Below are 105,665 nucleotides of genomic sequence, written 5' to 3'. Positions count from 1 at the left end.
TGACATCCTCTAGATTCCCGGTGGCTTGGAACCACTGGGAAGCTAGGGTCCATTGAGCAGATCTCATGTGAAGACGAGCCATGGGAGTCACATGAACTGTGGAGGCCATATGACCCAGAAGTCTCAACATCTGCCGAGCTGTGATCTGCTGAGACGCTCTGGTCTGCGAAGCCAGGGCCAAGAGATTGGTGGCCCTCGCTTCGGGAAGGTAGGCCTGAACCGTCTGGGAATTCAGCAGCGCTCCTATGAATTCCAGAGACTGAGTTGGCTGGAGATGGGACTTTGGGTAATTTATCACAAACCCCAGCAGCTCCAGAAGTTGAATAGTGCACTGCATGGACCGGAGGGCTCCTGCCTCCGAGGTGTTCTTGACCAGCCAATCGTCGAGATATGGGAACACGTGCACTCCCAGCTTGCGTAGGTAGGCCGCTACCACCACGAGGCACTTTGTAAACACTCGTGGGGCAGAGGCGAGCCCAAAGGGCAGCACACAATACTGAAAGTGCCGTGCGCCCAGGCGGAATCTGAGATACTGTCTGTGAGCTGGCAGTATCGGGATGTGAGTGTATGCGTCCTTTAAATCCAGGGAACATAGCCAATCGTTTTTCTGAATCAGTGGCAGAAGGGTGCCCAAGGAAAGCATCCTGAACTTTTCTTTGACCAGGAATTTGTTCAGGCCTCTCAGGTCTAGGATGGGACGCATCCCCCCTGTTTTCTTTTCCACAAGGAAGTACCTGGAATAGAATCCCTGCCCTTCCTGCCCGGGTGGTACGGGCTCGACCGCATTGGCGCTGAGAAGGGCGGAGAGTTCCTCTGCAAGTACCTGCTTGTGATGGGAGCTGAAAGACTGAGCTCCCGGAGGACAATTTGGAGGCAGGGAGGTCAAATTCAGGGCGTATCCGCACCGCACTATTTGGAGAACCCACTGGTCGGAGGTTATGAGAGGCCACCTTTGGTGAAAGAATTTTAACCTCCCTCCGACCGGCAGGTCGTCCGGTACGGACACTTGTAGGGCGGCTATGTTCCCGTGGATCCAGTCAAAAGCCCGTCCCCGGCTTTTGCTGTGGAGGCGCAGGGGGCTGCTTAGGCGCACGCTGTTGACGGGAACGAGCGCGCTGGGGCTGTCCCTGTGCCTGACGAGGCCTTCGGGCCGGCTGGTTGTACCTACGCTTCGCAAAAGAATAGGGTGCAGCCTGCCGAGCCCGGGAAAAAACGCCCGCCCGCGGGGGGCGGGTGCTGAAGGCGCCCGGTGGGAGAGCTTGTCGAGAGCGGTTTCCCGCTGATGCAGTTGGTCAACCATCTGCTCGACCTTCTCGCCAAAAATATTATCCCCCCGGCAAGGGACGTCAGCCAGTCTCTGCTGGGTGCGGTTGTCCAGGTCAGAGGCACGCAGCCATGAGAGCCTGCGCATCACTATACCTTGGGCCGCAGCACGAGATGCCACGTCACAGGTGTCAAAAATCCCCCTGGACAGGAACTTTCTGCACGCCTTCAGCTGCCTGACCACCTCCTGATATGGCCTGGACTGCTCCGGCGGGAGCTTATCGACCAGGTCCGCCAGCTGTTGCACATTGGTCCGCATGTGGATGCTCATATAGAGCAGGTAAGATTGGATGCGGGTCACGAGCATGGAGGATTGGTAGGCCTTCCTCCCAAATGAGTCCAGAGTGCGAGACTCCCGCCCCGGGGGCGCCGAGGCGGTATCCCTCGAACTCCGTGCCCTCTTGAGAGCAGAATCCACGACCGCTGAGTCATGGGGTAACTGGGGCCGCATGAGCTCTGGGTCAGAGTGGATCCTGTACTGGGACTCTGCTTTCTTGGGAATGGTGGGGTTAGTTAGTGGTCGCACCCAGTTCCGAAGCAGCGTCTCCTTCAGGACATTGTGCAGCGGTACCGTGGAGGACTCTCTAGGTGGTGATGGATAGTCGAGGACCTCGAGCATCTCGGCCCTCGGCTCTTCCACAGAGACCACGGGAAAGGGAATGCTTATAGACATATCCCGCACAAAGGAGGCAAAGGAGAGACTCTCAGGAGGTGAGAGCTTCCTCTCCGGTGACGGCGTGGGGTCCGAGGGAAGGCCCGTAGACTCCTCTGAGGAGAAATATCTCGGGTCCTCCTCTTCCCCCCACGAGTCCTCATCCTCGGTATCGGACATTAGCTCATGTAGCTGAGTCCGGTACCGGGCCCGGCTCGACGTCGAGGCACCGAGGTCTCGGTGTCGTCGAGCGGTGGACTCCCGCGCCAGCGGGGACGGAGCTCCCTCCATCGACGTCGACTCCACCTGCGTGGCGGTCGAGACCGGCACCGCAAGCGGCGGCGGTGTCGACAGCCCCGGCGCCGGGCTAGAGCTCGCCGGCGCCACAGTCATCGGCGCCGGGGGCGCAAGCACCCCCGACGCCGGCACAGCCTGGCGCATCAGCCCTTCCAGGATCCCCGGAAGGATGGCTCTGAGGCACTCGTCCAGGCCCGCTGCCGGGAAAGGCGGTGGGGCCGGTAAGGGTGTCGGTGCCAGAAGCTGCTGGGGGCCAGGAGACGGCACCGAGGTGCCGGAACCCCGACGCGTCGGTACCTCCACCACCGACGGAGATCTCTCCTCTCTGCGATGACGCTTCGGCGTCGACTCCTCTTCAGGGTGCACCGAGGGCTCCCGGTGACGGCGCTTCTTATCTTTTTTCCGGTGCACGTCACCGGCGCCGGAGGGCATGGAGGAGGAGGAGGTCGATCCCCTTCGGTCTCGAGGTACCGGGTCCGACAGAGTTCGGTCCCGTGGCTCACGAGCTGAGGGAGTGACCGGGGCCGACTGCCCACGCGGCCTCTCAACCCCACTCTCACCGGCGGACCGACGGGACCTGTTCTCCTGGGGTCGCTGCCATCGGTGCCGATGTCTCGGGCATCGATACCGGTACCGAAGACCCGGCCTTCGATACCGATGCCGTCGAGGTCGACGTCGAGGGGCCGGCGCAAGTTCCAAAAAGACGGTCCCGCAGAACTTGCCTCGCAACCTGAGTCCGTTTCCGGAGGCCGAGACACAGCGCGCACGACTTGAGATTGTGCTCCGGCCCGAGGCACTGGAGGCACCAAGCGTGGGTGTCGGTCTGCGAGATCGGCCGGCCGCAGCGACCACACTTTTTAAATCCACTCGGGACCTTCGAGGACATCGACGGAAAAATCGCGTCGGCGAAGTCAAAGTCGGCAATGGTGGCTAAAATCACACCACGAAAAACTAGCCGACCGAGCGGCCACTAGGCCGAAGCGAGGGAAAAGGGGAGCGCGTGCTCCACACGCGCGAAAATCTTTTTTTTTTTTTTTTAACAATACAAAGAAAGAAAAGAAAGAGGAACCGAACGGGAATCCAAAGCAACGATCCGCGTAAACGCGGTCGAAAAATCCGGCGGCTGAACGGAGAGAGAGGCAATTGCACAACTCTCTCCAGTCGCGGAAAAAAAGTAACTGGCGGGAGCGGTCGCGCACGGGCGGGAGGACGGCCGCGCATGCGCGGTGGGCGTGCCCTGCGTGCCGACCGTCCCGCGAAGCTTCTTCCGGTTGGTGGGGGCTGCCGCGGACGTCAACCCAGTCGTGAGAACAAGCAGCAAGCAGTGGAGGAGTGGCCTAGTGGTTAGGGTGGTGGACTTTGGTCCTGGGGAACTGAGTTCAATTCCCACTTCAGGCACAGGCAGCTCCTTGTGACTCTGGGCAAGTCACTTAACCCTCCATTGCCCCAGGTACAAATAAGTACCTGTATACAATATGTAAGCCGCATTGAGCCTGCCATGAGTGGGAAAGCGTGGGGTACAAATGTAATAAAAATAAAATCATACCTCTAACATCTGTACACGTAAGGGACATAAGATTTCTTGATGAAATCAAGGACAGCTTCATGGAACAGCTAGTTCAGGAGCCGACAAGAGAAGGAAAAATACTAGACTTAGTCCTTAGTGGTGCTCATGATCTAGTGCAGGGGGTAACGATACGAGGGCCGCTTGATAACAGTGATCATAATATGATCGGTTTTGATACTGGCATTGAAGGAAGTGAAACTAGGAAATCAAGTACGCTAGCGTTTAACTATAGAAAAGGTGATTACGACAAAATGAGAAAAATGGTGAAAAAAAGACTGAAAGGAGCAGCTCGCAGAGTAAAAAACTTGCATCAGGCGTGGATGCTGTTTAAAAACACCATCCTGGAGGTTCAGGACAAATATATTCCACGTATTAGAAAAAAGGGAAAAAAGACTAAACGTCAGCCGGCGTGGCTAAACAGTAAGATAAAGGAAATCATTAGAGCCAAAAAACAATCCTTCAGAAAGTGGAGAAGAGAACCAACTGAAAGTAACAGGATAGATCATAAGGAATGCCAAGCCAAATGCAAAGCGGAGATAAGGAGGGCAAAAAAGGACTTTGAGAAGAAATTAGCGTTGGAAGCAAAAATACATAGTAAAAACTTTTTTAGATACATTAAAAGCAGGAAACCGGCCAAAGAGTCGGTTGGGCCACTGGACGAAAATGGTGTTAAAGGGGCGATCAAGGAGGACAAAGCCGTAGCGGACAAAATTAAATGAATTCTTTGCTTCGGTCTTCACCGAGGAGGATTTGGGGGGGACACCGGTGCCGGAAAGAATATTTGAAGCGGGGGAGTCGGAGAAACTAAACAAATTCTCTGTAACCTTGGAGGATGTAATGGGTCAGTTCAGCAAGCTGAAGAGTAGTAAATCACCGGGACCTGATGGTATTCATCCCAGAGTATTAATAGAACTAAAAATGAACTTGCGGAGCTACTGTTAGAAATATGCAATCTGTCCCTAAAATCGAGTGTAATACCGGAAGACTGGAGGGTAGCCAATGTTACTCCGATTTTTAAGAAAGGTTCCAGAGGAGATCCGGGAAATTATAGACCGGTGAGTCTGACGTCGGTGCCGGGCAAGATGGTGGAGGCTATTATTAAGAATAAAATTGCAGAGCATATACAAAAACATGGACTGATGAGACAAAGTCAGCACGGATTTAGTGAAGGGAAGTCTTGCCTCACCAATCTAATGCATTTTTTTGAGGGGGTAAGCAAACATGTGGACAATGGGGAGCCGGTTGATATTGTATATCTGGATTTTCAGAAGGCGTTTGACAAAGTGCCGCACGAAAGACTCCTGAAGAAATTGCAGAGTCATGGAATCGGAGGTAGGGTATTATTATGGATTAAGAACTGGTTGAAAGATAGGAAGCAGAGAGTAGGATTGCGTGGCCAGTATTCTCAGTGGAGGAGGGTAGTTAGTGGGGTCCCGCAGGGGTCTGTGCTGGGTCCGTTGCTTTTTAATGTATTTATAAATGACCTAGAGATGGGAATAACTAGTGAGGTAATTAAATTCGCCGATGACACAAAATTATTCAGGGTCGTCAAGTCGCAGGAGGAATGTGAACGATTACAGGAGGACCTTGCGAGACTGGGAGAATGGGCGTGCAAGTGGCAGATGAAGTTCAATATTGACAAGTGCAAAGTGATGCATGTGGGTAAGAGGAACCCGAATTATAGCTACGTCTTGCAAGGTTCCGCGTTAGGAGTTACGGATCAAGAAAGGGATCTGGGTGTCGTCGTCGATGATACGCTGAAACCTTCTGCTCAGTGTGCTGCTGCGGCTAGGAAAGCGAATAGAATGTTGGGTGTTATTAGGAAGGGTATGGAGTCCAGGTGTGCGGATGTTATAATGCCGTTGTATCGCTCCATGGTGCGACCGCACCTGGAGTATTGTGTTCAGTACTGGTCTTCGTATCTCAAAAAAGATATAGTAGAATTGGAAAAGGTACAGCGAAGGGCGACGAAAATGATAGTGGGGATGGGACGACTTTCCTATGAAGAGAGGCTGAGAAGGCTAGGGCTTTTCAGCTTGGAGAAGAGACGGCTGAGGGGAGATATGATAGAAGTGTATAAAATAATGAGTGGAATGGATCGGGTGGATGTGAAGCGACTGTTCACGCTATCCAAAAATACTAGGACTAGAGGGCATGAGTTGAAGCTACAGTGTGGTAAATTTAAAACGAATCGGAGAAAATTTTTCTTCACCCAACGTGAAATTAGACTCTGGAATTCATTGCCGGAGAACGTGGTACGGGCGGTTAGCTTGACGGAGTTTAAAAAGGGGTTAGATAGATTCCTAAAGGACAAGTCCATAGACCGCTATTAATGGACTTGGAAAAATTCCGCATTTTTAGGTATAACTTGTCTGGAATGTTTTTACGTTTGGGGAGCGTGCCAGGTGCCCTTGACCTGGATTGGCCACTGTCGGTGACAGGATGCTGGGCTAGATGGACCTTTGGTCTTTCCCAGTATGGCACTACTTATGTACTTATGTACTTATGTCCTCGGAGAATATACTGTACACCACCTTGGGTGAATCTTTATAAATGCAGTTAATAAAGCCCAATAGAAAAATATGAATCCTCTTTTTTTCTATTCAACTCAAGACTCCTACTGATATTAGGCCTTAAATATTTTGTTCTGATCTAAAGTACTGGTAAATATAACTTTAGATCCAGGACAAGTTTTTATTTTAAAGCTGGAGTTGGTACATTTTTACTGACCTCCACCTAAAGTTGCTTCCAACTCCAAAGCCCTGTGTCAAAATATCACCTCCTTATAATTATCTAGCTTGTACCTTTCATACAGAAACAAAGCCCTTACATGACAATTTAATTAAACTTTTATTGAAGCATTAGGTTTGTGGTACATTTTATTTTTTAAAGCTGTTCAAAGTTAACCACCACAGAAGAGAAATAGTGACATCTTCCACCTCCCCATCAGGATAGATGCTAGTTTTAATAATCCATTCCTCAGCTTTCAAAATTTTCCATCAGCTGGTTCCTGCCTTATTTAAATATTAGATTTCTGCATGTTACACTGAGAAAGGGACCTCCAACTTATGGATGTGGGTTATGTATCTAGATTTTGCCAAGAAATGCCGAACCATTTTGATATCAACACAAACCCATCCTTTGAAACATTGGTCCAATATACATTAAAACACGAAAATTATAGTGGTTTGGTGCTTCACCAATTACAGGTGACATAAGTACATCATGAAGTATTAATAGGAAACTTCAGTGAAGTTTGAAATTAACAGCAAATGCTTTGAAAAAGGCAATGTTCCAGCTCCTCAGATTAACCAAGTAGATTTTCATAGTTACAACACTACAGTATTTTAAATCTATAAATACAGAACAAACCATCTCTGCACCAATCCAGAACAAGACAAATTTCAAGCATATGGAGAAAATTACATAAAAATTCATTGTTAATTTGTTGGTTTCAGAGCTCCAGAAATCCCAACCTTTTACCAAGCAGCTAAAATGCCAACTCTTCAAAGCCTGCCTTTACTAGCCAATAAGTACTTTAGAATCACCTTCCCTCCCAAGAAAACAGATGTCCTAGACAGTTCTCATTTTACGTCCTCTGCCATCAATCCCAGAAAAAAAGGAATCACTGTGCTTAGAAAACAGCTGATGAGATCACAATGTCAAATACAACATTCACATGCACATCACAGGACTGTCACAAGATACAATAGATTTTACTTAACACAGTTTTGTGATATTTGCACTAGTTTATAGTATGTTGTTCCCCCATTATTAGGAATGGCATGCTGCTGTTGAAGTTGCATGGAGAATGATGTATGTCATATCTGGCATACTTAACTTGGAAAGTCTCCATGTAATGTCTTGATAACCGTCCATGTACCCTTTTTCTTGCACATGAATTTGTGAAATGCATGTTAGAACACTACATATGGAAAAGCCAGTGAATATGCTTCTAACTATTAGTGCACTATGAAAATGTAGGCTTAAACAAAAGTGAAGAACAGAGAAAGATCAGAAGGTACATATGTATTAGTCCTACCCTGCTGAGGTAATTAAAATAAACTCAGCCACTTCGCTGCTTTGAGCTCTCAGGGTCTTTGCTGATCTAAATTCAGATGCAGCCTCCCATTTTCTCAGAAGCCATTTCCAAGCATGATCACCAATGCCATCCAGAATCACTTTATGAGGCAATTACTGACATTTATGTCTGTAGTGAGGAACTAAACGTCATCCCTGCTCAGCAATAGAAAAGGACAGTAACAAGATTCAACCTCAACAGCAAAAGTACTATCATTAAACCACCAATTTAAATATGACTAGAAATAAGCTTTAGTAGGAATTGCACAAAAACCAAGGAAAGTGAGAAAATGAGCATTTGTGAAAAGTCCTCTAACAAGTAGAGGACTCAAAGCCAGCACCTAGTGAGGCCGAAACCCTTGTCTGTGGAGAATTTTTGCCGACACCTGGAGGAAAATTACACTGCAAGTACAGTTTGCATGAGTGCTGTCAACTCTTACACAGTATACAAAAATCTTGTTTACATGCATGTCAATTTCACAGCAAGAGTGGCATAGAATACCTAAACAGAGAACAGAACATTCATGCAAGACATCTAACTCCTGGATATAATAATGGATACAAATCAAACATGTTAATCTACTGAGATTACACTTAAAGTTTCTTGCCATGAGGTGATGACTATGGAGAGCATGGTCCCCTGTAGCATTAATAAGAACACAACCATCAACATCTACAGGGTTTCTCTTTTTGCGTTTTTTCATTTCTGCTAATCAACTTTGCTGTTGCTGGCTCTTGGCAAAACTGGTAAAAACAAAATTGTAATTGTTGAATTGGGCAAACTGGCGATCAAGGCGCTTAAACCCTTCGATCTTCTGGGCGGAAGTGAACACTGAACGACACTTGGAGCTCTAGGAAAAAAGTGGAAAAAAATGTTACAGTAACTGTTTGCTATAAATGGCAGACATTAAGAGGAAAACAAAGCCTAGTGCAGGCACTAGATCTCAACAACAGAACCTTTAAGGAACAGGGCTTACACAAACCAGGGCTTCCCAAACCTGTAATGCACACAACTGGTTCCCCAGTATATGCAAACTAATTTAGTACACATTGTGGGGTCACTAGGGCAGGCTTGGGAAAGCCCTATACTAAGGGTCATCTAGCCTAGAATCTGGGCTGCATGGGCACAAGTGTAGTGTGGAGAAATTAGACCTTACCTATAATTTTTTTATCCTTCCTTCCAGACCAGTCTAGAGGTGATACCTTCCCTGCCAGATGGAGTGACTTAAAGACAACCTACATGGGGTCCTGTGCAGTCCACAGTCAGTCATGAGAAAGGGAAATGGGACTTGATATACCGCCTTTCTGCGGTATTTTGCAACTGCATTCAAAGCGGTTTACATATATACAGCTACTTATTTTGTACCTGGGGCAATGGAGGGTTAAGTGACTTGCCCACAGTCACAAGGAGCTGCAGTGGGAATCGAACCCAGTTCCCCAGGATCAAAGTCCGCTGCACTAACCACTAGGCTACTCCTCCACTCCAAAAACTGCAGCAGACATGTCTAAGTCATAGCTACCTGATGCTGGGGTTCACCTTAGGAGTTAGCAGTCAAGAAAAAGATCTAGGTCATTGTAGACACTATGCTAAAATCTGCCCAGTGTGTGGCAGCAGCCAAAAAAGCAAACAGGATGCTAGGAATTATTAGGGAAGAGATGGAAAATAAGATCAAGATATTTATAATGCCTCTATCGCTCCATGGTGCAACCTCTGTATTGCATTCAATTCTGGTCACTATCTCAAAAAAAAAAAAAAAAAAAAAAAAAAAGATATAGTGGAATTTCAAAGAAAGATCAAAATGATAAAGAGGATAGAATTCCTTCCATATGAGGAAAGGTAAAGAGGTTAGGCCTGTTCAGCTTGGAAAACAGACAGCTGAGGGGTTATGATTTTGGTCTACAAATCCTGAGTGGAGTAAAATGGGTAAATATGAATAGATTTTTCACTTTTTGAAAAAGTACAAAGACCAGGGGACACAATGAAATTATATGGAAATACTTTCAACAAGAGGAAATATTTTTTCACTCAAAGAATAGTTAAGCTGTGGAACTCGCTGCTGGAGGATGGGGGTTTAAAAAAGGTTTGGACAAGTTACTGGAGGAAAAGTCCAGAGTCTACTATTGAGACAGACATGGGGAAGCTACTGCTTGCCCTGGGACTGGTAGCATTGGAAGGTTGCTATGATTTGGGTTTCTGCCAGGTACTTGTGACCTGGTTTGGACGCTGTTGGAAACAGGATACTGGGCTAGATGGACCATCTGTCTGACCCAGTATGGCTACTCTTATGTTCTTTAAAAGGTAGCAGAAGAGAGGATCAGAAGTACACAAGCAAAGATTAAAAAAAAAAAAATCAACCCCCACAAAAGGGCCTTCAGGACTGGAACAATCAGCAGTTCTTTAATGACAAGACCTGACACAGGCTATGTTTCAGAGTACAAATGCCTGCTAACAAATATAAAAATACATGATAAAAATAAAAGAAATTAACATATTAATAAAATACTGTCCATTCATACAATATATTACATTAAAATATAAGCTGTCAAAAATTGATACGCAAGTGAAAAGTGACATGAGTATCATGTAATGCATTTTCTATACAAATGAAAGTATTATCAAGTATGTTATTAATCTGATTTTTATAATGTATTTTTATATTTCTTTGTTAGACCCGACGCAGTATTTGTACGTTGAAGGCCCTTTTATGCTTGTGCTGTAAATATTCCTCTCAAAAACATGGACAAGAGTGTCAAAAAAATATTAACATTTTATAAATGATAGCTCTGCAGAATGAAGAATGACTACTGGGATCAAATCTCCACTTTTCTCCCACCTAGTTTACATACTTTCCCCTATGAAATATATGGGCAGGTTCTAGAGGGACTCAAGAAAAGTTAGCAGGTAAGGTAAGGAGACCCAGGCAAAGGTATCGGCCTGCTTATCCAACATTGCTGCCTGGATGTCCAACCGCCACCTGAAACTGAACATGTCCAAGACCGAGCTTATTGTCTTTCCACCAAAACCCACTTCTCCTCTTCCTCCACTTTCTATCTCAGTTGATAACACCCTCATCCTCCCCGTCTCATCTGCCCGCAACCTCGGAGTCATCTTTGACTCCTCTCTCTCCTTCTCTGCGCATATCCAGCAGATAGCCAAGACCTGTCGCTTCTTCCTCTTTATCATCAGCAAAATTCGCCCTTTCCTCTCTGAACACACCACCCGAACTCTCGTCCATGCTCTCATTACCTCTCGCCTGGACTACTACAACTTACTCCTCACCGGCCTCCCACTTAGCCATCTATCCCCCCTTCAATCTGTTTAGAACTCTGCTGCACGTCTCATATTCCGCCAAAACCGTTATACTCATATCACCCCTCTCCCTCAGGTCACTCACTGGCTTCCGATCAGATACCGCATTCAATTCATGCTTCTTCTTACCTACAAATGCACTCAGTCTGCTGCCCCTCACTATCTTTCTACCCTCATCTCCCCTTACGTTCCTGCCCGTAACCTCCATTCACAGGATAAATCCCTCCTCTCAGTACCCTTCTCCACCACCGCCAACTCTAGGCTCCGCTCATTCTGCCTCGCCTTACCCTATGCTTGGAACAACCTTTCTGAGCCCTTACGCCAAGCCCCCTCCCTGCCCGTCTTCGCTTAAAGCCCACCTCTTCAATGCTGCATTCGGCACCTAACCCTTACCGTTCAGTGAATCCAGACTGCCCCAATTTGACTGCCCCTATCGGACCGACCGTTCACTTGTCTATTAGATTGTAAGCTCTTTGAGCAGGGACTGTCTCTCTTTGTTAAATTGTACAGCGCTGCGTAACCCTAGTAGCGCTCTAGAAATGTTAAGTAGTAGTAGTAGTAAATTTAGCCTCTTATCTCTCCAGAACAATCCAGATGCATGGAAGTATGAAAAGCAGCATCTATTTCAGAAGTTACAGCAGCTGCCCACAGTATGCTGGCTCTAAAAATTGCATTGCGTTTTTGTATGTCCACCCTATAATGCTTCTGCTGTCAAATCACTATGCTAGTATGAATACAATGACAACCAAATGGCTGCTATGAATTTCTTGCTAAGGAAATCAGCCTATGCTCTGCCCATAATGCAGCCTAGCCATGACAGAATGTTCCTTCAAGACCATGGACACCAAATAATTTGACATTACTTCTACAGCCTCCTTAATCCATTAAACCACTGTCACTTTCAAAACTGCTCTACCAAATACAAAGAGGTGCTCCAACTGCCAAAACTCTTCAGATAACATTACAACTTCCAACACAGCTAGTTACAAGATTTCAAATCCTCTCACCTCCTGGAACACAGGGAGCAATACACTTGTTAACTTGATATGGTGAAACCACCTAGAGCAAAGAAGAAACAACCTTCTTCTAAGACATAACTAGGAAGGGTTCCCTTGATGAAAGTACCTCTAAATCTGAAATCCTAACAGATGACCACTAGAAAAACTGCTCCTCAAGGTTAGATCCTTCAGAGTTGCCTCTAATAGGCTCAAAGGATACCTGTACCAAGGCTAAAAGAACCAAACCATCCTGCTGAAACTCAGATTTCCAAAACTGACTGAAGTGGAAGAAACCATCAAACCATGCTTCAAATATTCTCTACATCATGACATACGTCAGGAAAGTAGGTGTCCTCCTTGGGTATAAGAAGTAAGCAATGACAACTGAAATAACCCTTCATTGGAAACCTTGCCTTCAAGAGTCAAGCCATAAGAACAGAGATGCATCTAGATTTTGCCCTGGAAAAGATATGGTAGGTACAGAAAGCCACATTAAACTCAAAACTTGTTTGGGATAATGTGGGATATAAAAGTCACAAAAACATCAGGATCTCCATACCAGGCTCCTCTTAGTTAGTCGGGGCCCACAAGAATGAGTCTCCAATGACTTTTTACCCTCTAAGTCATTGGAAGGGGCTACAGATAGAACCTGTCCCTTAGCCAAGGTTATATTATTGCAGATAATTCTTCCTGCAACTGAAAAACTTTGGAATCTTGATGTTTCTAGCCGTTTGCCGTCAAATCCATTACTGGTATACCCAGCATTGTACTAGGGAAACTCTCCTCCAGATCCAAGATTTCCCTGCTCAGAAAATTTGCCTGTACATTCTCTGGCCACGTGTCACAAATTTGCTAGATGTTTTTCTGATCAATGCACTTCTGTTACATGGCGATTTCTGTTCCCTCCCTGATGACTTTCAGACTACTGCTGTCATGCTGCCTGACAAAATCTATGCTATCTTGTCCTGAACCAGCAGCTGGCAGGGCTAGCTGAATAGTTCCTTGTTTCAAGGCCACTTCTCCTCCAACCACATGACATTATTGACGACATCAACAAGCCACTGTGTCCAGGCAGTGTGCCTCCCAACTGCTTTGCATCTGTTACCAAGATCCACTCTGATGGTTTCAAATACATTTCTTTCCCCAGATTGGATGGGGCAGAGCCACCTCTAGAGACTGCACCTTCCACACTCCACACCCCCCAGGAGGCAACATGTTCAGGTCTGGAGTTTGAGCTGATCAGAAGGACAGACCTCTAACAGGTGCATTGGGCCCTGGCCCAAAGAACTAAATCCAGAGTTGCTGCCATTGACCCCAGAATCTTTAGGTAATTCAAGCCGACCCAGTCCCATTAATCCTCCTGACCAGATCCAGAGACTACACAGGCCTGTCTACCAAGAAATACAGACAAGCTGTGGACTGCACGGCATCCTATATAGGGTAATTTCATTGAGTCAGTAGTTCTTAAGTCTCCATTTGCTGAAGATAAACAAACACAACTAGACTGGTCTGGAGAACCAGTAGTAATGTATATTTTCTATCAACTCAAGAGCACATTCCTGACTTGATTTTCAAGGTCCTCAGACAAAATGGGTCAGAGCACCTAAAGACTAAGCTAACCCTCCACACATCTTGGGAGGCCTCTAAGGTCCTCTTCAAAGAGCATCTTTATCTGCACCCTTGTCTGAAAGAATTGGAACTCGTTCCCAAAGGGGTTATGCCAAGCTCAAAACTACCTCTTTCAGGAAGCACGTTCATTAAGAGCTGATAAGCTATGTGGGAAGTGACCATAGCATTCTGGAAGAATTTCTTCTAGGACTCCAAATGTCGAGCCTCCCACACTAAGGAGCAACTCTTGGAACTCTTGAAAGTGGAGTATCACCATGGAACGGTGAGGAAGGAGTTTCTCAAATCCTGGAACCTTCTGGACTCTATACATAGCCGACCTTCTTACTGAGTTGCTACACAGGAAGGAGTGTGCGTCTCCCCCATGGCTTCATCTGTATCATTCTAAGGAGTGTGCACAGGTACTATAGTTTTCTGAGCAGGGGGAGGGAAGGAAGGTGTTTAAATTCAACGTTTCAGCCTTAGGCTCATAATCCAAATCAAATGGGACAAACTTGGCCATCTCAGACAAAAATAAAATAAAAGGAGAGTTCCCCTGGAGGACACTCTTCATATGGAGAGGTCTGAAAAGATCAGGGACCCCTCTTCTGAGAGGACCTCTGGTGCCTCCCCTGACACCCAGGAGTGGTCTGAATAAGACTTAAGTACTCCTCACCCAGAGAGGTCTAAGCCTCTCTGCTTGCATGACCGACTATGGTCAGGCCCAGGCCAGGGTCACTGAGGTAATCAGGGACCCCTGATGCCCTCCCTAAGTGGCTGGAGATCAACACCAGTTTGGTGCATGTCAGTTCAAATAACTTGTTATTTATGTGCTCCCAGAACAGGCTGGATCACCTGAGGTGCCCAAACAAGAAATACACACAAGAACAAGTGTCTACAAATCACTCAAAGTAGACCAATACAGTAAAGGCAACGCAGAAAATAGTGGATGCTTTACAGTCCTTCATTAACAGTTCCCAAGAAGCAGCTCTGCACCTTGCTGCAGGAGTACATGAAGCATCTGTTTTGCCAGGCAGGAGGCTATCATAGCATCAAGGGCATCAATGCTGGTACCTCAGGTGAAGTAGACCAACACAGTGGCAAAGACAATATAGCAAATTATAATTCTGATATGACTTGACATGGGCCGTGTTTTGGTTAAATTGCCTGCATCAGGAGTTCTGATAATGCAAAGGACTTACTCAAAATGAGGAGATCAGGCCATGAAATGGATTATACATCCAGCCCAACTGCGAATGTGTCCATCTTTCAACTGCCAAAAAAAAAAAAAACCTTCAGCAGCTGAGCTTTGATTTTTTTTGCGGTTGTGATTGAAAGATGAACACATGGTGAAAAGCTGGGCTGGATGTATAATTCATTTCGTGGACTGATCTCATTTTGAGTGTCCTAAAACATGGCCTATGTTGAGTCATATCGAATTATAATAAAGGACTTAAGCATCCACTATTTGCTGTGCTGTCTTGTGCACTGTGTTGGTCTACTTCACCTGAGGTACCAGCATTGATGCCCTTGATGCTATAGCTTCCTGCCTGGCAAACAGATGCTTCATCTGCTCCTGCAGTATGGCCCAGAGCTGCTTCTTGATCACGTCCTTTAAAGTCATTGGTATATCATCAGTGACCTGGTCTTGGCTTGATGGCTAGCCTACCCCATTTGGTTCCTGGGAAGGTGAGCAAGCCCTCATGTTGGGGGCACTTCCAGATCAGTGACCGATGCTATGCCTTGAGAAGGATCAATGCTGATGCTTCTTGGCCTCTGCTCGAGCACAGCCTTAGAATCCCTCAATTGTGGATGAGGCTGAATCCTTCCTCGCCCTCAAGAGGGGATTGAAGGATGCTGGATCCCAGTGGCCGCTATTAACTTGATGTAAAGGAAGGTGGCGGCTCCCTCAATGTCAATGCTTTTAAATGTCCAACGTAGCTCTCAGAACCACAGAGACCAATGCTGAAGTCAATGGACTAGACTTCAGTGTCAAAACTCCTTTTACACTGCTTCTGTTGACCCTTAATATTTCTTCTTGACATCTGTGAACAGTTTACAAGAGGGATTATGACCTAGCCCCAGACACAGATTATGAATGTCCATGAGACATGGTCCTGCTGCATCTGGAGTACTTCTTAAATGACTGGGAGTTTTCTGGGACATGTCAGGAAGAAGAGTCAAGGCAAAATCAAAAATAGCTAATGCTCAATGTTGAAAAGTCTCTCCAGCTGGGTGCTGGATGCCTAGGAGACCTAGTGGGGTGTGGAAAACAAAACTTGAAGTGCTGAAAACCTCAACTACAAAGAAGGGAAAGGATACCAGCTCTGCACAAACCACTTACACAGTGGGGAAAAGTATCAACCACTAGAAAGAGGTTTGGTAAGTTGTGGAGAACTGCTAAACAAAGGATAAAACTAGACTGAGCTGGTCCCACGTGATGGCAGTGGGCAGAAGACATGTTCATGTGTGGTAGGTAGCTTCCAAAGACTTCTAGAACATTTGCTATGTGCTTGCACCCTGCTTGTGCTTGGAGAAATATCTCAATAGGAAGCTGTATTCACTGATTCTTCAGTATTTACTGAAGCACTGTTACGTTTCAGCCAGAGCAAGCAGATATGCTCTATCAAGCACTATACACACATATATTGCATATACTGCTACATATGAATACATATCATTAGGACTAAAAACATGTTTCAATAAAGGATATGGCATAAAGTTACCTGGTTAACAAAAAGGGTGGTCACAAATTTTCTTGGCTTGAAAACATCCACTACTTTCTTGATGAGGTCATCATAGGATGTTTGAGATACATTAGTTTCAAAACTAACATATGAAAACTCTGGTTCTGGAGTGATGTGAATAGTCCAGTAAGTTCCCTGTGAAAGAGACCAAACATGCTTCATTAGGCAAACAGCAAAAATACTAGATATTACCATTTCTCAAATTGGGAATTTAGACCTCCTACCCTATTTATTCCTGGGGGAATTCTGCATAGCAGGCAGTAGCAGCAGGACTGGATTAAGACATACAAACTAGGGACATACCTTTGAGTCCAAAGTTGTTTTTTTTTTTTTTTTTTTGGGGGGGGGGGGGGGGGGGGGCTATCAGATATGCTCAAGAAGCTAGGAGTGCCAACTGAATTTTCAAGATACAGATTTGTAAAACTATCTCAAAGCCAAAAGGATGGCTAAGAATCTAGATATTTTTCACAGTTTAGCCTCTATAGCTCTCCAAACCTCTCCCCCCATGTGAGTTTGCCCTGCCTGCTTCCAGTGCAGATACTGTGGTAGGATTCAGCCAATGGAAAGCAGTGGGTATGGAACCCTGGAAGACAGCTCTAGTTACACAAAGGAGGAGTTCCTGTGCAGGGAAAATGCTATAGGAGAGACCAAATTTTGCAGAAAGCCTTGGTGACAACTAGTGGAATCAGAGAATGACCCAGGAATACATGGGGGAAATGCAATGGGTATGCAGTTGAAGGCAGCAAAAAAAAAAAAAAAAAAAAAAAAAAAAAAAGCTCAAATGCAAGAACTTTAACTGTTGCATGCAAAGTCTGGAATAGGTTGTTTGCAAAGTGGAATTTTATTGTTCGCATTTCATTTCCATTTTTAAAATTTGTGCTTATTTACTATTCCTTGTGGCTTTCTATACAATGATTCTGTAATGCTGTTTCAGTCATAAAAATGTATGTTCCATATTTGATACAGCATAAAATATGGATACTGATTTATACATTGAAAAAAAAAATTTGTGTGGCTCCGTACAATTCGGATGTCGCATCTAAGGCATATGAAAAATTTAACTGTATTTTTAAAAAATGTGACAAGAAAATGGCCATTTGGGTTGTGTTACTGACAGTATTTGGTAGGTCAGATTTTACTCTTGCACTGTCTTGGCGTTGAATGGACCAACTTTAGATGATAGTGGCTATTGACTGCTTGATTCCAGGTTTATTTAGATTTTGCTCACACCTTTTTCAGTAGTAGCTCAACGTGAGTTACATTCAGGTATTCTGGATATTTCTCTGTCCCAGGAGGGCTCACAATCTAAGTTTGTACCTGAGGCAATGGAGGGTTAAGTGACTTGCCCAAGATCACAAGGAGCAGCAGTGGGATTTGAACCGGCCACCTCTGGATTGCAAGACCGGTGCTCTAACCACTAGGCCACTCCTCCCCTCAAGCGTTTAATGTGGCTTATGTACAGCATCAAGAAAAAGTACAATGAAGGTAAGTCAACTTCACAGCAACAATTAAAACCTCAACATCCAGCCTATCAGACAAAACCTGAGCAAAAAAGTTTTCAACATTTTACAAAAAGTGATGAAAAGTCCTTATTTCTATCAGTACAGAATTCCATCATTTTGTTGCTTGGTATGAAAAGCAAGACAAATACATAAACAATCTTCTTAACAAGAAGGGTAATGCAACATTAAGCAGTCCCTTGCAGAAATAGAAGCATTATGTGCTGATATAAATTAATCAAACCTTGCATATAAGTAGGCGACATAATATGATAAGAGTAGAACACAATTTATAACTAGAGCAGACTGACTGACCAGCAGTCAATGCAACGTCAAGAAAGCATCCTTTGCTAGATTCCATTCTCCTGGATTCACAGAATTCCTACTGAGGTAATTTGGATCCCAGCTACATGTACTGCCAAGATGTCTCTTCCACCCAATCCATCAACATTTGCACTTTCTGCCACTTGCAGAATTGTTCCTCAGTTGTTGATATAGGCTACTGCCATGTCAGACTACCACTGTTTTGAAATAGCTACATAAAACTCCAGATAAGCAGATGTTTCCAGACAATCAACCGAGGACCATCCACTGCTCATGCCCCCCCACCCCCGAAACTTGCTTTCATCACCACAAGAATACGATTAAGGGACTCCAAACTTTCCTTTGAACAGACTGCCAAGTAGCCAGCAGTCAAGACTGTCTGATTCTGATGCTAGTGGTACTACAAGGTGGAACTGTTGACTCTGTAGGAGACCATCCTGTAAGGGTGTCATGTGCATCTTGGCCCACTGATCCTAACATGAAGTGCAAAACCATTGCTTTGCAAAGAGTGAATGTTTCTGATCTGAGATTGTAGCTTTCCCCTTTTCATCACAAGAAGAAACACTGTCTTGGAGAGTTTCAAACTATGCCCCCAAATAATCCAATGTTTGGAATGAAGAAATGTTGCTCTCGGAATTGATAACCCATCCTAACTTGTTCCAAAAAAATGAAGTTAGAAAAAGCAGTGCAACTTTACTTAACCAGTCTAAATAAATAGAGAACATTTTGGTCCATGTGGTTACCATCACCGCTTTAGGAAACATACTTAGCACTTGGCCAGTGCGAAAGCTGCAAATGCTATTCTAAGATAGTGAACCTAGACTCCTCTTCAACTTGTAGTTAAGCAGACAAACAAGTGCTCAGTTCAAGATCACATTTTTCCTATGCTGGTGGTATCTTACTGTTCCCTGTGAAAAAAATCACAACCAGATGATTCAGTCTGCTCCAATGGGGGAGAGACTCTGCTAAATTAGACATACTGCGCAGCATGGACCACAAGTACAAGCTCGTGTAGAGCTGGTATGATTGGATATGGGAGAAGAGCATGGAGGCCCAATACATCTTCTGCCTGAAAGAATCCAAGGTTCTAGCTTCTCTGCCAAGGGGAAGGAAAGGCTCGGGTGCAGACATTCTCCTTTCTTGTGGAAGAAAGGGATGCCATAGAAATCCTCCTCCGAGAAGTACTGTGGATCCACATATGACTCCCATGAGCACTCATTGGTGTCAGCCAAGATTTCCTCTGATGTCAAGGGTGTGTGAACATGGGTGGCAGCCGATGCCAAGACTGCAAGCGGCGTCAGAGACTTCACTGTAGGCTGATGGCCATGCAGGACTGTAGCAAGACACTTGGCAGGCACAAGTACCCCAGATGCCGATGCACTCTAGAAGAATTTCCCCAACAGCTCAGGGTGTAGAAGCAGGAGAGCCACGCATTGGCACCTCCTGTATGGAAGGGGAGCGGTCCTCCTGGCGCCGTTGTTTCGACTGGTGAAATCCTAGAGTTCTCGGTACTATGCGTCAAGGGAGCAATGAGGATGCTTCTTCTGATGCCTAGCATCAATGCTCCCCTGTGCCGAGGACGACATCAAATCCTCGTCGCCTTGGGGTTGAGACCGACACTCAGCAGCTGTTGAAGCACGTGGAAACCCACTCAATGCAGTCACTCTCAGTGACGCCTGATGCAACACCCAATGCCGAAGACACCAATGCCAGCCTGACACTTTGGTCCTGGCTCCAAAAATCATCTGAGGCTCTCTGGCCAACTGTTCTCTTCTTCATACAAAGAGAAAATACAGTTTGCAGAAGTATGATCAGGCCCCAAACAATGTAGACACCAAAAATGGGTGGGTGTCCTTGCCAAAGATGGTCCTGTTACACCAAGTGCAGCACCTGAAGTCACTGGGAACCTTCGATGACATGAAAGGAAAAAACAGCCATGGCCAAATCAAACGACTCAATGGTGGTAAAAAAAGTGAAGAGCACAAAAAGAAAAGGGAAAAACCCAAGCGGAGCACAGGTCCAAAGGCGGCCTCTAGCAAGCATGGCAAAACAAAGAAAATTTAGAAAAGAAAAGGCAAAAATCTAAAAATATTCAGGGAAGGAAAAAAAAAAGGTAAACTCCGAAAGAGGTATAAAAAAGAAATAGGAAAGCACAAAGACCAAATCAGAACTAGCTGTGAGGATTGGATAACTGTGTCCTCTCCATGGAAAAAAGAACTTCTGGTCCAGCGTTCTCGCAGTGGGCAGGAAGGCACTCGTGCTCAAAGACCTATTTTTAAGCTTCTTACAAGCTCTGAATCAGTAACATGGACCCACGTTACCCATCTGTGAGAATTGTAGGCCTGCTTGTCCTCTGAGAAATAGGAATTTTTAAAGAAATGAATGGTTGACATCTAATCTAATTTGCTATACCTAATGTCCCTCCTTCTGCTAATATAAGCGGCTCAGGTTGGAAAAGGTAGAAAGTCAAGATGATAGGCTGAGTAGGCTCTGAAGCAGAGGACCTAGATTTAAAATCAGGCACAGCAGCAATTTGGGCTAAAGGAAGGCCATCTTGAGGGGTATTTCTATATTTTTGATAAAGACGACTAATTTCCCAGATTTTGTCTACAGGTCTCCGTGGAAAAGTCTAGTTCTAGTCTTTAGAACCACCCTTCCTGGTTGGTATCAGCCTTCCAAGGCATTCCCCATTCTTCAGGTGATATTTCTGCAGCATGGGACGTTCCAGATACTGCAGAAAGCCTATCATCCTGATCTTCTACCTTTTCCAACCTAGTCCGTTTACCACCTACATTAGAAGGAGCAGGAACATTAAGTAAAGAAAAAGTAAAGGGTAATTCAATCTCTGCCCATACAAAAAAACTATGTGCAACAATTCAGGTGAGAAATTTTGATCAAAATTTAAACTCCTGTAATTTATCCACAAGAGAAAGATCCGTTACTGCCAGTGAAGAGGGAGACAACTGAGGCAGTTCATTGGTCAGAGCCACTTCAACCACAATTTCTGGCTGTGCTCATCCACAGGAACCAGTGTGCTGCTCACCCGAGGGTCCTTCAGCATAGAGAAGAAAACCACAGCTTTCAGCATGTTCCCTACCAGCACAGTAACTGACATTTGAATCTCATAAGCAGAGCAGCAGTGTTTATCCTGCAGTGCTGACATACTGAAAACACACCAAGACTAATTTGACAATCGAGTCAAAAACAGTCTTTTGAGCAGCTCCCCCCATCCCACAAGTAAACCACAGTAGGTAAAGACCAAAGCAGCACTGACACAAGCTAGTCAAACTGTCTGTTGAGCACCACGTTGAAACCATACCTTTAACCAGTGGGCGACTATGGATATGAGTACAGATTTAAAAGATCTCAATATGATACCTTGGAATAAAGGTGACAGAAGTAAGATATGATAGAGATGTTTAAATACCATGGCATTAAAGCGAATGCTACATACCTGTAGAAGGTATTCTCCGAGGACAGCAGGCTGATTGTTCTCACTGATGGGTGACGTCCACGGCAGCCCCTCCAATCGGAATCTTCACTAGTAAAGGCCTTTGCTAGTCCTCGTGCGCCCATGCGCACCGCGCATGCGCGGCCGTCTTCCCGCCCGAAACCGGCTCATGCCGGCCAGTCTCATATGTAGCAAGACAAAGAGAAGGGATGACAACTCCAAAGGGGAGGCGGGCGGGTTTGTGAGAACAATCAGCCTGCTGTCCTCGGAGAATACCTTCTACAGGTATGTAGCATTCGCTTTCTCCGACGACAAGCAGGCTGCTTGTTCTCACTGATGGGGTATCCCTAGCCCCCAGGCTCACTCAAAACAACAACCATGGTCAATTGGGCCTCGCAACGGCGAGGACATAACTGAGATTGACCTAACAATTTATCCAACTAACAGAGTGCAGCCTGGAACAGAATAAACATGGGCCTCGGGGAGTGGAGTTGGATTCTAAACCCCAAACAGATTCTAAAGCACTGACTGCCCGAACCGACTGTCGCGTCGGGTATCCTGCTGCAGGCAGTAATGAGATGTGAATGTGTGGACAGATGACCACGTCGCAGCTTTGCAAATCTCTTCAATAGTGGCTGACTTCAAGTGGGCTACCGACGCTGCCATGGCTCTAACATTATGAGCCGTGACATGACCCTCAAGAGCCAGCCCAGCCTGGGCGTAAGTGAAGGAAATGCAATCTGCTAGCCAATTGGATATGGTGCGTTTCCCCACAGCCACTCCCCTCCTGTTGGGATCAAAAGAAACAATTGGGCAGACTGTCTGTTGGGCTGTGTCCGCTCCAGATAGAAGGCCAATGCTCTCTTGCAGTCCAATGTGTGCAGCTGACATTCAGCAGGGCAGGAATGAGGATGGGGAAAGAATGTTGGCAAGACAACTGACTGGTTCAGATGGAACTCCGACACAACCTTTGGCAAGAACTTAGGGTGAGTGCGGAGGACTACTCTGTTATGATGAAATTTGGTGTAAGGGGCCTGGGCTACCAGGGCCTGAAGCTCACTGACTACGAGCTGAAATAACTGGCACCAAGAAAATGATCTTCCAGGTCAAGTACTTCAGATGGCAGGAGTTCAGTGGCTCAAAAGGAGGTTTCATCAGCTGGGTGAGAACGACATTGAGATCCCATGACACTGTAGGAGGTTTGACAGGGGGCTTTGACAAAAGCAAACCTCTCATGAAGCGAACAACTAAAGGCTGTCCTGAGATCGGCTTACCTTCCACACGGTAATGGTATGCACTGATTGCACTAAGGTGAACCCTTACATGAGTTGGTCTTGAGACCAGACTCAGACAAGTGCAGAAGGTATTCAAGCAGGGTCTGTGTAGGACAAGAGCGAGGATCTAGGGCCTTGCTGTCACACCAGACGGCAAACCTCCTCCATAGAAAGAAGTAACTCCTCTTAGTGGAATCTTTCCTGGAAGCAAGCAAGATACGGGAGACACCCTCGGACAGACCCAAAGAGGCAAAGTCTACGCTCTCAACATCCAGGCCGTGAGAGCCAGAGACCGGAGGTTGGGATGCAGAAGCGCCCCTTCGTCCTGCGTGATGAGGGTCGGAAAACACTCCAATCTCCACGGTTCTTCGGAGGATAACTCCAGAAGAGGGAACCAGATCTGACGCGGCCAAAAAGGAGCTATCAGAATCATGGTGCCTCGGTCTTGCTTGAGTTTCAACAAAGTCTTCCCCACCAGAGGTATGGGAGGATAAGCATACAGCAGACCCTCCCCCCAGTCCAGGAGGAAGGCATCCGATGCCAGTCTGCCGTGGGCCTGAAGCCTGGAACAGAACTGAGGGACTTTGTGGTTGGCTCGAGATGCGAAGAGATCTACCAAGGGGGTGCCCCACACCTGGAAGATCCGTCGCACTACACGGGAATTGAGCGACCACTCGTGAGGTTGCATAATCCTGCTCAACCTGTCGGCCAGACTGTTGTTTACGCCTGCCAGATATGTGGCTTGGAGCACCATGCCGTGACGGCGAGCCCAGAGCCACATGCTGACGGCTTCCTGACACAGGGGGCGAGATCCGGTGCCCCCCTGCTTGTTGATGTAATACATGGCAACCTGGTTGTCTGTCTGAATTTGGATAATTTGGTGGGACAGCCGATCTCTGAAAGCCTTCAGAGCTCGTAACTCCAGGAGATTGATCTGCAGATCGCGTTCCTGGAGGGACCAGCTTCCTTGGGTGTGAAGCCCATCGACATGAGCTCCCCACCCCAGGAGAGACGCATCCGTGGTCAGCACTTTTTGTGGCTGAGGAATTTGGAAAGGACGTCCCAGAGTCAAATTGGAACAAATCGTCCACCAATACAGGGATTTGAGAAAACTCGTGGACAGGTGGATCACGTCTTCTAGATCCCCAGCAGCCTGAAACCACTGGGAAGCTAGGGTCCATTGAGCAGATCTCATGTGAAGGCGGGCCATGGGAGTCACATGAACTGTGGAGGCCATGTGGCCCAGCAATCTCAACATCTGCCGAGCTGTGATCTGCTGGGACGCTCGCACCCGAGAGACGAGGGACAACAAGTTGCTGGCTCTCGTCTCTGGGAGATAGGCACGAGCCGTCCGAGAATCCAGCAGAGCTCCTATGAATTCCAGCTTCTGCACTGGGAGAAGATGGGACTTTGGATAATTTATCACAAACCCCAGTAGCTCCAGGAGGTGAATAGTCATCTGCATGGACTGTAGAGCTCCTGCCTCGGATGTGTTCTTCACCAGCCAATCGTCGAGATATGGGAACACGTGTACCCCCAGCCTGCGAAGTGCCGCCGCTACTACAGCCAAGCACTTCGTGAGTACTCTGGGCGCAGAGGCGAGCCCAAAGGGTAGCACACAGTACTGGAAGTGACTTGTGCCCAGCTGAAATCGCAGATACTGTCTGTGAGCTGGCAGTATCGGGATGTGTGTGTAGGCGTCCTTCAAGTCCAGAGAGCATAGCCAATCGTTTTCCTGAATCATGGGGAGAAGGGTGCCCAGGGAAAGCATCCTGAACTTTTCTTTGACCAAATATTTGTTCAGGGCCCTTAGGTCTAGGATGGGACGCATCCCCCCTGTTTTCTTTTCCACAAGGAAGTACCTGGAATAGAATCCCTGCCCTTCCTGCCCGGATGGTACGGGCTCGACTGCATTGGCGCTGAGAAGGGCGGAGAGTTCCTCTGCAAGTACCTGCTTGTGTTGGAAGCTGTAAGACTGAGCTCCCGGTGGACAATTTGGAGGTTTTGAGGCCAAATTGAGGGTGTATCCTTGCCAGACTATTTGGAGAACCCACTGATCGGAGGTTATGAGAGGCCACCTTTGGTGAAAAACTTTCAACCTCCCTCCGACCGGCAGGTCGCCTGGCACTGACTCTTGGATGTCGGCTATGCCCTGCTGGAGCCAGTGAAAAGCTCGTCCCTTGCTTTTGCTGGGGAGCCGAGGGGCCTTGCTGAGGTGCACGCTGCTGACGAAAGCGCGCGCGCTGGGGCTTAGCCTAGGCCGCAGGCTGTCGAGGAGGATTGTACCTACGCTTACCAGAAGAGTAGGGAACAGTCTTCCTTCCCCAAAAAAATCGTCTACCTGTAGAGGTAGAAGCTGAAGGCTGCCGGCGGGAGAACTTGTCGAAAGCGGTATCCCGCTGGTGGAGCTGCTCTACCACCTGTTCGACTTTTTCTCCAAAAATGTTATCTGCACGGCAAGGCGAGTCCGCAATCCGCTGCTGGATCCTATTCTCCAGGTCGGAGGCACGCAGCCATGAGAGTCTGCGCATCACCACACCTTGAGCAGCGGCCCTGGACGCAACATCAAAGGTGTCATACACCCCTCTGGCCAGGAATTTTCTGCACGCCTTCAGCTGCCTGACCACCTCCTGAAATGGCTTGGCTTGCTCAGGGGGGAGCTTGTCCACCAAGCCCGCCAACTGCCGCACATTGTTCCACATGTGGATGCTCGTGTAGAGCTGGTAGGACTGGATTTTGGCCACGAGCATTGAAGAATGGTAGGCCTTCCTCCCAAAGGAGTCTAAGGTTCTTGCCTGGGGGCGCCGAAGCATGCTCCCTAGAACTCTTTGCCTTCTTTAGGGCCAAATCCACAACTCCAGAGTCGTGAGGCAACTGAGTGCGCATCAGCTCTGGGTCCCCATGGATCCGGTACTGGGACTCGATCTTCTTGGGAATGTGGGGATTACTTAGTGGCTTGGTCCAGTTCGCCAGCAATGTCTTTTTGAGGACATGATGCATGGGTACTGTGGACGCTTCCTTAGGTGGAGAAGGATAGTCCAGGAGCTCAAACATTTCAGCCCTGGGCTCGTCCTCCACAACCACCGGGAAGGGGATGGCCGTAGACATCTCCCGGACAAAGGCCGCAAAAGACAGACTCTCGGGAGGAGAAAGCTGCCTTTCAGGGGAGGGAGTGGGATCAGAAGGAAGACCCTCAGACTCCTCGTCAGAGAAATATCTGATGTCCTCCTCCTCTTCCCACGAGGCCTCACCTTCGGTATCAGACAAGTTCACGGACCTGTGTCTGAAGCCGTGCCCGGCTCGACTCCGTGGAACCACGGCCACGGTGGGAGCGTCGAGAGGTAGACTCCCTCGCCCGATTCGGCAAAGCTCCCTCCGCCGACGTGGAGCCTTCCTGGGATGCGACCGCAGTCGGTACCGCAAGCGGTATCGATGTCGGAGACCTCATCCCGGGCAAGGGGCCAGCCGGCGCCTCACTCGACGGTACCGGAGGCGCAAGCGCCCTGGTACCGGAGGGGAAGGGCGCAACAGCTCTCCCAGAATCTCTGGGAGAACGGCCCGGAGACTCTCGTGCAGAGCGGCTGTGGAGAAAGATGTGGAAGCCAATGCAGGTGTCGATGTCAGAGTCTGTTCCGGGCGTGGAGGCTGTTTCGGGCTGTCCATAGTGGAGTGCATCGACACCTCTTGAACAGAGGGTGAGCGGTCCTCTCGGTGCCGATGCCTACTGGGTGCAGACTCCCTCGGCGACCCAGAGCTCTCGGTGCCGATACGGGAAGGGGACCGGTGTCGATGTTTCTTTGACTTCTTGGGACGAAGCACGTCACCGGAGCTTCCCGGCACCGACGAGGAGGACGTAGAATCCAGCCGTCGCTTCCTCGGGGCCGAGGCCGAAGAAGGTCGATCTCGGGGGGGCTGTACCGCAGGAGCCCTCAGGGTAGGGGGAGACCCACCCGAAGGCTCACCGCCACCAGCAGGGGAATGGAGAGCCCTCACCTGCACTCCAGTCGAAGCACCACCGTCCGACGACATCAGCAGAAGTGGAGGTCCCGGTACCACCGACGCCGATGCAGCCTTCCGGTGACTCAGCCCCGATGCCTCGATGCAGTCGCGGCCGAGGACGGAGGTCTAGATGCTGTCGACGTCGATGCACTCGATACTCCCGGTGCCGACGAAGAGCCCGAGAACAAAACGTTCCACTGGGCCAATCTCGCTACCTGAGTCCGCTTTTGTAAAAGGGCGCACAGACTACAGGCCTGCGGGCGGTGCCCAGCCCCCAGACACTGAAGACACGACGCGTGCCTGTCAGTGAGCGAGATTACCCGGGCGCACTGGGTGCACTTCTTGAAGCCGCTGGGAGACTCCGATGACATGGGTGGAAAAATTGCGCCGGCGAAATCAAAACTCGTAATTGCGGCGGGCACCAAAAAGAGGGGGAGAAAAAATTCGACCCGAGGCCTGAATAGGGCCTACCCCGAAGACGAAAGAAAACTTACCGGGGCAAAAACTGGGAATAGCAGAAAGGGAAAAAGACCGAAAAGGTCCTCTTCCAAAATCCTTTTTTTTTTTTTAAACACGAAAGTCAAAAAGAAGTCGACTTAAGGGGCGCGAACGGCGTAACACGACTGTACCGAGCGCGGACAAAAGAAGACTGGCCGGCACGAGCCGGTTTCGGGCGGGAAGACGGCCGCGCATGCGCGGTGCGCATGGGCGCGCGAGGACTAGCAAAGGCCTTTGCTAGTGAAGATTCCTATTGGAGGGGCTGCCGTGGACGTCACCCATCAGTGAGAACAAGCAGCCTGCTTGTCCTCGGAGAATGCACAGGAGGCAAGTCTTTCAACTGAATGGTAACTCTGGAATGAGAGGGCATAGGATGAAAGTGAAAGGGGACAAACTCATGAGTAAACCAAGGAGATTAAGGGTGTTGAAATACATGGAACAGCCTCCCAGTGGAGGTAGTGGAGACCAAAACTATCAATTCAAGAAAGCTATTAAGAGAGAAAGGGACAGTAGATAGCAAAGATTATATGGCCTTTCCAGTCTGTCATCTATACTTTCATTATTTTCCTTTATTAGGTTTCCTCTAAGGGAAAGTACTGAGGCACAAGATAAGCATAACCCCTTATGAAAAGGGTCAGAGAAGTGGGGGTGGGGACCAGAGGTCAGCAGGTGTTATACCTCAAAATGTTTTTAACCCTGAAATCTTCCCTAGAATGCTGTCTTAAAAAATTTATTTCTATTTCCTTGGTCAGTAATGAAGTCCTACCAGACCTCCAAAGGTTGCACAAAAGCCTACCACCTGCTGAAGACAAATATGGCCGTGAGGTTGCATAAGTTAAGTGATGACATCACTGCTCAGTAGTTCAGTCTCCACCTGCTGGCAGGACAGCACAAACACAAGAATTTGGACAGGTCCGATGTGACTATAAAGAACATTCAAGTTTTTGGTAAATATCTGGCTTAAGATAAAGGAGGAAATCCAGAAAGAAAACATTGCGAGGCTGGTACTAAGAACGGCTAAGGGGGAGCCCTTGACACAGCCTTTTAGGGCGAAACATGCATGTCGGGGCATTGTTGAACCCCTGGTCTGACCGTTCAGTGCAAGTTAAGTATTGCTTATAAGTAACTTAGAGATTAAAAATTAAAAAGTAAAATGAACAGTTAAATAAGTAAATGAAGAAACAGTTTAATAAAATATTATCGCCAGTGAGGATTTGGGTGCTGTTGAATGTCCAATAAAAGAGTGAAGTTGGTCATGTGCACTGCTGAGGCGATAAAAAACATAAAAAACATATGAATGATCTCTATATGATATATGGTTAAGGTGGAGGTTAAAATCATATATGAGCCTTGTTAGGGGAGTAGTTAAGATAAAGGATTACACAATTTCTGCTTTACTTAGTTCATGCAAGTTACTAAGATTTCAGAAAACTATATTTTATACTGTAACACTAAGCTGGTCTTACATGCATCCATAACACTTTCTCCAATTTAATGATACTTAACTGAGACTAAATCTACTACATACAGAGAAACACATGATCATTCATTTGATTTAACTGATTTCTGAGAGACTTGTGGGAGATCTGATATACCTCACCCAACTACTGCAGACTACTTACATCTGACTTCAATCCATTCATTGAATAGCCACAAGGACTAAACATTGTAGCATCAATGACAGAACCTGGTATCAGGTCACGAATTCCACTCACCTGAAAAGAAAATACAATTTATTAAATTAAAATCTTATACCATACTAACAAAAATCAGAAATGGTATTTGTTTTGTTTCCCTCATGCCACAACATAACCCAAGTTAAGGAAGAGCACTAGGCAGTTAGCACTTTACCTTCTCCTTTATCCCTCCAGGAATGCAATATCAAATTGACTACAAAATTATTTAAATCTCAGATGTACAGATCAGTACCTTACAGAATGACACAGGGACAAAGTGTCTCCATCCCTGCCCTATCCCCATGGGCTCTGTCCTCATCTTTAGAAGCCTCAAACAATTATGATTTTATATTTAAATCTTTTAAAAGTATAAAAGAGAATATGCTGTGCAACTGTTGTGTATAAATTACAAGTAGAAAACAATAACAGTAAGCAGCTATAACCTTCTTCACTACCACCCTCTACCCTTCCAACCTCAATATAGAGTAGTTACTCACCTGTAACAGGTGTTCTCCGAAGACAGCAGGCAATATATTCTCACTGATGGGTGACGTCACGTTGGCCCGGAGGACTTTCCAGCAAAGTCCATGACAAAACTAAAAATGTCCCCCGTCGCGCGGGCGGATGCAGTGCGCATGCGCGCGTCCACTTTGCCGCCCGCCGCGCGGGCACATTCCTCAGTTAATTACAAGAATTAGAGGAATACAACTCCAAAGGGGAGGTGGGAGGGTTGTGAGAATATATTGCCTGCTGTCTTCGGAGAACACCTGTTACAGGTGAGTAACTACTCTTTCTCCAAAGACAAGCAGGCCAATATTCTCACTGATGGGGTATCCCTAGCCCCCAGGCTCACTCAACACAACAAAGAATGGTCAATTGGGTCCCGCAACGGCGAGGACAAAAACAAAATTGACCTGAAACCAAATTCAACTAACTGAGAGTGCAGCCTGGAACAGAATAAAATGGGCCTAGGGGGGTGGAGTTGGATTCTAAACCCCAAACAGACTCTGCAGCACCGACTGCCCAAACCGACTGTCGCGTCGGCTATGCTGCTGAAGGCAGTAATGTGATGTGAATGTGTGGATCGAAGCCCACGTCGCAGCTTTGCAAATCTCTTCTATGGTGGCTGACTTTAGATGAGCCAGTGACGCCGCCATGGCTCTAACATTATGAGCCGTGACATGACCGTCCAAAGTCAGCCCGGCTTGGGCGTAAGAGAAGGAAATGCAATCTGCTAGCCAATTAGAGATGGTGCGTTTTCCGACAGCAACTCCCCTCTTGTTGGGATTAAAAGAAACAAACAGATGGGCGGACTTTCTGAAGGGGCGCGTCCGCTCCCCGTAACAGGCCAGTGCTCTTTTACAGTCCAAAGTGTGCAACTTGCTTTCGCCCGGGCTCATGTGAGGAGGGGGAAAAAATGTTGGCAAGACAATTGACTGGTTCAGATGGAACTCCGACACCACCTTCGGTAGAAACTTTGGGTGCGTGCGGAGGACTACTCTGTCATGATGAAAGACAAGGAATGGTGCATGAACTACCAGGGCTTGAAGCTCACTGACCCTACGAGCTGAAGTAACAGCCACCAAGAAAATGACCTTCAAGGTCAAGTACTTCAGATGACAGGAATCCAGTGGCTCAAAAGGAGTTGTCATCAGCTGGGTGAGAACGACATTGAGATCCCATGGCACTGGAGGAGGTTTGATAGGGGCTTTGACAAAAACAAACCTCTCATGAAACGCATGACTAAAGGCTGTCCAGAAATCGGCAAGCCATCAACATGTGAATGAAGCACTGATTGCGCTAAGATGAACCTTGACCGAGTTAGTCTTAAGACCAGACTCGGATAAATGCAGAAGGTACTCAAGCAAGGTCTGTGCAGGACAAGAGAAAGGATCTAGACCGTTGCTGTCACACCAGACGGCAAACCTCCTCCATTTAAAAGAGTAACACTTATGGGTGGAATCTTTCCTGGAAGCAAACAGAACTCTGGAGACACCCTCAGAGAGACCAAAGGAGGCAACCTCTATGCTCGCAACATCCAGGCCGTGAGAGCTAGAGACCGGAGGTTGGGATGTAGAAGCGCCCCCTCATAAAACAGTCCAATCTCCATGGCTCTTCTGACGAAAGTTCCAGAAGAAGGGGAAACCATATCTGGCGGGGCCAAAAAGGCGCTATCAGAATCATGGTTCCGTGGTCCTGCTTGAGTTTCAGGAGAGTCTTCCCCACTAAAGGGATGGGAGGATAAGCATACAGGAGTCCTGTCCCCCAAAAAAGGAGGAAGGCAACCGACGCTAGTCTGCCGTGGGCCTGGAGTCTGGAACAGAATTGAGGAACCTTGTGAGTGTCCTGGGAAGCAAAAAGATCTATCGATGGAGTTCCCCAAACTCGAAAGATCTTTTTGGCAATAGTCATGTTCAAGGACCACTCGTGAGGCCGCATAACTCTGCTCAGCCTGTCGGCCAGACCGTTGTTTACACCGGCTAGATAAGTGGCTTGGAGAAACATTCCGTTTTGATAGGCCCATAGCCACATCTGCACGGCCTCCTGGCACAGAGGACGAGATCCGGTTCCACCTTGCTTGTTGGTATAATACATTGCCACTTGATTGTCTGTCTGAATGAGAACAATTTTGTTGGCTAGCCGATCTCTGAAGGCCCTCAGAGCGTTCCAGATCGCTCGCAATTCCAGGAGATTGATCTGGAGATGCTTCTCCTGAAGAGACCAAGCTCCTTGAGTGTGAAGCCCATCTACATGCGCTCCCCACCCGAGGAGGGATGCATCCGTCGTCAGCACTTTTTGAGGCTGAGGAATTTGGAATGGGCGCCCCAAGACCAGATTGGATCGAATGGTCCACCAAGTGAGGGAATTGCGAAAATTGGTGGACAGCCGGACAACATCCTCTAGATTCCCTGTGGCCTGAAACCACTGAGAAGCTAGGGTCCATTGAGCCGATCTCATGTGTAGACGTGCCATGGGTGTCACATGAACTGTGGAGGCCATGTGGCCAAGCAATCTCAACATCTGCCGAGCTGTGATCTGCTGAGATGCTTGTACTTTGGAAACCAGAGACAGAAGTCTGTCTGCTCTGGGTCCTGGGAGATAAGCACAAGCTGTCTGTGTGCACAACAGAGCTCCTATGAATTCCAATTGTTGAACTGGGACGAGATGGGACTTGGGGTAATTGATGACAAAGCCCAGCATCTCTAGCACCTGAATAGTCATCCGCATGGACTGCAAAGTTTCTTGCGGGGAGGTGTTCTTCACCAGCCAATCGTCCAGATAAGGGAACACATGCACTCCCAGTCTGCGTAGCGACGCTGCCACAACTGCCAGGCACTTTGTAAAAACCCTGGGTGCAGACGCCAAGCCAAAAGGCAAAACACAGTACTGAAAGTGCTGTGATCCCAGCCGAAATCGAAGATACTTCCTGTGGGCTGGAAGTATCGATATGTGAGTGTAAGCATCCTTCAAGTCCAGAGAGCATAGCCAATCGTTTTTCTGAATCATGGGAAGAAGAGTGCCCAGGGAAAGCATCCTGAACTTTTCTTTGACCAGATATTTGTTCAGGGCCCTTAGGTCTAGGATGGGACGCATCCCCCCTGTTTTCTTTTCCACAAGGAAGTACTTGGAATAGAATCCCAGCCCTTCTTGCCCTGGTGGTACGGGCTCGACCGCATTGGTGCTGAGAAGGGCGGAGAGTTCCTCTGCAAGTACCTGCCTGTGGTAGGAGCTGAAAGACTGAGCTCTTGGTGGGCAATTTGGAGGTTTGGAAATCAAATTGAGGGTGTACCCGCACCGGACTATTTGAAGAACCCACCGATCGGAGGTTAAGAGAGGCCACCTTTGGTGAAAAAATTTTAACCTCCCTCCGACCGGCAGATCGTCCGGTACAAGCACTTTGACTTCGGCTATGCTCTGCTGGAGCCAGTCAAAAACCCGTCCCTGGTTTTTGCTGGGGAGCTGCAGGGGTCTGCTTCGGTGCCCGCTGCTGACGAGAGCGAGCGGGCTGGGGTCGAGCCTGAACCGGCTGACGGGAATAAGGAGTGTACCTACGATTTCTAGAAGCGTAGGGAGCACTTCTTTTTCCCTTAAAAAACTTCCTAGCAGTGGAAGTGGTTGCAGAAGGCGCCCGGCGGGAGAGAGAGTCCATAGCGTTATCACGCTGGTAGAGATGATCAATCATCTCTTCAACCTTCTCTCCAAAAAGGTGATCCCCCCGGCATGGGATATCTGCTATCTTCCGCTGAGTTCTTTCCTCCAGGTTAGAGGCATGCAGCCATGAGAGCCTGCGCATCGCTATACCTTGAGCGGAAAAGCGAGATACCACATCGCAAGTGTCAAAAATGCCCCTGGACAGGAACTTGCGACACGCCTTCTGCTGCCTGATCACTTGGCGAAAGGGTTCAGCTTTCTCCTCAGGGAGTGTATCTACTAAACTCTCAAGTTGCCTCACAGAGTTCCGTAAATGCACACTCGTGAAGAGTTGGTATGACTGGATTTTGGTAGCGAGCAGACCAGCCTGATACGCCTTCCTCCCAAAAGAGTCCAGAGTTGCAAACTCCCGCCCCGGGGGCGCCGAGGAGAAATTCCTGGAACTCTTGGCTCTTCTGAGGGCGGAATCCACCACCGCTGAATCATAAGGCAATTGGGTCTGCATGAGACTGGGTTCCCCGTGGATCCGATATTGGGACTCAACTTTTTTAGGGACGGTTGGACTAGAAAAAGGCTTCTCCCAGTTCCTCAGCATAAGTTCCTTAAGAGTCTCATGAAAAGGAACTGTGGCAGAAGATGAAGGTGGAGATGGATAGTCCAGAACCTCAAGCATTTTGGCCCTGGGCTCGTCCACAATTTCCACGGGGAAGGGGATGGCCTCAGACATCTCCCGAACAAAAGATGAAAAAGACAAGCTCTCGGGAGGAGACAGCTGCCTTTGTGGCGAGGGAGTGGAGTCAGATGGAATGCCTTGAGAATCCTCGCCAGAGAACTCCCCATGCACTCCATCATCCTCAGATGAGGTATGTTCAGATGGGGCTAAAAGCTCAGACAGAGCCGCCCGGATCTGAGCCCGTCTCGACGAAGAGGCTTTACGGCCTCTATGATGGTGCCGAGAAGTTGATGGTCCCTGAGACTCCGGAGAAGCTTCCTGTTCCGATGTGTCGGGAGAGTCAACTCGGGAAGCCAAAGACACCGGCACCGGAGGCGGCACCGGTGAGACAGACCTCACCACAGGCTGAAGGCCTGATGCAGAAACATCCGGCATCGGTAATGTCGACACCTTCGACGCCGTCGGCACCGGTGCCTCTGAAAGCATCGACACCAGCCCCGTCGACGCCGTCGGTACCGACAACCTCGATGCCGACTGCCACTGCTGCATCATGTCCATGAAAAATGGGAACATGGCCTGCATACGCTCATCCAGAGCTGGTGTCGGAAGAGGCTGCGGGGTCGGTTGAGGTGTCGGAGGCAAAGTCTGCTGAGGTTGGGGAGTGGGGACTCGGCTGCCAGCGACCCCACGCGTCGGAACCTCAGTGATAGAGGGGAGAGCGATCCTCTCGGCACCGACGCTTCTCGGGTATCGAGTGTATCGATGACCCGGAGCTCCCGGTGCCGTGTCTCGAAGGAGATCGACGACGATGCTTCTTGGCCTTCGCCCGACGCATGTCGTCGAGACTCCTCGGCACCGGAGAGGAGGACGTGGAATCCACACGTCTCCTCGGGGCCGGGTCCGACGCAGGACGGTCCCGGGGGGCCTGCACAGCAGGAGGCGCCGAGGCGGGTGGAGACCCACTCGATGCATCACTGCTCCCAGCGTGCATCGGTCTAATGGCAGCCTGTCCCCTGTCTCCCGGTGCTGACGCCTCCTTCGACGTCGACGACCTCGAAGACATCATCCTCGACGGCACTGACTTCACCGGCGCCGATTTGGAGGGCGCCAACTTAGACGACGGCGCCGAAGCACCGGGCCCAAAAATCTTTTCTCTCTGGGCGTCTCGAGAGAGCAGTGTCCGCTTCTTCATGGCGAGACACAATTTACAACTCTCCGAGCGATGATCCGGCCCAAGGCACTGAATACACCACGAGTGTGTATCAGTGCCAGAGATGGCCCGATGACAGCGGGCACAAGGCTTGAAGCCGCTGGGCATCTTCGTTGACATCTCGGGAAAAATTGTCCCTGCCAAATCAAAAGACGCGATTGTGTCTATAAAAAGATGACACAAAAAAACAAAAGAAAAAACGGGAAAAATACCCGACCGAGCGATTTAAATAAAATCGCAGTCTAAAAGAAAGGAAACTTAATAAACGAAAAAACTCTAAAATAACTATAAAGGATACTTCGCTTTTTTGTTTTTTGAATCTTCACCTCCGGGCACAGGAGGAACACGAAGACGAAGGTCGAGCTCCGTGTCACCTCAGACGCGGAGGAGAAAAAACTGAGGAATGTGCCCGCGCAGCGGGCGGGAAAGTGGACGCGCGCATGCGCACTGCATCCGCCCGTGCGACGGGGGACATTTTTAGTTTTGTCATGGACTTTGCTGGAAAGTCCTCCGGGCCGACGTGACGTCACCCATCAGTGAGAATATTGGCCTGCTTGTCTTTGGAGAATTTAAGGTTTAGAATTTCTCTACCCCAAGAAATTCTAATCCATCCTGTTAAAATGTCCCGGGTACAAAATACAACCCGTTCTGTATGCCCTAGAGGGGAAAAATATGTCCTATGAAGCACTGTTATAATTTTTAATGTGTGGATGAATAAGAAGTCATCAACAATCTCAGGATTCAGTCTAGCTCTCTTGTCTTCCACAGTCCTTCCTGCAATAGAAGATGTCTTCTTAGAAGATGTGCTGGTAGTTGTTTGTACGGAATCCCCCATGCAAATTTTGCTAGTTGTGGCCAGCATGTTTGGTTGTTCCCCCCCACCCCCCCCCCCCCCCCCCAAAAAAAAAAAAAATCACAATATCATCTGCATCACTCAAACAAACAGTTCAGTTCATTAGGCTTCAAAGTAGAAAATGACACGGGGACAAACTGGGCTCTGTCCCGTGTCATTCTCTACTATGTATACAAAATGCACCACTTTCTTAACTTCCGTTAATAACTAGGTGAAATCTGTCTGGAGTGCTTAAGAGCAGATAAGCACTAAGTGCCAGTGAGTAGAAAGCAAGTTGCTAACCTGTAACAGCTTCCTTGAAAACAGCAGCTTAAACAAGGTCATAAAATTGAACTAAATCTTCCAGGATCTCGTGAGCAGCATCTCCATTCCAGTTTAGATTTAGCAGGGGGAGAATAAGTCAAAAGGGAACGGAGTGAGGGAAAGACTGGTGACCTCTTCAGAGAAAGCGAAGTTACTCACATATAGCAGATGTCTCCGAGGACAGCAGGCCAAGAATTCTCACAGCTGGGTGATGTCATCCGACAGAGCCTGGTGCAGATGCTGACTAGTGGTATTAACAGAGAACTTTCTAGCAGCAACCCACCACACATGCACTGGTGCCTTCCCAGCAGAGGCACAAGCATGGGTCTCTGAATCATTTCAAAAAGCTAAACAAAACAATTCTAAGGGGAGGTGGGAAGGTTATGTGAGAATACTTGGCCTAATAACACTGGAGAACATCTCCCAGAGGTAGCTTCACTTTCTCTGCATACAGGCCAGCCTTTTGTATTTACAGCTGGGAATCATAACTTAATAGCCATACTGGGTCAGAACAATGGTCCATCTAGCCCAGTATCCTGTTTCCAACAGTGCCCAAGCCAGGTCACAAGTACCTGGCAGAAACCCAAATACCGGCAACATTCAATGATACCAATCCCATGGCAAGCAGTAGCTTCCCCATGTCTGTCTCAATAGCAGACTCTGGACTTTCCCTCCAGGAACTTGTCCAAACCTTTTTTTAAACCCAGATACGATAACCACTGTTACCACATCCTCTGACAAGGAGTTCGAACAACTATTCGTTGAGTGAAAAAAATACTTTCATGTAGCTTCCTTGAGTGTTCCAAATGTACTTTTTGGAACGAGTTAAAAATAATTTTTCTCTACTCCTCGTTCTACACACACACTAATATCTCCCCTCATCTGTCTCTTTTCCAAGCTGAAGAGCCCCTCATCAGTCTCATTTCCAAGCTGAAGAGTCCTAACCTCTTTAGCCTTTCCTCACACGAGAGAGGAGTTGCACCCCCTTTATCATTTTGGTCGCTTTTCTTTGAACATTTTCTAATTCTGCAATATCTTAAGATACAGTGAACAGAACTGAATGCAATACTCAATGTGAAGTTGCACCATGGAGCAATAAGAGGCATTACAATGGAGGAGTGGCCTAGTGGTTAGGGTGGTGGACTTTGGTCCTGGGGAACTGAGTTTGATTCCCGGCACAGGCAGCTCCTTGTGACTCTGGGCAAGTCACTTAACCCTCCACTGCCTGCCGCATTGAGCCTGCCATGAGTGGGAAAGCGCGGGGTACAAAGTGTAACAAAAATTAAAAAAAAAAATTTAAAAAATAAGAGGCATTACAGTATTTTGGTCTTATTTACCATCCCCTTTCCTAATGATTACTAGTATCCTGTTTGCTTTTCTGGCTGCTGCCACACACTGAGCAGATTTCAGTGTATTATCTACGACATCTAGATCTTTTTCTTGGGTGCTGGCCCCCAAGGTGTATCCCAGCTTGTATCTATGATTTGAATTATTCTTTCCAATGTGCATCACTTTGCATTTGTCCATATTAAAATTAATCTGTAATTTGGATGGCCAGTCTTCCAATTTTCTAAGGTCTTCCTACACTCAAAGTCCACACGTGTTTCAACAACCTTGAATAGTTGTGTCATCTACAAATTTAACCACCTCACTCAATTTCCATATCCCTACCAGACTCACTGAAAACAATGCTAGGACAATAGGGATATGAAAGGTTGAGGTCTCTAATTCAATCTGAATCTATTTTTATACTAGTTGTGGAGGTGCAGCTCGAACAGCACAAAACAGGGCCTAGAGGGGTGGAGCTGGATGCTAGAAAAATTCTGCAAAACTACTTTCCTGAACAGGCAGTCACATCAGGTTTTTTTCTCAAGGCAGTAGTGAGGTGTGAATATATGGACAGATAATGTCGCAGCTTTGTAAAATTTCAAGTGAGCTACTGATGTATTTTTTTTATTTTATTGCATTTGTATCCCACATTTTCCCACCTATTTGCGGCCTCAGTGTGGCTTACAATACATTGTGAATAATGAAAATACAATTTGTTACAATCAGTTATGGATTACATTGTGAGAAGTTAAGCGAGACAAAGTCAAGGTATCGTTAGGGAATAGGACAAGAAAAAGAACAATGGAACAATGGAAAGAGACAACAGGAAATTGGTAGGGTGATAGAACCTTAGGTATAACATTTTCTGTGAGTGAAGGTTTAAGTGTGATGAGATTACGGGGGATGAGTTCAGAAAAGAATGTATTGGTGTATTTCTGGAATAGTGAGTGTGGACTTCATGTGTATTGCTCCTTAAATTTTTATCGAAGAGATGAGTCTTCAGTAGTTTGCGGAAGCTGGTTAGTTCGTGGCTTGTTTTCAAGTTGTGTGGTAGTATATTCCAGAATTGCGTGCTTATGTAAGAAAAGGTTGATGCGTGCAGCGCCTTGTATTTTATGCCTTTGCAATTAGGGAAGTGGAGGTTAAGAAAAGTTCGAGATGATCTTTTAGCGTTCCTGGGTGGTAGGTCTATTAAGTCGGACATGTAGGCTGGAGCTTCACCGTTAATTTTGTGGACTAATGTGCATACCTTAAAAGTAATGCGTTCCTTAAGTGGGAGCCAGTGCAGCTTCTCTCGTAAGAGTTTAGCACTTTCGTATTTTGGTTTTCCGAAGATGAGTCTGGCTGCTGTGTTCTGGGCTGTTTGAAGTCTCCTCAGTATTTGCTCTTTACAACCTGCGTACAGTGAATTGCAGTAATCCAGATGGCTGAGTACGAGGGATTGCACTAGGTTGCGGAAGACGGATCTTGGGAAGAATTGTCTTATTCTTTTCAGTTTCCACATGCAATAGAACATCTTTTTGGTTGTGTTCATGATGTGTAGACTTGGGTTAATTTCGTTGGATATTTCTTTGATATCTTGTTTGAAAGGGATGTATATTGTTACATCGTCGGCGTATATATATGGGTTGAGGTTATGATTTGATAGGAGTTTTGCCATTGGCTCTGACATTATGAGCCTTGAGAAGACCCTCTGGAGTCAACCCAAAATGGGCATAAGGAAATGCAATCTGTCAGTCAACTAGAAATTGTGCATTTGCCGATAACTACCCCCAATCTTTTTGGGTCAAGAGAAACAAGGTTGGGTGGACTGTCCACTCCAGACAGAAGGTTAAAGCTAGCTTGCAATCCAAAGTATGCAGTACTCACCAGAATGGGCACGTGGTTTTGGGCCAAATGTTGGTAGAATGAGTAAGATGGAACTCCAACATTACTTTAGGAAGAAACATACAGTGCATGTGGAGAACTACTCTACTGTGGTGAAACTTAGTGTAAGGTGGATTAGCTAATAAAGCCTGAAGCTCACTGACCCTGCGAGTTGTGACTGCCACCAGAACTACAACTTCAGATGACAGGAATCAAGCAGCTTAAAAGGAGCTTTCATTAGCTAGGTGAGGACAACATTGAGATCTCATACCAGATTGGATAGGGGGCTCGCTCAATAAGAAACCTTGCATGAAGCAACAATTAGAGACTGTACAGAAATGGATTTATCCCCTAACAAGGTGATAAGCACTGACAGAGAAGAACCTTTGCAAAGTTGGTTTTCAAGCAGTTTTTGTGTAGGACACATGAGAGGATCTAAGGCCTTGCCTTCACACCATACAGCAAACCTCTTCCACTTAAATGAGTAACACCTCTTAGTGGACTCTTTCCTGGATGCAAGATGTGGGAATGGAAGTGAACCTGGAAGATGTACTGAGCCAAATTGACAAATTAAAGAGTAGTAAATCACCTGGACCAGATTGCATACATCCAAGGGCACTCAAAGAACTCAAGCATGAAACTGCTGATAGCAATAAGTTAAAATCGTCAGTAGTACCTGAAGACTGGAGGGTGGCCAATGCGATGCCAATTTTTTAAAAGGGTAGGGGTGATCCAGGAAATTATAGACCGGTAAGGTAGGCCTGATGTTGGTGCCAGGCAAAATAGGGTATGATTTGAATATATCAGATCATCTGTTCTGAAGGACTACCTGTCTTCTGCTGTTTCCCTTGTGGTGCTTACTTAGCAATGGAAAATCTGCACCTATAGTCAAAACTCAAGTTGACTGGCAAAAAGCCAGATAGAAAATGTTGAAGTAATTTAATGAACCTGCAGATCAAAGCAAGTAAGGTAGTTTAAAGTCTACTCCCCAAAGCAACCAAATTGATATAAAGATGTCTTACACGAGTGACATCATTTGCAGTAACACCATCTTTCATGTAGAACTGGTCCATAATGTCAGAGTCAAGCTCACTCATTAGAATTTCCAATGTCTGATCTGGCTGGCTGATCGCCATAGTCTCCGAGACGTCCAGAGTGTACAAGTACCTGTCAAAATACAAGAAATACAGCCATCAACAAGTGAACTACTAAAGCAGGCAGACACCCAATACACCTCTAGCTATTAAACATTTAGAAGTATTGCTATCAGTTAATGCTAATGCTTTCTGGGACCATAGCAGTTCATGTCATTGGTATACCTTAATTTGCACAGAGCATTTACACTGCCAAAGGGAGACATTAGATCTTACCTGCTAGTTTTCTATCCTCAAGTCTCTCCAGATCATTCCCCCACAAGTGGATATATGCCCTTCTACCAACAGATGGGAAGACACGACCTGATAGTGTCATCCCCTTATAAGGCCCTGTGCAGTCCTAAGCCACTCAGTATTTCTAGTGACAAAGCAAAATCCCCCCAGGGAAAAGGAACCACCAAGGTCAAAGTGTCATTGCTGTGTGTCCTGCTGTGTGTGTGTGCTTTGTTTTTTTTGTTTTTTTATAAAGTGTAACATGTACTTCTCTTATCACCAATCGGCACTGCCTGGTTCTTTTCCGCTTGTCTTTGTTTGGTTTACAGATACAGATCCTTCTCAAGCCTAGGCTCATGCTGATGCTACAGCCCCAGCACAAAAACTACTAACAGAGAAATAAGGGCAGGATCGAGAATGGTCTGAAAACCCAAGGAAAGAAAATTAAGCCAGTAAGATCAAGTTTCTCCTTACCTTCTCCAGACCATTACCCTCCACAAGTGGGAAGTACAAAAGCAGTACTAACCAGGGGCAGGGAAAAAAAAACCTCATGCCAACATTATAGCCCCAAAGCTCACCTCCTGCTGAGCCTGGATATCCAGTCTAATGCTTCACAAACAAAATGGATCGACGAACAGGTGGGCCACTCTGCAAATGTCCTGAACAGGCAACAAGGACTGCTCAGCCCGAGTGAAATGAGCCTTCAACACTCGGCACTTGCTTGCCAATGAGCAATTATGCAGATACCACTGTCTCCTTACCCAACGAGCAATTACTTTTGAAGCTGCTTTAACTCTCTTGTGACCGCCAAACACAAAAAGTCTAATGGACTTCCAAAATTCAGCTGTCCACTTCAGAGAGGCAGCACGCATCCAAGAATCGGAACCCTTTTAACAAAACACCAGTAAGGAAATAGATTGGTTGAGAAGGAAAGGAATACAAAACAAACAGGAAAAACACGCACAGACCCCATAGAGTTTGACAGTGTCAGCTCGATTTGCGCGTATCTGTTGATCAACCAGACTGAATCACAACGCTTTGGTTTGACATTTGCAGTATTTATGTATATGCTCCTTTGGAAGAATTATTCATTTGACCCCTGATGTAGGCGGTGTGATACACTGAAACATGGACCGTGTCGGGTCCTTTAATATCTGCATCAATAAAGTATTTCTTCATAACAGCCCCAGTGTTGGATTCGTCCTTCGATCAGCCTCTACTTTTTCCAGTTTGAGATGGAAAGGAGACACCATTTTAGGCAAAAAGGAGTGGGCAGGCCGCAAGACCAGTCATTCCTCAGAAAAATTCAGAAAGGACTCACAAGAGAGCATCTAACTCTGAAATGCACCAGTCAGAAGAGATGACTACCAGGAAAGCCACCTTCAGGGAAAGATCCTTCAATGTAGTTGAACATAGAGGCTCAAAGGGCACCTTCACCAATGCCACCAAGTCAAAGTGGGAGTTTCAGGGTGCTTGATACCCCCCTAAATCGCAAAACATCTAAATGGAGGGAAAGAGGACACCCCCAAACCAGGCCTTGAAAAGCCGCCAGAGCTGCCAACTACAACCATTATAAAGAGTGCCAGAGCTTTTTCCAAACCTTCTTATATAACAAATGATGGCAGATAAAGACCTGTATGGTGAAGCAATTGTAAAATTCCTGTGATGGAAGACCGAAGCAGGGAGACGACCTTCTCTTCACAACATGCTGACAGCATGGAATGTTGCTACTATTTGGGTTTCTGCCAGGTACTTGTGACCTGGACTGGCTACTGCTAGAAGCAGGATACTGGGCTAGATGGACCATTGGTCTGACCAAATATGGCTATTCTCATGTTTTTAAAAGATATGCCAAACTCGCACATACTCCAAGGAAGTGGACCACTTATGCAACCTCAAGGTTGAAATTACGCCAGCTGGGTCACATGATGGCTGAGGAAGAATGAAGACAAGCGGGAAGAGCTGCCGGCTGATTTATTACTGATTCCTTATTCTTCTATGGCCACACTTTGTTTGCTCCAAATATATCCTATTAACATCGGAGAGATATGCCCCCGCAGGCTGATCCTAAAAAAAAAAAAATCAGCTAAGAAGTCCAGCATCAGGGTGAAAATGCCAAAAGACACCAGACAACCCACCATGCTGCAGTGTCTTTCCCAACAAGCTGGCACCTCGCTGTCTGGCGCCTCCCTCAGCTAATTTGAACACTTCACTGGATGGGCCTGAGATAGGTTCTGGTATTTCTTCTATGGCTCGTGTGCCGACAGCGATTAAGGAAGGCAATGGCACAGCTAGCCGCCAGCTTACAGGCGTACAAAAGACATTGCTGAGGTTCGAATGGAGTTGCATGTGGTGGCTGGCCAGCTAGATCAGGTGGAGAATCAAGTACCTTGGAAGATAATTTTAATGGGCTCAGGAGGGATACAGATTCTCACAATACAACTATTGCATCCTTGTACAAATTAGATTTAGAAAACAGAAGTAGTTGTTCTAACACCTGTATTATTGGCATACCGGAAGGATGCGAGTCTACTAAGATGGTGAATTTTGTGGAAACTACCCTCTGAGAAGTTCCGGTGGACTTCACAATAGAGTGGGCTCACAGAGTGCCTATGCAACCAGTACAAAGGAACCCCAAGAGCTCTCCTCGCCCCATCTTGGCAAAGGTATTTAATTTCTGCCATAAGGAACTGTTGATGTCCTGGGCTAGAAAGCAAAGTCCCTGATGTGGCAGAACCATCACATTTTGCTCTTCCCTGACTTTAGCCCAGAGCTGGATCGGAAACATATGGTCTATAAAGAAAACGTTTATTCCAGCATGGCATACCAATAGCCATTCGTTATCCGGCTACACTAAGCATTCAATGCAAAGGTGAAAAATTTCTCTTTAAGGATCTGGCAGAGGCCGAGAAAATCTTACTGTATACTTTCCAGATGATCCCCCCATTTCCCTGTTCTCAGAGAAGGGGCTTGAAGCGGACAGAGCCCGTCTTGTCATCTCCAAGCAAGCTGCAGCAACAAAATGCATTAATGGTAGAAGTTGGGCCTGTGTTGTGCCTCATTTCCTCCATGATCATTTATAAAGTGTTTATCATGCCATATTGACTCCATATTGGAGTGGAGGAGTGGCCTAGTGGTTAGGGTGGTGGACTTTGGTCCTGGGGAACTGAGGAACTGAGTTTGATTCCCACAGGCAGCTCCTTGTGACTCTGGGCAAGTCACTTAACCCTCCATTGCCCCATGTAAGCCGCATTGAACCTGCCATGAGTGGGAAAGCGCGGGGTACAAATGTAACAAAAAACAAAAACTGATAAACGCCTTTGCCAGTTCTGATCCCCAGTCATCTGTAAACTGACTTGACTAAACATAAGATGAGTGATGTTTTGTATGATTTAAAATGTTTGGCTCTGAATGGGATTCTAGCAATCCAGCACAAGGTTCAGATCGAACGTGGTTAGTGAATCCCACTTTGTAATAGGAGTGGAGCATGGTAAAATGCTGATTTTGTTTTTATTTTTGTTACATTTGTACCCCTCGCTTTCCCACTCGTGGCAGGCTCAATGCGGCTTACATATTGTATACAGGTACTTATTTGTACCTGGGGCAATGGAGGGTTAAGTGACTTGCCCAGAGTCACAAGGAGCTGCCTGTGGCTGAAATGGAAACTGAACTCAGTTCCCCAGGACCAAAGTCCACCACCCTAACCACTAGGCCACCCCCCCCCCAACAGACCGGGAGGCTCTTCCTCTGTGACATTTGAGGCTGCATCTTTTTCTTTTACAACACCCCAGTGCCTCCAACTCGTTTTTTTGGAGTTTGCCTTTGTTTTTGACCATCCTCTAGTCTCAAGTGGGCTGATCCGTGACCCAACACGCCAGCCAGAGAGAGTAATTCGATATTGCTTCCTTGGCTGGTTAACCCGGGTGGTTATATCTTAGGCAGGTCGGGGAAACTGATTATCCACTCCAGCAATGAGGGCTCCCAAGATGCTGGCTGTCCACACCAGTGCACTTTATTTTTTATTTTATGTATTTTGTTGTTCATTATATATTTTATAATCCTCAGGTTCCTTCGCACTCTATTTGATTTGTATCCCTAATTTTCCTTTACTACTAAACATTTCTAAAGCGCTACTAGGGTTATGCAGCGCTGTACAGTTTAACAAAGAAGGACAGTCCCTGCTCAAAGGAGCTTACAATCTAAAGGATGAAATGTCAAGCTGGGTAGTCTAGATTTCCTGAGTAGAGGTAAAAGGTTAGGTGCCGAAGTGGGCTTTCAGCAAGGATTTGAAGACGGGCAGGGAGGGGGCTTGGCGTATGGGCTCAGGGAGTTTATTCCAAGCATAGGGTGAGGCGAGGCAGAAAGGGCGGAGCCTGGAGTTGGCGGTTGTGGAGAAGGGTGCCGAGAGGAGGGATTTGTCCTGAGCGGAGGTTTTGGGTAGGAATGTAAGGGGAGATGAGGGTAGAGAGGTAATGAGGGGCTGCAGATCGAGTGCATTTGTAGGTTAGTAGGAGAAGCTTGAACCGTATGCGGTACCTGATCGGAAGCCAGTGAAGCGACTTGAGGAGAGGGGTGATATAAGCATATCGGTCCAGACGGAAGATAAGACGCGCAGAATTCTGAACGGATTGAAGGACTCCTTTATTTTTATAAGTTCCAGCTGCTTTTTATTTTCCATATGTCTATCTTATGTTACCATGGTGGAGGTCTTGTTTACCTTGACATCTTATGTTAGAGGCATGCAGGGTGTACATAAGAGGAAGAGAATTTTGAGGGAATTGAGTAACATAGCATCTGATATTTTTCTCATACAGGAGACTCACTTGGTGGCACGAGATAGTGGACATTTGCGGGCTTCCCTGGGTAGGGAAAATTTTTCATTCATTTGGGACAACAGTGCTAGGGTGCTCATTATGCTGCATAAGAAATTTAAAGGTAGGGTCTTGCCCTTTTGGAAGGATGATTCTGGGCAGGGTGTGGCGGTGGAAGAGGCGGTGGGCGCCTTTAAATGCTGCTTGGTGTGTGCCTATATCCCTAACCATAAACAGTTGGATTTTTTACGCACATTATTGGAAAGGGTGTCTATATGGACAATGTTACCTATACTTTTTTTTTTTTTTTTTTTTGGGGGGGGGGGGGGGGGGGGGGGGGATCTCAATTTGGTGGTATCTGAAGCTTGGGATTGCTCTGTACGGGTAGGCCCATCCTACTTGAGTAAGGGCCCTGGTAATGTAGGGCTTCAGCAATTTTTACAGTCATACTCCCTAGTGTATGTCTGGAGGCAGCAGAACCCCAGAGTTAGAAGTTACACGTTTTGACTATTTCTTATGTTCACCTCAGCTTTTCCATAGGCTCACTAGTTGCATTATGGACCCTAGTACTCTCTCCAATCATGCGCCCTTGCGGATGTCTTTGCAGGGGTCTGAGCTCGGTACCCCAGGCCCCACACCGTGGAGGATGAACACTGCGGTCTTGGGGCATACACGCTTTGTGCAATCTGTCACAAAAGCCCTTCAGGAGTATTTGATGTTTAATGATACCACAGTGATGGATGTTTTTATAAATGTGGGATGCTCTTAAGGCAGTGGCAAGGGGCAAATTTATACAGTATGGCTCCTATTTGAAAAAAATGTAGGACTCGGACCCTTGCTATTGTCTTACATGAGCTGAGACGGGCGGAGGATGATCATAAGGGCTCTCCGACGTCTGCAGTCACAGGCCAGTAGGCACCGCTATCACGAGTATCTGGATGAGGAGCTAGCAGATATATACAAAAGGACCAATCGGGAACTGGTAATAAATTAACTCCAAGTCCTCATATTAACTGAGATTAAGATCGGAATCTCAGCTGTTAATACAAAGACAAAAGATTGCCTTACTCTTCACTACCAATTATAATGTTCTAGTACTTATTGTGTTGTCATTGCAAGTAGTATGCCATGCCATACTTTGTATTGTTCGAATATTTTTACTTATCTAATTGCCTCCTGCTCGTGTTTGATCTATTCTTACTGTAGACTGCCTTGAGTGAATTCTTTCAAAAGGCGGTAAATAAATCCTAATAAAGTCCTTTAGCCTATTTGAAGGCTGAGTTACTTTTAACTACCAAATTCTGCACAATTTGTAGGCAAACATGCCTTGAAGAAGTTGCAGTAGTAAAATTTATGAAGAGGGCATGTATCAATACTCTAAGGGTCTCTTGTGTGAAAAAATGTCTAACGGAGTAGAGAATACCTAGTTTTAGAAAACAAGAATGCACAGCTGCAGAGATCTGTGATCTAATATTGAGATGTCCTAAAAAGAAAGTTATTTCCTGTTCCTTGGCTGCTGGAGAGGTAGCACCGCTACTGACCTGAATTAGGTGTTAAGGTGTGAGGAAGCAGAATAGTTGCAAAGGTTACTAGGACAATCTGATTACTGGGTTAGCTTCAAAGGGTCTGTTTGAAGCAGTCCACTTAAAATTGAAAACCTCTCTCTTCGACAAAATATATCACAAAGATCAACACGTGTAACTGTACAATCTTTAACATATCCAGAAATGTTCTTTAATGTCTTTTGCTTTAACACTATCATGTATTTCACCACCATGTAACCTAAAACCCTCTGTAAAACCAAATGTATATTCTCTTCTATTTCCAGTATCCATGATGAATTGTACGCCACATTGAGCCTGCAAAGAGGTGGGATAATGTGGGATACAAATGCAATAAACAAATATAAAAAAATCAAAAGTATATAGAGAGGAAATGTCCCACAACTTTCTGAGAAGTTATGCGAAAACAGAAGAGGACATTCCTCTGGGTAAGAAAACATTTTGCTCTGTACTTTAGTAGCTTAAAGAGGAATTGCAGGCTATTCATAAAGACAAAAAAAAAGCCAAACTATTAACTAGTCTCCATATGATTGTGTAGTGTTCAGGATATATTTAGTCAGCAAACATCTTATATGATGCAAAAGTTTTAAACAGCAAGGCTACCCTAAAAGGGTGATCCGTAAAGCCCACAAGTGAGCCTACAATGCACAGAGATGGTGGTTATTGCTAATGGCATCAACATCCAATGAGGATGATAGTAGAATACAGTGAGGCATATTTTCAAAGCACTTAGTCTTCCAAAGTTCCATAGAAACCTATGGAACTTTGGAAGGCTAAGTGCTTTGAAAATATGCCTCAGTGTGTTCTTCCCTACTCAGCACAGGGGGAGAGGCACAAAACAAATTAATAACTATTGGTCTATTTTTAATGTTAGATCCCCGGTTTAAAGAGACCACATCGTGCATATACTAGAGCCAAAAATATGGGAGAGATGTTATCGATTTTTAGACCGGATAAATTTATCGGAAGGGGGGGGGGGGGGGGGGAGGGGAATGTTGTCGACGATGTCTATACAGCACACATGCTATGGAGATTGTTTGTAAATAACCCCAGACCCAGGACATTTGATTTGCGTTCACATACGAATTGCAATTCTGCTCAGGTGGTTTATGCAATTAAATGCCCCTGCTCTAAATGGTATATAGGTCAAACTAGACGAAAGATAAAACAAAGAATAGCAGAACATCTGAGTAATTTGAGAACATCTAAACGGGAGGCGCCACTGGTTGAACATTGGGCTTCCTATAATCAGATCTCAAATATGTAATCCTATTAGAAGTCAATTTAGAATGAGGAGGGGATGTATCAGAAAGAACAGCAGTTTATATATGACTGGGGTACAGTTTCCCCTAAGGGATTAAATAGATTGGATAGCCTAAAAAGACTGACCTAGTTATAGACAAAACACCGACTGTTGTCAATAGAGAACATTTAAATACAGCGCTATGGAGCATGAACCGGCGTCCTGGCTGCTGGGAGGAGTTTGGGTATTTTGATCTACCCTCCCTGGAATGGCCGAACAGAACATTTACTGACAGCCAAAGTTATAAGGTGTGAGATATGTAGTTTATAGTTAATGCACTTTTATGAAGTCAAAGAGGTGAGACATTTTGTTTTACAGCTTGTTCTCTTGAAGACACCACTCATTGAAATGTGGTTTCGAATTGGGAACAGGATCACTATCTGAATTAGACACAGTCTTCACTATTTTTTCATGGGATATCAGCAGCATTCTATTACCGATACCTGCCTTGAGATGTTACTTAATATGACATCTTTGGCACTTCAAATACACTGAGCACTATTTAAAAATTTATAAATTATTAAGAGTTAACTGGTACAAAGTTTTGTGTGATACCAGATAGGAAAATTAGAACTCTAAGGTTTATCTTGAATTAAATTTTAACTGCCAGACCATCGACCATTCTTCTAATGTTTGGCAATCCCTTCTTATGGTTTCTACTCCCTCCTAAGTATTCACTCTATTAGCTATCCATGTCATCTGCAAAAAGGCAAACTTTTCCTTCTAATCCTTCAGCAATGTCTCTCACAAATATTAAACAAAATCAACCCCAGCAGAGACCCCCAAGGCACTCCACTACTCATTCCCTTTCCTCCAATCCAATTCCATTTACCAAAATCCTCAGCGGCCTGTCGGTCAACCAGTTTCCACTCCAGTTCACCACTTTGGGTCCTAAGTTCAGACCTCTCAGCTTATTCATGAGTCTTCTGTGAAGGACCATATCAAGGCTTTGCTGAAATCCAAGCAGATTACATTTAAACGCACATCCTTCATCCAGTTCCTTGGTCAACCAGTCGAAAAAAAGTTAATCCGATTTATTTGGCAGGATTTTCCTTTGGCAAAGCAATGTTGCCTGGGATCATGTAACCCATTGGCTTCTAGAAAGCCAACTATCCTTTCCTTCAGCAGCAATTCCATTACTTTCCCTACCACCGACGTGAGGCTTACTGACCTGTAGTTTGCCACGTCTTCCCTGTCTCCGCTTTTGTGAAGAGGGACATCTCCAATCCTGCAGAACAGTGAATGATACATACCTGTAGCAGGTGTTCTCCGAGGACAGCAGGCTGATTGTTCTCACGACTGGGTGACATCCGCGGCAGCCCCCACCAACCGGAAGAAGCTTCGCGGGCGGTCCGCACGCAGGGCACGCCCACTGCGCATGCGCGGCCGTCTTCCCACCCGTGCGCGACCGTTCCCGCCAGTTGAATGACAAGCAAAAATGATGAAAACGCAACTCCAAAGGGGAGGAGGGAGGGTAGGTAAGAACAATCAGCCTGCTGTCCTTGGAGAACACCTGCTACAGGTATGTATCATTCACTTTCTCCGAGGACAAGCAGGCTGCTTGTTCTCACGACTGGGGTATCCCTAGCTCTCAGGCTCACTCAAAACAAGAACCCAGGTCAATTTAACCTCGCAACGGCGAGGGTACAACAGAAAATTGACCTACGAAGAACAACTAACTGAGAGTGCAGCCTGATCAGAATAAATGCGGGTCCTGGAGGGTGGAGTTGGATTTACACCCCAAACAGATTCTGCAGCACCGACTGCCCGAACCGACTGTCGCGTCGGGTATCCTGCTGGAGGCAGTAATGTGATGTGAATGTGTGGACAGATGACCACGTCGCAGCCTTGCAAATCTCTTCAATAGTGGCTAACTTCACGTGGGCCACTGACGCTGCCATGGCTCTAACACTATGAGCCGTGACATGACCCTCAAGAGCCAGCCCAGCCTGGGCATAAGTGAAGGAAATGCAATCTGCTAGCCAATTGGAGATGGTGCGTTTCCCGACAGCGACCCCTAGCCTGTTAGGGTCGAAAGAAACAAACAATTGGGCGGACAGTCTGTGGGTCTGTGTCCGCTCCAAGTAGAAGGCCAATGCTCTCTTGCAGTCCAATGTGTGCAACTGACGTTCAGCAGGGCGGGTATGAGGCCTGGGGAAGAATGTTGGCAAGACAATTGACTGGTTAAGATGGAACTCCGACACCACCTTCGGCAGGAACTTTGGGTGGGTGCGGAGCACTACTCTGTTGTGATGAAATTTGGTATATGGAGCATGAGCTACCAGGGCTTGAAGCTCACTGACCCTACGAGCTGAAGTAACTGCCACCAAGAAAATGACCTTCCAGGTCAAGTACTTCAGATGGCAGGTATTCAGTGGCTCAAAAGGAGGTTTCATCAGCTGGGTGAGGACGACGTTGAGATCCCATGACACTGTAGGCGGCTTGATAGGGGGCTTTGACAAGAGCAAGCCTCTCATGAATCGAACGACTAAAGGCTCTCCAGAGATGGCTTTACCTTCTACACGATAATGGTAAGCACTAATCGCACTAAGGTGATTCCTTACTGAGTTGGTCTTGAGGCCAGACTCTGATAAGTGCAGAAGGTATTCAAGCAGGTTCTGTGCAGGGCAAGAACGAGGTTCTAGGGCCTTGCTCTCACACCACACGACAAACCTCCTCCACTTGAAAAAGTAACTCTTTTTAGTGGAATCCTTCCTAGAGGCAAGCAAGACACGGGAGACACCCTCAGGCAGACCCAACGCAGTGAAGTCTACACCCTCAACATCCAGGCCGTGAGAGCCAGGGACTGAAGGTTGGGGTGCAGCAACGCTCCGTCGTTCTGCGAAATGAGAGTCGGAAAACACTCCAATCTCCACGATTCTTCTGAGGACAACTCCAGAAGAAGAGGGAACCAGATCTGACGGGGCCAAAAGGGCGCTATCAGAATCATGGAGCCGCGGTCTTGCTTGAGCTTCAGTAAGGTCTTCCCCACCAAAGGTATGGGAGGATAAGCATACAGGAGGCCGGTCCCCCAATGAAGGAGAAAAGCATCCGACACTAGCCTGCCGTTTGCCTGAAGTCTGGAACAGAACAGAGGCAGCTTGTGGTTGGTCTGAGAGGCGAAAAGGTCCACCGAGGGGGTGCCCCACTCTCGGAAGATCTTGTGTACCACTCTGGAATGGAGTGACCACTCGTGCGGTTGCATGACTCTGCTCAGTCTGTCGGCCAGACTGTTGTTTACGCCTGCCAGGTATGTGGCTTGGAGAAGCATGCCGAACTGGCAGGCCCAACGCCACATCCCGATGGCTTCCTGACACAGGGGGCGAGATCCGGTGCCCCCCTGCTTGTTGGTGTAATACATTGCAACCTGATTGTCTGTCCGAATTTGGATAATTTGGCAGGACAGCCGATCTCTGAAAGCCTTCAGTGCGTTCCAGATCGCTCGGAGCTCCAGGAGGTTGATCTGCAGATCCTTTTCCTGGAGGGACCACAGACCCTGGGTGTGGAGCCCATCGACATGAGCTCCCCACCCCAGGCGAGATGCATCCGTCGTCAGCACTTTCGTGGGCTGTGGAATTTGGAATGGACGTCCCAGGGTCAAATTGGTCCGAATGGTCCACCAGAGCAGTGAAGTGCGGCAACTGGTGGAGAGGCGGATGACATCCTCTAGATTCCCGGTGGCTTGGAACCACTGGGAAGCTAGGATCCATTGAGCAGATCTCATGTGAAGACGAGCCATGGGAGTCACATGGACTGTGGAGGCCATATGACCCAGAAGTCTCAACATCTGCCGAGCTGTGACCTGCTGAGACGCTCTGGTCTGCGAAGCCAGGGACAGGAGGTTGTTGGCCCTCGCTTCGGGAAGGAAGGCCCGAGCCGTCTGGGTATTCAGCAGAGCTCCTATGAATTCCACAGACTGGGTTGGCCGGAGATGGGACTTTGGGTAATTTATCACAAACCCCAGCAGCTCCAGGAGTTGAATAGTGCACTGCATGGACAGGAGGGCTCCTGCCTCCGAGGTGTTCTTGACCAGCCAACTGTCGAGATATGGGAACACGTGCACTCCCAGCTTGCGTAGGTATGCTGCCACCACCACGAGGCACTTCGTAAACACCCGTGGGTCAGAGGCGAGCCCAAAGGGCAGCACACAATACTGAAAGTGCCGTGCGCCCAGGCGGAATCTGAGATACTGTCTGTGAGCTGGCAGTATCGGGATGTGAGTGTATGCGTCCTTTAAATCCAGGGAACATAGCCAATCGTTTTTCTGAATCATTGGCAGAAGGGTGCCCAAGGAAAGCATCCTGAACTTTTGTTTGACCAGGAATTTGTTCAGGCCTCTCAGGTCTAGGATGGGACGCATCCCCCCTGTTTTCTTTTCCACAAGGAAGTACCTGGAATAGAATCCCTGCCCTTCCTGCCCGGGTGGTACGGGCTCGACCGCATTGGCGCTAAGAAGGACGGAGAGTTCCTCTGCAAGTACCTGCTTGTGATGGGAGCTGAAGGATTGAGCTCCCGGAGGACAATTTGGTGGAAGGGAGGCCAAATTTAGGGCGTATCTGCACCGCACTATTTGGAGAACCCGCTGGTCGGAGGTTATGAGAGGCCACCTTTGGTGAAAAAATTTAACCTCCCTCCGACCGGCAGATCGTCCGGCACGGACACTTTGAGGGCGGCTATGTTCCCGTGGATACAGTCAAAAGCCCGTCCCCGGCTTTTGCTGTGGAGGCGCAGGGGGCTGCTTAGGCGCACGCTGTTGACGAGAACGAGCGCGCTGGGGCTGTCCCTGTGCCTGTCGAGGCCTTCGGGCCGGCTGGGTGTACCTACGCTTGGCAAACGCATAGGGCGCAGCCTGCCGGGCCCGGGAAAAACGTCCACCTGCAGAGGTGGATGCTGAAGGCGCCCGGTGGGAGAGCTTGTCGAGGGCGGTTTCCCGCTGATGCAGTTGGTCCACCAGCTGCACGACCTTCTCGCCAAAAATATTATCCCCCCGGCAAGGGACGTCGGCCAGTCTCTGCTGGGTGCGGTTGTCCAGGTCAGAGGCATGCAGCCATGAGAGCCTGCGCATCACTATACCTTGGGCCGCAGCACGAGATGCCACGTCACAGGTGTCATAGATACCCCTGGACAGGAATTTTCTGCACGCCTTCAGCTGCCTGACCACCTCCTGATAAGGCCTGGACTGCTCCGGCGGGAGCTTATCAACCAGGTCCGCCAGTTGCTTCACAGTGTTCCGCATGTGTATGCTCGTGTAGAGCTGGTAAGATTGGATGCGGGTCACGAGCATGGAAGATTGGTAGGCCTTCCTCCCAAACGAGTCCAGAGTGCGAGACTCCCGCCCCGGGGGCGCCGAGGCGGTATCCCTCGAACTCCGTGCCCTCTTGAGAGCAGAATCCACGACCGCCGAGTCATGGGGCAATTGGGGCTGCATTAACTCTGGGTCCGAGTGGATTCTGTACTGGGATTCTGCTTTCTTGGGAATGGTGGGATTAGATAATGGTCTCATCCAGTTCCGAAGCAGTGTCTCTTTGAGGACATTGTGCAACGGCACCGTGGAGGACTCTCTAGGTGGTGATGGATAGTCGAGGACCTCGAGCATCTCAGCCCTCGGCTCGTCCACAGAGACCACGGGGAAGGGAATGCATATAGACATATCCCTAACAAAGGAGGCAAAGGAGAGGCTCTCAGGAGGTGAGAGCTTCCTCTCCGGTGAAGGCGTGGGGTCAGAGGGGAGGCCCACAGACTCCTCTGAGGAGAAATATCTGGGGTCCTCCACTTCCCCCCATGAGGCCTCTTCCTCGGTATCGGACATAAGCTCATGTAGCTAAGTCCTTAACCGGGCCTGGCTCGACGTCGAGGCACCGAGGCCTCGGTGTCGTCGAGCGGTGGACTCCCGCGCCGGCGGGGACGAAGCTCCCTCCATCGACGGGGACTCCACCTGCGTGGCGGTCGAGACCGGCGCCGCAAGCGGCGGCGGTGTCGAAGGCCTCGGCACCGGGCTAGAGCTCGCCGGCACAGCCTGGCGCATCAGCCCTTCCAGGATCCCCGGAAGGATGGCTTGGAGGCACTCGTCCAGGCCCGCTGTCGGGAAAGACGGGGGGGCCGGTAGAGGCGTCGGTGCCGGAAGCTGCTCGGGTCCAGGAGACTGCACCGAAGTGCTGGGACCCTGACGCGTCGGTACCTCCACTACCGAGGGGGACCTCTCCTCTCAACGTGGACGCTTCGGCGTCGACTCCTCTCCGGCACCGAGGGCCGGGCGCACCGATGGGGACCGATGACGGTGCTTTTTCTGTTTTTTGCGGTGCCCGTCATCGGCGCCCGGTGGAACGGAGGAGGTCGATCCCCCTCGGTCTCGAGGGGCCGGGTCAGACAGGGTTCGGTCCCGCGGCCTCTCACCCCTACCGTCACCGGAGGACCGGCGGGCCCTGTACTCCTGGGGTCGATGCCATCGGTGTCGATTTCGCGGACACCGATACCGACACCGAAGAACCGGCCGTCGATACCGATGCCGTCGAGGTCGACGGGCCGGCGCAAGTTCCAAAAAGACGGTCCCGAAGAACTTGCCTCGCAACCTGAGTCCGTTTCCGGAGACCAAGACACAAAGAACACGACTTGATATTGTGCTCCGGCCCGAGGCACTGGAGGCACCAAGCGTGGGTGTCAGTCTGCGAGATAGGCCGGCCGCACCGACCACACTTCTTAAATCCACTCGGGACCTTCGAGGACATCGACGGAAAAATCGCGTCGGCGAAGTTAAAGTCGTCGATGGTGGCGGTAAATCACACCTCGAAAAATAATCGACCGCGCCGCCACAAGGCCGCAACGCGACGCCCCCGCTAGATACGAGGGAAAAATAAAGCGTGTTCTCTTTTTTTTTTTTTTCTTAAAGAAAAAGAAAATCTGGAGTGCGCGGCAGCAGAAACAAAAAATAAACGAATTCGCGAACGCCGCAACGATTTTCCAGGGCTGACTAAGAGAGAGCAGCGACGCACGACTCTCTTCAGCGCGGAAAAGACTGGCGGGAACGGTCGCGCACGGGCGGGAAGACGGCCGCACATGTGCTGTGGTCGTGCCCTGCGTGCGGACCGCCCGCGAAGCTTCTTCCGGTTGGTGGGGCTGCCGCGGACGTCACCCAGTCGTGAGAACAAGCAGCCTGCTTGTCCTCGGAGAACTCTCCCATCCAATCCTGCAGAATCTCTCCCATTTCTAAAGATCTATTGAATAAATCCACACCAGAAATCTCAGCAGGAATCCAGGCCAAAGTATCAGCCTGTCTGACATTTCTGACTGGATGTCTCACTGCCATCTGAATCTAAAACATGACCAACACTGCTTATCTTTCAACCTAAACCAACCTCTTTTCCCCCATTCTCTCTCTGTGGATAACACTCTTAGCCTCCCTGTCTCATCAGCTCGTAATCTTGGGGTAATCTTCGACTCCATTCTCTCTTCCTCTGCACATATTCAACAGACTGCTAAAACCTGTCATTTATTTCTCTGTAATATCACCAAAATTTGTCCTTTCCTTTGAGCACACTACCAGAACCCTTATTCACACTCTTACCACCTCTTGCTTAAACTTTTGCAAGTTGCTTCTCACAGGTCTCACTACGCTAGCTCTCTGCCCTTCTATCTGTTCAAAATTCAGCTGCACGACTTGCATTTTGCCAGTGTCGCTATGCTCATATTAGCCCCTCAAGTCACTTCACTGGCTCCCTATCTGTTTCCACATACAGTTCAAACTCTTATTGACTTACAAGTGCATTCACTCTGCAGCTCCTCAGTACCTCTCCACTCATATCTCTCCCTGCACTCCTCCCTGGGAACTCCGTTCACTGGGTAAATCTCTTATCTGCTCCCTTCACCTCCACTGCCTACTCCAGACTCCGTTCCTTTTATCTTGCTGCACCATATGCCTGGTATAGACTTCCTGAGCCAGTACGTCAAGCTCCTAGACTTCCTGAGCCAGTACGTCAAGCTCCATCTCTGGCCGTCTTCAAATCTAGGATAAAAGCCCACCTTTTTGATGCTGCTTTTAACTCCTAACCCTTACTTGTCCAGTATCCATGTTTTATTCCCACCTTAGTAATTCCCTTATCTCTTATTTATCCTATTTGTCCTAATTTGATTATAAAGCTCTGTCAAGAAGGGACTATTCATATCCGGTGTTCAGCACTGCGTACGTCTAGTACAGCTATAGAAATGATTAGTAGTAGAAGTACACTGATTAAACTGTTGTAATCCTCTGGCATGTTTAAAAATTAATAGAGAATATACTGTCAACTTTAACCTGTGTAGGGGAATTAAGTAGCCAACAAAATAGCTCTTGAGCTCATAGAAATATTATACAAAAGATGCAAATTTTATATTACCACAAAAGGTATTCACCAGCTTCATGAGCCAGATCTGTTACCCACATTTCACCAAAGATCAGATGACGCAACTGAGTTTGCAAGAATCCACTTATCGCCTTATATAATGGACATATGATGCCTATGAAACAGCTGCAAAAACATTAACAGCCATCAATGTACATTGAACTGTATATCTGCATCAGGCCTCCAGGAAGATCTACATGGGTTAAAAGATAAGTAATGCCTCCAGTTCCATAATTCATCATCAACAGATTGCAGCACTGACATGCTACACATTTTTACTTTTTCTTTGAAATACTTTACCTCAGTTGGCAAGAAGTGTCTGAAGAGGCTGTTTTGCCATTGCTTGTGAAATGGAAGCATGCAGATGACCTGATTACACTGGGAAAAGCATTTAAAGCCACTTTAAAGCGTTTAAAGCTTCTTCCATTAAAGAATCAACCAAGCCTTTAATGGAAGAAGTAACTAACTTGTTAGTTTCACTCATACACACAAGGATTGACTCGGGCTGCACATACTGCAGCGGGACATGTTTATTCACTCCTACCCTAGCTGAGATAATATTTAACCACTAGTAAAAAAGCCCCGTTTCTGATGCAAATGAAACGGGGGCTAGCAATGTTTTCTTCTGTGTGCATGTGGGAGTGTGTGTGTCCATGCCCTCTGGCCTCTCTCCCCTCCCCCCTCTGAGTCCTTCACTGTTAGAGCCAGCGATTTGATTTCGTGCTCTGCTGTTTTCCTTCACTGACTGTGTTACAGAGAGGGCGGGGCAGACACTCCTAGGGAAACCGGATATCTCTCCCCCTTCACACTTCCGGCTGGAGGCTTCATAGAACGTTGATGTTGCCTTTCATATAGAGAGATCTCTCTGACCTCACGTGCAACTTTCTTCAAATCAATCACCTTACTTTCTAATTCCTCCTACTTCCTTACTCATCTATATGTTACAACTTTGCCTTACCCTTTCACTATCAATTATAATGGTCTAGTCCATATTGTGTTGTCATTGCTAGTATAACATGCCATCATACTTTGTATTGTTTGAATATTTTTACTGCTCTAATTGCCTCCTGCTCGTTTGATCTATTCTTACTGTACGCTGCCTTGAGTGAATTTCTTCAAAAAGGCGGTAAAATAAATCCTAATAAATAAAAACAGGGGATTTTCATGCTTGTGATTTGTATTGTTATGACATGAAGTTCTCTTGTTTGGCCAGCAGGTGTCTGTCTTCTGCATTAAAACTGTTGCAGAGGTCACGTGATGCCATGCTAGGAGAGCGGGCACAGGTGGAAGAGCTCCCGGGCCTGGATTGTGAGATCGCACCCTCCAAGAGCTTTTTATTGGTGTCTGAGCCAGCAAACTAGGGGCATAAGCTTTGAAATCCGCGAGGCTGTGAAAGACATTTGTTTCTTGCGGCAGCTGTGTCTACTAAGCTACAGAGGCGGGATTAGAAAGTACTGCACAAGGAGTCGAAGATGGTGGGTGGAGAAAACTCCAGAGGCACCTCTAAGCTGTGCGTGGGTGGCTGAAGTCATTTCCGAAGTGAAGAAGGCTATTGCAGACTCTTTAGATAAGAAGTGGCAGACAAATTGGATAACGTGGATGGCAAATTGTTACCCTTAAGAGGCGAATTCTTTGCATACTGTCAGTGCATTTCTGATTTGGAGGATCAGGTGCAGGAACTGTTATTTCTCTCTTTTTTGTGTGTGCTCGGGCTTGGGTGGTGGGGAGAGAATGGGTGTGTACATATTGGGTAGTTTATTTGCTTTTTATGTTGAAATTTCATTAGCTACCTACGACAGGGAGGTTTGTTTGAATGGGAAAGGGTGTGTGTGGGGTGCCCTTTTCTTTTGGGGAGGGGGTGGGGTTGAGAATAGAAGATAGAGAGGCGTTACATAATTCTAGAAAAAAAATCAGGAAAGATTCTGGCCTTTATCTTTCCTTCTAGCCTATGAGGTTTGGTGTAGTCATATTACATACTGGTTCGATTGGATGCATTACTAAGGAGGGGGGTCGTGGTTTGAGGGCGGGGGTTCCCCACACGGGGCTTTGTCCATAAGTTTGGTTGGACATAGTTGATAAATTGGAAATAAAGGGGTTGGGAGTGGGATTGAGGTAATTAGTTTTTTGGGTCTTTGTAGGGGGGTGGGTTAGGAGGGGGTGTCTGGGCTGTTTTCTTTGGTGTTTGCTTTGGAGAGGTGTGAGTGAGTGCGAGGAGCGCGAGGTTGGGTCCCAGGAACCTTTTGCCTCATGTGTGGATTGGGGGGGCCGGTGGCTGGGGCAGCCGTCCGATTAAACTGTTAAAGAATTTATTCATGCTTGTTGGTCGCTTTATTTTGCTGATGCAGGTAAAATTGGTCTCCTGGAATGTTAATGGAGTCTTCTCGCCCATTAAGAGGCAGAAAATTTTGCAAACTTTGTCCTCAATAGAGCACTCTAAATTTAAACACTGGTGGGTGGGAAATCTGGTGAGGCCCCTGGTCCTTTTTAGGAAGGGGCTGATGTGGTGATCCATCAGACATGGAGAGATCCCCAAAGTAGATTTCTTTTGGTCAAGGTTTTGGTTAACAAATGTATATGGACCAAATGTTTATGACCATACCTGGGTTAAAACTATTATACGTAAGGTGGTAGGGGTCATGGATATACCCATCATTACAGGGGGTGACCAATATGGTTCGTGATCCTGTTCTGGATAGATCTCGCGGTTCTGGGGGAGAGGGGGGGTCCCAAGCTAAAGGTATTCCTTTATTGCGTTCAAATTTGGAATTACTGGATGTTTGGAGAACGCTGCACCCCCTGGAAAGAGATTCTACTCACTTGTCAAGGACGCATGGCTCACTATCTCAGATTGACTATTGGCTTTTGTCCACGGGGTTTTCCTCCTCAGTGGTCTCAGCGAGGATTGGAGTCTATAGTGTTTCAGATCATGCATTTGTTTGGTGTTCCATTGATCTAAAAGGCCTTGATGGTGCACAATTTGGCATTTCCCTCAACAGTTATTGGGACCTGGCATTGAGATTTTTTTTTGATGCAGAAGTGGATGGATTATCAGCTTCATAATGCGGGTCATAGGGATCAGCCAATCTTGTATTGGGAGGCAGCTAAAGCTGCGTTGAGAGGGGAGATAATGACAGTGTAGTATTTTGGTCATATCTCAAGCGTAAGGCTTGAGACAGAGAAATTTTGAAACTAGAAAAACTAGTGCAGGTCAGACTTCAATATGGGGTAGCCACGACCCCAGAATTGAGAAGTTCTGTAATTGCGTTTCAATCTTCTCTCAATGAGCTTCATCATCAGAGGGCGCTGAAATAATTTAAGTACTACAAATATCAGTTTTATCTTCACAGGAATAAAGCTGGGAAGCTCGTGTCATTTGATTAGGCAGTCTAGGGGGTCTCGGATTATATCTCAGATTGTTAGGGGTGATGGTACAAAGGTACTACGGATCGGGAGATTGCTGCAGTTTTTAAGAAATACTATCAAAATCTATACGCACACCTGGAAGAGACTACTTTGGAGGGGGACATATATTTGAGTAGTTTAGTTTGGATTTGCCTTGCTGAGACGCAGCGGATTTGGCTAAGCTTAATGCCCCCATTTCGGAAGATGAAGTGGCTTTGGTAATCCAGCAAAGCGCTCTGGGTAAGACGTGTGTTCAAGTCATAATCATAGTGGTAGCAATTTTTGTGTTAGTAGGATGCTGCATAATCCCTTGTGCTAGAGGCTTAGTAGAACGCTTAATTGAAACTGCAATAACAAAAAAGACAGACGCCAGGTCCAGATGGATTTAGAGCGGAATTTTATAAATTGCTTTCACCATTGATTGTTCCCACTTTGCAGTCTTTTTTTTTACCAATTTGTAGCTTCGGGAGACATCCTACAATCTCTTCAATTTAGTACACTGTTGAAACCCAGAAGGGACCCTACGCAGCCTTCTTTCCATAGGCCTCTCTCTTTTGAATACAGAGGCTAAACTCTACGCAAAAATATTGGCGCGGGTGCTTCTGGACTTAATAGCGGAGCCACAGGTGGGATTTGTCCATGGAAGGACGATAACTCATAATATGCGAAAGCTTTTACTGTCGATGGAACATATGGAGAAGGTGGGTCAGCCTTGTTAGTCAGTTTTGATGCAGAGAAGGCGTTTGATCGAGCGGTTTGGAGATCTCTTTTTGCGGTGCTTCGAAGATATGGGATAACTGTTTTTTTCATGGATGCTGTGCAAACTCTCTATAAAGATCCTAAAGCAAGATTACAGATTAACACTGTCTTTTCCTCGAAATTTGAGATTCGTCAGGGAACTCGTCAAGGCTGTCCCCTGTCACCCCTGCTCTTTGTCTCATCTTTAGATCCATTGATTAGGGAAACTGTTAGCAATCCAGACACACAAGGGGTCATTATAGGTTCCCAAGAGTTTAAACTTTCCAAATTTGCAGATGATTTATTGGTACATATTGTCAACCCCCAAGCATCTTTGGAAACGTTGGAGAGCTTTGGTGAATATGGGGATTTCTCGGGCTTTAAACTGAATTTGGATAAGTCCCTGGCGTTGCCTGCCAGGCTTTCGGTCAAGGAGAACTGAAGGGGCCCCTTTCCTTTGAAATGGGAGGTTAACTCCTTTCGTTATTTGGGTATTCAGCTCCCTAAAAATACAGCCACTCTTTATAAGGTGAATTTTACAGCTTTACTGGATCACACTGGTGCCCAATTGACTAAGTGGGTACATCTTCCGCTGACAATCCACAGTAGAATCCAACTTTTTAATATGGTATTATTTCCTAAGTAGTTTTATATTCTTCAATTATTGCCCCTCAAGTTGTTGAAAAGAGATTTGGTCACATTACAGAAATTGCTGTCTCATTTTTGCTGGGTCAGGCAGAAACCGAAATTGTCTTTTAAATATCTACTTGGTTCTTGGATATACAGATGATTAGGTCTTCCAAATTTGCACTTATATAATTACGCCTGTGTTCTTCGACACCTGGGGGATTGGATATTGGAGGAGCATAGTTATAAACCGAGTAGATATGAGGCGGCCTTTTACTCTCCTTGGCATGTCCATTCCCCAACAGGCCGTTTGCCCTTAAGTGTCCACCGCAGTGTAGTATTTTGGTCATTGAGATAGATGTGGCATTATTTGATTCCACTTTTGGGGGACCAGCCTGAGATCTCAGATCAGCTAAAGATTTTAGGTAATTTGCAGTTCTCACTAGGGCTTGATAATGTGAGTTTTAGACTATGGGCAGAGAGGGGTTATTTTCTTTTACAACATGTGTTGGATGGGCAAGGTAGGATGTTCTCTTGGAATATATTGCGCAAACAGGGGGTTGTAGAGACTAAGGATTTTATGGCATATAATCAGTTGAAGCATTATATACGTTCCCTGGATATGTCTGCTTTATTGTTTTCCCTGGGCGTGTTTACAGACGGGAGCTTCTCTCACTCGCGTCTGCTCTCTCAGCACGACATCACGTGACCCCCGAAAGTAGTAAATTTAAAATGAATCAGAGAAACGTTTTCTTCACTCAACGTGTAATTCAACTCAAATTCGTTGTCAGAAAACGTGGTAAAGGCTTAGCTAAGTTAACACTTAGTTTAGCAGAGTTTTAAAAAGGTTTGGATGGCCTCAAAGGACTTCGAGGAAAATATTTCTGGGATAAGCAGCATATAAAGTTTTGTACTTTTTTGGGTATCTTGCCAGATATTTGTGACCTGGGTTGGCCACGGTTGGAAACAGAATGCTGGGCTTGATGGACCTTTGGTCTGTCCCAGTATGGCAATATTTATGTACTATGTACTTTTGATAAGTTTCTGGATGGAGGGCTGTCATGTCTGGCAATCTATTTTACCACCTCAGAAATTTGGGGATCTGAGTGCTAAATGGGGTCGACATCTGGGGCTGTCAGGCACATCCATAGATCCATATAAGCTTATTAAGCGTATCCCAGAGATATTGTTGAGTGTGGAGCTGAGGGAATGTCAATTTCGTACGCTACATAGAGCATATTTCACCCAGGAACAACTCTAAGGTGGGGGCGATAGATTCTCAGATTTGTCAAAAGTGCAGGCAAGGTCAAAATTCCTTTTTTCGTGCATTTTGGGGTTGTACAAAGATTAGGAGTTTTTGGAATGATATATCTATCTTACTAAATTGTTGTGCTGGGTGGTTCCCTTAACCCCTGTGGGGTTTTTTTTAGTTTTACTGTCAAGAATGGGACGCGCAAGATCCACTGGCATCAATGGCATTACAAAAGGAAGCAAGTTGTAAAGATTAAATGGGCTTTTAGTCCTTATTTCCTGTTTTAACATTCTAGGTTTAATCTTGAGTATTACAGTACAACATTTGGTCAAATGAAGTTACACAACATATAAAGATCCTAATTTAAATGAAAGCATTTTAACAAAGTTAAACTTACCAGCAATCAGAATTCATGCGACCCATACAATAAGCTGCTCCATCTGTTTTGGAAGATATAAAAAGAAAAAAAAGTTACATTAGAATGTTTAGAAACTTTGCATACATTTCTTTTTAAGCTGAAAGTGTCCAATGGTTCAAGCAAAGGTTGGCATGTCCTATCAGTGGACAGGTAGTGTGAACTATGAATCATCTATAATTGACAGAACTTTTGGAAGCTCAGCAACTTCTTCCAATAGAACTGTAGGACCAAAGTAAAATGAATCTTCATTCACCAGTAGCTGGCGATTCCATTCCTCTGATTTAATGCAATGACAGTGTTTAACCACATACATTGCTCACTAGAGGGACATTTATGCAATAGCTAACTCCTTTCAAGCACCCCCGACTCCATGGTCATTACAGGCTCTACAGCATTCAAGAAAACAAAACTAGGCCTTTTACACGCGTGCAGTACTGTGCTTCTCAGAACAATCGTTACCATGAATAGACTAAGTGCTTAACCATGAAGCAGTACCCTTCATAACCTATTTAAAAGGTCTGATGGGTGCTATCCAGTCTTTTGCATTGAGTGTCAAATGTATGATTATCTCCCAGTTGGTGAGCGGTTATATTATTTATTGTGAACATTTATATCCCACATATTCCCACCAAGGCAGGCTCTATGTGGCGTACATTGTTAGGAGAAAAGTACAACATAATAGCAGTAGGGCAAAGCAGAGGATAAAGTAGAGAAGGGGAAGGGAGGGAAAACTGCAGGGGAAAGGAAGGCGGAGATGCAAAAGAGCAAGCAGCTGAGGAGAATGATCGATCACATAGGTAGGTCTTCAGGGATGTGTGTACGATGCAAAGAGCTCCTAGCTCTCAGAGAATGGGTCAGTTCTCTCGAGCCTAACGTAGAATTTCAGTTTTATGAACAAAGTTCAGGAGTTTAAAGACGACAACTCGAGGCCGCGCCTCTGTAGGCCTCTGTGGGCCTAATTGATGTGCTCTTTCAATACGCAGCACTCCCACTTCCGATTGTAACTGCAAACTGGTGACCAATCAGGAATCCAAAAATCCCCGAAGCTCTGACTCACCCATCTTTTCGGGCAAACCTACCAAATGCAGGTTCCCCCTTCACAACCTGTTTTCAAAGTCGTCCAACTTGTCCTCCAAGGTACGCACCCTTTTATGCAGTTCTTCATTACCAGTATTAAGTTGCTGCACCCTGTCCTCCAAGTCCGATACACACCCTTTAAAGATTCTAGCCGACCATCCACGATGTCGAGCTTATCGGTGATACCCTGCAAGTCTCCATTGTCCGCCATCTTGTTCTCATTCTGGCACGGCTTCTCCATTTCGTCGCAGCGCTCACAGTGCCATCTTCTCCAACCGACAAATTAGTTGCCAAAACACTAATATAGGTTACAATCCTTCACCAGCCAGGATCCAATCACCGATAAACCCTCTGAAAATAACTTCTTTGAGGTATGGGCCCAGGAGCGCGCTCCACCAACACCCGCTTACTAACACGGCATCACGTGACTCCCCTGGCATCGGAATTTAAAAAGGAGAGAGCAGCTTTTAAACTAGAAACTGGGGGAAGGCTGATAGTCACTCAAAAGTGCATGGTTCAGAATAAGCTATCTTTAAAAGATATCACCAAAGCAGGAAAGACAGGGTATCCTGATAGTGAGGATGCAAGGGAGACCACTGTAGATCAGGTGTCCTTAAATAAAAAGGAAAAAAAAAAATCAGATAAAAGATTGCAAATACTGTAAAGTACTGAGCATCATGTAAATAGGAACAGTCTGAAATGTCTATATGCGAATGCTAGAAGCATAAAAAATAGGGTGAGAATAAGAATATATTGCACTAAAGACCTGGTAGGAGAATAACCAGTGGGACACTGTTATACCGGGGTACAAATTATATCAGTGATAGGGTGGATCCAATTGGTGAAGGGCTAGCATTGTATGTTAAGGAGGGCCTTGAATCAAATAGATTGAAAATTCTTCAGGAAATAACATCTTGGAATCCCTATGGATTGAAATTCCATGTGTAAAGGGGAAAAGAATAGTGATAGGCGTGTACTACCGTTCACCTGGCCAAGATGAACAGACGGATGTAGAAATGTTATCAGAAATTAGGGAGGCTAAACTGGGCAACACAATAATGGGTGATTTCAATTACCCCAATATTGACCGGGTAAATGTAACATCAGGGCATGCTAGGGAGATAAAATTCCTTGACGAAATCAAGGACTGCTTTACGGAGCAGCTGGTAGAGGAGGCGACGAGAGAAGGAAAAATTCTAGACCTAGTCCTTAGTGATCTGGTTTGGGAGGTAATGGTGCTGGGGCCGCTTGATAACTGATCATAATTTGCTCAGATTTGATATTAGCTTTAGAGTAAGTATAAACAGGAAATCCAAAACGTTAGCATTCAACTTTAAAAAAAGACTGATAAAATGTGGGTCAAAATTTACATCAGGCGTGGATGCTCTTCAAAAATACCATCCTGGAAGCCCAGGCCAAATATATTCCGTGTATTAAAAAAGGAGGGAGGAAGACCAAACGACAGCCGGATTGGTTAAAAAGCGAGGTGAAGGAAGCTATTAGAGCTAAAAGAAAATCCTTCAGAAAATGGAAGGAACAGACTAAAAATAATAACAGCATAAGGAATGTCAAGTCAAAAATGCAAAGTGCTGATAAGGAAGGCAAAAGCAGGAAGCCGGCAATAGAATTAGCTGGACTGCTAGATGATCGAGGGATAAAAGGGGCAGGGAAGACAAAGCCATAGCAGAGAGATTAAATGAATTCTTTGCTTCGGTCTTCACCGAGGAAGATTTGGGAGAGATACCAGTGCCAGAAATGGTATTCAAGGCTGACGGGTCAGAGAAACTAATTGAAATCTCTATAAACCATGAAGATGTAATGGGGTAATTTGACAAATTGAAGAGTAGCAAATCTGCTGGACTGGATGGTATCCATCCCAGAGTACCAATAGAATTGAAAAATGAACTTGCAGAACTATTGTTAGTAATATATAATTTATCTTTAAAACCTAGTGTGGTACCAGAAGATTGGAGGGTGGCCAACGAACACCGATTTTCAAAAAAGGTTCCTGAGGAGATCCGGGAAATTATAGACAGATGAGCCCGACGTCGGTGCCGGGCAAAATAGTAGAGGCTATTATAATGAACAGAATTACAGAGCATATTCAAAAGCATGGATTAATGAGACAAAGCCAACATGGATTTAGTGAAGGGAAATGCCTCATCTATTACATTTTTTGAAGGGGCAAACAAACATGTGGATAAAGGTGAGGTGGTTGATATTGTGTATCTGGATTTTGTTATAATCCAGTCTTTTTATAACCACCCCAAAACAATTATGTACCAGCCACAATATTTTGAAGTGATAAAAGACTGGAAAGGCTACGTATGAGAAAAGCAATTTTTTATTTACTTACCAAAGTACAGATATAAGGAAAATTTAGATATTACCTGCTAATTTGCTTTCCTTTAGTCCCTCCGGACCGGTCCAGGAACTGACTTGTGGGTACTCCTTCCTTCCAGCAGGTGGAGACTGAGAATTCTGAATGCCCTGAGCCAATAAGAGCCCTATGCAACTAGACAGATTCAGTAAATAAGTAACAAAGCAGGAGAAGAATAAAGGAATATAAAACTTCCCCCTTCCTCTGTGCCACCAACAATGTAAGCAGCCAATCCATACAAAGCAAGATAGCGACACCTTCGTGCCGAACTGCCCAATGGAAAAAAAAAAAAGAATTCCTCGTTAAAATGAACGAGATCTTTGCGTTACAAAAAAAAAAAAAAAACAACTACGAAACAGCTCATACTGAAAACCAAAAACCAACACCTATATACATCGTACACTGATCTGGGAGGGATCTGGACCGGTCTGGAGGGACTAAAGGAAAGCAAGTTAGCAAGATCTAATTTCTCCTTCCTTAGCGTCCCTCCGGACCGGTCCAGGAACTGACTTGTGGGAAGCAACAAAGCAGTACCATTTAAGGGAGGGACCCCAGCAATCCTCGCCCCGAAAACCGCTTCCTGACGGCACTGCACATCCAATCTGTAATGTTTTGAGAATGAATGCAAAGACGACCAAGTTGCTGCCTTATAAATTTCCAACAGAGGACCCAAGAAACGTTCATCCCAAGACGCCGCTTGCCCTCTAGTAGAATGAGCCTTGATCCCACGCGGCGCTTGCTTACCCGAAAGAATGTAGGCAGACTATCATTTCCTTCAATCACATAGACAAAGTTGGTTTAGAAGCTGCTAGACCTTTACGGAAGCCGCCAATAAGGATAAACAAACTATCTGAGCGCCTAAAATCCTTCAAAACTTTCAGATAATGCCTAAGGAGAAATTAGATCTTACCTGCTAATTTGCTTTCCTTTAGTCCCTCCGGACCGGACCAGGATTGGACTGATGGGTTGTGCTCGCCTACCAGCAGGTGGAGACTGAGAAAAAACTCTGACTCTAGAGAGCCAATAGGAGCCCTGGCCATGTGACCTTAGCCTCAGTATTTGAATAACAAAGCAGGAAAGAAAGAAAGACCTTCTGTGCCGTATGGAATCCTAGCAGCCACAAAGCACTCGGCAATGCCAAGTATCAGAGCTCACCAGCAACTCTCACCAGAGAAGTGGTATGGCCCGATATGTATTACAGCTCACCAGCAACTCTCACCAGAGAAGTGATATGGCTCACATGTAATATAGCTCACCAGCAACTCTCCCCAGAGAAGTGGTATGGCTCACGTATAATATAGCTCACCCGCAACTTTCACCAGAGAAGTGGTATGGCTCACTTGTCTTATAGCTCACCAGCAACTCTCACCAGAGAAGTGGTATGGCCCACTTAAGATTTTATATATATTCCATCAACTGAGCTTACCAGCAACTCTCACCAGAAAAGTGGTAAATCATATTTAAGGTTTTATAGATATTCCAGCAACTGAGCTCAGCCACAACTCTCACCAGAGAAGTGGTATGGCGTATTTAAGGTTTTATAGATAGATTCCAGCAATTGAGCTCACCAGCAACCACCAGAGAAGTGATATAGACCACGTAAAGTTCTGTATATATATAGTATTGTTCCACGAATCGTAAAGGAACGAATACACTTCCTACTGAATACACTTCCTACTTAATAAAAGAAGCTAAAGAGTAGAGAGAACATGGGAGGGGCCTGGTCCGGTCCGGAGGGACTAAAGGAAAGCAAATTAGCAGGTAAGATCTAATTTCTCCTTCCTTAGCGTCCCTCCGGACCGGACCAGGATTGGACTGATGGGAAGTACCAAAGCAGTAATCTGAAGGGAGGGACCCTATGAAAACTGCAGAGAAATGTTCATGCTGCATAGGCCACCTGGCGACAACTAACATGTAGTGTGTCCCAATGAGCAAAATAAAATGAAACTAGGACTAAGTTGCCAACTTACCAATGTGCACCGAGAGCACCAAAAATCGCCATAGTAAGAATAGAGCCCGCTTCTGAAGTTGTGGAATATGTTGTAATACGCTGTGGAACTGCCCTCTCAGCGAGAAGAGAAATAGACATTCTCATTTCCTTGATCCTTCGCGATATAGCGGGTTAGAAACAATGAAAAACTTTTACGCCTACTGGCTAGAAGGACAAAACCAATAAGAAAAAAACCGATTGGGAAAGGTGAAAACTTTAAACTACAGCAGACCGAAAAGAAGTTACCAACCGTAGAAGTATTCCACACATAGATCTACTTGCTGCAATGGTTACTAGGAAACACTGCTTGAAGAGGAAAACTTTATAGAAAAAGTTATGGCTACTAGAAAACAGAACTTTAAGAGTCTGTTCACCTAGTTCACCTAGCTGGTGGACGAAGCGGGGGGTACAGGTGCAGGACTCCTTTAAGAAACCGCTTTGACAGTGGATGCTGCATAAGCGTGCGGTTGTCAACAGTATCATGCATCACTGATAGAGCTGCCAAATGAACTCTAATGGATGAGTAAGACAGACAAGATTTCGCAAGATGCAGAAGACATTCCAAAACATGCAAAATGGATACTGTTTGTGGAATGAAGTGGCGAGAGGAGCACCACAGAGTGAACTGTCGCCACTTTGATTCATAGGACTTTAATGTAGATTTCTGTCTGGAAGCAATTAAAACGAAGTACTTCCTGCGAAAATATCAAAGATGTTGCGGACCCAGTAACCACGCCATAAGTTTGAGTGACTGGGGGTCCGGATGTAGAAGGGTGCCTTGGTTCTGCGTAAACACCTAGTGAGATGACGGAAGAAACGCATAAAGAAGGTTGAAAAACCCCTGCTGGACGTTGGCATCTGTCCCTGTCTCCGTCAAGACTGTTGCTGAACGGAAGAAGCAAGAAATGTTCGTGAGCCTGAAGGCAAAAAGAGATAGCCGCGAAGTGTCGCAGTGAGGAAGTAAGGCTGAAAAAATGAGAGTCCATTCCCCTAAATGCAGGGTGACACAACTAAGAAAAAATGAGTACAAACTCAAGAGTATACTCTTAACTCCTCCTTGGCGGATGACATAACCCATTGCCATGGCAAGGACCAACATAGCTCTCTCCGCCTTGTTTGTCAGTAGGGAAAACAAAATTCACCCGAAGGTAAAACGAATTGCTGAGGTCCCCCAGAAAAAAAATATATACAAACAAGCTTCTGCCAAAAAGTGTACTGCACGAAGCATCCCAATGACAGAACTAAGGTTCTTGAGATAACTAGATGACACTTAAATAGCGCGATTGATGACCCTGAGATTCGCAATAGGATGAAGGAAAATTCCTTCTTGGGCATTAGAAAGTAAAATTGCATTCTGCAGAATAGAGCGAGGAAATGGCCGAAGGCCCAAGGTCACCAAGAAAAATATAAACTGGGATGTTTGCAGAGGAGACAAAAGACTGTGCGCCAACCTGACTAAACAAAGAGAAAATCAGAGATATCTGATGAGAGATCAAATGAGAGGCCTGGCTACAATCACCACCCAACCTAGAGACTGTAAGAAATGCAACACCCGGTGCGTGACCTGAGAACTCTGCTGATAAAGACTTTCTCCAATTAGGCAGTCGTCTAGGTAAGAATGAAATGACCCTAAGAGCGCAATGAACATCCTCTTAGATCTATAAAAGAACGGAAGAGAGAGTACTGCTGAAAATGACCGGTTAATGCATAAGCAAAAAACTAGCCATTCTCTGGATCCTGAGGAGAAGAGGAAGGGTGACCAAGGACATCAGTTAAATAGGGCTACAAACTCCAACCCTATCTCTATGGCGTTCCATAGTTGGGTAAGTTCTGAATATAGGAGTCCACCAGCTATGGTAGTACACTCCAGACAGAAAATAATTGTCCCAGTATGAACGTCTGATTCACCGGCCTGTAATTTCTTGGATCTCCCTAATCCACATACCACTAATCCACGTACCACGGTCATGCGTCCTCCCTCACTGAGATGTAGATTGTAAGCTCCTTTGAGCAGGGAACGTCCTTCTTTGTTAATTTGTACAGCGCTGCGTAACCCTAGTAGCGCTCTAGAAATGTTAAGTAGTAGTAGTAGTAGTACCAGACTCACACCCAATAGATATGAATGTTGAGCTTGTTTCAGGTTAAAACACCGAACCTAGGCCCAGGGTCCCCAGTGTTCCTAGTGGTGAACAGCCATGGCAAATATTGTATGCGTTAGTTTGCAGAATTACTGCAAAGCCTTGCTTTTGGAGCAGAGATTTCTGTTTGATACTCTCGTGAGAGGTTTTTGTTTTTTTTTTTTCCTTTAATGCTGTTCTGGCTGTAGAAAGGTGGACATTTGAGCTTCCCCAGAATGGCAAAACTTATGTACCTATGCCCATTAGATATGAATGCTGGACTTGATGGACTTTAGGCCTTATCCAGCATAACCATACTTATGTACCTATGGCATAAATACACAGGAAGTGAGTGAATCCCCTTCCAATTGAAAGAACACTCTGGAGTGAAGGCGCATAGAATGAAAATGAAAAAGGACAAACTTGGAAATTACCTGTAACGAAAAAAGTGAAGTTGTGCCACAGCCACTTGGTGAAGGCAGTGTAGACAAGACTGTATCTGAATTCAAGAAAGCTTGATATAACATCAGGTCTCTAAGGAAGAGGAAGAGATAGCAGATGGTATGTATAGGCATACTGGACCAAACCAGGATGTTTATAATCTGCCAATGCTGAACTGATAGAGTAGAGACAAACACGAGTAGATGGTTTGAGGACCGTCCACTATCTTTAAGTGAAAGGATGACTTTATTCTCTAAGTGACCATATGTCCTGTAAAAACCAGAAGAAAGCTAAAATGAAATATGAGAGGCTTCAAGGCAGTTGAAAAAGAAGGGAAGACATGAATAAAGCATGCCTGCTAAGGCAGCTGAGTGATTGGGAGCTTGGTAGACAGGACTGTCCCTCAGAGAATATGAAAGAGCTGATATATCCCCATGGCATCTGAACAATATACTGTATGCCTCTAGAGAAGGCTTCTTAAAGTCGGAAAAAGAAAACACTGTATAACACTACAGCCATTGAGAGTGATTGTCTGTTAAGTTCTTAAAACACTATATAACATCATAGGCATGGAGTAAAATGCTTGAAAGGAACTAAGATATTATGGTCAGAATTGCAAAGTATCAATCAATTGACTCTTAGACAATGTAGTCCTATTCACCAGGGAATGAGAAAGACAAAAATTTACTCTATGCCTATAGAGAAAGTTTCTAAAGTTCTTAAAACACTGTATAATACTACAGCTATTGAGGAAAATGCTTGAAATGAATTATATGATATGATAAGATGTAGATTTTCCACCAGGCAATGAAAAATGACTGAGCACCAGAAAAAACTAGTGTTAACAGCCCCGTGATACATAGAAATTTAAAAGAAGAAAAGCTTGTTATATATCCATATATGAAAGGAGCCCCCTTTCAACCAAATATTGCCTGCTGATGTGAAGAGCATTTTAGAATACGCCGTTCAGCACATACAAAAGTGTACACATCTTGGAGCCGAACTGCTCTATGAACTGCAGCCTTACCTTCAGCAGAGAGATCCCTGACTGATAAGATGGAGGGAGAAACAAAATGGCCGCCGTTCACGCCACTGGCCCCGTGGCGATCGTCGACAGCGCGCCCGACACCTCCGAACAAGCGGAGCCCAGTGGAACGGCGAAGAAACAACAGCCGGCGAAAAAGGCCCCGAAAAAACCGGAGGCAGCACCGGACCCGAAGAAACCTTGAAGGGAGAGCAAAATTTACACGTTCCGGCTGCGTGAACTGCGCGACGCTGACCGACAGCAGCTGTTTGAACTTTTAAGCCATATCGGAAAAAACAGGTGGCCGCGCTTACGCGGTTCGCACCTTTCTTTTTTTTTTTTTTTCATTTGTTTAAACTGCCGCCGCCAAAACGCAAGAAAATGGAGGAAATTAAATCTGACGAGAAAAATCGCTGTTTAAAGTCACAGACACTGAATTATTTTCTTCTGTTTTTTTTTTTTTTTTTTATAACCCCTCAATCATAATAAAACACTGGAGCTGCCTGCTCGTTAGAAGTCTGGGGAAAGAAAGGCTGCTTCTTTGAATTTCCTTTTATTTTATTTAATTCTTTTAAAGCAGCTGCCTGTTAAAAGTGGCTGCCTCTCCCAAAGACGGTACACCTTTCCAGAGAAAGGGACGGCCCTTCCCTGCTAAGCCAGGGAGATGGGGAGTGGACTCGAGACACCCGAGTTTAACACCCCCGAGGCTGTCAAAGAAAGAAGAGAAAGGAAACCCTGTCAAGCCTCTAAATAAGATTCCAGGCACAGAAGAATTATCACAAATATCTGTAATATCTAAAGAGAAAAGGAGAAAGACTAATGGGCTCACTTCCTACCTGCTGGGAGACTGAGAAAATACTGAGGCTAAGGTCACATGGCCAGGGCTCCTATTGGCTCTCTAGAGTCAGAGTTTTTTCTGTCTCCACCTGCTGGTAGGCGAGCACAACCCATCAGTCCAATCCTGGTCCGGTCCGGAGGGACGCTAAGGAAGAACCCGTTTAACATCAAGTGACCGCAATTTGCGTTGATCTTCCGAACCCGAGGAAGAACCCAATACTGGCAAAACCACCGACTGGGAAAGATGAAAACGAGAGACCACTTTAGTAAGAAAAGAAGGCACTGGCCGCCACACAACACGCTCTTTAGAAAACTCCAAAATCGGCGATCTGCAGGAAAAGTCTGCAATTCTGACACCCGTTTGGCCGAAGCAATTGCCACTAAAAACACAGCCTTGAGTATCAAATCTTTAAGAGAACTCATTAAAAGGTTCAAAAGGAGATTTAGTAAGAACAGTTGGGACCAAAGATCCCAAGAAGGAAATTCCACTCTCTAAGGAGGCCGCAAAAGACCTACTACTTTCAAAAAACAACTCGCCAAAGACTTTCCCTGCACACATCCCCGAAAACAGGACAAGGCTGCAACTTGAACCTTAAGGGAAGCAAGAGCTAAACCCTTATCAAAACTATGTTGCAAAAAATCCAACATCTGTGGAACGGAAGCACGTAAAGGACAAATCTCGATCCACGCACCGTGCTTCAAATATTCGCCAAATTCTGATATAATTAAGAGAAGTGGAACGACGACGCGACCGAACCATGGTAGAAATGACCTTGGAAGAGTAACCCCTCTTCATCAAATGCGCCCTCTCAAGAGCCAGGCTGTAAGACAAAAATCGAGCCGGGTCTGGATGAAGAATTGGCCCCTGAAGAAGCAGACCGGGATGATCTGGCAATCGAAGAGGAGCATCATCTAACAGAACCAGAAGATCCGCATACCATGGATGACAAGGCCAGTCTGGAGCTACCAGAATCACCTTTCCCTCGTGTGCGTCGATTCTTTGTAGAAACCTCTCCAACAGAGGCCACGGAGGAAACGCGTAGAGCAGACTCAGAGGCCACGGCTGAAGGACAGCATCCACCCCTACTGCCCGTGGATCCCTGCTGCGACTGAAGAAACTTACTTTGGTGTTGAGATGAGTGACGAGTAAATCCATTACCGGCCACCCCCACTGATCTACTATCTTCTGAAATGTTTGCGATCCTAGAGCCCACTCTCCGGGATCCAGAATATTGTGACTGAGAAAATCTGCCTTCACGTTTTCCGTTCCTGCTACGTGCGACGCCAACAGAGCAGTGAGATGAGCCTCCGCCCATGACAGGATTCTTGACTCCAGATGTAACATGCAACTCCTCGTTCCTCCCTGTCAACCGACAAACCACCGTGGTCGCATTGTACGATAGAATGCGAACCGACTTGCTCTTCACTAGGGAAGAAAACGCCACCAGAGCTAGACTGATTGTCTTGGTTTCCAGGAGATTGATTGACAAGGAAGTCTCCGACTGAGACCACTGGCCTTGAACACACTGACCCAGGCAATGGGCCCCCCAGCCTTTGAGACTGGCATCCGTAGTTATCACTGTACATTTGGGCTGATCTAAAGGCATGCCTTTGATCAAATTGGACGTCCTCAACCACCAAAACAAGCTGCTGCGTTCTGGCATCCGCAAAGGCAACTTCACGTGTGTCGAGTCTGTCTGAGGAGACCACCGGGACAGGAGAGCTGCCTGAAAACTGTGCATGTGTGCCCTGGCCCAAGGTACCGCCTCTATTGTTGCTGCCATGGAGCCCAACAACCTGTAAATCTCGAGCACACGAATCTGGCTGTCCAACAAAGCAGCAATCTGAGATTGAATTTTGAGTATCCTCACCTGAGGAAGAAAGACGCGACCCTGAGCCGTATCGAACACAACTCCTGAATATTCTAGGGTTTGAGACTGCACCAACCAACTCTTGGCTGAGTTGACTACCCAACCTGAACCACTCGATTCGTGACCTGAAGGCTATCTTGATACGATTTTGCTCTAATCAACCAGTCGTCCAAATATGGGTGAACTAAAATGCCTTCTCACCTGAGCACCGCTGCAACTACCACCATGACCTTTGGTGAAAGTACATGGCGCCGTGGCTAATCCGAAAGGAAGCACCCAGAACTGAAAATGTTTGCCCAAGACTGCAAAATGGAGAAACCGCTGATGCGCCTTCCGAATTGGAATATGCAGATAAGCCTCCGTCAAATCCAAAGCCGTGAGGAACTCTCCCGGCCGAACCGCCACTATCACCAAGCGCAAAGTTTCCATCCGAAAACTGGGAACGCGAAAAGATCGATTGACCGCCTTGAAATCTAAAATTGGCCGGAAAGAACCTTCTTTCTTTGGAACCACAAAATAAATGGAATAATGACCCTGCTTGACTTCTGACGGGGAACTGGGCAAACCGCCCGCAGCTGGCGAAGCCTTAACAGAATGTCCCGAATTGCACCCGCTTTTAGCAGAGGACGGCAGGGAGACTCTAGAAAAGCATCGGATAGAGGACGAGCAACTCTAAAGCGTAACCGTCTCGAATAACCTCTAACACCCAACGATCTGAAGTGATTTGGGCCCACCTCTGAAAGAACAGAGCCAGACGAGCTCCTATCGGAACCAGAGGCAAGGCCCTCGCACCTTCATTGGCTGGACGGATAGAGGAGGGAAAGGAAGAGAGGAAATCCTTACTTCCCTAGCGGGATCTGCGAAAGGACTGATTCCTCTGAAAGAAACGAGAGCGCTGCGTAGGAACAGCTCTGATGGACCTAAAACAGAAATCTCATCCTCGACCACGACTAAACCCCGAAAAGCGTTGAGAAACTCTAGGATGATCCTCAGGAAGACGAGGCACCTTGGTATCTCCTAAACTATTAACCAGCTTATCCAATTCAGGGCTAAACAAGAAAGAACCCCAAAACGGGAACTTAATTTGGATTTAATCCACTTCTGAAAACCCACCATCTACTATTCCTAATAAATTCCTTCTTTCTTCTCTCTACTTTCTTCCCTTAACCTCTGAACAACAATAATTGTACCTGACATCCAGGATTGACTGTGTTAACAAAAATATGTAAGCCACATTGAGCCTGCAAATAGGTGGGATAATGTGGGATACAAATGCAATAAATAAATTTAGACGCAGCATCCGCAGACCAGCCTTTCAGCTACAAAGACCAACGAGCCACCACAGAAAGAGCCATGGACTGACGACGCCCTCAACAAATCATACAAGGCATCTGATAAAAAGCGGACCCCGTCTCAATCTTAGCCAGTTCTGAATCAACAGAAGAGAAATCATCAAAAGCCCTGTCCAAAACTCGTTCAGCCCAACAAAAACAGGCTCTAGCCACCAAAGAACCACAAATAGCCGCCTGCACTGCCAGGGAAGAGACATCAAAGGTACTCTTCAACAAGGAATCGAGCCTACGGTCTTGCACATCCCAAAGAGCGGTACCACCGTCAACCGGAACAGTATTGCGTTTAGTGACCGCGGAAACCACCACATCCACAACAGGTACCTTAAGAAGAAATCTATCCCCTTCAGGAACTGGATAAAGCCGAACCATGGACCTAGCTAACCTAAAGGGAGAATCAGGGAAATCCCACTGTGCCTGGATAATATCCCTAATATCCTGATGCATAGGGGAAGTTTTCCCTTGACCAAAAGATCAACCTTACGCACTTCAGGAACTGCGGAAGGATCCTCCTCAAAATGCAAAGTGTCGGCCACTAAGGAGATTAGCTCCTGAAGTTCTTCCTTATGAAAAATCTGTACCACCGACGGATCATCACCTGTAAATACCGAATCTGACCCTGGACCAGATTTCCCCAACTGAGACTCAGACTCTAAATCCTCTAAAGCAGGCATACCCAGCTCTTGATCCGATACCTGATCTTCCTCTAAACACTCAGCCTCTCTAATTCTCTTGACCGGTCTACGCTGGGAAGGAAGAGGATCCCCTGAAGTCACAGAAGGAAATAACTGGGGACCAGACTGCTTCAAAAGAAAAGCCTGGTACATCTGAAGAACAAATTGTGGGGGAAAACCTTCTTCCAGAACCCCAGAGGCCCTGCCACAGACTGATTCTCATTCAAACTGACAGGCCAGAGCTCCGCCGAAGCAGACAAAATGGCCGCCATTCCCACCAAATCAGGAGCGCGAGCCGGCTCTGAGGTCCGTGAAGACAGGATCCCACCCCCCTCTCCGGTGCTAACAGACCTTACAACGGCACAGCTTTTCGGCCATCCCGCAGTCCGAATGCTGCAGAGTAGGGAGATTCTGCACTTAAAAAATGATCCGAGGGCCAATCTCCCAAAAGCGCACTCCCTGAGCTGCTGTGCCGTTTGCTGCGGGAAATCGGTACTCTGCCGATTCGTCTTTTTTTTTTTTTTTAATTTAAAAAAGGGCTGCCTCTTCTTAAGCTTCAGTTCTCTTCCTCTGAATAGACTGAGCTGTCCCCTGAAGGCAAGAATATAACTGCAGGGACCCCAGGAGGTATAGAGGGGCAGGGACCTGGTTCCCCCCCCCCCCCCTGGTGTAACACCCCAAGGTTGACTGAGGTGTACACTGCACCCAGCCACACAGAGCCTGACTCCAGGGCACAGAGGAAACGGAAATACAGAGTCTAACCAGACAACAAATCCACTTTAAAGACTCAAGTTAAAAAAACAATCTAGAAGACAGAGGAGACGAAAGGCTCACCTCCTTCGACCTGCTGGAGACTGAGTTTACTAAATCTCAGGCTAGCTGCATAGGGCTCTTATTGGCTCAGGGCATTCAGAATTCTCAGTCTCCACCTGCTGGAAGGAAGAAGTACATAACCCACAAGTCAGTTCCTGGACCGGTCTGGAGGGACATTAAGGAATCAATAGTTTCTCATGGGAGAACAGCTGCCGCTACACATAAGTGTTCTCTGCCAGTGTCTCTCCAAAGTAATGTATATCTTCAACTGTTTATATATCCTTTATTTTCACATAGGTTTAACAAATTATCTTCCTCAAAGACCATTCTGTTTTCTTTCAACACCAACTGCTTTTTCTCTATCGTTAAACCACATTTTTCTGTCTGTTCATAATTGCCCTTTCCCACGCTTGCTTGCACGCAAGAATGTCTTATCAGATCATGAGTCTCCAGCTCACACAACTTTTGCCTTTTTGCCTTGTTTCAAGGTGCACACCCGTGCTCATTATCTACAATTTTCAAAAGGCGTTTGACAAAGTATCTCATGAAAGACTCCAGAGAAAATTGGAGAGTCATGGGATATGAGGTAGTGTCCTATTGTGGATTAAAAACTGGTTAAGAGAAAAAATACAGAGTAGTGTTAAATGGTCAGTATTTTCAGTGGAGAAGGATAGTGGGGGTTCCCCAGGGGTCTGTGCAGAGACCGCTGATTTTTAACATATTTATAAATAATCTAGAGATGGGAATAGCTAGTAATTAAATTTGCTAACACTAAGCTAGTGTTCTTAAATAAGATGATTGTGAAAAATTACAAGAGGACCTTACGAGATTGGGCATCCAAATGGCAGATGACGTTTAACGTGAGCAAGTGCAAAGTGATGCATGTGGAAAAGAGGAACCCAAACTATATCTACGTAATGCAAGGCTTCACACTCAACGTGTAATTAAACTTGAATTCGTTGCCAGAGAATGAAGTAAAAGCAGTTAGCTTAGTGGGCTTTAAAAAAGGTCTGGATAGTTTCCTAAAAAAAATTCCAGAAGCCATTAAGATAGACTTGGGAAAAATTCACTGCTTATTTCTAGATTAAGCAGCATAAATGTATGATACTGTTTTGGGATCTTGCCAGGTATTTGTAACCTGGATTGGTCACTGTTGGAAACAGAATGCTGGACTTGATGGACCTTCGGTCTGTCCCAGTATGGCAATGCTTATTACGTTCTTCAGCATTCCTTCATCAACTGTTAGGTTGTTCTGGCAGTAGTCACAGGCTTTCTGGGCAGGAGTTGATTTTGCTGCTAGCATTAACTCCCACTGCTAGGAGCATGAGATGCTGTGAACACCCATCCTGATAGTGGGGTTCCAGGACCCAGTTTGCATAAGAGGGATAAGGTGACTGCTGGAAGCAGGTGCATTACAAATCAAGTCAGCAGCTGGTGCCAAAGTAAAAGATCAACTTCCTGTTGCATGACTGCACCATCCTTCACCAACAGCTTCAGGTGTTGGATAACAAGTGTTTGCAAAGGGAACAGTTCTCAGAGAAAATAGGCTCCAGGGCAAAGCAAGGAAATCAGACATGTTCAATCCCTCCCCATGTCATTTCACTTAAACGGTGGCAAAGCAGCAAAATTTGATACTCGATGGCCAAACTGTTAGTCAACTTACTTGGGAAAATTTCATTGAGGAATTCAACTTCTTCCTGGAAATTCCTGTGTGGGTACTCCTGGTGAGATGGCTTCATGAAGTTCTTGCGAGAATAAAAGAAATTCTGAAACAAAACAAGTACCCAATTATCCACTGAATTCCATTTAGTAGAACCATGACATTCCACGCAGAACAATCCTCTACAGGGTTACAACACAACAGACCTGTTCAGGCACCTGTTAGCTATACCAGAAATAGCTAACAGGACCATTCCAAGTACTAATTGGTTGTTTTTAATTTAGGATTTATATTCTATACAATCTGAAAAAAATATAAATCTCAGTGGCAAACAAGGAAATAAACCTAATACATTAAAGCACTCACATTAACACTAAAGTTTGGAGGAGTCACGTGACGCTATGATCAGGAGCGGTTGCCAGCTGCTCTGCTCCTGCCACCTTTTAATGAATCCTGCAACCTGAAGTGACCTTGAACCCAACGTTTTGGCTCCACTTATCGAGCTGATATTGCCAATTGCTCAGGGAGTTGATTGGTTTGCCGAGAATGGCTGCAAAATCGTTGCAGAAGGACAGAGAAAAAAAAAAGCAGACTACATTAGGATAAAATAGAGACAGTGAGTCCTGCAAGTTCTTTGGCTGGATTGGCAGAAGTGGCTGCCGAAGTAACAGGGGGTATGGAAGCTATCCTAGACAAACGATTAAGCCCCATTGACTCAAAATTGGAGCGGTTTAGCCACATTGCACTGTATCTAGATTTTCAGAAAGCTTTTGATAAAGTTCCTCATGAGAGGCTCCTGAGAAAATGAAAGAGTCATGGGATAGGAGGCAAGGTTCTGGTGTGGATTAGGAATTGGTTATTGGACAGAAAACAGAAGGTAGCGTTTAAATGGTCATTTCTTCCAATGGAGGAAGGTGAACAGTGGAGTGCCGCAGGGATCTGTATTGGGACCAGTGCTATTTAACATTTATAAATGATACGGAAATCAGGACGAGGAGTGAGGTGATTAAATTTGCAAATGATACAAAACTATTCAAGGTTGTTAAAACATGTGCGGACTAAAATATTGAAAGACCTTAGAAAATTGGAAGAATGGGCATTCAAATGGCAGATGAAATTTATGTGGACAAATGCAAGGTGATGCACATTGGAAAAAATAATCTGAATCAGTTACCTGATGCTAGGGGTCATGGGAAGAAAACTGCTTGCCCTGGGATTTGAAGTACGGAGTGTTGCCATGATTTCGGTTTCTGCCAGGTACTTGTGACCTGGCTTGGCCACTGTTTGGAAAACTGGGTTGGATGGACCATTGGTCTGACAAAGTATGGCTACTCTTATGTTCTTATTTGACAACGTACCAGCAGTGCACTGGGGAGCTGGAAGACTGTTACATAAGTGGAAGACGTGCAGTCCCGCATGCAAAAAATGTTGAATTCCTATGCAGAAAAATTAGAAGACCCAGAAAATAGGTCCAGGTGGAATAACCTCTGCTTTGTGGGATTGGCAATGGGGGATCGGAAGCTTCGAGACTTTTTGGAGACTTGGTTGTCAAAGGAGCTGTCGCTTCCAGCCTCAGTGGGCCCTTTGCAAATAGAGTGGGCACACTGGGTCGGTCTCAGGCAGTTGGAAACCTTCAGGCCTTGGGTGTTATCTGCCGACTTCTCAATTTTCACAAAGTCAGCAATTCTGCAAGCCCTGCATGGGGGGAAGGAGCTTCACTATGAGAATCAAAGTCCTGTGCTTTGAGGATTATTCGGCATCAGTGGCTGAAGAGCAGAAGGGCTTTTCACCAATCTGCTCTCAACTGTTTGCCCGCAAAATCAAATTTGCTCTTTATCCTGTCAAGCTGATTACTTACCAATCAGAGACAGACTTATGCATCGGTGGAGGATGCTCAGAGATTTCTTTGGCAGTATAAACTCCGCAGAAAACAAAGCTCCTGATGCAGCTGAATGCTCTGATCAGCCACAAAGTTGTAAAACGACAGCTGAGCTCTGCACGTGATCAGAGGCTGTTCCTCACTGCCAAGTTGGCCCTGACAAAATGGTGCCCATTTCTGCACTCTCGTGCAAACTGCCAGACACCACAAAGTCCTCAGCATATTTGGATGCTGCACTAAATCCATGCTGACATTTCCCTCATATTCCATGGGATTCCCTACTTATATGCACAGCAATGCCCCAATGCCAGCCAATGAAATCGGTTCAACTGGGAGTCGCAATTCACCCCGAATGGAGAAAGCACAATGCAACAGTCCAAAGCAGTGAGTCAGGGCTGTACCAAGTAGAACTTGCAACCCTACAAGTGGTTCTTAGTGAAACTTTAGTCAGACTTAGCACTACCGGATGCTCCCCCCAAGCTCACAATCTCAAGTCTTACCCTGATGAGAAAGAATCAGGACTGATACTCTGTCCCACGCTCTCCAGTAAACTTTTTTTTTTTATATTATTAAAGGCTGTTGTGCTAAAAAACGAGAGCTCCACAGGAAACAGGAGAGGTGAAAGGAGGGAAGAAGTAAATTCACAGGGAACCAGAGATCTGATCACCTTCAGATGTGACACTGTAGACTCAAGCCATCTGAAAAGCTTGGGGACCAGTTGACCAACTGGACCAGGAACAAATCACTCAGAACCAGAAGCTAAAGTGTGCCCATCCACCTGCTGGAGATAGAAAATACTGAGGAGCTAGAGTGGATGCCAAGAGAGATGTCTCAGCTCAGTTTTCATGGACAACTATCCCCACAGGTTCTGGGATAGTGGGAAGCTATGTAATGGAAAGGGTGTGTGACAGCGATTTCCTTTTTACTGCTACTTTACAGACACATATTGCTTTACAAGTGTGAATGACACACACTTTGGGTACGTTTATGTCATGTTTCTATGTGGATATGAATATTTGTATAATCATCACATACATATTTGTCCAACCATCTACTATACAAGTTCATTGATATGTCACTTTTGTATATAAAGTTTAATTTCAGCATGTTCAATTGTAACAACTTGTTTATGTATAAGTTATGTACAGTGATTTCTACCACTTTTTCCTTGTGATAATATAGATGGCTTTTGTTGTAGATCCAGTGACTCATGACACAGGCAGTTATTGCAGAAACACAACTATGTTGAGTCTGATCAACTACCTATTGTGAAACTGGACCTTGGTGAAAGGCTCTTGTTGTAGCACTAGGTTGTGTGCCTTGTGTCTTTTGGTATATTCTCACTGTTCTGGTCTTAAGCTGTCAACACAAGAAAATTGGTTAACACCTGTTATTTCACTAGATGTTACAGAAGCAATTTAGGATTTGTACTCCTATGTACCCTTTCAGGACAGGGCAGGAAGCACTCTGGTTGCCAGGATCAGTTAGCTCAATCTCATAATGCCTACCCTAGTATGTTGGCTTCTATTGATGGGGATTATTCTACGTGACTGCCATGTCCTACTTTTCTTTCCTATTGGAGACGAATTCTTTTCTAAACCTTTTATTTTTTTTTAATGTTCACTGCTTTGTTATGCCTCAGGAAAGATGGAATTAAAGTGTAATAAACCATTTCTGAAGTTCTGCTGCAGCACTTGGCATGCTCACCTGGAAGTCATCAAATCCACAGTACTCTCTAGCGAGCTCCAACAAGGGAACCAGTGCTTGCAGTAAGAGGGTGGTACCACATGTCTTCAAAATGAAACGTCTCTTGGAGACAAACATGCTACTCTCACTGTAGAGAAAAATATTGCATTATTAATAAACTGTGGATCATTGTGCACAGTATATACTGCTGTCACACTAAGCAGGTCAACTACTACAACACCACTACCTACAAATTCCTACTATTCAGAAAATTGCTGCCTGCACATATACTGGAGAGCTCCTTAGTGTACCACCCCTTATAGTGATGACATCACTGGAAGACTGCAGTATTTCTAACATCTGCTGGCAGGAAGGGGACACAATCCACTTGTTTGGTATGGCAGAGACAATAAAGAAGTAGATATTAAGGTTCTAGAACTCAATTTTACACCTCCAAAAGATTTTATATTACAATTATTTTTTTTTTGCGGGGGGGGGGGGGGGGGGGGGGGGGGCAACTTGCTTATTTGTCTAGGGCTCAAAATCCTCCTGCCTTCAATACATGCCAGAAGCTCAAAAACAGCATCCCTTATGCTCACAGGGCACTGTCACATAACACCTTAGCGTTACCCCTAGCACTCACCTAAGGTTAACCCTGCAGCCACCTGGAGGGTCTGGCCCAGCACTGCCCAGGCCCAACTGCACCTTTGCATGTAACCCTTCACATGGCATACCCTCCCACCCACCTGCTGGGTCCCTCTCGCCTCTGGTCAAGTTCTCCCACTTGCAAGTTATTTCCCCAGTGGTTTCTAACACCCACAGAGAACACAAACTGCCAGGATTCTTAGTCAGTCCAACACACAGCTAACAAACTAATAAGTTTATTATCAAAAAAGTAGAACAGTGAACAGTAAAGTTTAAGGATTTAGTGTTAAATCTAACTGAATACTTTTTACTACCTATGTAGTACCTGGGAGGTCAGGAAAAAAAAATGCTCACAAGAATTAAACAGGTCTCAGCGCAGAGGTCCAATCTTCACACTCAACTGAGTTCTAGCACATTCTGGGCTAGGTCTTTGGCTTCAGGGCCAATCAGGGCAGAGTATTAGCCCTAAGGATGTTTGACCAATGACATTGCAGGTTATTTTCCCTTTTGTGGAATGTAGCTAAAAAAAAAAAAAAAAGACCTCTGCTATAATGCAGAGGTCAACCACCACCTGCAGGCCAACCAAGGAAAGTACCCTGAAGGGAAAAAGTGTCATAGGGCAGCAATACAAATCACAAAGCATTGGGAGCCCCCTGTTCCGCCACAGGCACACTCTCCTACATAGAAGTCCACAAGTGATAGAGACAATAGTGTCTGCAAGCATGGGACCAAAGTCCTTACACATACTGCCTTCAGATAATACCCAAACCTGCTTTAGTCTAATTGCAGTAGCTATGTAATCATGGACCCTAAATCCAACCACTCTGTCACCATTATTATAACTATTCCCCACCTTAATTCTTTTAGCCAATGTGACACCGTTTAACATCTAAATTCACATGACTCCAAATGCTGAAAATAGCAGATCCCCCATTCCCTTCTCCCAACTTATCTGAAGCATGAATAAACAGCACAGGGCCCTGTTTCAGAGTGTACTCAAACTCTAGGACTTAACAGGGGTTTCCAGCCTAATAGAAAACCCATGACTACACATGAGTGGGCAAGGTCTTTAAACATTTGATTCACATGCCCCAAGGTGACAGCCATTACCGTACACTGGTCACAGTGGGATTCAAAGGGAGGGAGAGCAACCCTGTTTGTGACACCATCTGAGTTCCTAAGCCCCAATTTGGGAAGCTCCACCACAGCACTTCTGGCTGATCTCAACAGAGGATTGAATACAGGTCATAGCACCAACAATAAGCCACATGATCAACTTTATTAAAGTTTCAAGGATTCACTAGAGGTTTGCACACACCCAGCATGAAAGTGATTTCTGCTTTCCTTTTCCTTACCTGAGTACATAAGCTTCCTGCTTGTCAGTTTTTGTCACACTGATGATCAAACAATGCACATTCTGTAAAAGTTTGTCCCACTCAAACCTGTAAGACAGGATTTAAAATTCAGAAAACTTAGGGACAACATTGTTTTAATTGGCTACATTAACTAGAAATCTTAGTAATTAGTGATCCCTGAAACCAATATCCCAGTAGTTCCATTGAAATGTCAGTTTGCATAGATAGAGAGCCTCCTTCAAGTTGTAGAGTATCCCCAAAAGCAATTCTAATATGCTGCAGGGAATATTGACAAGATTCTTTAATCTGAAGTGGCTGGATTGTCCTATGGAATGAAATGCCTTACCTGTTAATTTTTTTTCCTTTAGTCTGAGCAAAAAAAAAACAAAACAAAACACTTGTGGGTTATGACAAGTGGAGAAAGAGTACCAAACTGAACTCTGCTACATAAGACAATATGCTCCTTGATCAATCAGGATTTCCTGAAACAAGGCAGAAGGAATAAGGCAAACATTTCTCTCTCCTCACAGAAAAGAGGCATAGACCTGTTAACTAACAGAACTATGCACCTAGGCAATCACAAGAAACCTAAGCAGAGAAACAGACTGAGCTGATAGTGTCAACCTCATGAAAGGGTAGGACTCTGGATTCTTACTTGATAATTTTCTTTGCTTTAGTCATAACAGATAAACCTTCAAAGTACAGAGACTTGTGGGATGTAGCAAAGTAGTCTGTAGATAGGGTGGGAACCAGCCACTAAAAAAAATGATGCCAAGGAGGACGCATTAGGCCTAGTTAAATCAACCAAAGTCTGTAAAATGTGTCACAAAGACCACCTAGGGTACCTTCATGAAAGAGAATGAAGAGGAGATGCTCCCGGGGGGGGGGGGGGGGGGGGGGGGACACGACTACTCCCAATAGGTGCCTGACTCCAGCAAGCTATGTCTGCATTGCCCTGACTAGGGCCCAACCAATAGCCGAAACAGACTACTACCAGACATCCATTGGTGGCCTGAAAGGTACCAGAAAGTCCCACAGCAACCATGATTGAAAGCAGCAGATAGAAACTCACAATGATTTTCCTCCCAAAGAATGGAGAAAATGATGGCTATCAATGGAAATGTGGCTACCACTACAGGCAACAACGGCGGGACAGTGCTGAGAGTTGCCCTTAACTCCAAGACATGAATAAGGGATCTGCAGTTCAAATTAGCAATAAATGCTGAGCTGGAATCATGCAGACCATGTAGAGATGGAGCCAGTTCAAGCATGAAGGCACACAGGCGATGTAAGACAGGGAGGATCATGTCACACAATAGGGCTGAGGCCCAGGACAGGGTGAGACTACTCTGGTCCCTCTTTGTGGAATACATTTCCGCTCACCGTATGACTAGAGACATCTTTACCACTTCATAAGAAACAACTGAAAGCAATTCTATTCACAGCTACCTTGGCACCTTAGTTCTTTTTCTCTTCCCGCATCCCACATTCTGCTCAGCCCAAATGGGTATTTGTGTGCCACTTCTCTGCATCTGACTTTTTTTTTTAATTTGTCATTTTTTCTTCTTGTTTTTTGTTGTGCAGATAGCTGCTCACTATTGTTAGGATACTTTCCTCCCCTTTCATCCCTCTCTCTGCTTTCCTATCCTATTATGAATGGTGCTCTTCATTTCTGATTATTATTTTGTTGTTGTAAACCACCTAGATTATCAATTGGGCAGTACATCAAAACTTGAATAAACTTGGAAAGTTGTGGTTGGATTGCCTTGACAAAATTATATTGAGCCTTCAATTTAATGCATCGTAGAAAGGCAGGCAGAACCACAGAATGCAGATATAGAACTTCTCCGAAGTAAATAGGACTAAGCAGGAACATTAAGTAGATAAGTATTGCCACACTGGGACAGACCAAATGTCCATCAAGTCCAGTATCCTATTTCCAACAGTGGCCAATCCAGGTCACAAATACCTGGCAAGATCCCCAAAAAAGTTCAATACATTTTATGCTGCTTATCCCAGAAATAAGCAGTGGATTTTCCCCAAGTCAATTTAATAATGGTCTATGGACTCTTCCTTTAGGAAGCTGTCCAAACCTTTTTTAAACCTTGCTAAGTTAACAGCCTTTACCACATTCTCTGGCAACGAACTCCAGAGTTGAATTACACGTTGAGTGAAGAAAGTTTCTCTGATTCGTTTTAAATTTACTACTTTGTAGCTTCATCGCGTGCCCCCTAGTCCTAGTATTTTTGGAAAGAGTAAACAAGCAATTCACGTCTACCCGTTCAACTCCACTCATTTTATAGACCTCTATCATATCTCCCTTCAGCCGTCTTTTCTCCAAGCTGAAGAGCCCTAGCCGTTTCAGCTTTTCCTCATAGGGAAGTCGTCCCATCCCCTTTATCATTTGGCGTCACCCTTCTCTGTACCTTTTCTAATTCCACTATATCTTTTGAGATAATGCGACCAGAATCAAACACAATATTTGAGATGCGGTTGCACCATGGACCTATACAAAGGCATAACGTCCTCGTTTTTGTTTTCCATTCCTTTTTCTAACAAAGCCTAACATTCTATTTGCTTTCTTAGCCACAGCAACACACTGAGCAGAGGGTTTCAACGTACGACAACACCTAGATCCCTTTTTTGGTCGGTGACTCCTAACGTAGAACCTTGCATCACATAGCTATAGTTCGGGTTCCTCTTTCCCACATGCATCACACTTTGCACTTGCTCACATTCAATGTCATCTGCCATTTAGACACTCAGTCTTGGAAGGTCCTCTTGTAATTTTTCCACAATCCTCTCACAATTTAATAACTTTGAATAACGATCACTTCTGCACACAACATCCTTCCTGGACCAAGATTAAGATTTCCATAATGAAACTGGGCATTTAGGGCTTAAATTTATAAAAGTCATTTCCATACCTATATGCCAATAAACACAGGTATAATGCTCCTTATAAAGCTGCAGTGGCTGGTGGGGATCCCTAAGCAGCTCAGACTCCGACAGGAAGGGTGACGCTGTGCAGTGACCTGCTGATTACTGCCTCAGTTTCAACATGGCAGTAATTCACATACTCAGTGCATATAGCATTAAGTTGGCAAGGTAATTTTGCAGTAAAGCAGCAGAAAAAGCCTCATGGTAGAGCCATGTCAGTCCCTGAATCTTTCATGTTGCCTTACTGCTGGTTATACTGGTCCAACTAGTAATCCTGCTATCAAACACACCTAATTTGTAACAAACTATCACTGCTAAAATACTATAAGACATACACCAAGGTTTGTTGCAAAGTGCAATCAGCCTCTTTAGTTCAACATTTCAGAGCATAACATTAAAAAGAAAATTTCAAAACATCCTGTTTGTATTTTACTATATGTACAATTAAAGCAAACACACTAGATTACTTAAAAGACTTGCCTTGGGCTCTATTGTTTGCTTTTGCTCTTACTCCCAGGTACCATGAATATTCTACTAGTTACAGAATAAAATATTTACTTATGGCGCAATCCATGTTTGATCCAACTATCCAAGTTGTTGGTGCTATAATCATCTTTACTGTATCCAGAGCTTTTTTTGAAGGGGTACTGAGTACCGGCACCTTTTCCATTGTCTGCTAAAGTTGGCCCATGGTCCCCAAGTTTTAATGAATCAGCTCAGACTCTACATACCAATTCTGTCTGGTCATAGATTCTGTGACTGATGTCAGGGGGACTGGTTATTGTGAGGTGGGTCCCTCAGTGATCATCCCACTCTTGAAGGGTGGCTTGGCATTTGAGTACAGGCATCTTTTTTGCTAGAAAAAAATGCACTGACTATCACAGATCAAAGCAAGGACTTCCCTCCCATTCAGCACAATATCTGTATGAGCACCAGCAGCACCATCCTTAAATTTGGTTCATAATAGTAGGAAGAGCTAGGCAGCTTTCAAAACCTTTAGACATGTCTTACAATTGCCTCTATTCTGACTATCTGTTTCAAATGCATTCTTTAAATTGTTTCAGCTAAGTTTGCCACTTTAGGAGCCTTATGCCTTGATTATCTTTTGGTTTGTATTAATATATAGTTTTTTTTATAAACCAAAACAATTTTAAGAAACAAACCTGAGGCTTTTAAGGGAGATTAGCTCATACATTTACTAAAATGTTTCTCTACATAAATTCACTAATGGGAACATTAAAGATCAGCAAGGCATTTGGCCACCTTGAACGCAGCACATTCTTTAATGAATATAGCTCCCAAGACCACAAAGCTCAAAAACATGCACCAGATCAGCCAAAAAGAATAACCTTGACTCCAAGTGTACCACCTCCAGATAGAGTGGGATGTATTCGATCCACTGGAGAAGTGCCCATGCCATGCAGCCCCTCCAGACAACTGACTGCACCTCTAGGACAGCAGAATTTAAGGGTAGGAATCTTGGCCACTGCTGTGACCAGAGTGTCCACCAAACAATCTGTCCAAGTCCTCCTTAGGAAGGCGATATAGGTAGCCTACGAGCTTAAACCCCTGCGGGACTAAACTGGGGGTCTCCCACTACATCTTGAACAGGGGAAAGGTTTAAATGGCTTCCCGTAGTCCCCACTCTGGTAGTCTCCTACAAGGAGGAACCCCACCTGCAGAATCTGACACCTGGTCAATTAAAGCAGGGAACTCCTTGGCTTCACCCGAGAAAGATCACCTGATTCCAGGGAAATGGAGATCAGAGATTAAAGACCCAGAGTTCTGTCCCGAGCCAGGGATGTCAGATCCCCTCCCCTCCACTGCGTGCCCAAGAGCACTTCAGTGACTGTAGTGGACGGCCAGAGTCTGTTACCCCAACACTCTGCACCGAAGTACACACTACACAGCTGAATTGCACAAAGCTCATTCTGCAGGTCAGAGACCTGCAGGTCCCCTCCAAAACTGCCACTAAGCTGTGCCCCAAATTCAGATCCCAGGCCCCAAGGAGCCTGTCCAGAAAAGGAAGAGATCAAGACATAAATATTACTATAGATAAATGTGGCATCCACTCCTACCCAAGATGGCCCATCTAATTCTAAAACAGCTGCTGTTCCCACCAAAACTTATTGGCCACGGGGTTCTGGCTGAGACAAGTACACTGCACCAAACTACCCATCTGCCATCATGACTTCAGAGAAGCTCCAGAGTCAAACCACCATCCCTGATGACCTACCTTACAAGTCAAGGCACGCTGGGTGCTGAACATCCCACACTTTTGCAACCATAACATTGTGGAAGAGTTACTCAGCTGCAGACATACAAAACTGGCACCAGTTCAAAGGCACAGCCTCAAACCGGCCCAGCTTGTCCTGTGCTGCTACTCCATTTTTTTCTTTTAATTTCATGCAGCTGGCAGTCAGCTGCCAACTCACACTGCCCTACCCCTGAGATTGGGGTTTTATTTCTGTTTTGCTCTGAAATGGGAGGAGAGCCACACCCCCTATGCAATGTGCTCATTAAGCACAAGGCTGCAGGCAAGCGCTCTGAGCAGAGGATAGACACAATTCCACCCAGGAAGATCTGTGGACCAATCCCAGGGAAGTCAGGTAGCCCCCTGCTTCTACCACAAGACCCAGGCTTATTATACAGCTTGATCTTCGGAAAGCTCTTCGAAGGCACTAAAATGCAGCATAATAATTTATGAATTTTTAGATTGTAAGCTCTATTTGAGCAGGGACTGTCTGTGTCAGGTGTTCAGCGCGGCGTGTGTCTGGTAGCGCTATACAAATGTTAATAATAATAATAAAAGCTAGAAACAAACAGGTTTTTGCTAATGATTTGGTTCAGCTTCGATTTTCAACAGGGAACAGAAAAGACTGGTCTGATACAGTTGCAGTGCTCTATATCACTATGTGTTATGTTCCTATTTTGCTTCCCAAATCAGTTATCACTAACTAGTGGAAGACCTGTCTCCAATATCACCTTCATTCCATCAGAGCCTTTAAGTGGTACATTAGCGCCAATACAGCTGTGTTTCAGCTAACACTGTATTAAGGACAACTTATGCATTCTTCTGTCAAGAAAACTTAATTGACATGTAGGTCAGTAGGTAAAAGCTATCAATGTACTTTTCTTTTAAATACATACTATTGTATTTGAATGCTATTGGCTGAAAATCTAACTGGCAAGGAGTTCCAAGGTGATTCACAGATACACTGGTGTGTTTTCTGTCAAGTAACAAGGTGTCAGATACATTGTATTGTGGATTTACACCTGACCTACTTGTGAATAAGATTCACTTAATAGAAAAGTGCAAGTTGCTCCTAACAAACACGGTTGTGTTGGGCCCTAAAGCACTTATGGGCTGAGTGATAACTGTGCCTAATATCACCTATTGTCTATTTTGAATTTTAGTGCAATATTCTGCCTCATTTTTGGACTTTCACTACTAGGTCAGCTGGGAGACAGCATGCAAGAATAGCTAGTGCATAGCCCCTGGCTGAGGACTCATCACAGCAAGGGGGTGAAGAGTTAAGTCATATAAGGCATCCTAGTTGATTTCAGCTGAGCTACATCAAAAGTCATCACCAGAGTGATTATAAGTAGCGGAAACTTCTGGTACTACTGGTATTTATAGAGTGCTACTCTACATTCTACAAACTCAGAACAGACCACTCCTGTTCTTTGATAATAGATGACAACAGATAAAAACTGTCACGGTCCGGTCCATGCGATCTGCCCAACAAGATAAACTCAGTGTGGAGGAGTGGCCTAGTGGTTAGAGCACCAGTCTTGCAATCCAGAGGTGGCCGGTTCAAACCCCACTGCTGCTCCTTGTGATCTTGGGCAAGTCACTTAACCCTCCGTTGCCTCAGGTACAAGGAGAAATTAGACCTTACCTGCTAATTTGCTTTCCTTTAATCCCTCCGGACCGGCCCAGGATTGGACTGATGGGTTGTGCTCGCCTACCAGCAGGTGGAGACTGAGAAAAAAACTCTGACTCTAGAGAGCCAATAAGAGCCCTGGTCATGTGACCCTAGCCTCAGTATTTGAATAACAAAGCAGAAAGGAAAAGAAGAACCTATATTCTGTGCCATGAGGAATCCAAGCAGCCAGGAAGCACCAGATAAACGTGCTTACAACTACGGCTTAGCCGTGACAAAGGGCTCACCAACAACTCGTTTCAGAGCTGAGGTATGGCCAATTATGTACAGCTTTTTGTACTTGTTTAAATTGTTCAACTTGCATAACATAAAACTATGAAATTCTTGAAACTGTTCAACTTGCATAACATAATGAAGTATATAACCATTTAACTTGGAGAACAGTATGCAAATCCTTTAACTGTCTAACTTGCAGAACAGCTCTGAAGACGACAGTTGAATATCTGTACACAGCAATGTAGAATGAAAAATAGCACTCGGGAGGGGCCTGGGCCGGTCCGGAGGGATTAAAGGAAAGCAAATTAGCAGGTAAGGTCTAATTTCTCCTTCCTTAGCATCCCTCCGGACCGGCCCAGGATTGGACTGATGGGACGTAACAAAGCAGTAGTCCTACGGGAGGGACCCCAGCAACCCGCTGTGAGCACTCGGGATGCAAAGACCGCCTCTTGACGACACTGAACATCAAGTCTGTAATGCTTAGAGAAGGAATGAAGAGAAGACCAAGTCGCCGCCTTACAGATCTCCTCTGGAGGCACCAAGGAGCACTCCGCCCATGAGGCTGCCTGCCCTCGTGTTGAATGAGCCTTAAGCGCCTCAGGAACCGTTTTGCCTGCCTAAAGATAAGCAGACGCCATCATCTCCTTAATCCACGAGATAAAGTGGCTTAGAAGCTGACAAGCCCTGCGGTGCCCAGCGAAAGGAGAAAAAGATGGGTCCGAGCGACGAAATCGTCCGTAACTGCGATATCGTTTAAGAACTCTCTTAACATCCAGACGTACGCAAGTTCTGCTGCTCCCTCGTGCCTGAGGCCGATCCTAGCACAGGAAGGAAAACCGACTGGGACATATGAAACCGAGACACGACCTTGGGTAAAAAAGAAGGAACAGGTCGAAGTACCACTCGCTCTTTAGAAAATTCCAGAAATGGAGATCTACAGGAAAAGGCTTGCAACTCTGAGACTCTCCTGGCCGATGCAATAGCCACCAAAAACACTGTCTTAAGCGTCAAATCCTTCAGAGAACACGCTAGTAACGGCTCAAAAGGCGGCTTCGTTAGAGCCGAAAGGACCAGATTAAGGTCCCAAGATGGAAAGATTGGCCTGACCGAAGGACGAAGAAGACTAACTCCCTTCAAAAACCGGGCCACCTCGGGAATACTGGCCAAAGACTTACCACGAATCCTTCCTCTGAAACAGGACAGAGCTGCCGTCTGCACTCTTAGAGAAGAAAGCGAAAGTCCTTTATCAAAGCCTCGCTGCAGAAAATCTAACATCTGAGGTACCGACGCACGAAAAGGAACAATGCCATCATCTGTACACCAAGCCTCAAAAATTCTCCAGGTGCGAATATAGCTCAGAGAGGTGGAACGCCGACGAGAGCGAAGCATAGTGGAAATTACTGGAGCTGAGAAACCCTTCTTAGCTAAGCGGGCCCGTTCAAGAGCCAGGCCGTAAGACAAAATCGAGCCGGGTCTGGATGAGGAACAGGCCCTTGTACCAGCAAGGTCTTGTGCACTGGAAGTCGGAGAGGAGTCGTCCCCAACAGACGTTGCAGATCCGCATACCAAGGATGCCGAGGCCAGTCCGGTGCTACCAACACTACCGGCTCCCCGTGTTCCTCGATCCTCTGCAGGAGACGACCTATTAGTGGCCATGGAGGAAACGCGGTAAAGAAGACCGGAGGGCCACCTCTGCAAGAGGGCGTCGACCCCTTCCGCTTTTGCATCTCTTCGGCGACTGAAGAAGCGAGGAGCTTTGGAATTGAGACTTGAGGCGAAAAGATCTAACACTGGAAGACCCCAGTGGAGTACTATCAACTGAAACGCCTGATCGCTGAGAGCCCATTCCCCTGGATCGAGAGTGTGACGACTGAGAAAGTCTGCCTGGACGTTGTCCACTCCTGCTACATGGGAAGCTGAGAGGCTTGTGAGGTGCAACTCTGCCCAGGCGAGAAGACTTTCCGCTTCTCGACACAGCAGACGGCACCTCGTTCCTCCCTGGCGGTTGATGTAAGCCACCGCTGAGGCGTTGTCCGAGAGCACTCGCACTGCTTTGCCCACCAGGAGAAACTTGAAGTGCTGAAGAGCCAACCGAATCGCCCTGGTCTCCAAAAAATTGATGGACTGAGCTGCTTCCAGCGGAGACCAGAGACCCTGGGTCCACTGACCTAGGCAATGAGCCCCCCAGCCTCGGAGACTGGCGTCTGTCGTCAACGGAATCCACCGAGGAGACTCCAATGGCATCCCTACCGTGAGATTCTGCATCTTTAACCACCAAAATAGCGAGACGCGTTCCCGGTTGCGCAGAGGCAACTTTTTCAGAAGCGAATCCGTTTTGCGCCGACCACCGAGACAGAAGAGACCACTGAAGAGACCTCATGTGAGCTCTGGCCCAAGGCACCACCTCTATCGTGGCAGCCATGGATCCGAGAACCTGAAGATAATCCCGAGCACAAGGGACCTTGTGATGTATCAAATTCAGAATCTGCGACCGGAGCTTCAGAATCCTGCCCTGCGGAAGCAAAACTTGACCCTCGCCGTATCGAAGATAACTCCCAGATACTCGAGAGACTGCGAGGGAGCCAAACTGCTCTTGGATAGATTCACCACCCAACCTAGGGACTGTAAGAACGCTACCACTCGTTCCGTGACCTGGCAACTTTCTTGATAAGATTTCGCCCTTATCAACCAGTCGTCCAAGTAAGGATGGACGAGAATGCCCTCTTTCCGGAGGGCCGCTGCCACCACCACCATAATCTTGGTAAATGTGCGCGGTGCTGTCGCAAGACCGAAAGGCAGCGCTCGAAACTGGAAATGATGACCTAGAACCGCAAATCGCAAGAACTTGTGGTGAGCCGGACGAATGGGAACATGCAAATACGCCTCTGTAAGATCTAATGCAGTGAGATATTCCCCTTTGCGCACCGCTACTATTACTGACCGAAGAGTCTCCATACGAAAACTTGTCACCTTGAGCGCTCCGGTTGACAGCTTTGAGGTCTAGAATAGGACGAAAGGAATCTTCTTTCTTTGGGACCACGAAATAAATGGAATAACGACCCCGCTTGCGCTCCGCCGGCGGGACAGGGCAAATGGCCTGAAGGTCCAAGAGCCTCTGTAGAGTCTCCCGAATCGCCTCCGCCTTGAGACGAGAGCGACAGGGAGACTCCAGAAAGGCGTCTGAAATGGGCCTTGCGAATTCTAAGGCATAACCGTCTCGAATAACTTCCAAGACCCATTGATCCGAAGTAATTTGGGCCCACCTCTGATAGAACTGAGCCAGCCGAGCTCCAACGGGAATCAGAGGAGAGCCCTTCGCACCTTCATTGGGAAGCCCGCGAAGGGGAGCGAAAACTCGCAGCTGAGAATCTACCTCCTCTGCGGAAACCGCGAAAGGACTGAGTCCTGTTGAAAAAACGAGGTTTCTGAGACTGAGGACCCCTATCAGATTGAAATCTACGGAAAGAACGCATGCGACCACGACCAAAGAAAGCCCCGCGACTAGACTGCCGAGGTCTATCCTCCGGAAGATGCGGGACCTTAGAATCCCCCAGGGACTGAACCAACTTATCCAACTCTTCACCAAATAAAAAGGAGCCTCTAAAAGGGAATTTACTTAATTTAGACTTGGACGCCCCATCCGCCGACCAACCTTTCAACCAAAGAGAGCGACGGGCAGCGACCCCCAAGGCCAAGGACTTAGAAGAAGCCCTCAACAGATCATACAGAGCATCAGCTAAAAACGCAGAGCCCGTCTCAATCTTAGCCACTTCCACATCAATGGCTCCTAAATCATCAGAAGAGCGGTCCAAAACTCTTTCCGCCCAACGAAAACAAGCTCTGGCCACCAGAGAACCACAAATAGCCGCTTGAACCGCCAGAGAAGAAACATGAAAACTATTCTTAAGAAGAGTGTCAAGTCTCCTGTCCTGAGCATCGCGCAACGCGGTTCCGCCATCCACTGGAACCGTGTTGCGCTTGGTAACAGCCGAGACCACAGCATCTACCACCGGAAGCTTAAGTAAGGCTCTATCAGCCTCTGGCAGAGGATAAAGAAACTGCATCGATTTAGAGGGGCGAAAGGCCGCATCCGGGACTTCCCATTGAGGTTTAATAACCTCCCAAATATCTTGATGCATAGGGAAAGTTTTTGTGGAGGCTCTGGAACCCTTAACCAAATATCCACCTTTCGGACCCCTGAGTCAGGAAGGGGATCCTCAAAATGCAAAGTAGAGGATACCATAGAAATGAGATCCTGCAAATCCTCTCTATGGAACACTCTAGCCACCGCAGGATCCTCCCCCTGAGCCAAAGGTACAGCGTCTGGATCTAAAGAAGAATCTTCCCAAGAATTGTCCACTAATTCCTCTTCCTCCTCTAAAAGGGGCATATCATGATCCTGATTTGAAAGAGATTCCAATTGCATGTCCCAAACCCTAGGTCTCTTGGGAGGGAGGTAGTAGTGACAGGTTCTTGTGACACTGCTGTACCAGAATTGCCCCTCTGCATTAAAAACGCCTGATACATCTGTAGAACAAACTCAGGAGGAAACCCCCCTGCCTGAGAGCTGGCAGCCTGTAAAATAACTCCCGATTCTGTATCAGCTAAGGTCGCAGAGCTGCGCAAAGCAGATGGACCCCCTGCAGTAAGAACCGGAGCTGGGCTCAAAATGGCCGCCGTTCGCGCCAAAACTCCAGTGCTACCCCTCGAATCTGAGGCCTCCACTGTCGACGCTAACACCGTCGCGGGAGAAGAAGGGCCAACCGCCAAAACGGACCCCGAAGTCGACGGAGGGAGAGGGGCAGAAGAAACATCAATCGCCGTGCAGTATTTACAAGCGCCTGAGGCATTAACGCCTCGCCGCTGACATACAGCGCACCTCTTCAACTTCTCCGACATTTCGGAGGGAAAACCCGTGCACGCGCCGACGCGGTTCGCGCAAGTTCCCGGCGAGGTATTACTAAATAAATAAATAACGGCACTACAAACGGCACTGCTAAAGCAAAAACAGCACTACTCTGAAAGAGGGCTGAAACACAATGCTGCAGCTTTACTTTGCAGGCTTCCTTTTTTTTTTTTTTTTTTTTACACAGCTGAATCACAGCCAACAAGGCATTCCCCTGTAATCAAACGGAGCTGTCTGCTCATTCAGTCAGTGGGGCAAGTTCTCTCGATTTTTTTTTTTTTTTTTTTTACAACCTGGCTGCCTCTCCCAAAGGCAAAACACCTTTCCTCAAAAAGGGTGGCCCTTCCCTTCCTTTAATAATTTTGAGAGAACATTAGGGAGATGGGGAGGATTGGGGGAGGGACCCGGAAACATCCGAGTGTGACACCCCAGAGGCTGACAACAGCAGAGAAAAGCACCAAAAAGCCTCTAATAAACTTCCCCAGGCACAGAAATAAATGATAGAGAAAAAAACCAGAATACCAATCTAAATAGATATAAATCCTATAAAGAGAGACTAATGGGCTCGCTTCCTACCTGCTGGGAGACTGAGAAAATACTGAGGCTAGGGTCACATGACCAGGGCTCTTATTGGCTCTCTAGAGTCAGAGTTTTTTTCTCAGTCTCCACCTGCTGGTAGGCGAGCACAACCCATCAGTCCAATCCTGGGCCGGTCCGGAGGGATGCTAAGGAAACTTAGATTGTGAGCCCTCCAGGGACAGACAAATATCCAGTGTACCTGAATGTAACTCACCTTGAGCTGCTACTGGAAAAGGTGGGAGCAAAATCTAAATAATACACATCTCAGTCCATATTCCTCATAATTGTAAGTTCTTTGAGCAGGGACTGTCCTTCTATGTTAAATTGTACAGCGCTGCGTAACCCTAGTAGTGCTTTAGAAATGTTAAATAGTAGCAGTAGTAAGATAAAGTCTGTAGTTCCTCCACTGTAGAGAAATTGTTTGTAAAGCGTATTTCTCGCTGACCTTCTACTTAATATTCCCGTGTGTCAATGTTCAATACAACTATAATTCTCCACCAGAATAGTAGATACTTGCAAGCGTTACTGCTATTTCCATATTCCATAAAGGACAAGAGGATCATGCGACTCTCTTCATCAAGTTTAACCAAAAACTGCTGGCTCCATGTTGGTTCTTGTTCTTACAGCTTCATCCAAACACACGCAGAGACCCTACACATACGTGTTTCACTATTAAAGTGTCATCAGGGGTCAGATATTCTAAATAAAACAGCAGTGTGTTTAAACTCTACTCTTTTACACACCTTGGGCAAGTCACTTAACCCTCCATTGCCTCAGGTACAAACTTAGATTGTGAGCCCTCACCTTGAGCTACTACTGAAAAAGGTGTGAGCAAGAGCTAAATAAAGAAATTAAGGTATGATGTGATACTACATATACGTACTGCCTTGTTTTGATTTCAACCGTATTTAAGGTCATGAGCAAAGAACCAGTTCTAAAATTTCCAAGCTGCCTTGGTGGATTTTTATGCAGGATTTGAACGGGCAATAAGTAGGTGTCTGCAAACTCTTGTACCTTAACCTACTGGACAAGCAATGGCTTTAGACAGGTATCAATTCAACTCAACACATGAAGTTTATCACTACCAAAAGGTTGACTGTTTATAGAAAACATTTCTAGAAGCAGTACTGTTTTAAAGTAACAAGTTGTTTTATTAAATACGTCAGCTACAACCTTACTAAGTAATACTATGCCAATTACAAACAAAAACATGGAAAAGCAGTTAAAAAAAAAAGTTGTGGTGGATGCTTGGAATGCTCTCCTGCGGGAGGTGGTGGAGATGAAAACGGTAACGGAATTCAAAAATGCGTGGGATAAACAAAGGAATCCTGTTCGGAAGGAATGGATCCTCAGAAACTTAGCAGAGATTGGTTAGCAGAGCCAGTGGGGGGGGGGGGGGGGGTGGTTGGGAGGCAGGGCAGACTTCTACGGTCTGTGCCGTGAAAATGGCAGATCCTAATCAAGGTCAGGTATACACATAAAGTAGCACATATGAGTTTATCTTGTGGGGCAGACTGGATGGAGCGTGCAGGTCTCTCTCTTCCGTCATCTACTATGTTACTATGTAGTAAGACACTCAACCGTGAAGGACAGCAAGTTACTACTACAACTTGTACCTTTACTGCCACATATCAAAGTCAACAAATCAGTTCTTTGCTCAGGACTAAAACTGATTATTTTTAAACCTTTATCTGTACAAATGTGTAATCGACTAGAACATATGTTGCAAACGATTCATGGTGACTTTCAAGCAGAACATTGGCACACAAAAGACATATACTCTATGCAGAACACCTTGAAATCTTCTGTTCAGTGTTATCTTTTCATAGCATAAATTGAGGTCTACAAAATCTTGAGTGGTGCAGAACGAGTAGAAGTAAATTGATTCTTTACTCTTTCCAAAAGTACAAAGACTAGGGGACACTCAAAGAAGTTACACAGAAATACATTTAAAACAAATAGGAGGAAATATTTTTTCACTCTACCAATAGTTAAGCCTTGGAACTCTTTGCCAGAGGATGTGGCATTATCCAGTTTTAAAAAAAAGGTTTGGACAAGTTCCTGGAGAAAAAGTCCAGTTTGCCATTGAGACAGACATGGGGAGGCAGCTGCTTGTCCCGGGATTGGTAGCATGGAATGTTTCTGCCAGGTACTTGTGACCTGGCTTGGCCATTGTTGGAAACAGGATACTGGGCTAGGTGGACCATTGGTCTGACCCATTATGGCTATTCTTATGTTCTAAGCAACTTCTTTGCTAAGATCAAGGTAGCTGGAAAAAAAAGTTAGGTCAAGGCCAAGGGTTTTTTTCCCCTATGCAAAGTTAACCCACCTATCCTGTTAAAGGTATTTTCCAGTCATCTTACCTCATTCTATGCATGTCTAATAGCTGCACAACACAAAGTTATTTAAAACTGGTTTTTGATCTGCTCATGTCCTCATGAAGTAAAATAATACCTATGAGCAATTTAATCGACATGCTGCATTTCAACTTTGCACTATCCAATGAATTTTCCACAATAACGGGTTTTGTGCAATGTGAATGGACCTGGAATCCAGCGGCAAAGAACTTATCCAGATGATGTTAAAGATCAAACATATAAAGTATTACATACCATGTAAAATGAGTTTATCTTGTTGGGCAGACTAAATGGACCGTTCAGGTCTTTATCTGCCGTCATTTACTATGTTATTCTTTGGGGTTCTACATGGAATATTGCTACTAATTGGGATTCCAGAATATTCAGTACTTTTAGTACAAGAACAGTGCTGGGCAGACTTCCACGGTCTGTGCCCTGAGAATGGCAAGGACAAATCAAACTCAGATAGAAAGTATCACATACCATGTAAAATGAGTTTATCTTGTTGGGCAGACTGGATGGACCGTACAGGTCTTTATCTGCCATCATTTACTATGTTACTCTCTGGGGTTCTACATGGAATGTTGCTACTAATTGGGATTCCGGAATCTTGTAATTCCTTAGGGTTCCAGAATCTTGCTATTCTTTGGGGTCTACATGGAATGTTGCTGGTAATTGGGATTCCGGAATCTTGTAACTCTTTAGGATTCCAGAATCTTCAGAACTTTTAGTACAAGAACAGTGCTGGGCAGACTTCTATGGTCTGTGCCCTGAGAAAGGCAAGGACAAATCAAACTCAGGTATAAAGTATCACATACCATGTAAAATGAGTTTATCTTGTTGGGCAGACTGGATGGACCATTCAGGTCTTTATCTGCTGTCATTGACTATGTTACTATGCTATTCTTTGGGGTCTACATGGAATGTTGCTGGTAATTGGGATTCCGGAATCTTGTAACTCTTTAGGATTCCAGAATCTTCAGAACTTTTAGTACAAGAACAGTGCTGGGCAGACTTCCACGGTCTGTGCCCTGAGAAAGGCGAGGACAAATCAAACTCGGGTATAAAGTATCACATACCAAGTAAAATGAGTTTATCTTGTTGGGCAGACTGGATGGGCCGTACAGGTCTTTATCTGCTGTCATTGACTATGTTACTATGCTATTCTTTGGGGTCTACATGGAATGTTGCTGGTAATTGGGATTCCGGAATCTTGTAACTCTTTAGGATTCCAGAATCTTCAGAACTTTTAGTACAAGAACAGTGCTGGGCAGACTTCTATGGTCTGTGCCCTGAGAATGGCAAGGACAATTCAAACTCAGGTATACATATAAGTATCACATACCATGTAAAATGAGTTTATCTTGTTGGACAGACTGAATGGACCATACAGGTCTTTATTATTATTATTAGCATTTGTATAGCGCTACCAGATGACGTTAAAGATCAAACATATAAAGTATTACATACCATGTAAAATGAGTTTATCTTGTTGGGCAGACTAGATGGACCGTTCAGGTCTTTATCTGCCGTCATTTACTATGTTATTCTTTGGGGTTCTACATGGAATGTTGCTATTAATTGGGATTCCAGAATATTCAGTACTTTTAGTACAAGAACAGTGCTGGGCAGACTTCCACGGTCTGTGCCCTGAGAATGGCAAGGACAAATCAAACTCAGATAGAAAGTATCACATACCATGTAAAATGAGTTTATCTTGTTCAGCAGACTGGATGGACCGTTCAGGTCTTTATCTGCCGTCATTTATTATGTTACTATGTTACTCTTTGGGGTTCTACATGGAATGTTGCTACTAATTGGGATTCCAGAATCTTGTAACTGTTTAGGATTCCAGAATCTTCAGAACTTTTAGTACAACAGTACTGGGCAGACTTTGCCCTGATCATGACTGAGTAGGAAAGGGATGCGCTTGAGTGTAAATTTTAAGAGGCTTCGACTTTAGCTTAGTTACAAGAACAGTACTGGGCAGACTTCTATGGTCTGTGCCCTGAGAATAGCAAGGACAAATCAAACTCGGGTATACATATAAAAGTATCACATACCATGTAAATGATCTGACAGAAATCACCAATGAAATCAAGCTCGGTTTGAACAGCATGGACTCATGGGTAAATTAATTTCAACTGAAACTGAAAAAACACTGCCTCGTTCTATCATCCCAATACAATACGTACAAACCTACAACCATAAACACCCCAGACCACACCCTCCTTATCCCCGATAGCCTGAAAATACTCGGCATTACAATTTAACGCAACCTTGAGAACCAAGTGAACTCCACAACTAAGAAAATGTTCCACTCAATGTGGAAACAAACGCGTAAAACCTTTCTTCCCAAGGGAAATATTTCGTAACCTAATACAATCAATGGTACTAAGCCATGCAGACTACTGCAACGGAACTTATGCGGGATGTAAGGAACAACTCACGAAGAAACTCCAGACCGCTCAAAACACAGCAGCCAGGCTGATATTTGGTAAAACACGATTCGAAAGTGCCAAACCCCTCCGAGAAAAACTGAATTTGCACCCAAAGAACGTATTACCTTCAAAATCTGCACCCTGGTCCACAAAATTATCTACGGCGAAGTCCCAGGATACATGACAGACCTCATAGACCTATCAACTAGAAACACAATTGGATCATCACGAAGACTAAACCTTCACTACCCAAATTACAAAGGACAAATACAAATCAACCTATGCATCCAGCTTCTCCTGCATAAGCACAGAACTATGGAACGCACTGCCAAAAGCTGTGAAAACAATCTATGACAAACTTCAGGAAATCACTAAAAACCAGCCTGTTCAAAAAGGCATACCCTACTGACAACATAAATGCCTACATTCTGCAACACAGCAACATCACCTTGTATTTGTTTCTCTACCGGACCTGGCGAATGCCTTTACGGTACTATGTAAGCCATGGTGGTATGATACAGATGTTCAAATATTTGAAAGGTATTAATCTGCGAACGAACCTTTTCCGGAAATGGGAAGGCAGTAGAACTAGAGGACATGAAATGAGATTGAAAGGTGGCAGACTCAAGAAAAATGTCAGGAAGTATTTTTTCACAGAGAGTGGTGGAATGCTCTCCCGCGGGAGGTGGTGGAGATGAAAACGGTACAAGAATTCAAAAATGCGTGTGATAAACAAAGGAATCCTGTTCAGAAGGAATGGATCCTCAGAAGCTTAGCGGTGATTGGGTGGCAGAGTTGGTGGTGGGCAGCGGGGCTAGTGCTGGGTGGACTTCTACGGTCTGTGCCCTGAGAAAGGCAAGGACAAATCGAACTCGGGTATACAATATAAATTGAGTTTTTGCTGTTGGGCAGACTGGATGGACCGTACAGGTCTTTCTCTGCTGTCATCTACTATGTTAATATGTATGTTACATTGAGCCTGCAAATAGGTGGGAAAATGTGGGATACAAATGTAACAAATAAATGAGTTTATCTTGTTGGGCAGAGTGGATGGATGGTACAGATCTTTTATTTTCTTTATGGAGGTACTCTGGATATTTCTCTGTCCCAGGAGGGCTCCCAATGGAGGGTTAAGTGAGTTACCCAAGATCACAAGGAGCAGGATTTGAACCGGCCGCCTCTGGATTGCAAGACCGGTGCTCTAACCACTAGGCCACTCTTCCACTCAGCAACATCATTCCATGTAGAATCTCAAATAGTAGCAACGGAATCTGAAATAGTAGCAACGTTCGATGTTCCACTGCACTAACCACTAGGCTACTCCTGCACTAGCAATATTCCATGTAAAATCTCAGATAGTAGCAACAGAATCTCACATAATTTATTTGTATTTTGCTCCCACCTTTTTCAGTAGTAGCTCAAGGTGAGTTACATTCAGGTCCTCTGGATATTTCTCTGTCCCAGGAGGGCTCACAATGTAGGGTTAAGTGACTTGCCCAAGATCACAAGGCGCAGCAGTGGGATTTGAACCGGCCACCTCTGGATTGCAAGACCGGTGCTCTAACCACTAGGCCACTCCTCCACTCTTTATCTGCCGTCATTTACTATGGTAAACATCAAAGTCTCTCATTACATACTCAGTAAAACGGCGTCTGTTCAGGTAGGACCACCAGAGAGTTTATAGTGACCAATTGCTTCCCCCACAGGCACCGCCCCCTGACCTGCCATTGGCTCCATCGGGGCCGTGACATCACCGAGGCGGCCGAGCAACAACGGTCACGTGTAAGCCAGTGATTCCAAGAAGGGCCGTTGACACACGCCAGACAGGGCGCGCCCCTCCCCCCCTCCCCCGACGCCGCGCCCCGATGCACGAGCTACACATGCCTGTGAACGCGGAACTGAGCCCCCGACGTGCCTACTTCCCAAAATTGGCTCTGGATAGTGGGAAGGGTCTCCCTGCAAAGTCAGAATGAATGAAACGGGAGATCATTAGGGGGTGGGGGTGGGGGGTGAGGAAGTTATGCCCTGCGATTCTTAAGGCAAAGCCCCAGGTCCCGCTGCTGACAGCTCAGGCCCGCCTCCTCCTCCTCCCGGGTGACCTTGGGCTTCTCGTCTTACCTGGGGATAGAGCGCAGGTCCCCGGATCCCTTGCTCTCGCCTTGCTGGCAGAACCACACCTCCAGCAGCTTCTCGGTGCCTTCGAAGAAGTGCGCTCCGCCTTCGCCCATGGTGGCCGCCCGTAGGCCCTGGTGCGCCGCTGCTTCAAGTGGGGGTGGTGGGTCGCTTTGCTCTTAGTTGGAGTCGGAGCTTAACGTTGCAGACGGTGGGATACTTTCAAGTCCGTGTATGTCGTGTGGTGTCTTTTTTTTTCCTCCCCCTGTTCCAGAGAAGCAGGCACAGCGAGCGCTAGCTAATATCGCCGGCCATACTGTGTAAAGCGCCCAACTGCCGCGCTCTGCGCCTTTTATAGGCTCGCCTGGCCGACGCGCCCGCGCGCGCTCTGCTTACGTCCGCCTCCTCTCAAGGCCCTCCTCGCGCCCGCTCGTCGTGCGCTCTCCCGATAGGCTGGCGGCGGCGTCGCTCCTGCCTTTTTGCTTCCCCCTCCCCCCCCGGACAGATGGGCGGGGTGAGTTTATGACGTACGGGCGGGGCGGAGTGATCAAGGTAAGGAAGGAGGAGGTCAGATAGCTCCAGGACCTTGGTTGGGCCAAAGGGACGGTCATGGTGCAATTGTTCTTACGGTGGGGGTTGCGTCTGTCCGTTTTCTGTAGCTCACGTCTAGCGTTTGGATCGTAGGGTGGCTATTTTAAACGGAGACAAGGATGCGCGTTACAGCTCCTCAAACACTTAACGATTAAACTCTGCAATTTGTTACCCTCTGGTAAAGGCGGTCAGCTTAGCAGAGTTTAAAAAGGTTTGGACGGCTTCCTAAAGGAAAAG

The 105,665-nt window shown here is 46.1% G+C and overlaps 1 protein-coding gene across 1 annotated transcript; it reads right to left on the bottom strand.

The window, feature by feature from the left end:
• Positions 1–6,721: 6,721 nt before the first annotated feature.
• On the bottom strand, positions 6,722–105,173 carry AMD1 (adenosylmethionine decarboxylase 1). The gene is made up of 9 exons (XM_030199213.1): positions 104,844–105,173; positions 85,340–85,426; positions 83,361–83,487; positions 79,778–79,880; positions 63,521–63,563; positions 40,709–40,853; positions 29,247–29,339; positions 16,559–16,714; positions 6,722–8,770 (listed from the first exon to the last, which is right to left on the bottom strand). Exons 1-9 carry the CDS (start codon positions 104,951–104,953, stop codon positions 8,633–8,635), a joined length of 1,002 nt encoding a protein of 333 aa, XP_030055073.1. The 5' UTR covers positions 104,954–105,173; the 3' UTR covers positions 6,722–8,632.
• Positions 105,174–105,665: the final 492 nt, after the last annotated feature.

This window comes from Microcaecilia unicolor, chromosome 3 (genome assembly GCF_901765095.1).
Source record: "Microcaecilia unicolor chromosome 3, aMicUni1.1, whole genome shotgun sequence".
Taxonomy (NCBI): Eukaryota; Metazoa; Chordata; class Amphibia; order Gymnophiona; family Siphonopidae; genus Microcaecilia; species Microcaecilia unicolor.
Note: the sequence above shows the minus strand (reverse complement) of the source record. Positions and strands in the feature narration are given on the sequence as shown.

Bases quoted from the DNA above. Each gene is read 5' to 3' on its own strand.
- AMD1 (XM_030199213.1), bottom strand. From the start codon at position 104,953: ATGGGCGAAGGCGGAGCGCACTTCTTCGAAGGCACCGAGAAGCTGCTG. The intron at 29,340-40,708 runs GTAAGACATCTT...TTTTCTTTTCAG, and splicing joins CTGCAAATGATGTCACTCGT to GTGAGTGGAATTCGTGACCT. The intron at 8,771-16,558 runs GTAACTTTATGC...CTTTTTTCCTAG, and splicing joins CCACCCTTTTTGTTAACCAG to AGCTCCAAGTGTCGTTCAGT.